Genomic DNA, 144,179 nt, shown 5'->3' with positions numbered 1-144,179 from the left:
ACATTACATCAGGGACTGTGCTACTGGGTGGGGCCAACTACATTTCACCAGTGCTTGTGTTGCTGGCTGACGACATCCACAATACACAAGGGCATGTGATACTGGCTGATGCCATCCACATTACACCAGGGCCAGTGGTGTTGGCTAAGGCCATTCACATTACACCATGGCCAGTGGTGCTGACCAATACCATCCATATTTCACCAGGGACAGTGTTGTTGGATGAGGCCATCCACATTTCACAAGGGCCTGCATTGCTGGCTCATGCCATCCACATAACAACAGGGCCTGTGCTACTGGCTGAGGCCAACTACATTTCACCAGGGCCTGTGCTAGTCGTTGATGCCATCCACATTATACCTGGGCCTGTGGTGCTGACCGATATCATGCCATTCACATTACACCAGAGACAGTGCTTCCTGTGAGGCCATCTTAACCAAACCAGGGACTGTGCTTTTGGCTGAGGCCATCCGCATTACATCAGGGCCTGTGATGCCGACTTCTACCATCCACATTACACCAGGGACAGTGCTTCCTTTGAGGCCATCTTCACCCCACCAGGGCCTCTGCTGCTCGTTGATGCCATCCACATTACGCCTGGGCCTGTGGTGCTGACTGATATCATGCACATTTCACCAGGGCCAGTGGTGTTGGCTAAGGTCATTCACATTACACCAGGGCCTTTGCTACTGGTTTAGGACATTTACATTACACCAGGGTGTGGTCATGGCTGAGGCCAACTACATATCACCAGGGCCTGTATTGGTGCCTTATGGAATCAGAACGATGCCACCTTGAAACGAAACCGAAAAATGGATTGAAACCGAAAAAAAATATTGTAACTGAAATAAACGTACTGAAAAATCTTGTATTGAAACCGAAAAAAAATGGATAGTGAAAAACAATTAATTAAAACTGTAATTTTTTTTTTTTCGCTTACAATTTTTTTTTTTTTCGGTTTCAATCCATTTTTCGGTTTCAAACCAGTTTTCGGTTTCAATCCATTTTTCGGTTTCAAACCATTTTTCAGTTTCAATCTGCTGGCACTGTTTTGGCATCCGGAGGCGCGCTTGAGGGGGCGGGGATTCCGACCCGCATGAATTTGCAGACATTATAGAGTCCGTTGCTCGTGCTGACCAAGCTGCCATTTTTCTCTTTTTGCCTCTTTCAATAATGGCTGCATCAAGTTCAAGTGGACCCTCTAAACCACAGGTAAGTAATCATTTTCCGTCGTCTTTCTTTGCTATTTCACTCGACTGGACATAGGTGTAGTTTTTATTAGCTAAATCTGGTGAAGTTGTGGTAAAATGCCAACATTAGCCTATTCGTTGTAGCAAGCTAGCTGGCAGCTAAAATTTGCTAAATTCAGTGATGCCCCTGTCTCTTTTGTGAATAAACAAACACTTTAACTTTGAAATGGATTCTGCAGTACAGGGATTTGAGGTTCAATCTGCAAAGGTATCTACAAGGGTGCCAGAGCCTTACTCCTGATGGCCAGTGGTGATGATAACATATTAAGCAATGGCAGATTCCAGGCACATAACGGTAAGACAAGTGTAGGGTTGCAAGTAATGTCTTTATGGCAGTGTTGCAGGTCACCTGTTTTTTTTTATAAATCTTTGCTTGCCGTACTCTTTAAAACAAAATAGTTGCCTGTCTGTCAGTGTAAAAAGGGTGCTGTACCAAGCCATTTGTAACTAAATTAATTTTAAATATGAATATTCTGCTCCAATCTGGACAAAAAGTTTTCACATATTTTGCATTTTTAAGTATTTTTAAATCACAAATGTATTTTAAACTAAAATTCATTAAAAGTCCTATGAAATGGATGTACTTGTTGATGTAAATGATTTAATTTCTTTATCTTCCTGTTGTGTTCATGTACGTATGCATAGATTGATATGTCATTAGTGCACAATTAGCAAATGTATCAATTTCTGTTCCAGGTACCATTAATAAGGAGGCAGTTCTATGAAAGATTGCTAACAAAGCTTCATGGAGCTGTACAACGCAGACCTGTAGATATGGACTATTTGCATTATGTCATCAGTCATGAATTGAGACTTATACGGTCATTTGGTAATATTTTAGCAGTACCACAAGATATTCTTAATGCCTTATCCAATCTTTTGAGACTGATAAATTTTCAAGACGGAGAGAGACACCCACATTCTTCTCTTGTTGATGTTGTATACACAGCGGGAGGACAACGTAAACTTAGTATATCAGAAGAATGTTTGCAAAGCCTCATCAACATGAAATTTTCCATTCCAAGTATAGCTCGGCTTCTGGGTGTCAGCAAAAGGACATTATTTCGTCGGATGCAAGAGTATGGACTTTCAGTGCATGCATCATATAGCAGTGTCACAGATGATGAGCTGGACAGCCTTGTTAGATCAGTTAAAAGGAGACTGCCACACATCGGCTATCGAATGATGATGGGGGAACTGCAGGCCATGGGATACCGTGTCAAATGGGAGCAAGTGTCTGCATCGATGCATAGGGTAGATGCTGCAGGAATCCTAGAAAGGATGGCATCTGTCGGCTGTGTTGCAAGAAGAGTGTACTCTGTAAAAGGTCCCCTCTCATTGGTCCATGTAGATACAAACCACAAACTCATCAGGTTTGTGTACAGTACGTGTTTGTATGTTCAGTACTCTGGATACACTGTAACTATTTTCATTTATGATTTGAGCATAAGGCATTTTACGTTAACGGTTAGAGGATTCAGGTAAATTTCTATTTCTACAAAGTAAAAAAAAAATTCCTGTTTAGTAAGCAAAGAAAAAAACAAGTTGATAAATTCTGACTTGTGGACAAATGTTATACTTGGACGTGTGTGTGTGTTTCACATTTTTCTTTTTTAGATATGGCATAGTTATATTTGCTGGGATTGATGGCTATTCGCGAAAGGTAAACAATATTCCATTGCAATCACAATTTCTTTTCTCAAAATTAATTAACTACCCTATAGAGAGAAAGTGGCGTATTCTTCTTCCACTCCTTTGACAAGAAATTTACGTTCATTAGTGTTGAGTTGTCTTTATTTTACTTTAAGAAAGTATATAACTGTCAGGTGTTCTTAGTTGGTTAGATATTGTGTTTGTTTCTTCAAAACAAAATCAGTTATTCATAAATTATTTTCCAGATAATGTACCTTGGTGCTGGAAATAATAACAAGGCATCAACTGCATTAGGCTTCTTTGTGAGCTCTGTTGAACAGTTTGGCTTTCCTTTAAGGTAATGTACAACCTTGATACATGCTATATTATTATTCAACCTTCTGAACACTTGTTTGTATTCTATTTCGTCATGCAGAGTTAGAGGAGACCAGGGTGTCGAAAATGTTGGCATTGCTCATTGCATTTTTACTGTTCGTGGTTGTGGCAGAGCAAGCTACATTTCAAGAAAAAGTGTTCACAATCAAAGGTAAGTTATATACAGGACTTAGCATACATATATATATATATATATATATATATATATATATATATATATATATATATATATATATATATATATATATCATCTCTTTCTTGTAAACCCAAATCAATCATCACATTCACCAGCGTCTTATTCAATATTTATTCATTTATTTTTAAATACATGGGTCTTTTATCATTAGTAAATCAAAAACAGGTACAAGCCAGGATTTGTAAACTACTGTTCTTTTGATATTTTTTATGTTGTAGAGTTGAGCGCTTGTGGCGTGATGTCTGGATGGCTGTAACCAGTGTTTATTATGAGCTACTTCACAACCTTGAGGAAGACAGCCTGCTCGACCCCTCCAACAGCCTCCACCTGTTCTGTGCTCAGTACATCTTTGTGGAACGTCTGCAGAAGGACCTTGACACTTTCAAGAACGGGTGGGATAATCATGCACTGCGAACAGAACAAAATCTTACGCCTAATCAACTTTGGACTATTGGACTTCTTCAAAATCCTGTCGCTCCACCAGAAAACACTGAGGTATGACTATAAAATGTGCTATTACAGATGTTTTATAACGCTTATGTTTTTGTACCTTGAAATTCATGACATGCATATATTTAACATGTGCACCTGTCTTTGTTTTTAAAGACTTTAACATACTTTTTTAATTGCTGCATACTATAGTTATACTGTTCATAACAAAAGCAAGTGGATTTTCAGGACATTCAAGAACATTTCTCTTTGGACCTTGACTGTTCGAGACCAGAGAGTGGTGGTGTAGTTCTTCCACCAATACAGTGTCCTTTGGGGCCTGAGGAGATGGCAGGACTGAGGGCAGCCATTCATCCTCTTAGTCCCTCCTTTGACAACGGAAGAGACCTTTATGAGAGAGTGCTGAACTACATCATAGTTCATTCAGTAACACAACAGAACCCACTCAGTTAGCCTTTCTCATAGGATTTGACCACATTATTTGTATTGTAATGACAAAATAGCAAATCAATCAATCTTAAGATGTATTTTCAGATTATATCTTTTTTAATTGCATCAAATACTGTTTTTACCTTTTATAACTTCATGTTTAAAGTAGCCACAGTCAGTTAAGCATCTCATGTCTGATGTTTTTGTAACTGGATTGATTAAATTTGTTTAACATGTCATGCCAATAAATACTCTAAACAATTAAATGATATCATTTTAATGACTGAAAAAAACAATTCATCAAGTGTAAGAATATTTATTTTCAGCAAAACAGTTGCGATATCAATAAATTTACAATTTCACAGTGGAAAACTTTTCTGTAACAAAATAAAACTACATGCTTTATATACAGAAAATATATTTAAACAAAATTCACTTAAACTTCTTCAGACTTACAGAATTTAATTTGCGAACAAGTTGAATCTTAGACTCAAGTTTTTATGAATGCAGTCTTCTGAATGGGCTCCTCCGTTTTGTGAACATAGTTTTTAACATTATAAGAACAAAAAGTAAGTGAAACAACATGGAAAAATAATCTAACTGTAAATCTTTTTTCCTTTCTTACGCTGTTCCAAGAACTGAAATAGGTCTAAAGGGTTACACAAATAGTAGAAATACAGTGCAATACTGCATAACTTGTGATGGCATGCTATTTGAGTGTCAACTACACACGGCTGAAATCTCTCCCCATTGTGACAGCTGTTGTCATAACTTCTGTGAACTCGGTGTATGAGTTCATGTGTGCCACAGGAAAGATGATTGTGTTTGTGCAGGCACTTACAAGTGGGTAACATATGTAGTGTCCAGGCATCGTATCTTTGCATTGATGCTCAAATCTTACATGTATTTTAAAACTTGCCCTTTCTGAAGGAAGGCATGGTTTGTGTCTTTGTCCAGTTAACCACTGCATAATCGCTGGGACAGACATTCTCGGTGGTTGGTGTTTGGAAATCCAGTATTCTTCCTGGTCCTGTTCCTGGTCCTGTAGGACTTGTATCCCATACTCACAGCTCTTTTTGTCTTTATCCTGATCTGAAGAAGCAGATTTGACTTACTTTAAATCTTTAACTGTCATGCCACAAAATTTATTAATATGCAAAACCAATTTTGTCATTTAGACATGTGGTAGATTGTATAAAACATCAAAACATATAAACAAATCTTTACAGAGATTTCAGTTCCGTGATGACAATTTTGCAGAGTACAGTACGTTTGAAAGAAATGTTACAACACTATATTTGTAACAGCTGTTGTGTTAATGTTGGTTTGATGATAATATCAGTAACTGGCCGACGGCACAAACCTGAGGTTTCAAGGTTCTCCAGGAAGTCTTGGAAGAAGTTGATGATGGCATTTTCTTTGGCATGCCTTGGACTTCCCCTCTCACTCAGCTCAGGCTCAAGGATGCTCATTATGTAATCAGCATCCGGCTAAAGAGATTTTGGGGGGTGTCACGTGTTGTGATTTCAAATAAACAATAACAAATATATATATTCTTCAATAGTCATTAATCTGAGCAACCTAAATAAAGGCTGAAACAAAAAAGTCCTCACAGGGCTATTACTGCATCACATGTATTTTTAGAATCTGTTCTAAAAACAAAACACCTGAAATAAATAAAGACATATTTACCGCTGTATCATCATTCTCATCGCTGGGAACAAACAGGTTTGAACAGAGACTTTCGTGCCTTCCAATCACCTCCAGAAGGTTGTAGATCTTCATGCCATTTCTGATTTGCTGTAGCATTGGAGTCAGACGCACCGTAGCATACACAACAATTGATCTATTTAGAAAAGCAAACACAGTCATTAGTGAAACTGATGGGGTATGGTGGTCTAAACCAGGGTTTTAACTTACAAAATATTACTTTCAAATGTGTCTGGTTGGTATATTGTCTATTAAAATATACTACCTTATTATACTGTCCCGTTTGTCCAACTTCACAAGTCCTGTGTAACCACAGCTCACAATGTCTTCAGTGAGGTCTGTCAGGTTGTCTGCCACTTCCACCTGAAAACATACAAAAACAAAACAATAAATGATTTCAAGTTTTTGAAATTATGCAACTATACACACAGTATTGTGAAGGTTACTTTTAAAATGTATTCCACTACAGATTACAGGCCCCAAACTGTATTTTTTAACGTATTCCGTTACGTTACTAAATGAGAGTAACGTATTCTGAATACTTTGGATTACTTAATATATTATCATGCTATTTACAACTACATAAATGTGATTTATTACTCTTTTTGAAGGTCCGCGGCTCCGAACCATAGTAAAGGGACCTCTGGCTAATATGTCAGGTTCGTGTCGGGCTCGAAGCCAAATACTAGCTTTACTTTGTTGTCTGGGTCAAATTTGCTAGTGAGAGACAGAGAGAGGCGTTGAAAGGCTGCTGCAAAGGAACTTATTGTTTCGGAGGAAAACACGAACACGGTGTACAGTCGAGTCTTAATAGCTTACTTACAACTGGGCTCGTCAGGCTCTCTTCTTGGCTGAAGTGGTTATTATTATATTTACATGCTTCCAGCTCCCGTTTCTGCTTGATGACAACTCGTACTTGTCCACTCTTCTTTTTTCTCCCTCCTCGCTCACAGACACATAACGAGTATGGCAGTCCATTCTCCCTGCAGCACGGACTAGACTGTCCATGAGGCTACATTCTTTAGGGCTATGACTGTAACACTGCCTATTAGCTTAGCACAACAACAACAACCAAAAGGCTCTCTCTCATCCAGGAAACACACAGTCGCAGAGAGAGCACGCGTCACCCTGTAACCATGGCAACCGTAACGCTGCCGCTGTGTAATTCATATATTTCAACAAAGTAACTGTATTCTAAATACCACCTTTTTAAACGGTAACTGTAACGGAATACAGTTACTCATATTTTGTATTTTAAATACGTAACGCCGGTACATGTCTTACGTTACTCCCCAACACTGTATACACACACAAACAATCAGCACTTTTCCACTAGTCTGTACAAACACAGCTCACCTTTTCGATTAGAGACCTATATTCTGTGTCATCCACATCATCTTTGGTCAGCTGAAGAATATCGAAGTTTCCTGTTGCAAGAAAATGATAACACCAGCTTCTCAGGAAGCATGGTGGTGGACCTCCCTGTGCAAGGCTCACTGAAAACACTTCTCCTGCAGTTCTGCAAGATACAAAGAAATATTTAACATGCTTCATATGCTACATAATCCTCGGAAATGTATAAAAACAGACAAACCTGTAGAAACTACTTTCTAAATCACTGATAGAGTAGACAGGACTCTTTCCCTTCTTGCCACTGCCTTCAAACAGTCGAGTCTCAATACCATGCATCATTTCTACATAGAGATACAGAAAGACAAAATAATTTAAAGGGTTAACCTTATACTTTATCTTAATTTGATTTGGCCATATTCAATATCTGAACTGTAAGTACAATGTACATAGCTATACCAGTCAAAAATTCTTTGCTTAATGCACCAGTATCAATTCCTGCTTCTCCGATAAAAGTCACGTGGAGTTTGTTCACAGGGGAAGCCTTCTTCTGTCGTTGCCACTGAATGAAGCCTCTTTGAACAAGATCATTGCGAGTGATGCAAATCCTAAAGTTTTTGCTGGTATCCACCTGACTTGAAAGCCACTGTAGCACATCTGCTTCACTGAGAAAAAAAAATTATAAAATTATTTTTGTTTCTTAAAATGAAAGCAAATGTATTATAAACAAAACCAGATAATCTGAAAGGGCAAATAATATAAATCATACCTGACTAAATCAGTTAAAGGATCTGTTCTGTTGCTTGGCACACTGCACTCAGAGTCAGTACTGACATAAACGTCTGTCATGTGAGTGGAACTGTCCTCAGGTCTAAAAATTATGAACAATAGCAAAAATATATGTGATGTAACTTATGATGTCTTTTAACTGATTTTACTGCCATTTAAATTGGGTCCTGAGCTTAATAGGTACGGTGATTACATTGTGTGTTTCAAATATACTGTAAGCATTAAAATGTGGACCAAGTAAGTATTTACTGTAACTACATACTGAGCTCAAAACTGTAATGGCTTAAAAATTTTAAAAAGGAATCCGATGTAAACATAGGAAAATGTGTTTAATATGTATAAATTTGAACGAACCTTTCACCACACAGGCTTGCATGCTGGGCAATCTCATTCACTGGAAAGCAGCAAACACAGATTGGGCATTCTTTCATGTCCTAGAGAAAAAAAAATACTGTTAAAACATAAAAGAAACAATGATTTGTAAATATGTGGATTGAACATTATCACCTGCTTCATGTCAAGAGGCTCTCTACAAAAACTTGGTGAATTCATGACAGACAGAAGCTGGACATCAGTCTATGAAGTACAATTGTAATTAAAGCTGCAAGCAGCGTTATGAGGGCCCTCGCACCCCCGGCGCGTCGAGCCACGCCCAACACCTAAAACCAGCACCTCCGATCTGATGTCACATTGATGGAATTCATGCATTTAACCACCAGCTATCATTTCATCTCATTCAATCATGATTATAGTCGTCCCACTAGGTGGCTCTCTAACCATTACTGACAAATGGCATAACAAACATTTCCTAGCTCGAGTCTCATCACGCCTGCGACCTTTGGGAGAGATTGCACATTTTGATTTTGAGTGACAGCAGATTACTGCTTTTTGGCGAGTGATTGAAACTCCACGTGCCGCCATGACCACCCCATTTCCCTGAATGTAAAAAGGTTCGCAATTTAACATCACAAAGGTCTTTAGATTCCACACACAGGAGATTGCATCAATCTGATGAAATCCCTTGGAGGAGTACGTCAAAGCACGGTGCCTGAAAAGAGGAGAAAATGTCGCCAAAATTGCACATTAATTTTAAAATGGCTGACTTCCTGTTGGATTTGGGATATTGCTCCAAGAGACTTTTTTGTACATCTTGATATCTCCTATAAGCCTACCAGGTTTCAGATTCATACATAAAACACAGAGCAGGGGCTGTGGTTTTGAAATTTTGTAGGGGGCGCTGTGGAGCCATTTTGGGATATTCAATGAAAATGATCACATGACAACAAAGCCTTCGTCACATTGGAGGTGTGTGCCAAATTTCAAGCCTCTATAAACTTGCCAAGACCCTCAAAAGCCACTTCATCTTTCATGGTGAACAGCGTTGCCACCAGGGTGCGCCGTTCAGTTTAAAGTCACAATTTTTGCACTGAAGCATCACAAGGGACTGATGGTGATATTCACCGCTTTTGAGGTGGCCACGATGAACCTGTGAAAATCAGTACAACAAAATTAAAGCCATGACATTTCCTGTTGCCACTAGGTGGCGCTGTGCGTATTCCCGATAATGGGCACATCAATCTGTTCAGGGCGGGTCTGACATCATGCCTGTAAAGTCTGGTACTAATCAGACTGGATTTCATTGAGTTATACTAATTTGTTTCTTCATGGCGTGACATCAAAGTTCGCCATGCTGCTGGGGTCACACCCTTTCGCGAAAAGTCACAGTTTTCACTGTAACCCAAGACCAACTCCTTAAGGCTTTCCTGGAGAAATTTGAGGCTGCAGATGTCACCCATCACTATACTGTACCCCAAAGTGTAAAACATGACATTTCCTGTTCCCACTAGGTGGCGCTGTCCTTGATGTCAAATATGGCAGTTGAAATATGTTCAGGGGTGGAGCCTTATCATATGTCTTCACTTTGGTCAAGGTCAGAAAATGTATGACAAAATGAGAGGCAATAAGATTTTCATGGCGAGTCATCGAAATTCGCCATGGCGCCACGGCCTCATAGTATTGTGAAAACTCAAAAGCTCCGCAATTTAACATGGCACAAGGGTGTAGTTGACACTGTCCAAATTTGAAGTTTATAGGACCAAATCCCAAGGAGGAGTTCGTTAAAGTACAAGGCATGGAAACGGTAAAATCAGAGCCAAAATGTCACCTTCACTCCAAAATGGCGGACTTCCTGTTGGGTTTAGGACATTGCCATAATAGACTTTTTTGTTCGACTCTGAACGTTATATAGGTGTACCGACTTTCAAACTTATAGGTCATACCCATACCGGGGGCTCGCGTTTTTCATTTTTCTAGGTGGCGCTACTGAGCTAATTTTCCCTGGCCATGTCTGAGAACATTAAAATACGTAAATTTTCACCAGACCTGACGCGTGTGCAAAATTTCATGAGTTTTCGAGCATGTTTAGGCCCTCAAACGGCCAATTCATTTGCCGAAATAATAATAATAATAATAATTAAAGCTGCAAGCAGCGTTATGAGGGCCCTCGCACCCCCGGCGCGTCGAGCCACGCCCAACACCTAAAACCAGCACGTCCGATCTGATGTCACATTGATGGAATTCATGCATTTAACCACCAGCTAACATTTCAACTCATTCATTCATGATTAGTTAGTCGTTCCACTAGGTGGCGCTCTAACCATTATGTACAAATGGCATAACAAACACTTCCGAGCTCGAGTCTAATCACACCTGAGACGTTTGGGAGAGATTGGACATTGTGTTTTTGAGTGACAGCAGATTACTGCTTTTTGGCGAGTGATTCAAACTCTAAGTGCCGCCATAACCACCCCGTTTCCCTGGACGTAAAAAGCTTCGCAATTTAACATCACAAAGGTCTTTAGATTCCACAAACTGCAGATCGGTCCAATCTGATGAAATCCCTTGGAGGAGTTCGTCAAAGAACGATGCCTGAAAAGAGGGGAAAATGTTGCCAAAATTGCACATTAATTTTAAAATGGCTGACTTCCTGTTGGATTTGGGATATTGCTCCAAGAGACTTTTTTGTACATCTTGATATCTCCTATAAGCCTACCAGGTTTCAGATTCATACATAAAACACAGAGCTGGGGCTGTGGTTTTGAAATTTTGTAGGGGGCGCTGTGGAGCCATTTTGGGATATTCAATGAAAATGATCACATGACAACAAAGCCATCGTCACATTGGAGATGTGTGCCAAATTTCAAGCCTCTATAAACTTGCCAAGACCCTCAAAAGCCACTTCATCTTTCATGGTGAACAGCGTTGCCACCAGGGTGCGCCGTTCAGTTTAAAGTCACAATTTTTGCACTAAAGCATCATCAAGGACTGATGGTGATATTCACCGCTTTTGAGGTGGCCACTATGAACCTGTGAAAATCAGTACAACAAAGTGTAAGACATGACATTTCCTCTTCCCACTAGGTGGCGCTCTTCATATTCCTGACAATGGGCACATCAATCTGTTCAGGGCGGGTGTGACATCATGCCTGTAAAGTCTGGTACTAATCAGACTGGATTTCATTGAGTTATACTAATTTGTTTCTTCATGGCGTGACATCAAAGTTCGCCATGCTGCTGGGGTCACACCCTTTTGCGAAAACTCACAGTTTTCACTGTAACCCAAGACCAACTCCTTAAGGCTTTCCTGGAGAAATTTGAGGCTGCAGATGTCACCCATCACAATACTGTACCCCAAAGTGTAAAACATGACATTTCCTGTTCCCACTAGGTGGCGCTGTCCTTGATGTCAAATATGGCAGTTGAAATATGTTCAGGGGTGGAGCCTTATCATATGTGTTCACTTTGGTCAAGGTCAGAAAATGTATGACAAAATGAGAGGCAATAAGATTTTCATGGCGAGTCATCGAAATTCGCCATGGCGCCACGGCCTCATAGTATTGTGAAAACTCAAAAGCTCCGCAATTTAACATGGCACAAGGGTGTAGTTGACACTGTCCAAATTTGAAGCTTATAGGACCAAATGCCAAGGAGGAGTTCGTTAAAGTTCGAGGCATCGAAACGGTAAAATCAGAGCCAAAATGTCACATTCAATCCAAAATGGCGGACTTCCTGTTGGGTTTGCGTCAATGGGCCCACTGACTTTTTTGTTCGTCTTGGCATGATACACATGTGTGCCAAATTTCATACATGTAGCTCAAACGATGTGGTCGTAGGGCTGCATTTAACAAGGCATAGGTGGCGCTGTAGAGCCATTTCCCAGTGCTCATATGTAAAACCATTAAAATACAAAATTTTTCACCAGACCTGGCATGTGTGCAAAATTTCATGAGTTTTTGAGCATGTTTAGGCCCTCAAAAAGGCCCTTGTTTTGCCTGAATAATAATAATAATAATAATAATTAAAGCTGCAAGCAGCGTTATGAGGGCCCTCGCACCCCCGGCACGTCGAGCCACGCCCAACACCTAAAACCAGCACCTCCGATCTGATGTCACATTGATGTAATTCATGCATTTAACCACCAGCTAACATTTCATCTCATTCAATCATCATTATAGTCGTCCCACTAGGTGGCGCTCTAACCATTACTGACAAATGGCATAACAAACATTTCCGAGCTCGAGTCTCATCACGCCTGCGACCTTTGGGAGAGTTTGGACATTTTGATTTTGAGTGACAGCATATTACTGCTTTTTGGCGAGTGATTGAAACTCCACGTGCCGCCATGACAACCCCGTTTCCCTGAACGTAAAAAGCTTCGCAATTTAACATCACAAAGGTCTTTAGATTCCACACACTGGAGATTGGTTCAATCTGATGAAATCCCTTGGAGGAGTTTGTCAAAGAACGGTGCCTGGAAAGAGGGCAAAATGTTGCCAAAATTGCACATTAATTTTAAAATGGCTGACTTCCTGTTGGATTTGGGATATTGCTCCAAGAGACTTTTTCGTACATCTTGATATCTCCTATAAGCTTACCAGGTTTCAGATTCATACATAAAACACAGAGCTGGGGCTGTGGTTTTGAAATTTTGTAGGGGGCGCTGTGGAGCCATTTTGGGATATTCAATGAAAATGATCACATGACAACAAAGCCTTCGTCCATTTGCAGGGGTGTGCTAAATTTAAAGCCTCTATAAACTTTCCAAGCCCCTCAAAAGCCACTTCATTTTTCGTGGTGAACAGCGTTGCCACCAGGGTGCGCCGTTCAGTTTAAAGTCACAATTTTTGCACTAAAGCATCATCAAGGACTGATGGTGATATTCACCGCTTTTGAGGTGGCCACTATGAACCTGTGAAAATCAGTACAACAAAGTGTAAGACATGACATTTCCTCTTCCCACTAGGTGGCGCTCTTCATATTCCTGACAATGGGCACATCAATCTGTTCAGGGCGGGTCTGACATCATGCCTGTAAAGTCTGGTCCTGATCAGACTGGATTTCATTGAGTTATACTAATTTGTTTCTTCATGGCGAGATATCAAAGTTCGCCATGCTGCTGAGGTCACACCCTTTCGTGAAAAGTCACAGTTTTCACTGTACCCCAAGACCAACTCCTTACGCCTTTCCTGGAGAAATTTGAGGCTGCAGATGTCACCCATCACAATACTGTACCCCAAAGTGTAAAACATGACATTTCCTGTTCCCACTGGGTGGCGCTGTCGCTGATGTCAAATATGGCAGTTGAAATATGTTCAGGGGTGGAGCCTTATCATATGTCTTCACTTTGGTCAAGGTCAGAAAATGTATGACAAAATGAGAGGCAATAAGATTTTCATGGCGAGTCATCGAAATTCGCCGTGGCGCCACGGCCTCATAGTATTGTGAAAACTCAAAAGCTCCGCAATTTAACATGGCACAAGGGTGTAGTTGGCACTGCCCAAATATGAAGGTTATGAAATCAAACCCCAAGGAGGAGTTCGTTAAAGTTCGAGGCATGGAAATGGTAAAATCAGAGCCAAAATGTCACCTTCAATCCAAAATGGCGGACTTCCTGTTGGGTTTAGGACATTGCCATAATAGACTTTTTTGTTCGACTCTGAACGTTATATAGGTGTACCGACTTTCAAACATGTAGGTCATACCCATACCGGGGGCTCGCGTTTTTCATTTTTCTAGGTGGCGCTACTGAGCTAATTTTCCCTGGCCATGTCTGAGAACATTAAAATACGTAAATTTTCACCAGACCTGAAGCGTGTGCAAAATTTCATGAGTTTTCGAGCATGTTTAGGCCCTCAAACGGCCAATTCATTTGCCGAAATAATAATAATAATAATAATAATAATAATAATAATAATAAACAGAGCAATTACAATAGGGCCTTCGCACTATCAGTGCTCGGGCCCTAATTAAAGCTGCAAGCAGCGTTATGAGGGCCCTCGCACCCTGGCGTGTCGAGCCACGCCCAACACCTAAAACCAGCACGTCCGATGTGATGTCACATTGATGGAATTCATGCATTTAACCACCAGCTAACATTTCATCTCATTGAACCATGATTATAGTCGTCCCACTAGGTGGCGCTCTAACTATTACCGACAAATGGCATAACAAACATTTCCGAGCTCGAGTCTCATCACACCTGCGACGTTTGGGAGAGATTGGATATTGTGTTTTTGAGTGACAGCAGATTACTGCTTTTTGGTGAGTGATTGAAACTCTAAGTGCCGCCATGACCACCCCGTTTCCCTGAACGTAAAAAGCTTCGCAATTTAACATCACAAAGGTCTTTAGATTCCACAAACTTCAGATCGGTCCAATCTGATGAAATCCCTTGGAGGAGTTCGTCAAAGTATGAAGCCTGAAAAGAGGGGAAAATGTCGCCAAAATTACACATTAATTTTAAAATGGCTGACTTCCTGTTGGATTTGGGATATTGCTCCAAGAGACTTTTTTGTACATCTTGATATCTCCTATAAGCCTACCAGGTTTCAGATCCATACATAAAACACAGAGCTGGGGCTGTGGTTTTGAAATTTTGTAGGGGGCGCTGTGGAGCCATTTTGGGATATTCAATGAAAATTATCACATGACAACAAAGCCTTCATCACATTGGAGGTGTGTGCCAAATTTCAAGCCTCTATACACTTGCCAAGACCCTCAAAAGCCACTTCATCTTTCATGGTGAACAGCGTTGCCACCAGGGTGCGCCGTTCAGTTTAAAGTCACAATTTTTGCACTGAAGCATCACGAGGGACTGATGGTGATATTCACCGCTTTTCAGGTGGCCACGATGAACCTGTGAAAATCAGTACAACAAAATGAAAGCCATGACATTTCCTGTTCCCACTAGGTGGCGCTGTCCGTATTTCCGACAATGGGCACATCAATCTGTTCAGGGCGGGTCTGACATCATGCCTGTAAAGTCTGGTACTGATCAGACTGGATTTCATTGAGTTATACTAATTTGTTTCTTCATGGCGTGACATCAAAGTTCGCCATGCTGCTGGGGTCACACCCTTTCACGAAAAGTCACAGTTTTCACTGTAACCCAAGACCAACTCCTTAAGGCTTTCCTGGAGAAATTTGAGGCTGCAGATGTCACCCATCACTATACTGTACCCCAAAGTGTAAAACATGACATTTCCTGTTCCCACTAGGTGGCGCTGTCCTTGATGTCAAATATGGCAGTTGAAATATGTTCAGGGGTGGAGCCTTATCATATGTGTGCTCTTTGGTCCAGATCGGAACATGTATGACAGAATGAGAGGCAATAAGATTTTCATGGCGAGTCATCGAAATTCGCCATGGCGCCACGGCCTCATAGTATTGTGAAAACTCAAAAGCTCCGCAATTTAACATGGCACAAGGGTGTAGTTGACACTGTCCAAATTTGAAGTTTATAGGACCAAATCCCAAGGAGGAGTTCGTTAAAGTACAAGGCATGGAAACGGTAAAATCAGACCCAAAATGTCACCTTCAATCCAAAATGGCGGACTTCCTGTTGGGTTTAGGACATTGCCATAATAGACTTTTTTGTTCGACTCTGAACGTTATATAGGTGTACCGACTTTCAAACGTGTAGGTCATACCCATACCGGGGGCTCGCGTTTTTCATTTTTCTAGGTGGCGCTACTGAGCTAATTTTCCCTGGCCATGTCTGGGAACATTAAAATACGTAAATTTTCACCAGACCTGACGCGTGTGCAAAATTTCATGAGTTTTCGAGCATGTTTAGGCCCTCAAACGGCCAATTCATTTGCCGGAATAATAATAATAATAATAATTAAAGCTGCAAGCAGCGTTATGAGGGCCCTCGCACCCCCGGCGTGTCGAGCCATGCCCAACACCTGAAACCAGCACGTCCGATCTGATGTCACATTGATGGAATTCATGCATTTAACCACCAGTTAACATTTCATTTGGTTCAACCATGAGTATAGTCGTCCCACTAGGTGGCGCTCTAACCATTATAGACAAAGGGCATAACAAACATTTCCGAGCTTGAGTCTCATCACGCCTGCGACCTTTGGGAGAGATTGGACTTTGTGTCTTTGAGTGACAGCATATTACTGCTTTTTGGCCAGTGATTGAAACTCCACGTGCCGCCATGACCACCCCGTTTCCTTGAACGTAAAAAGCTTCGCAATTTAACATCACAAAGGTCTTTAGATTCCACACACTGGAGAATGGTTCAATATGATGAAATCCCTTGGAGGAGTTCGTCAAAGTATGAAGCCTGAAAAGAGGGGAAAATGTCGCCAAAATTACACATTAATTTTAAAATGGCTGACTTCCTGTTGGATTTGGGATATTGCTCCAAGAGACTTTTTTGTACATCTTGATATCTCCTATAAGCTTACCAGGTTTCAGACTCATAGATGAAACACAGTGCAGGGGCTGTTGTTTTGAAATTTTGTAGGGGGCGCTGTGGAGCAATTTCGAGATATTCAATGAAAATGATCACATGACAACAAAGCCTACATCCATTTGGAGGTGTGTGCCAAATTTCAAGCCTCTATAAACTTTCCAAGCCCCTCAAAAGCCACTTCATCTTTCATGGTGATCCGCGTTACCACCAGGGTGCGCCGTTCAGTTTAAAGTCACAATTTTTGCACTGAAGCATCACGAGGGACTGATGTTGATATTCACCGCTTTTGAGGTGGCCACGATGAACCTGTGAAAATCAGTACAACAAAATTAAAGCCATGACATTTCCTGTTGCCACTAGGTGGCGCTGTCCGTATTTCCGACAATGGGCACATCAATCTGTTCAGGGCGGGTCTGACATCATGCCTGTAAAGTCTGGTACTGATCAGACTGGATTTCATTGAGTTATACTAATTTGTTTCTTCATGGCGTGACATCAAAGTTCGCCATGCTGCTGGGGTCACACCCTTTCACGAAAACTCACAGTTTTCACTGTAACCCAAGACCAACTCCTTAAGGCTTTCCTGGAGAAATTTGAGGCTGCAGATGTCACCCTTCACTATACTGTACCCCAAAGTGTAAAACATGACATTTCCTGTTCCCACTAGGTGGCGCTGTCCTTGATGTCAAATATGGCAGTTGAAATATGTTCAGGGGTGGAGCCTTATCATATGTGTGCTCTTTGGTCCAGATCGGAACATGTATGACAGAATGAGAGGCAATAAGATTTTCATGGCGAGTCATCGAAATTCGCCATGGCGCCACGGCCTCATAGTATTGTGAAAACTCAAAAGCTCCGCAATTTAACATGGCACAAGGGTGTAGTTGACACTGACCAAATTTGAAGTTTATAGGACCAAATCCCAAGGAGGAGTTCGTTAAAGTACAAGGCATGGAAACGGTAAAATCAGACCCAAAATGTCACCTTCAATCCAAAATGGCGGACTTCCTGTTGGGTTTAGGACATTGCCATAATAGACTTTTTTGTTCGACTCTGAACGTTATATAGGTGAACCGACTTTCAAACTTGTAGGCCATACCCATACCGGGGGCTCGCGTTTTTCATTTTTCTAGGTGGCGCTACTGAGCTAATTTTCCCTGGCCATGTCTGAGAACATTAAAATACGTAAATTTTCACCAGACCTGACGCGTGTGCAAAATTTCATGAGTTTTCGAGCATGTTTAGGCCCTCAAAAGGCCGATTCATTTGCCGGAATAATAATAATAATAATAATAATAATAATAAACAGAGCAATTACAATAGGGCCTTCGCACTATCAGTGCTCGGGCCCTAATAATAATAATAATAATAATAATAATAATAAACAGAGCAATTACAATAGGGCCTTCGCACTGTCAGTGCTCGGGCCCTAATAATAAGAAACGGAGCAGATACAATAGGGCCTTCGCACTCTCAGTGCTCGGGCCCTAATAAGAAACGGAGCAGATACAATAGGGCCTTCGCACAGTCAGTGCTCGGGCCCTAATAATAATAATAATAATAATAATAATAATAATAATAAACAGAGCAATTACAATAGGGCCTTCGCACTGTCAGTGCTCGGGCCCTAATTACTACAATGTATTGTACATTAACAAAAACAGAATAGTCACACACACAAAAAAAGCCTTCTATAATTACGTGCACAAATATCCCAAATATTTATAGACTGTTAATAAGGCAATATTCCACAATATAACATAAATTCACCTCATCTTCCTCTTCTGTTGACTGAGACTTCACACAATTGTTGACATGGAGTGCTAGGATATGCAGAGGCATACTTTCCTTGCACACCTGACAAGAAGCCTTTGGCATGGTTTGAAATTCAGCTGCATCTGATGGAAGAGGAGTAAGATCAAGGTCCTGCTGCAGCGGAACAACATACAAGAGGGTCTTTCCTGCACTGGAAACGTTGCGGATCAGTCTTCCTGTGTAGCCATTTACATCAGGAGGAATTGCTAAAAGTTTCCTCCTACCTTGACCACCTAAATACACAGATTAATAGAAAAAACATTGTACCATTTTCAACTTTCACTAGCATCTAAAAAAAATAATTTCAAAGAGGAAAATTATGCACCTGATGACTTGTGCAACAACCATCCTTGCACTCCATCCATTTTGGGATATTCTTCAGTTATCAGTTTATTAATCTAAAACAGTACATAAGGGGACACAATTGGTAAAACTACATAATTCAGAAATATTTTTATCAGTGCTAATATATGACCCAAACCAACTATCATTTGCATGTCTATCATTATGATTTGATATAGAACATGTTTATTTTTTTATGTAAATGCATTTCTCTTATATAAGTTTAACTACATTACCATTGTATGGCTCATATCATCAGTCAAGATGAGGGATCTCTTTCCCAGCCCTGCTTGGCTCAGCTGCAGCTCCTCACTAGCAGAAGGAGTGTTGGTGCAGCCTTTATTCACTAGATATATATATACACTGAATGGCTTGCTGGATTTAGGCCTCGGCGTGCTACTTTGGAGTGGGGAAAAGCGATTTTTCCCCCTTTTTTTGGTAAAAAATCCTGGAAATGACCTATATGTGAGAAGCAGAAATAATTTTCAAAATGCAGGGATTTTTTTTTTTTTACTAATCCAAATGATTAAAAGTATAATGGTTCAATACAATTTCTAACCTTGCCATCTCCGCCTGCACTGTATCTTTTGGGGTCTCGGCTTGTCCAACTGAGTGCTCGTGAGAGTGCTCAGCATTTGGTATACATGTGGTATTAGGTTGCTGAAGACTTTGAGCTAACCTGTTGATTATATCTTGTGCCGCCGTTATAACACGGGCCTCTAACTCCTGAAAGTGACAGGGGCATCACTGAATTTAACAAATTTTAGCTGCCAGCTAGCTTGCTACAACGAATAGGCTAATGTTGGCATTTTACCACAACTTCACCAGATTTAGCTAATAAAAACTACACCTATGTCCAGTCGAGTGAAATAGCAAAGAAAGACGACGGAAAATGATTACTTACCTGTGGTTTAGAGGGTCCACTTGAACTTGATGCAGCCATTATTGAAAGAGGCAAAAAGAGAAAAATGGCAGCTTGGTCAGCACGAGCAACGGACTCTATAATGTATGCAAATTCATGCGGGTCGGAATCCCCGCCCCCTCAAGCGCGCCTCCGGATGCCAAAACAGTGCCAGCAGATTGAAACTGAAAAATGGTTTGAAACCGAAAACTGGTTTGAAACCGAAAAATGGATTGAAACCGAAAAAAAAAAAAATTGTAAGCGAAAACAAAAAAATTACAGTTTTAATTGATTGTTTTTCACTATCCATTTTTTTTTTTCGGTTTCAATACAAGATTTTTCAGTACGTTTATTTCAGTTACAATATTTTTTTTCGGTTTCAATCCATTTTTCGGTTTCGTTTCAAGGTGGCATCGTTCTGATTCCATAGTGCCTGATCCCATCGACAATATACAAAGGCCTGTGCTACTGCCTGATGCCATCCACATTAAACCAGGGCCAGTGCTCCCTGTGAGGCCATCTTCACAACACCAGGGCCTTTGTTGCTGGCTGAGGCCATCCTCATTTCACCAGGGCCTGCGTTGCTTGGTCATGCCATCCACATTACACCTGGGCCTGTGGTGCTGACCGATATCATGCACATTTCCCAGGACCAGTGGTGTTGGCTAAGGCCATTCACATTAAACCAGAGACAGTGCTTCCTGTGAGGCCATCTTAACCAAACCAGGGACTGTGCTTTTGGCTGAGGCCATCCGCATTACATCAGGGCCTTTGATGCCGACTTCTACCATCCACATTACACCAGGGACAGTGCTTGCTTTGAGGCCATCTTCACCCCACCAGGGCCTCTGCTGCTCGTTGATGCCATCCACATTATGCCTGGGCCTGTGGTGCTGACCGATATCATGCACATTTCACCAGGGCCAGTGGTGTTGGCTAAGGTCATTCACATTACACCAGGGCCTTTGCTACTGGCTTAGGACATTTACATTACACCAGGGTGTGGTCATGGCTGAGGCCAACTACATATCACCAGGGCCTGTATTGGTGCCTGATCCCATCCACAATATACAAAGGCCTGTGCTACTGCCTGATGCCATCCACATTAAACCAGGGCCAGTGCTCCTTGTGAGGCCATCTTCACAACACCAGGGCCTTTAATGCTGGCTGAGGCCATCCTCATTTCACCAGGGCCTGCGTTGCTTGGTCATGCCATCCACACCTGGGCCTGTGGTGCTGACCGATATCATGCACATTTCCCAGGGCCAGTGGTGTTGGCTAAGGCCATTCACATTACACCAGAGACAGTGCTTCCTGTGAGGCCATCTTAACCAAACCAGGGACTGTGCTTTTGGCTGAGGCCATCCTCATTTCACCAGGGCCTGCGTTGCTTGGTCATGCCATCCACATTACACCAGGGACTGTGCTACTGGGTGAGGCCAACTACATTTCACCAGTGCTTGTGTTGCTGGCTGACGACATCCACAATACACAAGGGCATGTGATACTGGCTGATGCCATCCACATTACACAAGGGGCAGTGGTGTTGGCTAAGGCCATTCACATTACACCAGGGCCAGTGGTGATGACCAATACCATCCATATTTCACCAGGGACAGTGTTGTTAGATGAGGCCATTCACATTACACCAGAGACAGTGCTTCCTGTGAGGCCATCTTAACCAAACCAGGGACTGTGCTTTTGGCTGAGGCCATCCGCATTACATCAGGGCCTGTGATGCCGACTTCTACCATCCACATTACACCAGGGCCAGTGGTGTTGGCTAAGGTCATTCACATTACACCAGGGCCTTTGCTACTGGTTTAGGACATTTTCATTACACCAGGGTGTGGTCATGGCTGAGGCCAACTACATATCACCAGGGCCTGTATTGTTGCCTGATCCCATCGACAATATACAAAGGCCTGTGCTATTGCCTGATGCCATCCACATTTCACCAGGGCCTGTGCTCCCTGTGAGGCCATTTTCACAACACCAGGGCCTTTGTTGCTGGCTGAGGCCATCCTCGTTTCACCAGGGCCTGCGTTGCTTGGTCATGCCATCCACATTACACCTGGGCCTGTGGTGCTGACCGATATCATGCACATTTCCCAGGGCCAGTGGTGTTGGCTAAGGCCATTCACATTACACCAGAGACAGTGCTTCCTGTGAGGCCATCTTAACCAAACCAGGGACTGTGCTTTTGGCTGAGGCCATCCGCATTACATCAGGGCCTGTGATGCCGACTTCTACCATCCACATTACACCAGGGCCAGTGGTGTTGGCTAAGGTCATTCACATTACACCAGGGCCTTTGCTACTGGCTTAGGACATTTACATTACACCAGGGTGTGGTCATGGCTGAGGCCAACTACATATCACCAGGGCCTGTATTGGTGCCTGATCCCATCGACAATATACAAAGGCCTGTGCTATTGCCTGATGCCATCCACATTTCACCAGGGCCTGTGCTCCCTGTGAGGCCATTTTCACAACACCAGGGCCTTTGTTGCTGGCTGAGGCCATCCTCGTTTCACCAGGGCCTGCGTTGCTTGGTCATGCCATCCACATCACACCAGGGACTGTGCTACTGGGTGAGGCCAACTACATTTCACCAGTGCTTGTGTTGCTGGCTGACGACATCCACAATACACAAGGGCATGTGATACTGGCTGATGCCATCCACATTACACCAGGGGCAGTGGTGTTGGCTAAGGCCATTCACATTACACCAGGGCCAGTGGTGCTGACCAATACCATCCATATTTCACCAGGGACAGTGTTGTTAGATGAGGCCATCCACATTTCACAAGGGCCTGCATTGCTGGCTCATGCCATCCACATAACAACAGGGCCTGTGCTACTGGCTGAGGCCAACTACATTTCACCAGGGCCTGTGCTAGTCGTTGATGTCATCCACATTATACCAGCGCAAGTGGTGCTGTCCAAAACCATCCATATTTCACCAGGGCCAGTGTTGTTGGATGTGGCCATCCACATTACACCACTGGGCCTGTGGTGCTGATCGATATCATGCACATTTCCCAGGGCCAGTGGTGCTGGCTAAGGCCATTCACATTACACCAGAAACAGTGCTTCCTGTGAGGCCATCTTAACCAAACCAGGGACTGTGCTTTTGGCTGAGGCCATCCGCATTACATCAGGGCCTGTGATGCCGACTTCTACCATCCACATTACACCAGGGACAGTGCTTGCTTTGAGGCCATCTTCACCCCACCAGGGCCTCTGCTGCTCGTTGATGCCATCCACATTACGCCTGGGCCTGTGGTGCTGACCGATATCATGCACATTTCACCAGGGCCAGTGGTGTTGGCTAAGGTCATTCACATTACACCAGGGCCTTTGCTACTGGCTTAGGACATTTACATTACACCAGGGTGTGGTCATGGCTGAGGCCAACTACATATCACCAGGGCCTGTATTGGTGCCTGATCCCATCCACAATATACAAAGGCCTGTGCTACTGCCTGATGCCATCCACATTAAACCAGGGCCAGTGCTCCTTGTGAGGCCATCTTCACAACACGAGGGCCTTTGTTGCTGGCTGAGGCCATCCTCATTTCACCAGGGCCTGCGTTGATTGGTCATGCCATCCACATTACACCTGGGCCTGTGGTGCTGACCGATATCATGCACATTTCCCAGGGCCAGTGGTGTTGGCTAAGGCCATTCACATTACACCAGAGACAGTGCTTCCTGTGAGGCCATCTTAACCAAACCAGGGACTGTGCTTTTGGCTGAGGCCATCCTCATTTCACCAGGGCCTGCGTTGCTTGGTCATGCCATCCACATTACACCAGGGACTGTGCTACTGGGTGAGGCCAACTACATTTCACCAGTGCTTGTGTTGCTGGCTGACGACATCCACAATACACTAGGGCATGTGATACTGGCTGATGCCATCCACATTACACCAGGGGCAGTGGTGTTGGCTAAGGTCATTCACATTACACCAGGGCCTTTGCTACTGGTTTAGGACATTTTCATTACACCAGGGTGTGGTCATGGCTGAGGCCAACTACATATCACCAGGGCCTGTATTGGTGCCTGATACCATCAACAATATACAAAGGCCTGTGCTATTGCCTGATGCCATCCACATTTCACCAGGGCCTGTGCTCCCTCTGAGGCCATCTTCACAACACCAGGGCCTTTGTTGCTGGCTGAGGCCATCCTCATTTCACCAGGGCCTGCGTTGCTTGGTCATGCCATCCACATTACACCTGGGCCTGTGGTGCTGACCGATATCATGCACATTTCCCAGGGCCAGTGGTGTTGGCTAAGGCCATTCACATTACACCAGAGACAGTGCTTCCTGTGAGGCCATCTTAACCAAACCAGGGACTGTGCTTTTGGCTGAGGCCATCCACATTACATCAGGGCCTGTGATGCCGACTTCTACCATGCACATTACACCAGGGACAGTGCTTCCTTTGAGGCCATCTTGACCCCACCAGGGCCTCTGCTGCTCGTTGATGCCATCCACATTACGCCTGGGCCTGTGGTGCTGACCGATATCATGCACATTTCACCAGGGCCACTGGTGTTGGCTAAGGTCATTCACATTACACCAGGGCCTTTGCTACTGGCTTAGGACATTTACATTACACTAGGGTGTGGTCATGGCTGAGGCCAACTACATATCACCAGGGCCTGTATTGGTGCCTGATCCCATCGACAATATACAAAGGCCTGTGCTACTGCCTGATGCCATCCACATTAAACCAGGGCCAGTGCTCCCTGTGAGGCCATCTTCACAAAACCAGGGCCTTTGTTGCTGGCTGAGGCCATCCTCATTTCACCAGGGCCTGCGTTGCTTGGTCATGCCATCCACATCACACCAGGGACTGTGCTACTGGGTGAGGCCAACTACATTTCACCAATGCTTGTGTTGCTGGCTGACGACATCCACAATACACAAGGGCATGTGATACTGGCTGATGCCATCCACATTACACCAGGGCCAGTGGTGTTGGCTAAGGCCATTCACATTACACCAGGGCCAGTGGTGCTGACCAATACCATCCATATTTCACCAGGGACAGTGTTGTTAGATGAGGCCATCCACATTTCACAAGAGCCTGCATTGCTGGCTCATGCCATCCACATAACAACAGGGCCTGTGCTACTGGCTGAGGCCAACTACATTTCACCACGGCCTGTTCTAGTCGTTGATGTCATCCACATTATACCAGCGCAAGTGGTGCTGTCCAAAACCATCCATATTTCACCACGGCCAGTGTTGTTGGATGAGGCCATCCACATTACACCTGGGCCTGTGGTGCTGACCGATATCATGCACATTTCCCAGGGCCAGTGGTGTTGGCTAAGGCCATTCACATTACACCAGGGCCTTTGCTACTGGTTTAGGACATTTACATTACACCAGGGTGTGGTCATGGCTGAGGCCAACTATATATCACCAAGGCCTGTATTGGTGCCTGATCCCATCCACAATATACAAAGGCCTGTGCTATTGCCTGATGCCATCCACATTAAACCAGGGCCAGTGCTCCCTGTGAGGCCATCTTCACAACACCAGGGCCTTTGTTGCTGGCTGAGGCCATCCTCATTTCACCAGGGCCTGCGTTGCTTGGTCATGCCATCCACATTACACCTGGGCCTGTGGTGCTGACCGATATCATGCACATTTCCCAGGGCCAGTGGTGTTGGCTAAGGCCATTCACATTACACCAGAGACAGTGCTTCCTGTGAGGCCATCTTAACCAAACCAGGGACTGTGCTTTTGGCTGAGGCCATCCGCATTACATAAGGGCCTGTGATGCCGACTTCTACCATGCGCATTACACCAGGGACAGTGCTTCATTTGAGGCCATCTTCACCCCACCAGGGCCTCTGCTGCTCGTTGATGCCATCCACATTATGCCTGGGCCTGTGGTGCTGACCGATATCATGCACATTTCACCAGGGCCAGTGGTGTTGGCAAAGGCCATTCACACTACACAAGGGTGTGTGATGCTGACCAATACCATCCATATTTCACCAAGGACAGTGTTATTTGATGAGGCCATCCACATTTCACAAGGGCCTGCATTGCTGGCTCATGCCATCCACATAACAACAGGGCCTGTGCTACTGGCTGAGGCCAACTACATTTCACCAGGGCCTGTTCTAGTCGTTGATGCCATCCACATTATACCAGCGCAAGTGGTGCTGTCCAAAACCATCCACATTTCACCACGGCCAGTGTTGTTGGATGAGGCCATCCACATTACACCTGGGCCTGTGGTGGTGACCGATATCATGCACATTTCGCAGGGCCAGTGGTGTTGGCTAAGTCTATTCACATTACACCTGAGAAGGTGCTTCCTGTGAGGCCATCTTAACAAAACCAGGGACTGTGCTACTGGCTGAGGCCATTCACATTACACCAGGGCCAGTGGTGCTGACCAATACCATCCATATTTCACCAGGGACAGTGTTGTTAGATGAGGCCATCCACATTTCACAAGGGCCTGCATTGCTGGCTCATGCCATCCACATAACAACAGGGCCTGTGCTACTGGCTGAGGCCAACTACATTTCACCAGGGCCTGTGCTAGTCGTTGATGCCATCCACATTATACCAGCGCAAGTGGTGCTGTCCAAAACCATCCACATTTCACCACGGCCAGTGTTGTTGGATGAGGCCATACACATTACACCTGGGCCTGTGGTGCTGACCGATATCATGCACATTTCCTAGGGCCAGTGGTGTTGGCTAAGGCCATTCACATTACACCAGAGACAGTGCTTCCTGTGAGGCCATCATAACCAAACCAGGGACTGTGCTTTTGGCTGAGGCCATCCGCATTACATCAGAGCCTGTGATGCCGACTTCTACCATCCACATTACACCAGGGACAGTGCTTGCTTTGAGGCCATCTTCACCCCACCAGGGCCTCTGCTGCTCGTTGATGCCATCCACATTACGCCTGGGCCTGTGGTGCTGACCGATATCATGCACATTTCTCCAGGGCCAGTGGTGTTGGCTAAGGTCATTCACATTACACCAGGGCCTTTGCTACTGGCTTAGGACATTTACATTACACCAGGGTGTGGTCATGGCTGAGGCCAACTACATATCACCAGGGCCTGTATTGGTGCCTGATCCCATCCACAATATACAAAGGCCTGTGCTACTGCCTGATGCCATCCACATTAAACCAGGGCCAGTGCTCCCTGTGAGGCCATCTTCACAAAACCAGGGCCTTTGTTGCTGGCTGAGGCCATCCTCATTTCACCAGGGCCTGCGTTGCTTGGTCATGCCATCCACATTACACCACGGACTGTGCTACTGGGTGAGGCCAACTACATTTCACCAGTGCTTGTGTTGCTGGCTGACGACATCCACAATACACAAGGGCATGTGATACTGGCTGATGCCATCCACATTACACCAGAGACAGTGCTTCCTGTGAGGCCATCTTAAACAAAACAGGGACTGTGCTTCTGGCTGAGGCCATCCGCATTACATCAGGGCCTGTGATGCCGACTTCTACCATCCACATTACACCAGGGACAGTGCTTGCTTTGAGGCCATCTTCACCCCACCAGGGCCTCTGCTGCTCGTTGATGCCATCCACATTACGCCTGGTCCTGTGGTGCTGACCGATATCATGCACATTTCACCAGGGCCAGTGGTGTTGGCTAAGGTCATTCACATTACACCAGGGCCTTTGCTACTGGCTTAGGACATTTACATTACACCAGGGTGTGGTCATGGCTGAGGCCAACTACATATCACCAAGGCCTGTATTGGTGCCTGATCCCATCGACAATATACAAAGGCCTGTGCTATTGGCTGATGCCATCCACATTAAACCAGGGCCAGTGCTCCCTGTGAGGCCATCTTCACAAAACCAGGGCTGAGGCCATCCTCATTTCACCAGGGCCTGCGTTGCTTGGTCATGCCATCCACATTACACCAGGGACTGTGCTACTGGGTGAGGCCAACTACATTTCACCAGTGGTTGTGTTGATGGCTGACGACATCCACAATACACAAGGGCATGTGATACTGGCTGATGCCATCCACATTACACCAGGGGCAGTGGTGTTGGCTAAGGCCATTCACATTACACCAGGGCCAGTGGTGCTGTCCAATACCATCCATATTTCACCAGGGACAGTGTTGTTAGATGAGGCCATCCACATTTCACAAGGGCCTGCATTGCTGGCTCATGCCATCCACATAACAACAGGGCCTGTGCTACTGGCTGAGGCCAACTACATTTCACCAGGGCCTGTGCTAGTCGTTGATGCCATCCACATTATACCAGCGCAAGTGGTGCTGTCCAAAACCATCCACATTTCACCACGGCCAGTGTTGTTGGATGAGGCCATCCACATTACACCTGGGCATGTGGTGCTGACCGATATCATGCACATTTCCCAGGGCCAGTGGTGTTGGCTAAGGCCATTCACATTACACCAGAGACAGTGCTTCCTGTGAGGCCATCTTAACCAAACCAGGGACTGTGATTTTGGCTGAGGCCATCCGCATTACATCAGGGCCTTTGATGCCGACTTCTACCATCCACATTACACCAGGGACAGTGCTTGCTTTGAGGCCATCTTCACCCCACCAGGGCCTCTGCTGCTCGTTGATGCCATCCACATTACGCCTGGGCCTGTGGTGCTGACCGATATCATGCACATTTCACCAGGGCCAGTGGTGTTGGCTAAGGTCATTCACATTACACCAGGGCCTTTGCTACTGGCTTAGGACATTTACATTACACCAGGGTGTGGTCATGGCTGAGGCCGACTACATATCACCAGGGCCTGTATTGGTGCCCGATCCCATCCACAATATACAAAGGCCTGTGCTACTGCCTGATGCCATCCACATTAAACCAGGGCCAGTGCTCCCTGTGAGGCCATCTTTACAACACCAGGGCCTTTGTTGCTGGCTGAGGCCATCCTCATTTCACCAGGGCCTGCGTTGCTTGGTCATGCCATCCACATTACACCTGGGCCTGTGGTGCTGACCGATATCATGCACATTTCCCAGGGCCAGTGGTGTTGGCTAAGGCCATTCACATTACACCAGAGACAGTGCTTCCTGTGAGGCCATCTTAACCAAACCAGGGACTGTGCTTTTGGCTGAGGCCATCCGCATTACATCAGGGCCTTTGATGCCACTAGAGAAGTGGACATTGCTAAACATCAGCACTCTGAGAAGATGCAGTAGCAGATCTCAGAGAATGACTCGGCCTCTGTGTGGAAAGGTTTTAGGAATATCACAAACTACAAGCCTAAAACCCCCCACTCCACTGACGACTTGCTCTTGGCCAACACCCTCAACGACTTTTACTGCCGTTTTGACGAGCCATCAGGCAGCCTTCACACCTCCAACGGCCCCAACAATAGAGACACTTTGGACACTCATCCCCCCACCTCTCCCCCCTCCATAGAGCCATCACCACCTTCAAACTGTTCACCTACAACACCCCCCTCCTCACCCCACACAAAAGAGGATTTCACACCACCTCCTCCCACCACAACTCTTCATATTCATGAAGCAGATGTGAGGAAGCAGTTTAAGAATCTGAATGCTCGGAAAGCTCCCGGCCCAGACGGTGTGTCTCCTGCCACCCTCAGACACTGTGCAAACGAGCTGGCCCCAGTGTTTTCTGGCATTTTCAACTCCTCACTGCAGGCATGTCATGTGCCTGCCTGCTTCAAGTCCTCTACCATAATCCCTGTCCCCAAGAAACCTAGGATCACTGGACTAAATGACTACAGACCCGTGGCTCTGACATCTGTGGTCATGAAGTCATTTGAGCGCCTAGTTCTCTCCCATCTCAAGACCCTCACGGCCCCCCTCCTGGACCCCCTGCAGTTTGCATATAGAGCCAACAGGTCTGTAGACGACGCCATCAACATGGCCCTACACTTCATCCTGCAGCATCTGGACTCCCCAGGAACCTACGCCAGGATCCTGTTTGTGGACTTCAGCTCTGCCTTCAACACCATCCTTCCAGACCATCTCCGAGGCAAGCTTTCCCAGATGAATGTGCCTGATCCCACCTGCCGGTGGATCACTGACTTCCTGACGGACAGGAAGCAGCATGTGAGGCTGGGAAAGAATGTCTCGGACTCCCGGACCATCAGCACCGGCTTCCCTCAGGGCTGTGTTCTTTCTCCTCTGCTCTTCTCCCTGTACACCAACTGCTGCACCTCCACCCACCAGTCTGTCAAGCTAATCAAGTTTGCAGATGACACCACCGTTATTGGGCTCATCTCGGACGGGGATGAGTCTGCCTACAGGAGGGAGGTTGAACGTCTGGTGTCCTGGTGCAGCCACAACAACCTGGTGCTGAATGCCCAGAAGACAGTGGAGATCATTGTGGACTTCAGGAAGAACACAGCCCCACTCCCCCCCATCATCCTGACTGACACCCCCATCACCTCTGTGGACTCATTCCGCTTCCTGGGTACCACCATCACCCAGGACCTGAAGTGGGAGCCCACCATCACCTCCGTCATCAAGAAAGCCCAGCAGAGGATGTACTTCCTGAGGCAGCTGAAGAAATTCAACCTGCCAACACGGACGATGATGCAGTTCTACACTGCAATACTGGCTGATGCCATCCACATTACACCAGGGGCAGTGGTGTTGGCTAAGGCCATTCACATTACACCAGGGCCAGTGGTGCTGACCAATACCATCCATATTTCACCAGGGACAGTGTTGTTAGATGAGGCCATCCACATTTCACAAGGGCCTGCATTGCTGGCTCATGCCATCCACATAACAACAGGGCTTGTGCTACTGGCTGAGGCCAACTACATTTCACCAGGGCCTTTGCTAGTCGTTGATGCCATCCACATTATACCAGCGCAAGTGGTGCTGTCCAAAACCATCCACATTTCACCACGGCCAGTGTTGTTGGATGAGGCCATCCACATTACACCTGGGCCTGTGGTGCTGACCGATATCATGCACATTTCCTAGGGCCAGTGGTGTTGGCTAAGGCCATTCTCATTACACCAGAGACAGTGCTTCCTGTGAGGCCATCTTAACCAAACCAGGGACTGTGCTTTTGGCTGAGGCCATCCGCATTACATCAGGGCCTGTGATGCCGACTTCTACCATCCACATTACACCAGGGACAGTGCTTCCTTTGAGGCCATCTTCACCCCACCAGGGCCTCTGCTGCTCGTTGATGCCATCCACATTATGCCTGGGCCTGTGGTGCTGACCGATATCATGCACATTTCACCAGGGCCAGTGGTGTTGGCTAAGGTCATTCACATTACACCAGGGCCTTTGCTACTGGCTTAGGACATTTACATTACACCAGGGTGTGGTCATGGCTGAGGCCAACTACATATCACCAGGGCCTGTATTGGTGCCTGATCCCATCCACAATATACAAAGGCCTGTGCTACTGGCTGATGCCATCCACATTAAACCAGGGCCAGTGCTCCCTGTGAGGCCATCTTCACCACACCAGGGCCTTTGTTGCTGGCTGAGGCCATCCTCATTTCACCAGGGCTTGCGTTGCTTGGTCATGCCATTCACATTACACCAGGGACTGTTCTACTGGGTGAGTCCAACTACATTTCACCAGTGCTTGTGTTGCTGGCTGACGACATCCACAATACACAAGGGCATGTGATACTGGATGATGCCATCCACATTACACCAGGGGCAGTGGTGTTGGCTAAGGCCATTCACATTACACCAGGGCCAGTGGTGCTGACCAATACCATCCATATTTCACCAGGGACAGTGTTGTTAGATGAGGCCATCCACATTTCACAAGGGCCTGCATTGCTGGCTGGTGCCATCCACATAACAACAGGGCCTGTGCTACTGGCTGAGGCCAACTACATTTCACCAGGGCCTGTGCTAGTCGTTGATGCCATCCACATTATACCAGCGCAAGTGGTGCTGTCCAAAACCATCCACATTTCACCACGGCCAGTGTTGTTGGATGAGGCCATCCACATTACACCACTGGGCCAGTGGTGCTGATCGATATCATGCACATTTCCCAGGGCCAGTGGTGTTGGCTAAGGCCATTCACATTACACCAAAGACAGTGCTTCCTGTGAGGCCATCTTAACCAAACCAGGGACTGCGCTTTTGGCTGAGGCCATCCGCATTACATCAGGGCCTTTGATGCCGACTTCTACCATCCACATTACACCAGGGACAGTGCTTGCTTTGAGTCCTTCTTCACCCCACCAGGGCCTCTGCTGCTCGTTGATGCCATCCACATTACGCCTGGGCCTGTGGTGCTGACCGATATCATGCACATTTCACCAGGGCCAGTGGTGTTGGCTAAGGTCATTCACAGTACACCAGGGCCTTTGCTACTGGCTTAGGACATTTACATTACACCAGGGTGTGGTCATGGCTGAGGCCAACTACATATCACCAGGGCCTGTATTGGTGCCTGATCCCATCCACAATATACAAAGGCCTGTGCTACTGGCTGATGCCATCCACATTAAACCAGGGCCAGTGCTCCCTGTGAGGCCATCTTCACCACACCAGGGCCTTTGTTGCTGGCTGAGGCCATCCTCATTTCACCAGGGCCTGCGTTGCTTGGTCATGCCATCCACATTACACCCGGGACTCTGCTACTGGGTGAGGCCAACTACATTTCACCAGTGCTTGTGTTGCTGGCTGACGACATCCACAATACACAAGGGCATGTGATACTGGCTGATGCCATCCACATTACACCAGGGGCAGTGGTGTTGGCTAAGGTCATTCACATTACACCAGGGCCAGTGGTGCTGACCAATACCATCCATATTTCACCAGGGACAGTGTTGTTAGATGAGGCAATCCACATTTCACAAGGGCCTGCATTGCTGGCTCATGCCATCCACATAACAAAAGGGCCTGTGCTACTGGCTGAGGCCAACTACATTTCACCAGGGCCTGTGCTAGTCGTTGATGCCATCCACATTATACCAGCGCAAGTGGTGCTGTCCAAAACCATCCATATTTCACCACGGCCAGTGTTGTTGGATGAGGCCATCCACATTACAACACTGGGCCTGTGGTGCTGACCGATATCATGCACATTTCCCAGGGCCAGTGGTGTTGGCTAAGGCCATTCACATTACACCAGAGACAGTGCTTCCTGTGAGGCCATCTTAACCAAACCAGGGACTGTGCTTTTGGCTGAGGCCATCCGCATTACATCAGGGCCTTTGATGCCACTAGAGAAGTGGACATTGCTAAACATCAGCACTCTGAGAAGATGCAGTAGCAGATCTCAGAGAATGACTCGGCCTCTGTGTGGAAAGGTTTTAGGAATATCACAAACTACAAGCCTAAAACCCCCCACTCCACTGACGACTTGCTCTTGGCCAACACCCTCAACGACTTTTACTGCCGTTTTGACGAGCCATCAGGCAGCCTTCACACCTCCAACGGCCCCAACAATAGAGACACTTTGGACACTCATCCCCCCACCTCTCCCCCCTCCATAGAGCCATCACCACCTTCAAACTGTTCACCTACAACACCCCCCTCCTCACCCCACACAAAAGAGGATTTCACACCACCTCCTCCCACCACAACTCTTCATATTCATGAAGCAGATGTGAGGAAGCAGTTTAAGAATCTGAATGCTCGGAAAGCTCCCGGCCCAGACGGTGTGTCTCCTGCCACCCTCAGACACTGTGCAAACGAGCTGGCCCCAGTGTTTTCTGGCATTTTCAACTCCTCACTGCAGGCATGTCATGTGCCTGCCTGCTTCAAGTCCTCTACCATAATCCCTGTCCCCAAGAAACCTAGGATCACTGGACTAAATGACTACAGACCCGTGGCTCTGACATCTGTGGTCATGAAGTCATTTGAGCGCCTAGTTCTCTCCCATCTCAAGACCCTCACGGCCCCCCTCCTGGACCCCCTGCAGTTTGCATATAGAGCCAACAGGTCTGTAGACGACGCCATCAACATGGCCCTACACTTCATCCTGCAGCATCTGGACTCCCCAGGAACCTACGCCAGGATCCTGTTTGTGGACTTCAGCTCTGCCTTCAACACCATCCTTCCAGACCATCTCCGAGGCAAGCTTTCCCAGATGAATGTGCCTGATCCCACCTGCCGGTGGATCACTGACTTCCTGACGGACAGGAAGCAGCATGTGAGGCTGGGAAAGAATGTCTCGGACTCCCGGACCATCAGCACCGGCTTCCCTCAGGGCTGTGTTCTTTCTCCTCTGCTCTTCTCCCTGTACACCAACTGCTGCACCTCCACCCACCAGTCTGTCAAGCTAATCAAGTTTGCAGATGACACCACCGTTATTGGGCTCATCTCGGACGGGGATGAGTCTGCCTACAGGAGGGAGGTTGAACGTCTGGTGTCCTGGTGCAGCCACAACAACCTGGTGCTGAATGCCCAGAAGACAGTGGAGATCATTGTGGACTTCAGGAAGAACACAGCCCCACTCCCCCCCATCATCCTGACTGACACCCCCATCACCTCTGTGGACTCATTCCGCTTCCTGGGTACCACCATCACCCAGGACCTGAAGTGGGAGCCCACCATCACCTCCGTCATCAAGAAAGCCCAGCAGAGGATGTACTTCCTGAGGCAGCTGAAGAAATTCAACCTGCCAACACGGACGATGATGCAGTTCTACACTGCAATCATCGAGTCCATCCTCACCTCCTCCATCACAGTGTGGTATGCTGGAGCCACTATCAGGGACAAACAGAGACTGCAGCGTGTTGTGCGCTCTGCTGAGAAGGTGATTGGCTGCAGACTCCCATCTCTGCAGGACCTGCACACCTCCAGGACATTGCGGCGTGCAGCTCGTATCTCAGCTGACCCTTCTCACCCTGGACACAGTCTGTTTGACCTGCTCCCCTCAGGCAGGAGGCTCCGGTCCATTCGCACCAGAACCTCTCGCCATAAGAACAGCTTCTTCCCCTCTGCTGTTGGACACATGAACAATAACCATATGACTGTTCCCGCCACTAACACATGACCCTACGCTGTGTCACTGCATCATTCCATGTTTGGCACTGATCACCACCTGCACTCATGTATATATCTTTCTACGCAGCACTTTTAATTCTTATTCTCATGTATATATCTTTCTACGCAGCACTCTTAATTCTTATTCTCATGTATATATCTCATGTATATATCTCATGTATATCTCATGCACATATCTTTCTACGTAGCACTTTTAATTCTTATTCTTACTTTTATTTTTTACTTTTATTTTTTCATGTCTATTTAAGCGCAATTTATGACACTATGTTTGCACTGAAGCACCGCAGCAATTTCCTAATGTTGTAAACCTGCTCAACATTTGGCAATAAACCCCCTTTCCTTTCCTTCCTTCCTTTCCTTCCTTTCCTTCCTTTCTACCATCCACATTACACCAGGGACAGTGCTTGCTTTGAGGCCATCTTCACCCCACCAGGGCCTCTGCTGCTCGTTGATGCCATCCACATTACACCTGGGCCTGTGGTGCTGACCGATATCATGCACATTTCACCAGGGCCAGTGGTGTTGGCTAAGGTCATTCACATTACACCAGGGCCTTTGCTACTGGCTTAGGACATTTACATTACACCAGGGTGTGGTCATGGCTGAGGCCAACTACATATCACCAGGGCCTGTATTGGTGCCTGATCCCATCGACAATATACAAAGGCCTGTTCTTCTGGCTGATGCCATCCACATTAAACCAGGGCCAGTGCTCCTTGTGAGGCCATCTTCACAACACCAGGGCCTTTGTTGCTGGCTGAGGCCATCCTCATTTCACCACGGCCTGCGTTGCTTGGTCATGCCATCCACATTACACCTGGGCCTGTGGTGCTGACCGATATCATGCACATTTCCCAGGGCCAGTGGTGTTGGCTAAGGTCATTCACATTACACCAGGGCCTTTGCTACTGGCTTAGGACATTTACATTACACCAGGGTGTGGTCATGGCTGAGGCCAACTACATATCACCAGGGCCTGTATTGGTGCCTCATCCCATCGACAATATACAAAGGCCTGTGCTACTGCCTGATGACATCAACATTAAACCAGGGCCAGTGCTCCCTGTGAGGCCATCTTCACAAAACCAGGGCCTTTGTTGCTGGCTGAGGCCATCCTCATTTCACCAGGGCCTGCGTTGCTTGGTCATGCCATCCACATTACACCACGGACTGTGCTACTGGGTCAGGCCAACTACATTTCACCAGTGCTTGTGTTGCTGGCTGACGACATCCACAATACACAAGGGCATGTGATACGGGCTGATGCCATCCACATTACACCAGGGGCAGTGGTGTTGGCTAAGGCCATTAACATTACACCAGGGCCAGTGGTGCTGACCAATACCATCCATATTTCACCAGGGAGAGTGTTGTTAGATGAGGCCATCCACATTTCACAAGGGCCTGCATTGCTGGCTCATGCCATCCACATAACAACAGGGCCTGTGCTACTGGCTGAGGCCAACTACATTTCACCAGGGCCTGTGCTAGTTGTTGATGCCATCCACATTATACCAGTGCAAGTGGTGCTTTCCAAAACCATCCACATTTCACCAGGACCAGTGTTGTTGGATGAGGCCATCCACATTACACCACTGCAAGTGCTTCCATTGAGGCCATCATCAACACACCAAGGTCTGTGGTGCTGGATGAGGCAATCCACATTACACCTGGGCCTGTGGTGCTGACCGATATCATGCACATTTCCCAGGGCCAGTGGTGTTGGCTAAGGCCATTCACATTACACCAGAGACAGTGCTTCCTGTGAGGCCATCTTAACCAAACCAGGGACTGTGCTTTTGGCTGAGGCCATCCGCATTACATCAGGGCCTTTGATGCCGACTTCTACCATCCACATTACACCAGGGACAGTGCTTGCTTTGAGGCCATCTTCACCCCACCAGGTCCTCTGCTGCTCGTTGATGCCATCCACATTACGCCTGGGCCTGTGGTGCTGACCGATATCATGCACATTTCACCAGGGCCAGTGGTGTTGGCTAAGGTCATTCACATTACACCAGGGCCTTTGCTACTGGCTTAGGACATTTACATTACACCAGGGTGTGGTCATGGCTGAGGCCAACTACATTTCACCAGTGCCTGTCTTAGTGCCTGATCCCATCCACAATATACAAAGGCCTGTGCTACTGGGTGATGCCATCCACATTACACCAGGGCCAGTTCTCCCTGTGAGGCCATCTTCACCACACCAGGTTCTTTGTTGCTGGCTGAGGCCATCCTCATTTCACCAGGGCCTGCGTTGCTTGGTCATGCCATCCACATTACACCAGGGCCTGTGCTACTGGGTGAGGCCAACTACATTTCACCAGGGCTTGTGTTGCTGGCTGACGACATCCACAATACACAAGGGCATGTGATACTGGCTGATGCCATCCACATTACACCAGGGACAGTGGTGTTGGCTAAGGCCATTCACATTACACCAGGGCCAGTGGTGCTGACCAATACCATCCATATTTCACCAGGGACAGTGTTGTTAGATGAGGCCATCCACATTTCACAAGGGCCTGCATTGCTGGCTCATGCTATCCACATAACAACAGGGCCTGTGCTACTGGCTGAGGCCAACTACATTTCACCAGGGCCTGTGCTAGTCGTTGATGCCATCCACATTATACCAGCGCAAGTGGTGCTGTCGGAAACCATCCACATTTCACCAGGACCAGTGTTGTTCGATGAGGCCATCCACATTACACCACTGCAAGTGCTTCCATTGAGGCCATCATCAACACACCAAGGTCTGTGGTGCTGGATGAGGCAATCCACATTACACCTGGGCCTGTGGTGCTGACCGATATCATGCACATTTCCCAGGGCCAGTGGTGTTGGCTAAGGCCATTCACATTACACCAGAGACAGTGCTTCCTGTGAGGCCATCTTAACCAAACCAGGGACTGTGCTTTTGGCTGAGGCCATCCGCATTACATCAGGGCCTTTGATGCCGACTTCTACCATCCACATTACACCAGGGACAGTGCTTGCTTTGAGGCCATCTTCACCCCACCAGGGCCTCTGCTGCTCGTTGATGCCATCCACATTACGCCTGGGCCTGTGGTCCTGACCGATATCATGCACATTTCACCAGGGCCAGTGGTGTTGGCTAAGGTCATTCACATTACACCAGGGCCTTTGCTACTGGCTTAGGACATTTACATTACACCAGGGTGTGGTCATGGCTGAGGCCAACTACATTTCACCAGTGCCTGTCTTAGTGCCTGATCCCATCCACAATATACAAAGGCCTGTGCTACTGGCTGATGCCATCCACATTACACCAGGGCCAGTTCTCCCTGTGAGGCCATCTTCACCACACCAGGTTCTTTGTTGCTGGCTGAGGCCATCCTCATTTCACCAGGGCCTGCGTTGCTTGGTCATGCCATCCACATTACACCAGGGCCTGTGCTACTGGGTGAGGCCAACTACATTTCACCAGGGCTTGTGTTGCTGGCTGACGACATCCACAATACACAAGGGCATGTGATACTGGCTGATGCCATCCACATTACACCAGGGACAGTGGTGTTGGCTAAGGCCATTCACATTACACCAGGGCCAGTGGTGCTGACCAATACCATCCATATTTCACCAGGGACAGTGTTGTTAGATGAGGCCATCCACATTTCACAAGGGCCTGCATTGCTGGCTCATGCCATCCACATAACAACAGGGCCTGTGCTACTGGCTGAGGCCAACTACATTTCACCAGGGCCTGTGCTAGTCGTTGATGCCATCCACATTATACCAGCGCAAGTGGTGCTGTCGGAAACCATCCACATTTCACCAGGACCAGTGTTGTTGGATGAGGCCATCCACATTACACCACTGCAAGTGCTTCCATTGAGGCCATCATCAACACACCAAGGTCTGTGGTGCTGGATGAGGCAATCCACATTACACCTGGGCCTGTGGTGCTGACCGATATCATGCACATTTCCCAGGGCCAGTGGTGTTGGCTAAGGCCATTCACATTACACCAGAGACAGTGCTTCCTGTGAGGCCATCTTAACCAAACCAGGGACTGTGCTTTTGGCTGAGGCCATCCACATTACATCAGGGCCTGTGATGCCGACTTCTACCATCCACATTACACCAGGGACAGTGCTTGCTTTGAGGCCATCTTCACCCCACCAGGGCCTCTGCTGCTCGTTGATGCCATCCACATTATGCCTGGGCCTGTGGTGCTGACCGATATCATGCACATTTCACCAGGGCCAGTGGTGTTGGCTAAGGTCATTCACATTACACCAGGGCCTTTGCTACTGGCTTAGGACATTTACATTGCACGAGGGTGTGGTCATGGCTGAGGCCAACTACATATTACCAGGGCCTGTATTGGTGCCTGATCCCATCCACAATATACAAAGGCCTGTGCTACTGGCTGATGCCATCCACATTAAACCAGGGCCAGTGCTCCCTGTGAGGCCATCTTCAAAAAAACAGGGCCTTTGTTGGTGGCTGAGGCCATCCTCATTTCACCAGGGCTTGCGTTGCTTGGTCATTCCATCCACATTACACCAGGGACTGTGCTACTGGGTGAGGCCAACTACATTTCACCAGTGCTTGTGTTGCTGGCTGACGACATCCACAATACACAAGGGCATGTGATACTGGCTGATGCCATCCACATTACACCAGGGGCAGTGGTGTTGGCTAAGGCCATTCACATTACACCAGGGCCAGTGGTGCTGACCAATACCATCCATATTTCACCAGGGACAGTGTTGTTAGATGAGGCCATCCACATTTCACAAGGGCCTGCATTGCTGGCTCATGCCATCCACATAACAACAGAGCCTGTGCTACTGGCTGAGGCCAACTACATTTCACCAGGGCCTGTGCTAGTCGTTGATGCCATCCACATTATACCAGCGCAAGTGGTACTGTCCAAAACCATCCACATTTCACCACGGTCAGTGTTGTTGGATGAGGCCATCCACATTACACCTGGGCCTGTGGTGCTGATCGATATCATGCACATTTCCCAGGGCCAGTGGTGTTGGCTAAGGCCATTCACATTACACCAGCGCCTTTGCTACTGGCTTAGGACATTTACATTACACCAGGGTGTGGTCATGGCTGAGGCCAACTACATATCACCAAGGCCTGTATTGGTGGCTGATCCCATCGACAATATACAAAGGCCTGTGCTACTGGCTGATGCCATCCACATTAAACCAGGGCCAGTGCTCCTTGTGAGGCCATCTTCACAACACCAGGGCCTTTGTTGCTGGCTGAGGCCATCCTCATTTCACCAGGGCCTGCGTTGCTTGGTCATGCCATCCACATCACACCTGGGCCTGTGGTGCTGACATATATCATGCACATTTCCCAGGGCCAGTGGTGTTGGCTAAGGCCATTCACATTACACCAGAGACAGTGCTTCCTGTGAGGCCATCTTAACCAAACAGGGACTGTGATTTTGGCTGATGCCATCCGCATTACATCAGGGCCTTTGATGCCGACTTCTACCATCCACATTAAACCAGGGCCAGTGCTCCCTGTGAGGCCATCTTAACCAAACCAGCGACTGTGCTTTTGGCTGAGGCCATCCGCATTACATCAGGGCCTTTGATGCCGACTTCTACCATCCACATTACACCAGGGACAGTGCTTGCTTTGAGGCCATCTTCACCCCACCAGGGCCTCTGCTGCTCGTTGATGCCATCCACATTACGCCTGGGCCTGTGGTGCTGACCGATATCATGCACATTTCACCAGGGCCAGTGGTGTTGGTTAAGGTCATTCACATTACACCAGGGCCTTTGCTACTGGCTTAGGACATTTACATTACACCAGGGTGTGGTCATGGCTGAGGCCAACTACATATCACCAGGGCCTGTATTGGTGCCTGATCCCATCGACAATATACAAAGGCCTGTGCTACTGCCTGATGCCATCCACATTAAACCAGGGCCAGTGCTCCTTGTGAGGCCATCTTCACAACACCAGGGCCTTTGTTTCTGGCTGAGGCCATCCTCATTTCACCAGGGCCTGCGTTGCTTGGTCATGCCATCCACATTACACCTGGGCCTGTGGTGCTGACCGATATCATGCACATTTCCCAGGGCCAGTGATGTTGGCTAAGGCCATTCACATTACACCAGAGACAGTGCTTCCTGTGAGGCCATCTTAACCAAACCAGGGACTGTGCTTTTGACTGAGGCCATCCGCATTACATCAGGGCCTGTGATGCCGACTTCTACCATCCACATTACACCAAGGACAGTGCCTGCTTTGAGGCCATCTTCACCCCACCAGGGCCTCTGCTGCTCGTTGATGCCATCCACATTACGCCTGGGCCTGTGGTGCTGACCGATATCATGCACATTTCACCAGGGCCAGTGGTGTTGGCTAAGGTCATTCACATTACACCAGGGCCTTTGCTACTGGCTTAGGACATTTACATTACACCAGGGTGTGGTCATGGCTGAGGCCAACTACATATCACCAGGGCGTGTTTTGGTGGCTGATCCCATCCACAATATACAAAGGCCTGTGCTACTGGCTGATGCCATCCACATTAAACCAGGGCCAGTGCTCCCTGTGAGGCCATCTTCAAAAAAACCAGGGCCTTTGTTGCTGGCTGAGGCCATCCTCATTTCACCTGGGCTTGCGTTGCTTGGTCATGTCATCCACATTACACCAGGGCCTGTGCTACTGGGTGAGGCCAACTACATTTCACCAGTGCTTGTGTTGCTGGCTGACGACATCCACAATACACAAGGGCATGTGATACTGGCTGATGCCATCCACATTACACCAGGGGCAGTGGTGTTGGCTAAGGCCATTCACATTACACCAGGGCCAGTGGTGCTGACCAATACCATCCATATTTCACCAGGGACAGTGTTGTAAGATGAGGCCATCCACATTTCACAAGGGCCTGCATTGCTGGCTCATGCCATCCACATAACAAAAGGGACTGTGCTACTGGCTGAGGCCAACTACATTTCACCAGGGCCAGTGCTAGTCGTTGATGCCATCCACATTATACCAGCGCAAGTGGTGCTGTCCAAAACCATCCATATTTCACCACGGCCAGTGTTGTTGGATGAGGCCATCCACATTACACCTGGGCCTGTGGTGCTGACCGATATCATGCACATTTCCCAGGGCCAGTGGTGTCTGCTAAGGCCATTCACATTACACCAGAGACAGTGCTTCCTGTGAGGCCATCTTAACCAAACCAGGGACTGTGCATTTTGCTGAGGCTATCCGCATTACATCAGGGCCTGTGATGCCGACTTCTACCATCCACATTACACCAGGGACAGTGCTTGCTTTGAGGCCATCTTCACCCCACCAGGGCCTCTGCTGCTCGTTGATGCCATCCACATTATGCCTGGGCCTGTGGTCCTGACCGATATCTTGCACATTTCACCAGGGCCAGTGGTGTTGGCTAAGGCCATTCACATTACACCAGGGCCAGTGATGCTGACCAATACCATCCATATTTCACCAGGGACAGTGCTTGCTTTGAGGCCATCTTCACCCCACCAGGGCCTCTGCTGCTCGTTGATGCCATCCACATTACGCCTGGGCCTGGGTGCTGACCGATATCATGCACATTTCACCAGGGCCAGTGGTGTTGGCTAAGGTCATTCACATTACACCAGGGCCTTTGCTACTGGCTTAGGACATTTACATTACACCAGGGTGTGGTCATGGCTGAGGCCGACTACATATCACCAGGGCCTGTATTGGTGCCTGATCCCATCCACAATATACAAAGGCCTGTGCTACTGCCTGATGCCATCCACATTAAACCAGGGCCAGTGCTCCCTCTGAGGCCATCTTCACAACACCAGGGCCTGTGCTACTGGCTGAGGCCAACTACATTTCACCAGGTCCTGTGCTAGTCGTTGATGCCATCCACATTATACCAGCGCAAGTGGTGCTGTCCAAAACCATCCATATTTCACCACGGCCAGTGTTGTTGGATGAGGCCATCCACATTACACCACTGGCCCTGTGGTGCTGACCGATATCATGCACATTTCCCAGGGCCAGTGGTGTTGGCTAAGGCCATTCACATTACACCAGAGACAGTGCTTCCTGTGAGGCCATCTTAACCAAACCAGGGACTGTGCTTTTGGCTGAGGCCATCCACATTACATCAGGGCCTTTGATGCCGACTTCTACCATCCACATTACACCAGGGACAGTGCTTGCTTTGAGGCCATCTTCACCGCACCAGGGCCTCTGCTGCTCGTTGATGCCATCCACATTACGCCTGGGCCTGTGGTGCTGGCCGATATCATGCACATTTCACCAGGGCCAGTGGTGTTGGCTAAGGTCATTCACATTACACCAGGGCCTTTGCTACTGGCTTAGGACATTTACATTACACCAGAGTGTGGTCATGGCTGAGGCCAACTACATATCACCAGGGCCTGTATTGGTGCCTGATCCCATCCACAATATACAAAGGCCTGTGCTACTGCCTGATGCCATCCACATTAAACCAGGGCCAGTGCTCCCTGTGAGGCCATCTTCACAAAACCAGGGCCTTTGTTGCTGGCTGAGGCCATCCTCATTTCACCAGGGCCTGCGTTGCTTGGTCATGCCATCCACATTACACCACGGACTGTGCTACTGGGTCAGGCCAACTACATTTCACCAGTGCTTGTGTTGCTGGCTGACGACATCCACAATACACAAGGGCATGTGATACGGGCTGATGCCATCCACATTACACCAGGGGCAGTGGTGTTGGCTAAGGCCATTAACATTACACCAGGGCCAGTGGTGCTGACCAATACCATCCATATTTCACCAGGGACAGTGTTGTTAGATGAGGCCATCCACATTTCACAAGGGCCTGCATTGCTGGCTCATGCCATCCACATAACAACAGGGCCTGTGCTACTGGCTGAGGCCAACTACATTTCACCAGGGCCTGTGCTAGTCGTTGATGCCATCCACATTATACCAGTGCAAGTGGTGCTTTCCAAAACCATCCACATTTCACCACGGCCAGTGTTGTTGGATGAGGCCATCCACATTACACCTGGGCCTGTGGTACTGACCGATATCATGCACATTTCCCAGGGCCAGTGGTGTTGGCTAAGGCCATTCACATTACACCAGAGACAGTGCTTCCTGTGAGGCCATCTTAACCAAACCAGGGACTGTGCTTTTGGCTGAGGCCATCCGCATTACATCAGGGCCTTTGATGCCGACTTCTACCATCCACATTACACCAGGGACAGTGCTTGCTTTGAGGCCATCTTCACCCCACCAGGTCCTCTGCTGCTCGTTGATGCCATCCACATTACGCCTGGGCCTGTGGTGCTGACCGATATCATGCACATTTCACCAGGGCCAGTGGTGTTGGCTAAGGTCATTCACATTACACCAGGGCCTTTGCTACTGGCTTAGGACATTTACATTACACCAGGGTGTGGTCATGGCTGAGGCCAACTACATTTCACCAGTGCCTGTCTTAGTGCCTGATCCCATCCACAATATACAAAGGCCTGTGCTAATGGGTGATGCCATCCACATTACACCAGGGCCAGTTCTCCCTGTGAGGCCATCTTCACCACACCAGGTTCTTTGTTGCTGGCTGAGGCCATCCTCATTTCACCAGGGCCTGCGTTGCTTGGTCATGCCATCCACATTACACCAGGGCCTGTGTTGCTGGCTGACGACATCCACAATACACAAGGGCATGTGATACTGGCTGATGCCATCCACATTACACCAGGGACAGTGGTGTTGGCTAAGGCCATTCACATTACACCAGGGCCAGTGGTGCTGACCAATACCATCCATATTTCACCAGGGAGAGTGTTGTTAGATGAGGCCATCCACATTTCACAAGGGCCTGCATTGCTGGCTCATGCCATCCACATAACAACAGGGCCTGTGCTACTGGCTGAGGCCAACTACATTTCACCAGGGCCTGTGCTAGTCGTTGATGCCATCCACATTATACCAGCGCAAGTGGTGCTGTCGGAAACCATCCACATTTCACCAGGACCAGTGGTGTTGGCTAAGGTCATTCACATTACACCAGGGCCTTTGCTACTGGCTTAGGACATTTACATTACACCAGGGTGTGGTCATGGCTGAGGCCAACTACATATCACCAGGGCCTGTATTGGTGCCTGATCCCATCCACAATATACAAAGGCCTGTGCTACTGCCTGATGCCATCCACATTAAACCAGGGCCAGTGCTCCCTGTGAGGCCATCTTCACAAAACCAGGGCCTTTGTTGCTGGCTGAGGCCATCCTCATTTCACCAGGGCCTGCGTTGCTTGGTCATGCCATCCACATTACACCACGGACTGTGCTACTGGGTCAGGCCAACTACATTTCACCAGTGCTTGTGTTGCTGGCTGACGACATCCACAATACACAAGGGCATGTGATACGGGCTGATGCCATCCACATTACACCAGGGGCAGTGGTGTTGGCTAAGGCCATTAACATTACACCAGGGCCAGTGGTGCTGACCAATACCATCCATATTTCACCAGGGACAGTGTTGTTAGATGAGGCCATCCACATTTCACAAGGGCCTGCATTGCTGGCTCATGCCATCCACATAACAACAGGGCCTGTGCTACTGGCTGAGGCCAACTACATTTCACCAGGGCCTGTGCTAGTCGTTGATGCCATCCACATTATACCAGCGCAAGTGGTACTGTCCAAAACCATCCACATTTCACCACGGTCAGTGTTGTTGGATGAGGCCATCCACATTACACCTGGGCCTGTGGTGCTGATCGATATCATGCACATTTCCCAGGGCCAGTGGTGTTGGCTAAGGCCATTCACATTACACCAGAGACAGTGCTTCCTGTGAGGCCATCTTAACCAAACAGGGACTGTGATTTTGGCTGATGCCATCCGCATTACATCAGGGCCTTTGATGCCGACTTCTACCATCCACATTAAACCAGGGCCAGTGCTCCCTGTGAGGCCATCTTAACCAAACCAGCGACTGTGCTTTTGGCTGAGGCCATCCGCATTACATCAGGGCCTTTGATGCCGACTTCTACCATCCACATTACACCAGGGACAGTGCTTGCTTTGAGGCCATCTTCACCCCACCAGGGCCTCTGCTGCTCGTTGATGCCATCCACATTACGCCTGGGCCTGTGGTGCTGACCGATATCATGCACATTTCACCAGGGCCAGTGGTGTTGGTTAAGGTCATTCACATTACACCAGGGCCTTTGCTACTGGCTTAGGACATTTACATTACACCAGGGTGTGGTCATGGCTGAGGCCAACTACATATCACCAGGGCCTGTATTGGTGCCTGATCCCATCGACAATATACAAAGGCCTGTGCTACTGCCTGATGCCATCCACATTAAACCAGGGCCAGTGCTCCTTGTGAGGCCATCTTCACAACACCAGGGCCTTTGTTTCTGACTGAGGCCATCCTCATTTCACCAGGGCCTGCGTTGCTTGGTCATGCCATCCACATTACACCTGGGCCTGTGGTGCTGACCGATATCATGCACATTTCCCAGGGCTAGTGATGTTGGCTAAGGCCATTCACATTACACCAGAGACAGTGCTTCCTGTGAGGCCATCTTAACCAAACCAGGGACTGTGCTTTTGGCTGAGGCCATCCGCATTACATCAGGGCCGTTGATGCCGACTTCTACCATCCACATTACACCAGGGACAGTGCCTGCTTTGAGGCCATCTTCACCCCACCAGGGCCTCTGCTGCTCGTTGATGCCATCCACATTACGCCTGGGCCTGTGGTGCTGACCGATATCATGCACATTTCACCAGGGCCAGTGGTGTTGGCTAAGGTCATTCACATTACACCAGGGCCTTTGCTACTGGCTTAGGACATTTACATTACACCAGGGTGTGGTCATGGCTGAGGCCAACTACATATCACCAGGGCCTGTTTTGGTGGCTGATCCCATCCACAATATACAAAGGCCTGTGCTACTGGCTGATGCCATCCACATTAAACCAGGGCCAGTGCTCCCTGTGAGGCCATCTTCAAAAAAACCAGGGCCTTTGTTGCTGGCTGAGGCCATCCTCATTTCACCAGGGCTTGCGTTGCTTGGTCATGTCATCCACATTACACCAGGGCCTGTGCTACTGGGTGAGGCCAACTACATTTCACCAGTGCTTGTGTTGCTGGCTGACGACATCCACAATACACAAGGGCATGTGATACTGGCTGATGCCATCCACATTACACCAGGGGCAGTGGTGTTGGCTAAGGCCATTCACATTACACCAGGGCCAGTGGTGCTGACCAATACCATCCATATTTCACCAGGGACAGTGTTGTAAGATGAGGCCATCCACATTTCACAAGGGCCTGCATTGCTGGCTCATGCCATCCACATAACAAAAGGGCCTGTGCTACTGGCTGAGGCCAACTACATTTCACCAGGGCCAGTGCTAGTCGTTGATGCCATCCACATTATACCAGCGCAAGTGGTGCTGTCCAAAACCATCCATATTTCACCACGGCCAGTGTTGTTGGATGAGGCCATCCACATTACACCTGGGCCTGTGGTGCTGACCGATATCATGCACATTTCCCAGGGCCAGTGGTGTCTGCTAAGGCCATTCACATTACACCAGAGACAGTGCTTCCTGTGAGGCCATCTTAACCAAACCAGGGACTGTGCTTTCGGCTGAGGCCATCTGCATTACATCAGGGCCTGTGATGCTGACTTCTACCATCCACATTACACCAGGGACAGTGCTTCCTTTGAGGCCATCTTCACCCCACCAGGGCCTCTGCTGCTCGTTGATGCCATCCACATTACGCCTGGGCCTGTGGTGCTGACCGATATCATGCACATTTCACCAGGGCCAGTGGTGTTGGCTAAGGTCATTCACATTACACCAGGGCCTTTGTTACTGGCTTAGGACATTTACATTACACCAGGGTGTGGTCATGGCTGAGGCCAACTACATATCACCAGGGCCTGTATTGGTGCCTGATCCCATCCACAATATACAAAGGCCTGTGCTACTGGCTGATGCCATCCACATTAAACCAGGGCCAGTGCTCCCTGTGAGGCCATCTTTACAAAACCAGGGCCTTTGTTGCTGGCTGAGGCCATCCTCATTTCACCAGGGCCTGCGTTGCTTGGTCATGCCATCCACATTACACCAGGGACTGTGCTACTGGGTGAGGCCAACTACATTTCACCAGTGCTTGTGTTGCTGGGTCATGCCATCCACAATACACAAGGGCATGTGATACTGGCTGATGCCATCCACATTACACCAGGGGCAGTGGTGTTGGCTAAGGCCATTCACATTACACCAGGGCCAGTGGTGCTGACCAATACCATCCATATTTCACCAGGGACAGTGTTGTTAGATGAGGCCTTCCACATTTCACAAGGGACTGCATTGCTGGCTCATGCCATCCACATAACAACAGGGCCTGTGCTACTGGCTGAGGCCATCTACATTTCACCAGGGCCTGTGCTAGTCGTTGATGCCATCCACATTATGCCAGCGCAAGTGGTGCTGTCCAAAACCATCCATATTTCACCACGGCCAGTGTTGTTGGATGAGGCCATCCACGTTACACCACTGGGCCTGTGGTGCTGATCGATATCATGCACATTTCCCAGGGCCAGTGGTGTTGGCTAAGGCCATTCACATTACACCAGAGACAGTGCTTCCTGTGAGGCCATCTTAACCAAACCAGGGACTGTGCTTTTGGCTGAGGCCATCCGCATTACATCAGGGCCTTTGATGCCGACTTCTACCATCCACATTACACCAGGGACAGTGCTTGCTTTGAGGCCATCTTCACCGCACCAGGGCCTCTGCTGCTCGTTGATGCCATCCACATTACGCCTGGGCCTGTGGTGCTGGCCGATATCATGCACATTTCACCAGGGCCAGTGGTGTTGGCTAAGGTCATTCACATTACACCAGGGCCTTTGCTACTGGCTTAGGACATTTACATCACACCAGGGTGTGGTCATGGCTGAGGCCAACTACATATCACCAGGGCCTGTATTGGTGCCTGATCCCATCCACAATATACAAAGGCCTGTGCTACTGCCTGATGCCATCCACATTAAACCAGGGCCAGTGCTCTCTGTGAGGCCATCTTCACAAAACCAGGGCCTTTGTTGCTGGCTGAGGCCATCCTCATTTCACCAGGGCCTGCGTTGCTTGGTCATGCCATCCACATTACACCACGGACTGTGCTACTGGGTCAGGCCAACTACATTTCACCAGTGCTTGTGTTGCTGGCTGACGACATCCACAATACACAAGGGCATGTGATACGGGCTGATGCCATCCACATTACACCAGGGGCAGTGGTGTTGGCTAAGGCCATTAACATTACACCAGGGCCAGTGGTGCTGACCAATACCATCCATATTTCACCAGGGACAGTGTTGTTAGATGAGGCCATCCACATTTCACAAGGGCCTGCATTGCTGGCTCATGCCATCCACATAACAACAGGGCCTGTGCTACTGGCTGAGGCCAACTACATTTCACCAGGGCCTGTGCTAGTCGTTGATGCCATCCACATTATACCAGTGCAAGTGGTGCTTTCCAAAACCATCCACATTTCACCACGGCCAGTGTTGTTGGATGAGGCCATCCACATTACACCTGGGCCTGTGGTACTGACCGATATCATGCACATTTCCCAGGGCCAGTGGTGTTGGCTAAGGCCATTCACATTACACCAGAGACAGTGCTTCCTGTGAGGCCATCTTAACCAAACCAGGGACTGTGCTTTTGGCTGAGGCCATCCGCATTACATCAGGGCCTTTGATGCCGACTTCTACCATCCACATTACACCAGGGACAGTGCTTGCTTTGAGGCCATCTTCACCCCACCAGGTCCTCTGCTGCTCGTTGATGCCATCCACATTACGCCTGGGCCTGTGGTGCTGACCGATATCATGCACATTTCACCAGGGCCAGTGGTGTTGGCTAAGGTCATTCACATTACACCAGGGCCTTTGCTACTGGCTTAGGACATTTACATTACACCAGGGTGTGGTCATGGCTGAGGCCAACTACATTTCACCAGTGCCTGTCTTAGTGCCTGATCCCATCCACAATATACAAAGGCCTGTGCTAATGGGTGATGCCATCCACATTACACCAGGGCCAGTTCTCCCTGTGAGGCCATCTTCACCACACCAGGTTCTTTGTTGCTGGCTGAGGCCATCCTCATTTCACCAGGGCCTGCGTTGCTTGGTCATGCCATCCACATTACACCAGGGCCTGTGTTGCTGGCTGACGACATCCACAATACACAAGGGCATGTGATACTGGCTGATGCCATCCACATTACACCAGGGACAGTGGTGTTGGCTAAGGCCATTCACATTACACCAGGGCCAGTGGTGCTGAACAATACCATCCATATTTCACCAGGGAGAGTGTTGTTAGATGAGGCCATCCACATTTCACAAGGGCCTGCATTGCTGGCTCATGCTATCCACATAACAGCAGGGCCTGTGCTACTGGCTGAGGCCAACTACATTTCACCAGGGCCTGTGCTAGTCGTTGATGCCATCCACATTATACCAGTGCAAGTGGTGCTGTCGGAAACCATCCACATTTCACCAGGACCAGTGTTGTTGGATGAGGCCATCCACATTACACCACTGAGAGTGCTTCCATTGAGGCCATCATCAACACACCAAGGTCTGTGGTGCTGGATGAGGCAATCCACATTACACCTGGGCCTGTGGTGCTGACCGATATCATGCACATTTCCCAGGGCCAGTGGTGTTGGCTAAGGCCATTCACATTACACCAGAGACAGTGCTTCCTGTGAGGCCATCTTAACCAAACCAGGGACTGTGCTTTTGGCTGAGGCCATCCGCATTACATCAGGGCCTTTGATGCCGACTTCTACCATCCACATTACACCAGGGACAGTGCTTGCTTTGAGGCCATCTTCACCCCACCAGGGCCTCTGCTGCTCGTTGATGCCATCCACATTACGCCTGGGCCTGTGGTGCTGACCGATATCATGCACATTTCACCAGGGCCAGTGGTGTTGGCTAAGGTCATTCACATTACACCAGGGCCTTTGCTACTGGCTTAGGACATTTACATTACACCAGGGTGTGGTCATGGCTGAGGCCAACTACATTTCACCAGTGCCTGTCTTAGTGCCTGATCCCATCCACAATATACAAAGGCCTGTGCTACTGGCTGATGCCATCCACATTACACCAGGGCCAGTTCTCCCTGTGAGGCCATCTTCACCACACCAGGTTCTTTGTTGCTGGCTGAGGCCATCCTCATTTCACCAGGGCCTGCGTTGCTTGGTCATGCCATCCACATTACACCAGGGCCTGTGCTACTGGGTGAGGCCAACTACATTTCACCAGGGCTTGTGTTGCTGGCTGACGACATCCACAATACACAAGGGCATGTGATACTGGCTGATGCCATCCACATTACACCAGGGACAGTGGTGTTGGCTAAGGCCATTCACATTACACCACGGCCAGTGGTGCTGACCAATACCATCCATATTTCACCAGGGAGAGTGTTGTTAGATGAGGCCATCCACATTTCACAAGGGCCTGCATTGCTGGCTCATGCCATCCACATAACAACAGGGCCTGTGCTACTGGCTGAGGCCAACTACATTTCACCAGGGCCTGTGCTAGTCGTTGATGCCATCCACATTATACCAGCGCAAGTGGTGCTGTCGGAAACCATCCACATTTCACCAGGACCAGTGTTGTTGGATGAGGCCATCCACATTACACCACTGCAAGTGCTTCCATTGAGGCCATCATCAACACACCAAGGTCTGTGGTGCTGGATGAGGCAATCCACATTACACCTGGGCCTGTGGTGCTGACCGATATCATGCACATTTCCCAGGGCCAGTGGTGTTGGCTAAGGCCATTCACATTACACCAGAGACAGTGCTTCCTGTGAGGCCATCTTAACCAACCCAGGGACTGTGCTTTTGGCTGAGGCCATCCGCATTACATCAGGGCCTGTGATGCCGACTTCTACCATCCACATTACACCAGGGACAGTGCTTGCTTTGAGGCCATCTTCACCCCACCAGGGCCTCTGCTGCTCGTTGATGCCATCCACATTACGCCTGGGCCTGTGGTGCTGACCGATATCATGCACATTTCACCAGGGCCAGTGGTGTTGGCTAAGGTCATTCACATTACACCAGGGCCTTTGCTACTGGCTTAGGACATTTACATTGCACCAGTGTGTGGTCATGGCTGAGGCCAACTACATATTACCAGGGCCTGTATTGGTGCCTGATCCCATCCACAATATACAAAGGCCTGTGCTACTGGCTGATGCCATCCACATTAAACCAGGGCCAGTGCTCCCTGTGAGGCCATCTTCAAAAAAACAGGGCCTTTGTTGGTGGCTGAGGCCATCCTCATTTCACCAGGGCTTGCGTTGCTTGGTCATTCCATCCACATTACACCAGGGACTGTGCTACTGGGTGAGGCCAACTACATTTCACCAGTGCTTGTGTTGCTGGCTGACGACATCCACAATACACAAGGGCATGTGATACTGGCTGATGCCATCCACATTACACCAGGGGCAGTGGTGTTGGCTAAGGCCATTAACATTACACCAGGGCCAGTGGTGCTGACCAATACCATCCATATTTCACCAGGGACAGTGTTGTTAGATGAGGCCATCCACATTTCACAAGGGCCTGCATTGCTGGCTCATGCCATCCACATAACAACAGGGCCTGTGCTACTGGCTGAGGCCAACTACATTTCACCAGGGCCTGTGCTAGTCGTTGATGCCATCCACATTATACCAGCGCAAGTGGTACTGTCCAAAACCATCCACATTTCACCACGGTCAGTGTTGTTGGATGAGGCCATCCACATTACACCTGGGCCTGTGGTGCTGATCGATATCATGCACATTTCCCAGGGCCAGTGGTGTTGGCTAAGGCCATTCACATTACACCAGCGCCTTTGCTACTGGCTTAGGACATTTACATTACACCAGGGTGTGGTCATGGCTGAGGCCAACTACATATCACCAAGGCCTGTATTGGTGGCTGATCCCATCGACAATATACAAAGGCCTGTGCTACTGCCTGATGCCATCCACATTAAACCAGGGCCAGTGCTCCTTGTGAGGCCATCTTCACAACACCAGGGCCTTTGTTGCTGGCTGAGGCCATCCTCATTTCACCAGGGCCTGCGTTGCTTGGTCATGCCATCCACATCACACCTGGGCCTGTGGTGCTGACATATATCATGCACATTTCCCAGGGCCAGTGGTGTTGGCTAAGGCCATTCACATTACACCAGAGACAGTGCTTCCTGTGAGGCCATCTTAACCAAACAGGGACTGTGATTTTGGCTGATGCCATCCGCATTACATCAGGGCCTTTGATGCCGACTTCTACCATCCACATTACACCAGGGACAGTGCCTGCTTTGAGGCCATCTTCACCCCACCAGGGCCTCTGCTGCTCGTTGATGCCATCCACATTACGCCTGGGCCTGTGGTGCTGACCGATATCATGCACATTTCACCAGGGCCAGTGGTGTTGGCTAAGGTCATTCACATTACACCAGGGCCTTTGCTACTGGCTTAGGACATTTACATTACACCAGGGTGTGGTCATGGCTGAGGCCAACTACATATCACCAGGGCCTGTTTTGGTGGCTGATCCCATCCACAATATACAAAGGCCTGTGCTACTGGCTGATGCCATCCACATTAAACCAGGGCCAGTGCTCCCTGTGAGGCCATCTTCAAAAAAACCAGGGCCTTTGTTGCTGGCTGAGGCCATCCTCATTTCACCAGGGCTTGCGTTGCTTGGTCATGTCATCCACATTACACCAGGGCCTGTGCTACTGGGTGAGGCCAACTACATTTCACCAGTGCTTGTGTTGCTGGCTGACGACATCCACAATACACAAGGGCATGTGATACTGGCTGATGCCATCCACATTACACCAGGGGCAGTGGTGTTGGCTAAGGCCATTCACATTACACCAGGGCTAGTGGTGCTGACCAATACCATCCATATTTCACCAGGGACAGTGTTGTTAGATGAGGCCATCCACATTTCACAAGGGCCTGCATTGCTGGCTCATGCCATCCACATAACAACAGGGCCTGTGCTACTGGCTGAGGCCAACTACATTTCACCAGGGCCAGTGCTAGTCGTTGATGCCATCCACATTATACCAGCGCAAGTGGTGCTGTCCAAAACCATCCATATTTCACCACGGCCAGTGTTGTTGGATGAGGCCATCCACATTACACCTGGGCCTGTGGTGCTGACCGATATCATGCACATTTCCCAGGGCCAGTGGTGTCTGCTAAGGCCATTCACATTACACCATAGACAGTGCTTCCTGTGAGGCCATCTTAACCAAACCAGGGACTGTGCATTTGGCTGAGGCTATCCGCATTACATCAGGGCCTGTGATGCCGACTTCTACCATCCACATTACACCAGGGACAGTGCTTGCTTTGAGGCCATCTTCACCCCACCAGGGCCTCTGCTGCTCGTTGATGCCATCCACATTATGCCTGGGCCTGTGGTGCTGACCGATATCATGCACATTTCACCAGGGCCAGTGGTGTTGGCTAAGGTCATTCACATTACACCAGGGCCTTTGCTACTGGCTTAGGACATTTACATTACACCAGGGTGTGGTCATGGCTGAGGCCGACTACATATCACCAGGGCCTGTATTGGTGCCTGATCCCATCCACAATATACAAAGGCCTGTGCTACTGCCTGATGCCATCCACATTAAACCAGGGCCAGTGCTCCCTCTGAGGCCATCTTCACAACACCAGGGCCTGTGCTACTGGCTGAGGCCAACTACATTTCACCAGGGCCTGTGCTAGTCGTTGATGCCATCCACATTATACCAGCGCAAGTGGTGCTGTCCAAAACCATCCATATTTCACCACGGCCAGTGTTGTTGGATGAGGCCATCCACATTACACCACTGGCCCTGTGGTGCTGACCGATATCATGCACATTTCCCAGGGCCAGTGGTGTTGGCTAAGGCCATTCACATTACACCAGAGACAGTGCTTCCTGTGAGGCCATCTTAACCAAACCAGGGACTGTGCTTTTGGCTGAGGCCATCCGCATTACATCAGGGCCTGTGATGCCGATTTCTACCATCCACATTACACCAGGGACAGTGCTTCCTTTGAGGCCATCTTCACCTCACCAGGGCCTCTGCTGCTCGTTGATGCCATCCACATTACGCCTGGGCCTGTGGTGCTGACCGATATCATGCACATTTCACCAGGGCCAGTGGTGTTGGCTAAGGTCATTCACATTACACCAGGGCCTTTGCTACTGGCTTAGGACATTTACATTACACCAGGGTGTGGTCATGGCTGAGGCCAACTACATATCACCAGGGCCTGTATTGGTGCCTGATCCCATCCACAATATACAAAGGCCTGTGCTACTGGCTGATGCCATCCACATTAAACCAGGGCCAGTGCTCCCTGTGAGGCCATCTTCACCACACCAGGGCCTTTGTTGCTGGCTGAGGCCATCCTCATTTCACCAGGGCCTGCGTTGCTTGGTCATGCCATCCACATTACACCCGGGACTCTGCTACTGGGTGAGGCCAACTACATTTCACCAGTGCTTGTGTTGCTGGCTGACGACATCCACAATACACAAGGGCATGTGATACTGGCTGATGCCATCCACATTACACCAGGGGCAGTGGTGTTGGCTAAGGCCATTCACATTACACCAGGGCCAGTGGTGCTGACCAATACCATCCATATTTCACCAGGGACAGTGTTGTTAGATGAGGCCATCCACATTTCACAAGGGCCTGCATTGCTGGCTTATGCCATCCACATAACAACAGAGCCTGTGCTACTGGCTGAGGCCAACTACATTTCACCAGGGCCTGTGCTAGTCGTTGATGCCATCCACATTATACCAGCGCAAGTGGTGCTGTCCAAAACCATCCATATTTCACCACGGCCAGTGTTGTTGGATGAGGCCATCCACATTACACCACTGGCCCTGTGGTGCTGACCGATATCATGCACATTTCCCAGGGCCAGTGGTGTTGGCTAAGGCCATTCACATTACACCAGAGACAGTGCTTCCTGTGAGGCCATCTTAACCAAACCAGGGACTGTGCTTTTGGCTGAGGCCATCTGCATTACATCAGGGCCTGTGATGCTGACTTCTACCATCCACATTACACCAGGGACAGTGCTTCCTTTGAGGCCATCTTCACCCCACCAGGGCCTCTGCTGCTCGTTGATGCCATTCACATTACGCCTGGGCCTGTGGTGCTGACCGATATCATGCACATTTCACCAGGGCCAGTGGTGTTGGCTAAGGTCATTCACATTACACCAGGGCCTTTGTTACTGGCTTAGGACATTTACATTACACCAGGGTGTGGTCATGGCTGAGGCCAACTACATATCACCAGGGCCTTTATTGGTGCCTGATCCCATCCACAATATACAAAGGCCTGTGCTACTGCCTGATGCCATCCACATTAAACCAGGGCCAGTGCTCCCTGTGAGGCCATCTTCACAACACCAGGGCCTTTGTTTCTGGCTGAGGCCATCCTCATTTCACCAGGGTCTGCGTTGCTTGGTCAGGCCATCCACATTACACCTGGGCCTGTGGTGCTGACCGATATCATGCACATTTCCCAGGGCCAGAGGTGTTGGCTAAGGCCATTCACATTTCACCAGGGCCAGTGGTGCTGACCAATACCATCCACATTACACCAGGGACTGTGCTACTGGGTGAGGCCAACTACATTTCACCAGTGCTTATGTTGCTGGCTGACGACATCCACAATACACAAGGGCATGTGATACTAGCTGATGCCATCCACATTACACCAGGGGCAGTGGTGTTGGCTAAGGCCATTCACATTACACCAGGGCCAGTGGTGCTGACCAATACCATCCATATTTCACCAGAGACAGTGTTGTTAGATGAGGCCATCCACATTTCACAAGGGCCTGCATTGCTGCCTCATGCTATCCACATAACAACAGGGCCTGTGCTACTGGCAGAGGCCAACTAGATTTCACCAGAGCCTGTGCTAGTCGTTGATGCCATCCACATTATACCAGCGCAAGTGGTATAATGTGCCAAAACCATCCACATTTCACCACGGCCAGTGTTGTTGGATGAGGCCATCCACATTACACCACTGGGCCTGTGCTACTGGGTGAGGCCAACTACATTTCACCAGTGCTTGTGTTGCTGGCTGACGACATCCACAATACACAAGGGCATGTGATACTGGCTGATAACATCCACATTAAACCAGGGGCAGTTGTGTTGGCTAAGGCCATTCACATTACACCAGGGCCAGTGGTGCTGACCAATACCATCCATATTTCACCAGGGACAGTGTTGTTAGATGAGGCCATCCACATTTCACAAGGGCCTGCATTGCTGGCTCATGCCATCCACATAACAACAGGGCCTGTGCTACTGCCTGATGCCATCCACATTAAACCAGGGCCAGTGCTCCTTGTGAGGCCATCTTCACAACACCAGGGCCTTTGTTGCTGGCTGAGGCCATCCTCATTTCACCAGGGCCTGCGTTGCTTGGTCATGCCATCCACATTACACCTGGGCCTGTGGTGCTGACCGATATCATGCACATTTCCCAGGGCCAGTGATGTTGGATAAGGCCATTCACATTACACCAGAGACAGTGCTTCCTGTGAGGCCATCTTAACCATACCAGGGACTGTGCTTTTGGCTGAGGCCATCCGCATTACATCAGGGCCTGTGATGTCGACTTCTACCATCCACATTACACCAGGGACAGTGCTTCCTTTGAGGCCATCTTCACCCCACCAGGGCCTCTGCTGCTCGTTGATGCCATCCACATTACGCCTGGGCCAGTGGTGCTGACCGATATCATGCACATTTCCCAGGGCCAGTGGTGTTGGCTAAGGCCATTCACATTTCACCAGGGCCAGTGGTGCTGACCAATACCATCCATATTTCACCAGGGACAGTGTTGTTAGATGAGGCCATCCACATTTCACAAGGGCCTGCATTGCTGGCTCATGCCATCCACATAACAACAGGGCCTGTGCTACTGGCTGAGGCCAACTACATTTCACCAGGGCCTGTGCTAGTCGTTGATGCCATCCACATTATACCAGCGCAAGTGGTGCTGTCCAAAACCATCCACATTTCACCACGGCCAGTGTTGTTGGATGAGGCCATCCACATTACACCTGGGCCTGTGGTGCTGACCGATATCATGCACATTTCCCAGGGCCAGTGGTGTTGGCTAAGGCCATTCACATTACACCAGAGACAGTGCTTCCTGTGAGGCCATCTTAACCAAACCAGGGACTGTGCTTTTGGCTGAGGCCATCCGCATTACATCAGGGCCTGTGATGCCGACCAATACCATCCACATTACACCAGGGACAGTGCTTGCTTTGAGGCCATCTTCACCCCACCAGGGCCTCTGCTGCTCGTTGATGCCATCCACATTACGCCTGGGCCTGTGGTGCTGACCGATATCATGCACATTTTACCAGGGCCAGTGGTGTTGGCTAAGGTCATTCACATTACACCAGGGCCTTTGCTACTGGCTTAGGACATTTACATTACACCAGGGTGTGGTCATGGCTGAGGCCAACTACATATCACCAGGGCCTGTATTGGTGCCTGATCCCATCCACAATATACAAAGGCCTGTGCTACTGCCTGATGCCATCCACATTAAACCAGGGCCAGTGCTCCCTGTGAGGCCATCTTCACAAAACCAGGGCCTTTGTTGCTGGCTGAGGCCATCCTCATTTCACCAGGGCTTGCGTTGCTTGGTCATGCCATCCACATTACACCAGGGACTGTGCTACTGGGTGAGGCCAACTACATTTCACCAGTGCTTGTGTTGCTGGCTGACGACATCCACAATACACAAGGGCATGTGATACTGGCTGATAACATCCACATTAAACCAGGGGCAGTGGTGTTGGCTAAGGCCATTCACATTACACCAGGGCCAGTGGTGCTGACCAATACCATCCATATTTCACCAGGGACAGTGTTGTTAGATGAGGCCATCCACATTTCACAAGGGCCTGCATTGCTGGCTCATGCCATCCACATAACAACAGGGCCTGTGCTACTGCCTGAGGCCATCCACATTAAACCAGGGCCAGTGCTCCTTGTGAGGCCATCTTCACAACACCAGGGCCTTTGTTGCTGCCTGAGGCCATCCTCATTTCACCACGGCCTGCGTTGCTTGGTCATGCCATCCACATTACACCTGGGCCTGTGGTGCTGACCGATATCATGCACATTTCCCAGGGCCAGTGATGTTGGCTAAGGCCATTCACATTACACCAGAGACAGTGCTTCCTGTGAGGCCATCTCAACCAAACCAGGTACTGTGCTTTTGGCTGAGGACATCCGCATTACATCAGGGCCTGTGATGCCGACTTCTACCATCCACATTACACCAGGGACAGTGCTTCCTTTGAGGCCATCTTCACCCCACCAGGGCCTCTGCTGCTCGTTGATGCCATCCACATTAAGCCTGGGCCTGTGGTGCTGACCGATATCATGCACATTTCACCAGGGCCAGTGGTGTTGGCTAAGGTCATTCACATTACACCAGGGCCTTTGCTACTGGCTTAGGACATTTACATTACACCAGTGTGTGGTTATGGCTGAGGCCAACTACATATCACCAGGGCCTGTATTGGTGCCTGATCCCATCCACAATATACAAAGGCCTGTGCTACTGCCCGATGCCATCCACATTAAACCAGGGCCAGTGCTCCCTGTGAGGCCATCTTCACAAAACCAGGGCCTTTGTTGCTGGCTGAGGCCATCCTCATTTCACTAGGGCCTGCGTTGCTTGGTCATGCCATCCACATTACACCTGGGCCTGTGGTGCTGACCGATATCATGCACATTTCCCAGGGCCAGTGGTGTTGGCTGACGCCATTCACATATCACCAGGGCCAGTGGTGCTGACCAATACCATCCATATTTCACCAGGGACAGTGTTGTTAGATGAGGCCATCCACATTACACCAGGGCCTGTGCTACTGGGTGAGGCCAACTACATTTCACCAGTGCTTGTGTTGCTGGCTGACGACATCCACAATACACAAGGGCATGTGATACTGGCTGATGCCATCCACATTTCCCAGGGCCAGTGGTGTTGGCTAAGGCCATTCACATTACACCAGAGACAGTGCTTCCTGTGAGGCCATCTTAACCAAACCAGGGACTGTGCTTTTGGCATCTTCAAACCACCAGGGCCTCTGCTGCTCGTTGATGCCATCATTGATGATGGGGCCTGTCCTACTGCCTGATGCCATCCACATTAAACCAGGGCCAGTGCTCCTTGTGAGGCCATCTTCACAACACCAGGGCCTTTGTTGCTGGCTGAGGCCATCCGCATTACATCAGGGCCTGTGATGCCGACTTCTACCATCCACATTACACCAGGGACAGTGCTTGCTTTGAGGCCATCTTCAAACCACCAGGGCCTCTGCTGCTCGTTGATGCCATCATTGATGATGGGGCCTGTCCTACTGCCTGATGCCATCCACATTAAACCAGGGCCAGTGCTCCTTGTGAGGCCATCTTCACAACACCAGGGCCTTTGTTGCTGGCTGAGGCCATCCTCATTTCACCAGGGCCTGTGTTGCTTGGTCATGCCATCCACATTACACCTGGGCCTGTGGTGCTGACCGATATCATGCACATTTCCCAGGGCCAGTGATGTTGGCTAAGGCCATTCACATTACACCAGAGACAGTGCTTCCTGTGAGGCCATGTTAACCAAACCAGGGACTGTGCTTTTGGCTGAGGCCATCCGCATTACATCAGGGCCTGTGATGCCGACTTCTACCATCCACATTTGTCACGTGAGCGGGTCTCTCCGGACCTCCGAGCTCCTCCGGTGGCAGCGCGGGCTCCACAGGCTCGCTGAGCTCCTCCCGCTCACATATCTCCGTCTCGCTGAGCTGCTCCAGCTCCGGCTCGCAGGGCTCCGCAGCTGGCGGTGCGGGCTCCTCCGGCTCGCTGAGCTCCTCAGCTGGCGGTGCGGGCTCCGCTGGCGGTGCGGGCTCCTCCAGCTCGCCGGGCTCCTCCGGCTCGTAGGGCTCCACGGCTGGTCGTGCGGGCACCTCCCGCTCTCTGAGCTCCTGCTCCGCCTCGCTGAGCAGCTCCTCCCGCTCTCCGGGCTCCTGCTCCGGCTCGCAGGGCTCCACGGCTGGCCGTGCGGGCACCTCCCGCTCTCTGAGCTCCTGCTCCGCCTCGCTGAGCTGCTCCTCCCGCTCTCCGGGCTCCTGCTCCGGCTCGCAGGGCTCCACGGCTGGCCGTGCGGGTGTGGCAGCTACTCCCGGTAGACTGGACAGCGATGCAGGGACAGATGGGTGAAATGATGGCAGAGGTGGTCCAGCCGGCATATCGACCTCCAACTGAGGATGAAGGTGAGAGGCTGACTGGACTGAAGACTGAGCTACCAGCTGGGCAGCAGGCTGAGGTGAGGGTGAGATGGCTATTATGAAGGGTGGAGAGGATGAAAATGTTACAGCTGGCTCAACAAATTCCAGGGGTCCAGAGGCAACTGAGACCTCCAGTTTGGCCTCTGGGGAAGCCCTGGGGAGAACCTCCGTCTCCATACGGTCAGACTGAGCCAAAAAGTCATTTGGGTCTGTATGCTCGGAACTCCCCAGCTCCCAGCTTACAGTCTCAGAGGGAACATTTTCTGAGTCTTTGGAGGTACAGCAAACAGTTTCTATTTTCGTGTTTACAGGAAGGGAATTTATAACACCGGCAGAGTCCATTTTACTCACTGTGGCGTCCAGAGCCGCTGGTCCTGAGTCTTCGACCAGCACAGGAGTGAGTGTGGATGTGGTTGAACGCTGCTTGCGAGGACGCCTTCTCCTCCGTGAAGGCGGGGCCGTGTGCATGGAAATCCGCTGTTCATCTGTGTTTTGATTGTCAATGACAGGGTTTATTATTGAAACAATTGAGTCTGGTTTACTCACTGCGGTAATGAGCGCTGTCGGTCCGTTGCCAGCTGACCGGGCTGAAACCGCAGGAGTGGGTTGCGGCGTAATGGAATGGTGGTGGAGAGTGCGGCATGCCTTCTGTAATGGCGGATCAAACGATTGTGCCGCGAGCATCGACGGGAAAGCCCTCCGCCGACGCGTGAAAAACCAAGCGGCTAGAGTCTCTAGGAGAGCAGCCAAACTGTCCGTGCTCGGGCCACCCAAGCCAAATAATTCAAAACTCGAGCTCTTCCTTAAACTAGTGACCAATTGCCTAAGTTTGTTAATGTCCAAAATGTTCATGGTGAGGGTAGTGGATGTGAGGTAATTGTCAAGGAACACTACCTGTAGGTCCTAGTCCTAGTTTGTACTTTGTTTAGCCATAGTTTTCCCAGTCTATGTTCAGGTTTTCCCTCAGTTGCTATGCTGCCTTGTTCCTTAAGTTTTCGGCCCTAAATAAAGGCTCGCCTTCTGTTAAGTCCGGTTTTTGTGTCCTCACCTCTGTTTGCTCTTGGGTCCTCCACTCACTCCACACGGTCTGCCCCGGTGGCCCGTGACAGGTAGAAGCCTGGTGTAATGTATCCTGGTGTAATGTGGATAAGTTACACCAGGGACAGTGCTTCCGGTGAGGCCATCTTCACCCAACCTTGGCCTCTGCTGCTCGTTGATGCCATTCACATTACACCTGGGAGTTTGATGCCGGCTTCTACCGGTATCACAGGCCGGTAGAAGCCTGGTGTAATGTGGATAAGTTACACCAGGCACAGTGCTTCCCTTGAGGCAATCTTCATGCCACCAGGGCCTCTCCTTCTCGTTGATGCCAACCACATTAAACCTGGGCGTGTGGTGCTGGATATCATGCACATTTCACCAGGGCCAGTGTTGTTGGATGAGGCCATCCACATTACACCACTGCCAGTGCTTCCATTGAAGCCATCATCAACACACCAGGGCCTGTGGTGCTGGATGAGGCAATCCACATTACACCAGGGCCTGTGCTACGTGTTGATACCATCCACATTTCACCAGGGCCATCCAACAGTGGTGCTGGATGAGAACATCCACATTACACAAGGGCCTGTGATGCCGGCTTATACCATCCACATTTCACCAGGGACAGTGAGGCCATCTTAACCACACCAGGGCCTTTGCTGTGGGCTGAGGCCATACACATTACACCAGGGCTTGTGATGACGGCTTCTACCATCCACATTACACCAGGGACAGTGCATCCTGTGAGGCCATCTTCACCCAACCAGGGCCTCTGCTGCTTGTTGATGCAATCCACATTACACCTGGACCTTTGATGCCGGCTTCTACCGGTATCACAGGCCGGTAGAAGCCTGGTGTAATGTATCCTGGTGTAATGTGGATAAGTTACACCAGGGACAGTGCTTCCGGTGAGGCCATCTTCACCCAACCTTGGCCTCTGCTGCTCGTTGATGCCATCCACATTACACGTGGGCCTTTGATGCCGGCTTCTACCGGTATCACAGGCCGGTAGAAGCCTGGTGTAATGTGGATAAGTTACACCAGGAACAGTGCTTCCTTTGAGAGAGTCTTCACGCCACCAGGGCCTCTTCTTCTCGTTGATGCCAACCACATTAAACCTGGGCGTGTGGTGCTGGATATCATGCACATTTCACCAGGGCCAGTGGTGTTGGCAAAGGCCATTCACACTACACCAGGGTGTGTGATGCTGACCAATACCATCCATATTTCACCAAGGACAGTGTTATTAGATGAGGCCATCAACATTAAAACAGGGCCTTTTCTACTGGCTGAGGCCAACTACATTTCACCAGTGCCTGTCTTGGTGGCTGATCCCATCCACAATATACAAAGGCCTGTGCTACTGGCTGATGCCATCCACATTACACCTGGGCCAGTGCTCCCTGTGAGACCATAATCACCACCCCCGTGCCTGTTTTGCTGTCCGAAACCATCCACATTACACCGGGGCCAGTGGTGTTGGCTGAGGCCATCCAGCTTACACCACTGCCAGGGCTTCCTGTATTGCCATCATCACCACATCAGGGCCTGTGCTACTCATTGATTCCATTCACATTACACCAGGGCCTGTCGTGCTGGCCAATACCATCCACATTTCACCAGGGCCAGTGGTGTTGGCTGAGGCCATCCAGCTTACACCACTGCCAGTGCATCCTGTGTTGCCATCATCACCACATCAGGGCCTGTGCTGCTCGTTGCTACCATCCACATTTCACCAGGGCTTGTGTTGCTGGCTGATGCGATCCACAATTCACAAGGGCCTCTGCTACTGGCTGAAGACATTCACATTACACCAGGACCTGTGGTGCTGGCCAATACCATCGATATTTCACCAGGGCCACTGTTGTTGGCTGAGGCCATAAACTTTACATCAGGGATAGTGCTTCCTGTGAGGGCATCTTCACCACACCAGGGCCTGTACTGTTGGCTGAGGCCATCCACATCACACCAGGGCCAGTTGTGTTGGCTGATGCCATCCACATTTCACCAGGGCCACTGTTGTTGGCTTAGGCCATACACTTTACACCAGGGACAGTGCTTCCTTTGAGGCCATCTTCACCACACCAGGGTCTGTGCTTTTGGCTGAGGACATTCACATTACATCTGGGCCTTTGGTTCTGGCCAATACCATCCACATTTCACCAGTGCCAGTATTGTTGGCTTACGCCATCCACATTACACCACTGCCAGTGCTTCCTGTGAGGCCATCATCACCACACCAGGGCTTGTGTTGCTTCTGATGCAATCCACAATATACAAGGTTTCTGTACTATTGGCTGAGGCCATGCACATTACACCAGGGCCTTTGGTCTTCCTGTCAGGCGATCTTCACCACACAAGGTTCTTTGCTGTTCGCTGAGGCCATCCACATTACACCAGGGCCTGTCCTACTGGGTGAGGACATTTACATTTCACCAGGGCCTGTGTTGATGGCTGATCCCATCCACAATATAAAAAGGCCTGTGCTACTGGATGATGCCACCCAGATAGCAAGGAAACATTGAAACAATGTTGAGTCAATATCAGGCTGTGTCATTGAATCAACGTTGAAGTGTGACGTTGACCTAACGTCACTCTTGCACCCTTTTTTAACGTTGAAACAACGTCAGGTTTTGATGTTGAATCAATGTTGAAACCTGACATTGATTCAACGTTATATTTTCTAATACTGTTGACATTGAAACAATGTCAGATTCTGATATTGAAACACTGTTGAGCTATGGTGTTGATTTTCCACCTCTTTCGCACAGTTGCTTTTTATTAAAACAACAGTTAAATCATAACTGGAAATCTACCTCTCTTTATAGGTATTTTAACCAATACTAAACTACTGCATGTTTCCATCAATACTTAAACCACCTAATCACATAATTGTACTTATTCCTCAAATTGGACACCCTTTAAAAAAAACAACAAATGTCTCACAATGTATCATGTCAATATTAATATCCTAAAATAAGAAAGCATTGCATGTGATGTAACAGAGAAAAAACTAAACAAAAAAAGGTCAATAGGCATGTTTCGTTTGCTAAATACTTTATTAAAAGACAGTTTCCTATTTACATTTATATGTTTCACAGAAGTTTGTAATTTTTTACTCTGGGATGGGGATGCATGATGTGCGTCCTGCACCACCCAAACGATCTGGGGCGTATCGGAGCCATTTCTGCACTGCTTGTGCAAAGACAAACTCGGACATAGAGTTTGCCCCTAACTGCTGCATCAGGCCATCTAGGACAAAAATACACACACACAAACAAAAAAAGGGAATTAGAGCACATGAATAAGCTCTTGTTAACTGTCTTTAAAACAAAATAAACATGGGGTCCTCGGGCTGTACAAACTACAACCCGAGGACTAAACAAGCCAAAGACCAAAGACTCCATCTCCAGATTAACCAGACATGAAAGTCTTGTTATTAAGAAGGACAAAGTAATATAGCAAAAAAACGGTAAAACTTACCAAATATGCATTTGCAGAGTGCTGTATCTTTAAATGCCCTTTTTTGCTTTGTTTGGTTCTTGTTTTTTTTCCCTGCCCAGTTTAGTACCGAGGCCAGCTCGTTTGTAATGGCATAATCCATTACACGGCGGACTCGCACCTCCAGTGTGGTCCCTCCAATCAAGGCAAAGCATCTCACCTATAGACACATTTTAAGAGATGGAATTAGCGTGTCTCATGTCTTTAATGTGTATGCAAGTGCTTGTGTGTTTAATCAACAGGCCGTTGTTATGTATTTAAATCACATCTGACAGCTATTACACTTTATAGTTACAAAGTGTACATAACCTTTATATACTTACCATTGCCTTATTTGCCTCTTGTGATTGAAGAGCTGCCTCTGCATTGTTTAGCTCCTCAATGTTGTGCAAGGGCAAATCCAGAGGCAGTACCCCAGCATCTACCGATTCATTGCAGCAGGGACGGCGGATGGCTCTGACCTCCTCACGGAGTTCGTTAACAGCTCTCGTCAGGTCTGACAGAAAAAGATAATTTTTTTTAAGTATTTAAGAATACAGACAACTTGTCAAAAGTTTCCTTGTGTCACACACAGATATGTACAAAGACACAAGACAGTATTTTATTACCTGGTATTTTCACTCGAGGGGGCTGGGGAAACCGTTTTTTTGTGGGCTGCTCATCCTCTGAGTCACTATATGTGTACAGGGGATTTGGTCTAAAGAAAAAAAGTTGAAAACGGTCATAAGTAATTACAAATGTGCTTTTGGAATATTATTTCCTAAAGTTACAGTTTGATTTAACATTTAACATACAACTGCGTGTGTATATGTAAGCATTTAAACACTGAAGATAATAAAATTAACAGTATTTTGTCTAAGTCTGCCATTGTAGGAATTCATGGCACCGAGACAAAAACTTGGCGCACAGTGTGGCATCAAAATAGGCGCACACCTTTGACGCTGCGTTTTCTCCGTCTTCCTCGTCCACACGTAAATGCTAAAACGGAGTTTTCGAAAATATCCGCCCTGGCAGGCGTCTTTAAAAATCTCAGTTTTCAGTTGATGAAAACGCAGTTTACGTGTGGACAAAAGGTGCAAACGCAAGGTAGGTGAGCGTGTAGCGTAAAGTTTGAATTGAGTGCGAATCGAAGCGGGTGCTCTCCAATCATTAAAAGTAACAAAGTCATTGAACACATTTATACAGTTACCTTTACGTTTATCAATCATATATCACAGATTTACAATTTTTTGTAGTACTATGCTAAAAAGCAACTACAGAGCGAAAGTCTGGGTCAAGCGCCGAGGCGACGGCAAGAACAAAGGAACCCTCGAAGCCTTAAAGCTAGCTTTGTAAGGGAATATAACGGAAAAGTATGAAACGAAAATGTTTTCTTTGTTGATAGACTTTGTTCGCAGTGCAATTTATTTGTTGCCGGATTGTAAGATGAAAGTAGACACAATTTCGGGCTCCCACATCTTATCCGAAACTTTACATTAACAAGTTTGTTTGTTTTTTTTACTGTTATTCAAATGCAACCATGGAAATAACGAATAGAACAAAAGTCATTCATTCTTACCTTATACTAATCGTGGTGCAGGCCAGTGCAGTGCATGAACTGATGCCTTCTCCGGTCAATTCCACTGAGAGTAAATCTAATGTCCCGCTCTACTGTACAAGACAATGGTTACCTGGAGGGACGTACCAATGTGATAGGGGTGCTGCGGAATAGTCCAAGTGGTAGCAGCTTTAATTTCCCGCTCAACCATAAATTGATGATTTTTCAACGTGATTGTTGTCACCTTGTCAACTATAAATAGATCAACAATCAACGATGACAGAACAACAGTGAATCAATGTTATTTCAATGTCAGTGTCAGGTTTCATCAGTATTTCAATGTTGTTTCAACATTGGTTTTGTGTTGACATTTCAATCCTGACGATTCTGATGGTTCAGATGGAAAATCAACATCTGTTCAATGTCTCCTTGCTATCTGGGCATCCACATTGCAACAGGGCCACTGCTCCCTGTGAGGCCATATTCACAACACCAGGGCCTGTGCTGCTTGCTGATACCATCCTCATTTCACTAGGGCCTGCGTTGCTGGCTCATGCCATCCACATTACACCAGATCATGTGCTACTGGCTGATGCCATCCACATTACACCAGGTCCAGTGGTGCTGGCATATACCATCCATATTTCACCAGGGAGAGTGTTGTTAGATGAGGCCATCCACATTTCACAAGGGCCTGCATTGCTGGCTCATGCCATCCACATAACAACAGGGCCTGTGCTACTGGCTGTGGCCAACTACATTTCACCAGGGCCTGTGCTAGTCGTTGATGCCATCCACATTATACCAGCGCAAGTGGTGCTGTCCAAACCCATCCACATTTCACCAGGGCCAGTGTTATTGGATGAGGCCATCCACATTACACCACTGCCAGTGCTTCCATTGAAGCCATCATCAACACACCAGGGCCTGTGGTGCTGGATAAGGCCATCCACATTACACCACTGCCAGTGCTTCCATTGAGGCCATCATCAACACACCAGGGCCTGTGGTGCTGGATGAGGCAATCCACATTACACCAGGGTCTGTGCTACGTGTTGATACCATCTACATTTCACCAGGGCCATCCAACAGTGGTGCTGGATGAGGCCATCCACATTACACCAGGGCCTGTTCTACTTGTTGATACCATCCACATTTCACCAGGGCCATTCAATAGTTGTGTTGGCCGAGGACATCCACATTACACAAGGGCCTGTGATGCCGGCTTATACATCCACATTTCACCAGGGACAGTGAGGCCATCTTCACCACACCAGGGCCTTTGCTGTGGGCTGAGGCCATACACATTACACCAGGGCTTGTGATGATGGCTTCTACCATCCACATTACACCAGGGACAGTGCATCCTGTGAGGCCATCTTCACCCAACCAGGGCCTCTGCTGCTTGTTGATGCAATCCACATTACACCAGGGCCTTTGATGCCGGCTTCTACCGGTATCACAGGCCGGTAGAAGCCTGGTGTAATGTATCCTGGTGTAATGTGGATAAGTTACACCAGGGACAGTGCTTCCGGTGAGGCCATCTTCACCCAACCTTGGCCTCTGCTGCTCGTTGATGCCATCCACATTACACGTGGGCCTTTGATGCCGGCTTCTACCGGTATCACAGGCCGGTAGAAGCCTGGTGTAATGTGGATAAGTTACACCAGGGACAGTGCTTCCCTTGAGAGAATCTTCACGCCACCAGGACCTCTTCTTCTCGTTGATGCCAACCACATTAAACCTGGGCGTGTGGTGCTGGATATCATGCACATTTCACCAGTGCCAGTGGTGTTGGCAAAGGCCATTCACACTACACCAGGGTGTGTGATGCTGACCAATACCATCCATATTTCACCAAGGACAGTGTTATTAGATGAGGCCATCAACATTAAAACAGGGCCTTTTCTACTGGCTGAGGCCAACTACATTTCACCAGTGCCTGTCTTGGAGGCTGATCCCATCCACAATATACAAAGGCCTGTGCTACTGGCTGATGCCATCCACATTACACCACGGCTAGTGCTCCCTGTGAGACCATAATCACCACACCCGGGCCTGTTTTGCTGTCCGAAACCATCCACATTACACCGGGGCCAGTGGTGTTGGCTGAGGCCATCCAGCTTACACCACTGCCAGTGCTTCCTGTGAGGCCATCTTAACCAAACCAGGGACTGTGCTTTTGGCTGAGGCCATCCGCATTACATCAGGGCCTGTGATGCCTACTTCACGAACCAGCCACCATGTACCCAGCGGCAGTAAATCCGTCCGAGGAGCTCCGGGATGACGTTACATATAACGTGGAGATTCTCCTCGGGCTGTGGCTTGAGTACCCTCCAGAGGAGCTTCGCCGCGCCGTGGAAAGTCGGCTACAATGGCTCTTTTCCGGCCTGCAAAAGCTTCTAACTTCTCTTCTTCCGACCGTTCAGGCTTTTCTCCGGCACACACCCCACCTTCTCTCAGCCGCTCCTGCCTCGCTGCCCGACTCGCCGGATGTGATCTTGCCCGGCCCGTCGGAGCTGTCTGCGGGGAGGAAACGCAAATCACGCCGCCGGTGCGCCACCCCACAGCCAGATGTTCGGACTTCTAATTTCCGCGGCTGTGGTGAGTGAGGACTCTGTGTCTTTTCCAGACTTTGTGACTGTTCATTCAGGGGCTGTGTTTTGTGTGGCGGATGTCAACGCGACCTGCTTATCGCCTGTGCAGCTACCGGCAGCCCAGTTACCCGCCCCTCAGACACACTCTGTTCTCTCAGCTCGGTTAGCTCCCCCGCAGCCACTCTCAGCTCGGTTAGCTCCCCCGCAGCCACTCTCAGGTACATTGGTACAGCACATGTGAGTGAAATTCTTGTGTGCGAGCTTCACAAGCAACAGAGTTGTGCAGAATACAATAATGTAAACAAGCAAAATACAAGAATGGCTACATCTGAAACTAATAAATATATGTATAATATATAATAGTATATGCATTTCTGGATGTGTATACTAAATATTTTTCTACGTGTGTGTGTGTGTGTACACATATTTTACAAATTAAATAGAGTAAACAATAAATAAAATATATAAAAATATACAGAGTTGAGACATGTGCAAAACAGTGGCATTACTGTACAGTATGGAGTGCATAATGTTAAAGTTCCAGTAGTGAAGGTGAGGTGTCTATGACGTGTTCAGCAGTCTGATGGCCTGGTGGAAGAAGCTATCTCTCAGTCTGCTGGTACGGGACCGGATGCTGCAGAACCTCCTTCCTGATGGAAGTAGTCTGAACAGTTTATGGCTGGGGTGACTGGAGTCCTTGATGATCCTCCCCGCTTTCCTCAGGCACCGCTTCCTGTAGATGTCTTGGAGGGAGGGAAGCTCACCTCCAATTATCCGTTCAGAGCACCGCACTACTCTCTGGAGAGCTTTGCAGTTGTAGGCGGTGCTGTTGCCATACCAGGTGGTGATGCATCCAGTGAGGATGCTCTCAATGGCACAGTGATAGAAGGTCCTGAGGATGCGGGGGCTCATGCCGAATCTTTTCAGTCTCCTGAGAAAGAAGAGGCGCTGCTGCTGCGCCTTCTTCACTGCTTTGTTTGTGTGTACTGACCACGTAAGATCCTCAGCCAGATGTACACCAAGGAACCGGAAGCTGCTCACTCTCTCCACAGCAGCGCCGTTGATGGTGATGGGGGTGTGTACTTCTCTGCACCTCCGGAAGTCCACTATCAACTCCTTTGTCTTTGCGACGTTGAGGGTGAGATGGTTGTCTTGACACCAGTGGGTCAGGGCGCTGACCTCCTCCCTGTAAGCCGTCTCATCACCATTGGTGATAAGACCCACCACTGTAGTGTCGTCCGCAAACTTCACAATGATGTTGGAGTTGTTAGTGGCTGTGCAGTCGTAGGTGTAGAGTGAGTATAGGAGAGGGCTCAGTACACACCCCTGTGGAGCACCAGTGTTCAGTGTGATGGGGGATGAGGTGATACTGCCCAGTCTGACCACTTGGCATCTGTCAGACAGGAAGCTAAGGATCCAGCTGCAGAGGGAGCTACTCAGTCCTAGATCCTGCAGTTTCCTGTCCAGCTTCGAGGGAACGATGGTATTGAATGCTGAGCTGTAATCTACAAACAGCATTCTCACATACGTGTCTCTCTTCTCCAGGTGTGACAGGGCAGTGTGTAGTGTCAGGGCTATGGCATCATCAGTGGACCTGTTGTGGCAGTATGCGAACTGTAGAGGGTCCAGTGAGTCGGGTAGTGCAGAGCAGATGAAGTCCCTGACCAGCTTCTCGAAACATTTGCTAATGATGGGAGTCAGGGCTACAGGAACCTTGGTGGATTCCGGAACCTTGGTGCATTCCGGAACTCTGAACATTCCGGAATTCCGAACATTCCGGAACCTTGGTGCATTCCGGAACTCTGAACATTACGGAACCTTGGTGCATTCCGGAATTCCGAACATTCCGGAACCTTGGTGCATTCCGGAATTCCGAACATTCCGGAACCTTGGTGGATTCCGGAACCTTGGTGCATTCCGGAACTCTGAACATTCCGGAATTCCGAACATTCCGGAACCTTGGTGCATTCCGGAACTCTGAACATTCCGGAATTCCGAACATTCCGGAACCTTGGTGCATTCCGGAACCTTGGTGCATTCCGGAACTCTGAACATTCCGGAACTCTGAACATTCCGGAACCTTGGTGCATTCCGGAACTCTGAACATTCCGGAATTCCGAACATTCCGGAACCTTGGTGCATTCCGGAATTCCGAACATTCCGGAACCTTGGTGCATTCCGGAACTCTGAACATTCCGGAACTCTGAACATTCCGGAATTCCGAACATTCCGGAACCTTGGTGCATTCCGGAATTCCGAACATTCCGGAACCTTGGTTCATCCCGGAACTCTGAACATTCCAGAATTCCGAACATTCCGGAATTCCGAACATTCCGGAACCTTGGTGCATTCCGGAACTCTGAACATTCCGGAACTCTGAACATTCCGGAATTCCGAACATTCCGGAACCTTGGTGCATTCCGGACATTCCGAACATTCCGGAACCTTGGTGCATTCCGGAACTCTGAACATTCCGGAATTCCGAACATTCCGGAATTCCGAACATTCCGGAACCTTGGTGCATTCCGGAACCTTGGTGCATTCCGGAACTCTGAACATTCCGGAATTCCGAACATTCCGGAACCTTGGTGCATTCCGGAACCTTGGTGCATTCCAGAATTCTGAACATTCCGGAACCTTGGTGCATTCCGGAATTCCGAACATTCCGGAACCTTGGTGCATTCCGGAACTCTGAACATTCCGGAACTCTGAACATTCCGGAATTCCGAACATTCCGGAACCTTGGTGCATTCCTGAACTCTGAACACTCCGGAATTCCGAACATTCCGGAACCTTGGTGCATTCCGGAACTCTGAACATTCCGGAATTCCGAACATTCCGGAATTCCGAACATTCCGGAACCTTGGTGCATTCCGGAACTCTGAACATTCCGGAATTCCGAACATTCCGGAACCTTGGTGCATTCCGGAACCTTGGTGCATTCCGGAATTCCGAACATTCCGGAACCTTGGTGCATTCCGGAACTCTGAACATTCCGGAATTCCGAACATTCCGGAATTCCGAACATTCCGGAACCTTGGTGCATTCCGGAACTCTGAACATTCCGGAACTCTGAACATTCCGGAATTCCGAACATTCCGGAACCTTGGTGCATTCCGGACATTCCGAACATTCCGGAACCTTGGTGCATTCCGGAACTCTGAACATTACGGAACTCTGAACATTCCGGAATTCCGAACATTCCGGAACCTTGGTGCATTCCGGACATTCCGAACATTCCGGAACCTTGGTGCATTCCGGAACCTTGGTGCATTCCGGAACTCTGAACATTCCGGAACTCTGAACATTCCGGAACCTTGGTGCATTCCGGTACCTTGGTGCATTCCGGAACTCTGAACATTCCGGAATTCCGAACATTCCGGAACCTTGGTGCATTCCGGAACTCTGAACATTCCGGAATTCCGAACGTTCCGGAATTCCGAACATTCCGGAACCTTGGTGCATTCCGGAACTCTGAACATTCCGGAACTCTGAACATTCCGGAATTCCGAACATTCCGGAACCTTGGTGCATTCCGGAATTCCGAACATTCCGGAATTCCGAACATTCCGGAAACTTGGTGCATTCCGGAACTCTGAACATTCCGGAATTCCGAACGTTCCGGAACCTTGGTGCATTCCGGAACTCTGAACATTCCGGAATTCCGAACATTCCGGAACCTTGGTGCATTCCGGAACCTTGGTGCATTCCGGAACTCTGAACATTCCGGAACTCTGAACATTCCGGAACCTTGGTGCATTCCGGAACCTTGGTGCATTCCGGAACTCTGAACATTCCGGAATTCCGAACATTCCGGAATTCCGAACATTCCGGAACCTTGGTGCATTCCGGAATTCCGAACATTCCGGAACCTTGGTGCATTCCGGAATTCCGAACATTCCGGAATTCCGAACATTCCGGAACCTTGGTGCATTCCGGAATTCCGAACATTCCGGAACCTTGGTGCATTCCGGAACTCTGAACATTCCGGAATTCCGAACATTCCGGAACCTTGGTGCATTCCGGAACTCTGAACATTCCGGAACTCTGAACATTCCGGAATTCCGAACATTCCGGAATTCCGAACATTCCGGAACCTTGGTGCATTCCGGAACTCTGAACATTCCGGAACTCTGAACATTCCGGAACCTTGGTGCATTCCGGAACTCTGAACATTCCGGAACCTTGTTGCATTCCGGAATTCAAAACATTCCGGAACCTTGGTGCATTCCGGAACCTTGGTGCATTCCGGAACTCTGAACATTCCGGAATTCCGAACATTCCGGAACCTTGGTGCATTCCGGAACTCTGAACATTCCGGAACTCTGAACATTCCGGAATTCCGAACATTCCGGAACCTTGGTGCATTCCGGAATTCCGAACATTCCGGAACCTTGGTGCATTCCGGAATTCCGAACATTCCGGAACCTTGGTGCATTCCGGAACTCTGAACATTCCGGAATTCCGAACATTCCGGAACCTTGGTGCATTCCGGTTCTCTGAACATTCCGGAATTCCGAACATTCCGGAATTCTGAACATTCCGGAACCTTGGTGCATTCCGGAACTCTGAACATTCCGGAATTCCGAACATTCCGGAACCTTGGTGCATTCCGGAACTCTGAACATTCCGGAATTCCGAACATTCCGGAACCTTGGTGCATTCCGGAACTCTGAACATTCCGGAATTCCGAACATTCCGGAACCTTGGTGCATTCCGGAACCTTGGTGCATTCCGGAATTCTGAACATTCCGGAACCTTGGTGCATTCCGGAACTCTGAACATTCCGGAATTCCGAACATTCCGGAACCTTGGTGCATTCCGGAACCTTGGTGCATTCCGGAACTCTGAACATTCCGGAATTCCGAACATTCCGGAACCTTGGTTCATTCCGGAACTCTGAACATTCCGGAATTCCGAACATTCCGGAACCTTGGTGCATTCCGGAACTCTGAACATTCCGGAACTCTGAACATTCCGGAATTCCGAACATTCCGGAACCTTGGTGCATTCCGGAATTCCGAACATTCCGGAACCTTGGTTCATCCCGGAACTCTGAACATTCCAGAATTCCGAACATTCCGGAATTCCGAACATTCCGGAACCTTGGTGCATTCCGGAACTCTGAACATTCCGGAACTCTGAACATTCCGGAATTCCGAACATTCCGGAACCTTGGTGCATTCCGGACATTCCGAACATTCCGGAACCTTGGTGCATTCCGGAACTCTGAACATTCCGGAATTCCGAACATTCCGGAATTCCGAACATTCCGGAACCTTGGTGCATTCCGGAACCTTGGTGCATTCCGGAACTCTGAACATTCCGGAATTCCGAACATTCCGGAACCTTGGTGCATTCCGGAACCTTGGTGCATTCCAGAATTCTGAACATTCCGGAACCTTGGTGCATTCCGGAATTCCGAACATTCCGGAACCTTGGTGCATTCCGGAACTCTGAACATTCCGGAACTCTGAACATTCCGGAATTCCGAACATTCCGGAACCTTGGTGCATTCCTGAACTCTGAACACTCCGGAATTCCGAACATTCCGGAACCTTGGTGCATTCCGGAACTCTGAACATTCCGGAATTCCGAACATTCCGGAATTCCGAACATTCCGGAACCTTGGTGCATTCCGGAACTCTGAACATTCCGGAATTCCGAACATTCCGGAACCTTGGTGCATTCCGGAACCTTGGTGCATTCCGGAATTCCGAACATTCCGGAACCTTGGTGCATTCCGGAACTCTGAACATTCCGGAATTCCGAACATTCCGGAATTCCGAACATTCCGGAACCTTGGTGCATTCCGGAACTCTGAACATTCCGGAACTCTGAACATTCCGGAATTCCGAACATTCCGGAACCTTGGTGCATTCCGGACATTCCGAACATTCCGGAACCTTGGTGCATTCCGGAACTCTGAACATTACGGAACTCTGAACATTCCGGAATTCCGAACATTCCGGAACCTTGGTGCATTCCGGACATTCCGAACATTCCGGAACCTTGGTGCATTCCGGAACCTTGGTGCATTCCGGAACTCTGAACATTCCGGAACTCTGAACATTCCGGAACCTTGGTGCATTCCGGTACCTTGGTGCATTCCGGAACTCTGAACATTCCGGAATTCCGAACATTCCGGAACCTTGGTGCATTCCGGAACTCTGAACATTCCGGAATTCCGAACGTTCCGGAATTCCGAACATTCCGGAACCTTGGTGCATTCCGGAACTCTGAACATTCCGGAACTCTGAACATTCCGGAATTCCGAACATTCCGGAACCTTGGTGCATTCCGGAATTCCGAACATTCCGGAATTCCGAACATTCCGGAACCTTGGTGCATTCCGGAACTCTGAACATTCCGGAATTCCGAACGTTCCGGAACCTTGGTGCATTCCGGAACTCTGAACATTCCGGAATTCCGAACATTCCGGAACCTTGGTGCATTCCGGAACCTTGGTGCATTCCGGAACTCTGAACATTCCGGAACTCTGAACATTCCGGAACCTTGGTGCATTCCGGAACCTTGGTGCATTCCGGAACTCTGAACATTCCGGAATTCCGAACATTCCGGAATTCCGAACATTCCGGAACCTTGGTGCATTCCGGAATTCCGAACATTCCGGAACCTTGGTGCATTCCGGAATTCCGAACATTCCGGAATTCCGAACATTCCGGAACCTTGGTGCATTCCGGAATTCCGAACATTCCGGAACCTTGGTGCATTCCGGAACTCTGAACATTCCGGAACTCTGAACATTCCGGAACTCTGAACATTCCGGAATTCCGAACATTCCGGAACCTTGGTGCATTCCGGAACCTTGGTGCATTCCGGAACTCTGAACATTCCGGAATTCCGAACATTCCGGAATTCCGAACATTCCGGAACCTTGGTGCATTCCGGAACTCTGAACATTCCGGAATTCCGAACATTCCGGAATTCCGAACATTCCGGAACCTTGGTGCATTCCGGAACTCTGAACATTCCGGAATTCCGAACATTCCGGAATTCCGAACATTCCGGAACCTTGGTGCATTCCGGAACTCTGAACATTCCGGAATTCCGAACATTCCGGAATTCCGAACATTCCGGAACCTTGGTGCATTCCGGAACTCCGAACATTCCGGAACCTTGGTGCATTCCGGAATTCCGAACATTCCGGAACCTTGGTGCATTCCGGAACTCTGAACATTCCGGAACTCTGAACATTCCGGAACTCTGAACATTCCGGAATTCCGAACATTCCGGAACCTTGGTGCATTCCGGAATTCCGAACATTCCGGAACCTTGGTGCATTCCGGAACCTTGGTGCATTCCGGAATTCCGAACATTCCGGAACCTTGGTGCATTCCGGAATTCCGAACATTCCGGAACCTTGGTGCATTCCGGAACCTTGGTGCATTCCGGAATTCCGAACATTCCGGAACCTTGGTGCATTCCGGAACTCTGAACATTCCGGAACTCTGAACATTCCGGAATTCCGAACATTCCGGAACCTTGGTGCATTCCGGAACCTTGGTGCATTCCGGAACTCTGAACATTCCGGAATTCCGAACATTCCGGAATTCCGAACATTCCGGAACCTTGGTGCATTCCGGAACTCTGAACATTCCGGAATTCCGAACATTCCGGAATTCCGAACATTCCGGAACCTTGGTGCATTCCGGAACTCTGAACATTCCGGAATTCCGAACATTCCGGAATTCCGAACATTCCGGAACCTTGGTGCATTCCGGAACTCTGAACATTCCGGAACTCTGAACATTCCGGAACTCTGAACATTCCGGAATTCCGAACATTCCGGAACCTTGGTGCATTCCGGAACCTTGGTGCATTCCGGAACTCTGAACATTCCGGAATTCCGAACATTCCGGAATTCCGAACATTCCGGAACCTTGGTGCATTCCGGAACTCTGAACATTCCGGAATTCCGAACATTCCGGAATTCCGAACATTCCGGAACCTTGGTGCATTCCGGAACTCTGAACATTCCGGAATTCCGAACATTCCGGAACCTTGGTGCATTCCGGAACTCTGAACATTCCGGAATTCCGAACATTCCGGAATTCCGAACATTCCGGAACCTTGGTGCATTCCGGAACTCTGAACATTCCGGAATTCCGAACATTCCGGAATTCCGAACATTCCGGAACCTTGGTGCATTCCGGAACTCTGAACATTCCGGAATTCCGAACATTCCGGAACCTTGGTGCATTCCGGAACTCTGAACATTCCGGAATTCCGAACATTCCGGAACCTTGGTGCATTCCGGAACTCTGAACATTCCGGAATTCCGAACATTCCGGAACCTTGGTGCATTCCGGAACCTTGGTGCATTCCGGAACTCTGAACATTCCGGAATTCCGAACATTCCGGAATTCCGAACATTCCGGAACCTTGGTGCATTCCGGAACTCTGAACATTCCGGAATTCCGAACATTCCGGAACCTTGGTGCATTCCGGAACTCTGAACATTCCGGAATTCCGAACATTCCGGAATTCCGAACATTCCGGAACCTTGGTGCATTCCGGAACTCTGAACATTCCGGAATTCCGAACATTCCGGAACCTTGGTGCATTCCGGAACTCTGAACATTCCGGAATTCCGAACATTCCGGAACCTTGGTGCATTCCGGAACCTTGGTGCATTCCGGAACTCTGAACATTCCGGAATTCCGAACATTCCGGAATTCCGAACATTCCGGAACCTTGGTGCATTCCGGAACTCTGAACATTCCGGAATTCCGAACATTCCGGAATTCCGAACATTCCGGAACCTTGGTGCATTCCGGAACTCTGAACATTCCGGAATTCCGAACATTCCGGAATTCCGAACATTCCGGAACCTTGGTGCATTCCGGAACTCTGAACATTCCGGAATTCCGAACATTCCGGAACCTTGGTGCATTCCGGAACTCTGAACATTCCGGAATTCCGAACATTCCGGAATTCCGAACATTCCGGAACCTTGGTGCATTCCGGAACTCTGAACATTCCGGAATTCCGAACATTCCGGAACCTTGGTGCATTCCGGAACTCTGAACATTCCGGAATTCCGAACATTCCGGAACCTTGGTGCATTCCGGAACTCTGAACATTCCGGAATTCCGAACATTCCGGAATTCCGAACATTCCGGAACCTTGGTGCATTCCGGAACTCTGAACATTCCGGAATTCCGAACATTCCGGAACCTTGGTGCATTCCGGAACTCTGAACATTCCGGAATTCCGAACATTCCGGAACCTTGGTGCATTCCGGAACTCTGAACATTCCGGAATTCCGAACATTCCGGAACCTTGGTGCATTCCGGAACTCTGAACATTCCGGAATTCCGAACATTCCGGAACCTTGGTGCATTCCGGAACCTTGGTGCATTCCGGAACTCTGAACATTCCGGAATTCCGAACATTCCGGAACCTTGGTGCATTCCGGAACCTTGGTGCATTCCGGAACTCTGAACATTCCGGAATTCCGAACATTCCGGAATTCCGAACATTCCGGAACCTTGGTGCATTCCGGAACTCTGAACATTCCGGAATTCCGAACATTCCGGAACCTTGGTGCATTCCGGAACCTTGGTGCATTCCGGAACTCTGAACATTCCGGAATTCCGAACATTCCGGAATTCCGAACATTCCGGAACCTTGGTGCATTCCGGAACTCTGAACATTCCGGAATTCCGAACATTCCGGAACCTTGGTGCATTCCGGAACTCTGAACATTCCGGAACTCTGAACATTCCGGAACCTTGGTGCATTCCGGAACTCTGAACATTCCGGAACTCTGAACATTCCGGAACCTTGGTGCATTCCGGAACTCTGAACATTCCGGAATTCCGAACATTCCGGAATTCCGAACATTCCGGAACCTTGGTGCATTCCGGAACTCTGAACATTCCGGAACTCTGAACATTCCGGAACCTTGGTGCATTCCGGAACTCTGAACATTCCGGAACTCTGAACATTCCGGAACCTTGGTGCATTCCGGAACTCTGAACATTCCGGAACTCTGAACATTCCGGAACCTTGGTGCATTCCGGAACTCTGAACATTCCGGAATTCCGAACATTCCGGAATTCCGAACATTCCGGAATTCCGAACATTCCGGAACCTTGGTGCATTCCGGAACTCTGAACATTCCGGAATTCCGAACATTCCGGAAACTTGGTGCATTCCGGAACTCTGAACATTCCGGAACTCTGAACATTCCGGAATTCCGAACATTCCGGAACCTTGGTGCATTCCGGAATTCCGAACATTCCGGAACCTTGGTGCATTCCGGAATTCCGAACATTCCGGAACCTTGGTGCATTCCGGAACTCTGAACATTCCGGAACTCTGAACATTCCGGAACCTTGGTGCATTCCGGAACCTTGGTGCATTCCGGAACCTTGGTGCATTCCGGAACTCTGAACATTCCGGAATTCCGAACATTCCGGAATTCCGAACATTCCGGAACCTTGGTGCATTCCGGAACTCTGAACATTCCGGAATTCCGAACATTCCGGAACTCTGAACATTCCGGAATTCCGAACATTCCGGAATTCCGAACATTCCGGAACCTTGGTGCATTCCGGAACTCTGAACATTCCGGAACTCTGAACATTCCGGAACCTTGGTGCATTCCGGAACTCTGAACATTCCGGAACTCTGAACATTCCGGAACTCTGAACATTCCGGAATTCCGAACATTCCGGAACCTTGGTGCATTCCGGAACTCTGAACATTCCGGAATTCCGAACATTCCGGAATTCCGAACATTCCGGAACCTTGGTGCATTCCGGAACTCTGAACATTCCGGAATTCCGAACATTCCGGAATTCCGAACATTCCGGAACCTTGGTGCATTCCGGAACTCTGAACATTCCGGAATTCCGAACATTCCGGAATTCCGAACATTCCGGAACCTTGGTGCATTCCGGAACTCTGAACATTCCGGAATTCCGAACATTCCGGAATTCTGAACATTCCGGAACCTTGGTGCATTCCGGAACTCTGAACATTCCGGAATTCCGAACATTCCGGAATTCCGAACATTCCGGAACCTTGGTGCATTCCGGAACCTTGGTGCATTCCGGAACTCTGAACATTCCGGAACTCTGAACATTCCGGAACCTTGGTGCATTCCGGAACCTTGGTGCATTCCGTAATTCCGAACATTCCGGAATTCCGAACATTCCGGAACCTTGGTGCATTCCGGAACTCTGAACATTCCGGAATTCCGAACATTCCGGAATTCCGAACATTCCGGAACCTTGGTGCATTCCGGAACCTTGGTGCATTCCGGAACTCTGAACATTCCGGAACTCTGAACATTCCGGAACCTTGGTGCATTCCGGAACCTTGGTGCATTCCGTAATTCCGAACATTCCGTAACCTTGGTGCATTCCGGAACTCTGAACATTCCGGAATTCCGAACATTCCGGAACCTTGGTAAATTCAGGAACCTTGGTGCATTCCGGAATTCCGAACATTCCGGAACCTTGGTGCATTCCGGAACTCTGAACATTCCGGAATTCCGAACATTCCGGAATTCCGAACATTCCGGAACCTTGGTGCATTCCGGAACTCTGAACATTCCGGAATTCCGAACATTCCGGAACCTTGGTGCATTCCGGAACTCTGAACATTCCGGAATTCCGAACATTCCGGAATTCCGAACATTCCGGAACCTTGGTGCATTCCGGAACTCTGAACATTCCGGAATTCCGAACATTCCGGAACCTTGGTGCATTCCGGAACTCTGAACATTCCGGAATTCCGAACATTCCGGAACCTTGGTGCATTCCGGAACTCTGAACATTCCGGAATTCCGAACATTCCGGAATTCCGAACATTCCGGAACCTTGGTGCATTCCGGAACTCTGAACATTCCGGAATTCCGAACATTCCGGAACCTTGGTGCATTCCGGAACTCTGAACATTCCGGAATTCCGAACATTCCGGAACCTTGGTGCATTCCGGAACTCTGAACATTCCGGAATTCCGAACATTCCGGAACCTTGGTGCATTCCGGAACTCTGAACATTCCGGAATTCCGAACATTCCGGAATTCCGAACATTCCGGAACCTTGGTGCATTCCGGAACTCTGAACATTCCGGAATTCCGAACATTCCGGAACCTTGGTGCATTCCGGAACTCTGAACATTCCGGAATTCCGAACATTCCGGAAACTTGGTGCATTCCGGAACTCTGAACATTCCGGAACTCTGAACATTCCGGAATTCCGAACATTCCGGAACCTTGGTGCATTCCGGAATTCCGAACATTCCGGAACCTTGGTGCATTCCGGAATTCCGAACATTCCGGAACCTTGGTGCATTCCGGAACTCTGAACATTCCGGAACTCTGAACATTCCGGAACCTTGGTGCATTCCGGAACCTTGGTGCATTCCGGAACCTTGGTGCATTCCGGAACTCTGAACATTCCGGAATTCCGAACATTCCGGAATTCCGAACATTCCGGAACCTTGGTGCATTCCGGAACTCTGAACATTCCGGAATTCCGAACATTCCGGAACTCTGAACATTCCGGAATTCCGAACATTCCGGAATTCCGAACATTCCGGAACCTTGGTGCATTCCGGAACTCTGAACATTCCGGAACTCTGAACATTCCGGAACCTTGGTGCATTCCGGAACTCTGAACATTCCGGAACTCTGAACATTCCGGAACTCTGAACATTCCGGAATTCCGAACATTCCGGAACCTTGGTGCATTCCGGAACTCTGAACATTCCGGAATTCCGAACATTCCGGAATTCCGAACATTCCGGAACCTTGGTGCATTCCGGAACTCTGAACATTCCGGAATTCCGAACATTCCGGAATTCCGAACATTCCGGAACCTTGGTGCATTCCGGAACTCTGAACATTCCGGAATTCCGAACATTCCGGAATTCCGAACATTCCGGAACCTTGGTGCATTCCGGAACTCTGAACATTCCGGAATTCCGAACATTCCGGAATTCCGAACATTCCGGAACCTTGGTGCATTCCGGAACTCTGAACATTCCGGAATTCCGAACATTCCGGAATTCCGAACATTCCGGAACCTTGGTGCATTCCGGAACCTTGGTGCATTCCGGAACTCTGAACATTCCGGAACTCTGAACATTCCGGAACCTTGGTGCATTCCGGAACCTTGGTGCATTCCGTAATTCCGAACATTCCGGAATTCCGAACATTCCGGAACCTTGGTGCATTCCGGAACTCTGAACATTCCGGAATTCCGAACATTCCGGAATTCCGAACATTCCGGAACCTTGGTGCATTCCGGAACCTTGGTGCATTCCGGAACTCTGAACATTCCGGAACTCTGAACATTCCGGAACCTTGGTGCATTCCGGAACCTTGGTGCATTCCGTAATTCCGAACATTCCGTAACCTTGGTGCATTCCGGAACTCTGAACATTCCGGAATTCCGAACATTCCGGAACCTTGGTGCATTCCGGAACTCTGAACATTCCGGAATTCCGAACATTCCGGAATTCCGAACATTCCGGAACCTTGGTGCATTCCGGAACTCTGAACATTCCGGAATTCCGAACATTCCGGAACCTTGGTGCATTCCGGAACTCTGAACATTCCGGAACTCTGAACATTCCGGAACTCTGAACATTCCGGAATTCCGAACATTCCGGAACCTTGGTGCATTCCGGAACCTTGGTGCATTCCGGAACTCTGAACATTCCGGAATTCCGAACATTCCGGAACCTTGGTGCATTCCGGAACTCTGAACATTCCGGAATTCCGAACATTCCGGAATTCCGAACATTCCGGAACCTTGGTGCATTCCGGAACTCTGAACATTCCGGAATTCCGAACATTCCGGAACCTTGGTGCATTCCGGAACTCTGAACATTCCGGAATTCCGAACATTCCGGAATTCTGAACATTCCGGAACCTTGGTGCATTCCGGAACTCTGAACATTCCGGAATTCCGAACATTCCGGAATTCCGAACATTCCGGAACCTTGGTGCATTCCGGAACCTTGGTGCATTCCGGAACTCTGAACATTCCGGAACTCTGAACATTCCGGAACCTTGGTGCATTCCGGAACCTTGGTGCATTCCGTAATTCCGAACATTCCGTAACCTTGGTGCATTCCGGAACTCTGAACATTCCGGAATTCCGAACATTCCGGAACCTTGGTAAATTCAGGAACCTTGGTGCATTCCGGAATTCCGAACATTCCGGAACCTTGGTGCATTCCGGAACTCTGAACATTCCGGAATTCCGAACATTCCGGAATTCTGAACATTCCGGAACCTTGGAGCATTCCGGAACTCTGAACATTCCGGAATTCCGAACATTCCGGAATTCCGAACATTCCGGAACCTTGGTGCATTCCGGAACTCTGAACATTCCGGAATTCCGAACATTCCGGAATTCCGAACATTCCGGAACCTTGGTGCATTCCGGAACTCTGAACATTCCGGAATTCCGAACATTCCGGAACCTTGGTGCATTCCGGAACTCTGAACATTCCGGAACTCTGAACATTCCGGAACCTTGGTGCATTCCGGAACTCTGAACATTCCGGAACTCTGAACATTCCGGAATTCCGAACATTCCGGAACCTTGGTAAATTCAGGAACCTTGGTGCATTCCGGAATTCCGAACATTCCGGAACCTTGGTGCATTCCGGAACTCTGAACATTCCGGAATTCCGAACATTCCGGAATTCCGAACATTCCGGAACCTTGGTGCATTCCGGAACCTTGGTGCATTCCGGAACTCTGAACATTCCGGAACTCTGAACATTCCGGAACCTTGGTGCATTCCGGAACCTTGGTGCATTCCGGAACTCTGAACATTCCGGAATTCCGAACATTCCGGAATTCCGAACATTCCGGAACCTTGGTGCATTCCGGAACTCTGAACATTCCGGAATTCCGAACATTCCGGAATTCCGAACATTCCGGAACCTTGGTGCATTCCGGAACTCTGAACATTCCGGAATTCCGAACATTCCGGAATTCCGAACATTCCGGAACCTTGGTGCATTCCGGAACCTTGGTGCATTCCGGAACTCTGAACATTCCGGAACTCTGAACATTCCGGAACCTTGGTGCATTCCGGAACCTTGGTGCATTCCGTAATTCCGAACATTCCGGAATTCCGAACATTCCGGAACCTTGGTGCATTCCGGAACTCTGAACATTCCGGAATTCCGAACATTCCGGAATTCCGAACATTCCGGAACCTTGGTGCATTCCGGAACCTTGGTGCATTCCGGAACTCTGAACATTCCGGAACTCTGAACATTCCGGAACCTTGGTGCATTCCGGAACCTTGGTGCATTCCGTAATTCCGAACATTCCGTAACCTTGGTGCATTCCGGAACTCTGAACATTCCGGAATTCCGAACATTCCGGAACCTTGGTGCATTCCGGAACTCTGAACATTCCGGAATTCCGAACATTCCGGAATTCCGAACATTCCGGAACCTTGGTGCATTCCGGAACTCTGAACATTCCGGAATTCCGAACATTCCGGAACCTTGGTGCATTCCGGAACTCTGAACATTCCGGAACTCTGAACATTCCGGAACTCTGAACATTCCGGAATTCCGAACATTCCGGAACCTTGGTGCATTCCGGAACCTTGGTGCATTCCGGAACTCTGAACATTCCGGAATTCCGAACATTCCGGAACCTTGGTGCATTCCGGAACTCTGAACATTCCGGAATTCCGAACATTCCGGAATTCCGAACATTCCGGAACCTTGGTGCATTCCGGAACTCTGAACATTCCGGAATTCCGAACATTCCGGAACCTTGGTGCATTCCGGAACTCTGAACATTCCGGAATTCCGAACATTCCGGAATTCTGAACATTCCGGAACCTTGGTGCATTCCGGAACTCTGAACATTCCGGAATTCCGAACATTCCGGAATTCCGAACATTCCGGAACCTTGGTGCATTCCGGAACCTTGGTGCATTCCGGAACTCTGAACATTCCGGAACTCTGAACATTCCGGAACCTTGGTGCATTCCGGAACCTTGGTGCATTCCGTAATTCCGAACATTCCGTAACCTTGGTGCATTCCGGAACTCTGAACATTCCGGAATTCCGAACATTCCGGAACCTTGGTAAATTCAGGAACCTTGGTGCATTCCGGAATTCCGAACATTCCGGAACCTTGGTGCATTCCGGAACTCTGAACATTCCGGAATTCCGAACATTCCGGAATTCTGAACATTCCGGAACCTTGGAGCATTCCGGAACTCTGAACATTCCGGAATTCCGAACATTCCGGAATTCCGAACATTCCGGAACCTTGGTGCATTCCGGAACTCTGAACATTCCGGAATTCCGAACATTCCGGAATTCCGAACATTCCGGAACCTTGGTGCATTCCGGAACTCTGAACATTCCGGAATTCCGAACATTCCGGAACCTTGGTGCATTCCGGAACTCTGAACATTCCGGAACTCTGAACATTCCGGAACCTTGGTGCATTCCGGAACTCTGAACATTCCGGAACTCTGAACATTCCGGAATTCCGAACATTCCGGAACCTTGGTAAATTCAGGAACCTTGGTGCATTCCGGAATTCCGAACATTCCGGAACCTTGGTGCATTCCGGAACTCTGAACATTCCGGAATTCCGAACATTCCGGAATTCCGAACATTCCGGAACCTTGGTGCATTCCGGAACCTTGGTGCATTCCGGAACTCTGAACATTCCGGAACTCTGAACATTCCGGAACCTTGGTGCATTCCGGAACCTTGGTGCATTCCGTAATTCCGAACATTCCGTAACCTTGGTGCATTCCGGAACTCTGAACATTCCGGAATTCCGAACATTCCGGAACCTTGGTGCATTCCGGAACCTTGGTGCATTCCGGAACTCTGAACATTCCGGAATTCCGAACATTCCGGAATTCCGAACATTCCGGAACCTTGGTGCATTCCGGAACTCTGAACATTCCGGAATTCCGAACATTCCGGAATTCCGAACATTCCGGAACCTTGGTGCATTCCGGAACTCTGAACATTCCGGAATTCCGAACATTCCGGAATTCCGAACATTCCGGAACCTTGGTGCATTCCGGAACTCTGAACATTCCGGAATTCCGAACATTCCGGAACCTTGGTGCATTCCGGAACTCTGAACATTCCGGAATTCCGAACATTCCGGAATTCTGAACATTCCGGAACCTTGGTGCATTCCGGAACTCTGAACATTCCGGAATTCCGAACATTCCGGAATTCCGAACATTCCGGAACCTTGGTGCATTCCGGAACCTTGGTGCATTCCGGAACTCTGAACATTCCGGAACCTTGGTGCATTCCGGAACCTTGGTGCATTCCGGAACCTTGGTGCATTCCGTAATTCCGAACATTCCGTAACCTTGGTGCATTCCGGAACTCTGAACATTCCGGAATTCCGAACATTCCGGAACCTTGGTAAATTCAGGAACCTTGGTGCATTCCGGAATTCCGAACATTCCGGAACCTTGGTGCATTCCGGAACTCTGAACATTCCGGAATTCCGAACATTCCGGAACCTTGGTGCATTCCGGAACTCTGAACATTCCGGAATTCCGAACATTCCGGAATTCTGAACATTCCGGAACCTTGGTGCATTCCGGAACTCTGAACATTCCGGAATTCCGAACATTCCGGAATTCCGAACATTCCGGAACCTTGGTGCATTCCGGAACTCTGAACATTCCGGAATTCCGAACATTCCGGAATTCCGAACATTCCGGAACCTTGGTGCATTCCGGAACTCTGAACATTCCGGAATTCCGAACATTCCGGAACCTTGGTGCATTCCGGAACTCTGAACATTCCGGAACTCTGAACATTCCGGAACCTTGGTGCATTCCGGAACTCTGAACATTCCGGAACTCTGAACATTCCGGAATTCCGAACATTCCGGAACCTTGGTGCATTCCGGAATTCAAAACATTCCGGAACCTTGGTGCATTCCGGAACCTTGGTGCATTCCGGAACTCTGAACATTCCGGAACCTTGGTGCATTCCGGAATTCAAAACATTCCGGAACCTTGGTGCATTCCGGAACCTTGGTGCATTCCGGAACTCTGAACATTCCGGAATTCCGAACATTCCGGAACCTTGGTGCATTCCGGAACTCTGAACATTCCGGAACTCTGAACATTCCGGAATTCCGAACATTCCGGAACCTTAGTGCATTCCGGAATTCCGAACATTCCGGAACCTTGGTGCATTCCGGAATTCCGAACATTCCGGAACCTTGGTGCATTCCGGAACTCTGAACATTCCGGAATTCCGAACATTCCGGAACCTTGGTGCATTCCGGTTCTCTGAACATTCCGGAATTCCGAACATTCCGGAATTCCGAACATTCCGGAACCTTGGTGCATTCCGGAACCTTGGTGCATTCCGGAACTCTGAACATTCCGGAATTCCGAACATTCCGGAACCTTGGTGCATTCCGGAACCTTGGTGCATTCCGGAATTCTGAACATTCCGGAACCTTGGTGCATTCCGGAACTCTGAACATTCCGGAATTCCGAACATTCCGGAACCTTGGTGCATTCCGGAACTCTGAACATTCCGGAATTCCGAACATTCCGGAACCTTGGTGCATTCCGGAACTGAACATTCCGGAATTCCGAACATTCCGGAACCTTGGTACATTCCGGAACTCTGAACATTCCGGAACTCTGAACATTCCGGAACCTTGGTGCATTCCGGAACTCTGAACATTCCGGAACTCTGAACATTCCGGAACCTTGGTGCATTCCGGAACTCTGAACATTCCGGAACTCTGAACATTCCGGAACCTTGGTGCATTCCGGAACTCTGAACATTCCGGAATTCCGAACATTCCGGAATTCCGAACATTCCGGAATTCCGAACATTCCGGAACCTTGGTGCATTCCGGAACTCTGAACATTCCGGAATTCCGAACATTCCGGAAACTTGGTGCATTCCGGAACTCTGAACATTCCGGAACTCTGAACATTCCGGAATTCCGAACATTCCGGAACCTTGGTGCATTCCGGAATTCCGAACATTCCGGAACCTTGGTGCATTCCGGAATTCCGAACATTCCGGAACCTTGGTGCATTCCGGAACTCTGAACATTCCGGAACTCTGAACATTCCGGAACCTTGGTGCATTCCGGAACCTTGGTGCATTCCGGAACCTTGGTGCATTCCGGAACTCTGAACATTCCGGAATTCCGAACATTCCGGAATTCCGAACATTCCGGAACCTTGGTGCATTCCGGAACTCTGAACATTCCGGAATTCCGAACATTCCGGAACTCTGAACATTCCGGAATTCCGAACATTCCGGAATTCCGAACATTCCGGAACCTTGGTGCATTCCGGAACTCTGAACATTCCGGAACTCTGAACATTCCGGAACTCTGAACATTCCGGAATTCCGAACATTCCGGAATTCCGAACATTCCGGAACCTTGGTGCATTCCGGAACTCTGAACATTCCGGAATTCCGAACATTCCGGAACCTTGGTGCATTCCGGAACTCTGAACATTCCGGAACTCTGAACATTCCGGAACTCTGAACATTCCGGAATTCCGAACATTCCGGAACCTTGGTGCATTCCGGAACCTTGGTGCATTCCGGAACTCTGAACATTCCGGAATTCCGAACATTCCGGAATTCCGAACATTCCGGAACCTTGGTGCATTCCGGAACTCTGAACATTCCGGAATTCCGAACATTCCGGAATTCCGAACATTCCGGAACCTTGGTGCATTCCGGAACTCTGAACATTCCGAAATTCCGAACATTCCGGAATTCTGAACATTCCGGAACCTTGGTGCATTCCGGAACTCTGAACATTCCGGAATTCCGAACATTCCGGAATTCCGAACATTCCGGAACCTTGGTGCATTCCGGAACTCTGAACATTCCGGAATTCCGAACATTCCGGAATTCCGAACATTCCGGAACCTTGGTGCATTCCGGAACTCTGAACATTCCGGAATTCCGAACATTCCGGAACCTTGGTGCATTCCGGAACTCTGAACATTCCGGAACTCTGAACATTCCGGAACTCTGAACATTCCGGAATTCCGAACATTCCGGAACCTTGGTGCATTCCGGAACCTTGGTGCATTCCGGAACTCTGAACATTCCGGAATTCCGAACATTCCGGAACCTTGGTGCATTCCGGAACCTTGGTGCATTCCGGAACTCTGAACATTCCGGAATTCCGAACATTCCGGAATTCCGAACATTCCGGAACCTTGGTGCATTCCGGAACTCTGAACATTCCGGAATTCCGAACATTCCGGAATTCCGAACATTCCGGAACCTTGGTGCATTCCGGAACTCTGAACATTCCGGAATTCCGAACATTGCGGAATTCCGAACATTCCGGAACCTTGGTGCATTCCGGAACTCTGAACATTCCGGAATTCCGAACATTCCGGAACCTTGGTGCATTCCGGAACTCTGAACATTCCGGAAATCCGAACATTCCGGAATTCCGAACATTCCGGAACCTTGGTGCATTCCGGAACTCTGAACATTCCGGAATTCCGAACATTCCGGAATTCCGAACATTCCGGAACCTTGGTGCATTCCGGAACTCTGAACATTCCGGAATTCCGAACATTCCGGAATTCCGAACATTCCGGAACCTTGGTGCATTCCGGAACCTTGGTGCATTCCGGAACTCTGAACATTCCGGAACTCCGAACATTCCGGAACCTTGGTGCATTCCGGAACTCTGAACATTCCGGAATTCCGAACATTCCGGAACCTTGGTGCATTCCGGAACCTTGGTGCATTCCGTAATTCCGAACATTCCGGAATTCCGAACATTCCGGAACCTTGGTGCATTCCGGAACTCTGAACATTCCGGAATTCCGAACATTCCGGAATTCCGAACATTCCGGAACCTTGGTGCATTCCGGAACCTTGGTGCATTCCGGAACTCTGAACATTCCGGAACTCTGAACATTCCGGAACCTTGGTGCATTCCGGAACCTTGGTGCATTCCGTAATTCCGAACATTCCGTAACCTTGGTGCATTCCGGAACTCTGAACATTCCGGAATTCCGAACATTCCGGAACCTTGGTGCATTCCGGAACTCTGAACATTCCGGAATTCCGAACATTCCGGAATTCCGAACATTCCGGAACCTTGGTGCATTCCGGAACTCTGAACATTCCGGAATTCCGAACATTCCGGAACCTTGGTGCATTCCGGAACTCTGAACATTCCGGAACTCTGAACATTCCGGAACTCTGAACATTCCGGAATTCCGAACATTCCGGAACCTTGGTGCATTCCGGAACCTTGGTGCATTCCGGAACTCTGAACATTCCGGAATTCCGAACATTCCGGAACCTTGGTGCATTCCGGAACCTTGGTGCATTCCGGAACTCTGAACATTCCGGAACTCTGAACATTCCGGAATTCCGAACATTCCGGAACCTTGGTGCATTCCGGAACTCTGAACATTCCGGAATTCCGAACATTCCGGAATTCCGAACATTCCGGAACCTTGGTGCATTCCGGAACCTTGGTGCATTCCGGAACTCTGAACATTCCGGAACTCTGAACATTCCGGAACCTTGGTGCATTCCGGAACTCTGAACATTCCGGAATTCCGAACATTCCGGAATTCCGAACATTCCGGAACCTTGGTGCATTCCGGAACCTTGGTGCATTCCGGAACTCTGAACATTCCGGAACTCTGAACATTCCGGAACCTTGGTGCATTCCGGAACCTTGGTGCATTCCGGAACCTTGGTGCATTCCGGAACTCTGAACATTCCGGAACTCTGAACATTCCGGAACCTTGGTGCATTCCGGAACCTTGGTGCATTCCGTAATTCCGAACATTCCGTAACCTTGGTGCATTCCGGAACTCTGAACATTCCGGAATTCCGAACATTCCGGAACCTTGGTGCATTCCGGAACTCTGAACATTCCGGAATTCCGAACATTCCGGAATTCCGAACATTCCGGAACCTTGGTGCATTCCGGAACTCTGAACATTCCGGAATTCCGAACATTCCGGAACCTTGGTGCATTCCGGAACTCTGAACATTCCGGAACTCTGAACATTCCGGAACTCTGAACATTCCGGAATTCCGAACATTCCGGAACCTTGGTGCATTCCGGAACCTTGGTGCATTCCGGAACTCTGAACATTCCGGAATTCCGAACATTCCGGAACCTTGGTGCATTCCGGAACCTTGGTGCATTCCGGAACTCTGAACATTCCGGAATTCCGAACATTCCGGAATTCCGAACATTCCGGAACCTTGGTGCATTCCGGAACTCTGAACATTCCGGAATTCCGAACATTCCGGAATTCCGAACATTCCGGAACCTTGGTGCATTCCGGAACTCTGAACATTCCGGAATTCCGAACATTCCGGAATTCCGAACATTCCGGAACCTTGGTGCATTCCGGAACTCTGAACATTCCGGAATTCCGAACATTCCGGAACCTTGGTGCATTCCGGAACTCTGAACATTCCGGAATTCCGAACATTCCGGAATTCTGAACATTCCGGAACCTTGGTGCATTCCGGAACTCTGAACATTCCGGAATTCCGAACATTCCGGAATTCCGAACATTCCGGAACCTTGGTGCATTCCGGAACCTTGGTGCATTCCGGAACTCTGAACATTCCGGAACTCTGAACATTCCGGAACCTTGGTGCATTCCGGAACCTTGGTGCATTCCGTAATTCCGAACATTCCGTAACCTTGGTGCATTCCGGAACTCTGAACATTCCGGAATTCCGAACATTCCGGAACCTTGGTAAATTCAGGAACCTTGGTGCATTCCGGAATTCCGAACATTCCGGAACCTTGGTGCATTCCGGAACTCTGAACATTCCGGAATTCCGAACATTCCGGAATTCTGAACATTCCGGAACCTTGGAGCATTCCGGAACTCTGAACATTCCGGAATTCCGAACATTCCGGAATTCCGAACATTCCGGAACCTTGGTGCATTCCGGAACTCTGAACATTCCGGAATTCCGAACATTCCGGAATTCCGAACATTCCGGAACCTTGGTGCATTCCGGAACTCTGAACATTCCGGAATTCCGAACATTCCGGAACCTTGGTGCATTCCGGAACTCTGAACATTCCGGAACTCTGAACATTCCGGAACCTTGGTGCATTCCGGAACTCTGAACATTCCGGAACTCTGAACATTCCGGAATTCCGAACATTCCGGAACCTTGGTAAATTCAGGAACCTTGGTGCATTCCGGAATTCCGAACATTCCGGAACCTTGGTGCATTCCGGAACTCTGAACATTCCGGAATTCCGAACATTCCGGAATTCCGAACATTCCGGAACCTTGGTGCATTCCGGAACCTTGGTGCATTCCGGAACTCTGAACATTCCGGAACTCTGAACATTCCGGAACCTTGGTGCATTCCGGAACCTTGGTGCATTCCGTAATTCCGAACATTCCGTAACCTTGGTGCATTCCGGAACTCTGAACATTCCGGAATTCCGAACATTCCGGAACCTTGGTGCATTCCGGAACCTTGGTGCATTCCGGAACTCTGAACATTCCGGAATTCCGAACATTCCGGAATTCCGAACATTCCGGAACCTTGGTGCATTCCGGAACTCTGAACATTCCGGAATTCCGAACATTCCGGAATTCCGAACATTCCGGAACCTTGGTGCATTCCGGAACTCTGAACATTCCGGAATTCCGAACATTCCGGAATTCCGAACATTCCGGAACCTTGGTGCATTCCGGAACTCTGAACATTCCGGAATTCCGAACATTCCGGAACCTTGGTGCATTCCGGAACTCTGAACATTCCGGAATTCCGAACATTCCGGAATTCTGAACATTCCGGAACCTTGGTGCATTCCGGAACTCTGAACATTCCGGAATTCCGAACATTCCGGAATTCCGAACATTCCGGAACCTTGGTGCATTCCGGAACTCTGAACATTCCGGAATTCCGAACATTCCGGAATTCCGAACATTCCGGAACCTTGGTGCATTCCGGAACTCTGAACATTCCGGAATTCCGAACATTCCGGAACCTTGGTGCATTCCGGAACTCTGAACATTCCGGAACTCTGAACATTCCGGAACCTTGGTGCATTCCGGAACTCTGAACATTCCGGAACTCTGAACATTCCGGAATTCCGAACATTCCGGAACCTTGGTGCATTCCGGAATTCAAAACATTCCGGAACCTTGGTGCATTCCGGAACCTTGGTGCATTCCGGAACTCTGAACATTCCGGAACCTTGGTGCATTCCGGAATTCAAAACATTCCGGAACCTTGGTGCATTCCGGAACCTTGGTGCATTCCGGAACTCTGAACATTCCGGAATTCCGAACATTCCGGAACCTTGGTGCATTCCGGAACTCTGAACATTCCGGAACTCTGAACATTCCGGAATTCCGAACATTCCGGAACCTTAGTGCATTCCGGAATTCCGAACATTCCGGAACCTTGGTGCATTCCGGAATTCCGAACATTCCGGAACCTTGGTGCATTCCGGAACTCTGAACATTCCGGAATTCCGAACATTCCGGAACCTTGGTGCATTCCGGTTCTCTGAACATTCCGGAATTCCGAACATTCCGGAATTCCGAACATTCCGGAACCTTGGTGCATTCCGGAACCTTGGTGCATTCCGGAACTCTGAACATTCCGGAATTCCGAACATTCCGGAACCTTGGTGCATTCCGGAACCTTGGTGCATTCCGGAATTCTGAACATTCCGGAACCTTGGTGCATTCCGGAACTCTGAACATTCCGGAATTCCGAACATTCCGGAACCTTGGTGCATTCCGGAACTCTGAACATTCCGGAATTCCGAACATTCCGGAACCTTGGTGCATTCCGGAACTCTGAACATTCCGGAATTCCGAACATTCCGGAACCTTGGTGCATTCCGGAACTCTGAACATTCCGGAATTCCGAACATTCCGGAACCTTGGTGCATTCCGGAACTCTGAACATTCCGGAACTCTGAACATTCCGGAATTCCGAACATTCCGGAATTCCGAACATTCCGGAACCTTGGTGCATTCCGGAACTCTGAACATTCCGGAACTCTGAACATTCCGGAACCTTGGTGCATTCCGGAACTCTGAACATTCCGGAACTCTGAACATTCCGGAATTCCGAACATTCCGGAACCTTGGTGCATTCCGGAATTCAAAACATTCCGGAACCTTGGTGCATTCCGGAACCTTGGTGCATTCCGGAACTCTGAACATTCCGGAATTCCGAACATTCCGGAACCTTGGTGCATTCCGGAACTCTGAACATTCCGGAACCTTGTTGCATTCCGGAATTCAAAACATTCCGGAACCTTGGTGCATTCCGGAACCTTGGTGCATTCCGGAACTCTGAACATTCCGGAATTCCGAACATTCCGGAACCTTGGTGCATTCCGGAACTCTGAACATTCCGGAACTCTGAACATTCCGGAATTCCGAACATTCCGGAACCTTGGTGCATTCCGGAATTCCGAACATTCCGGAACCTTGGTGCATTCCGGAATTCCGAACATTCCGGAACCTTGGTGCATTCCGGAACTCTGAACATTCCGGAATTCCGAACATTCCGGAACCTTGGTGCATTCCGGTTCTCTGAACATTCCGGAATTCCGAACATTCCGGAATTCTGAACATTCCGGAACCTTGGTGCATTCCGGAACTCTGAACATTCCGGAATTCCGAACATTCCGGAACCTTGGTGCATTCCGGAACTCTGAACATTCCGGAATTCCGAACATTCCGGAACCTTGGTGCATTCCGGAACTCTGAACATTCCGGAATTCCGAACATTCCGGAACCTTGGTGCATTCCGGAACCTTGGTGCATTCCGGAATTCTGAACATTCCGGAACCTTGGTGCATTCCGGAACTCTGAACATTCCGGAATTCCGAACATTCCGGAACCTTGGTGCATTCCGGAACCTTGGTGCATTCCGGAACTCTGAACATTCCGGAATTCCGAACATTCCGGAACCTTGGTTCATTCCGGAACTCTGAACATTCCGGAATTCCGAACATTCCGGAACCTTGGTGCATTCCGGAACTCTGAACATTCCGGAACTCTGAACATTCCGGAATTCCGAACATTCCGGAATTCCGAACATTCCGGAACCTTGGTGCATTCCGGAACTCTGAACATTCCGGAATTCCGAACATTCCGGAACCTTGGTGCATTCCGGAACTCTGAACATTCCGGAATTCCGAACATTCCGGAACCTTGGTGCATTCCGGAATTCCGAACATTCCGGAACCTTGGTGCATTCCGGAACTCTGAACATTCCGGAATTCCGAACATTCCGGAATTCCGAACATTCCGGAACCTTGGTGCATTCCGGAACTCTGAACATTCCGGAATTCCGAACATTCCGGAATTCCCAACATTCCGGAACCTTGGTGCATTCCGGAACTCTGAACATTCCGGAATTCCGAACATTCCGGAATTCCGAACATTCCGGAATTCCGAACATTCCGGAACCTTGGTGCATTCCGGAACCTTGGTGCATTCCGGAACTCTGAACATTCCGGAATTCCGAACATTCCGGAATGTTCAGAGTTCCGGAATGCACCAAAGTTCCGGAATGTTCAGAGTTCCGGAATGTTCAGAGTTCCGGAATGCACCAAGGTTCCGGAATGCACCAAGGTTCCGGAATGTTCGGAATTCCGGAATGTTCAGAGTTCCGGAATGCACCAAGGTTCCGGAATGTTCGGAATTCCGGAATGTTCGGAATTCCGGAATGTTCAGAGTTCCGGAATGTTCAGAGTTCCGGAATGCACCAAGGTTCCGGAATGTTCGGAATTCCGGAATGTTCAGAGTTCCGGAATGCACCAAGGTTCCGGAATGCACCAAGGTTCCGGAATGTTCGGAATTCCGGAATGCACCAAGGTTCCGGAATGTTCGGAATTCCGGAATGTTCGGAATTCCGGAATGTTCAGAGTTCCGGAATGTTCAGAGTTCCGGAATGTTCAGAGTTCCGGAATGCACCAAGGTTCCGGAATGTTCGGAATTCCGGAATGTTCAGAGTTCCGGAATGCACCAAGGTTCCGGAATGCACCAAGGTTCCGGAATGTTCGGAATTCCGGAATGTTCAGAGTTCCGGAATGCACCAAGGTTCCGGAATGTTCGGAATTCCGGAATGTTCGGAATTCCGGAATGTTCAGAGTTCCGGAATGCACCAAGGTTCCGGAATGTTCAGAGTTCCGGAATGCACCAAGGTTCCGGAATGCACCAAGGTTCCGGAATGCACCAAGGTTCCGGAATGTTCGGAATTCCGGAATGTTCAGAGTTCCGGAATGCACCAAGGTTCCGGAATGCACCAAGGTTCCGGAATGTTCGGAATTCCGGAATGTTCAGAGTTCCGGAATGCACCAAGGTTCCGGAATGTTCGGAATTCCGGAATGTTCAGAGTTCCGGAATGCACCAAGGTTCCGGAATGTTCGGAATTCCGGAATGTTCGGAATTCCGGAATGTTCAGAGTTCCGGAATGCACCAAAGTTCCGGAATGTTCAGAGTTCCGGAATGTTCAGAGTTCCGGAATGCACCAAGGTTCCGGAATGTTCAGAGTTCCGGAATGCACCAAGGTTCCGGAATGTTCAGAGTTCCGGAATGTTCAGAGTTCCGGAATGCACCAAGGTTCCGGAATGTTCGGAATTCCGGAATGTCCGGAATTCCGGAATGTTCAGAGTTCCGGAATGCACCAAGGTTCCGGAATGTTCGGAATTCCGGAATGTTCGGAATTCCGGAATGTTCAGAGTTCCGGAATGCACCAAGGTTCCGGAATGCACCAAGGTGCCGGAATGTTCGGAATTCCGGAATGTTCAGAGTTCCGGAATGCACCAAGGTTCCGGAATGTTCGGAATTCCGGAATGTTCAGAGTTCCGAAATGTTCAGAGTTCCGGAATGTTCAGAGTTCCGGAATGCACCAAGGTTCCGGAATGCACCAAGGTTCCGGAATGCACCAAGGTTCCGGAATGTTCAGAGTTCCGGAATGCACCAAGGTTCCGGAATGTTCGGAATTCCGGAATGTTCAGAGTTCCGGAATGAACCAAGGTTCCGGAATGTTCGGAATTCCGGAATGTTCAGAGTTCCGGAATGTTCAGAGTTCCGGAATGTTCGGAATTCCAGAATGTTCAGAGTTCCGGAATGTTCAGAGTTCCGGAATGTTCAGAGTTCCGGAATGCACCAAGGTTCCGGAATGTTCAGAGTTCCGGAATGTTCAGAGTTCCGGAATGCACCAAGGTTCCGGAATGTTCGGAATTCCGGAATGTTCGGAATTCCGGAATGTTCAGAGTTCCGGAATGCACCAAGGTTCCGGAATGTTCGGAATTCCGGAATGTTCGGAATTCCGGAATGTTCAGAGTTCCGGAATGCACCAAGGTTCCGGAATGCACCAAGGTTCCGGAATGTTCGGAATTCCGGAATGTTCAGAGTTCCGGAATGCACCAAGGTTCCGGAATGTTCGGAATTCCGGAATGTTCAGAGTTCCGAAATGTTCAGAGTTCCGGAATGTTCAGAGTTCCGGAATGCACCAAGGTTCCGGAATGCACCAAGGTTCCGGAATGCACCAAGGTTCCGGAATGTTCGGAATTCCGGAATGTTCAGAGTTCCGGAATGCACCAAGGTTCCGGAATGTTCGGAATTCCGGAATGTTCAGAGTTCCGGAATGCACCAAGGTTCCGGAATGTTCGGAATTCCGGAATGTTCAGAGTTCCGAAATGTTCAGAGTTCCGGAATGTTCAGAGTTCCGGAATGCACCAAGGTTCCGGAATGCACCAAGGTTCCGGAATGCACCAAGGTTCCGGAATGTTCGGAATTCCGGAATGTTCAGAGTTCCGGAATGCACCAAGGTTCCGGAATGTTCGGAATTCCGGAATGTTCAGAGTTCCGGAATGCACCAAGGTTCCGGAATGCACCAAGGTTCCGGAATGTTCAGAGTTCCGGAATGCACCAAGGTTCCGGAATGTTCGGAATTCCGGAATGTTCAGAGTTCCGGAATGAACCAAGGTTCCGGAATGTTCGGAATTCCGGAATGTTCAGAGTTCCGGAATGTTCAGAGTTCCGGAATGTTCAGAGTTCCGGAATGCACCAAGGTTCCGGAATGTTCGGAATTCCGGAATGTTCGGAATTCCGGAATGTTCAGAGTTCCGGAATGTTAAGAGTTCCGGAATGTTCAGAGTTCCGGAATGCACCAAGGTTCCGTAATGTTCGGAATTCCGGAATGTTCAGAGTTCCGGAATGCACCAAGGTTCCGGAATGCACCAAGGTTCCGGAATGTTTGGAATTCCGGAATGTTCGGAATTCCGGAATGTTCAGAGTTCCGGAATGTTAAGAGAACCGGAATGTTGAGAGTTCCGGAATGCACCAAGGTTCCGGAATGCACCAAGGTTCCGGAATGTTCGGAATTCCGGAATGTTCAGAGTTCCGGAATGCACCAAGGTTCCGGAATGTTCGGAATTCCGGAATGCACCAAGGTTCCGGAATGCACCAAGGTTCCGGAATGTTCGGAATTCCGGAATGTTCGGAATTCCGGAATGTTCAGAGTTCCGGAATGCACCAAGGTTCCGGAATGCACCAAGGTTCCGGAATGTTCGGAATTCCGGAATGTTCGGAATTCCGGAATGTTCAGAGTTCCGGAATGCACCAAGGTTCCGGAATGTTCAGAATTCCGGAATGTTCGGAATTCCGGAATGTTCGGAATTCCGGAATGTTCAGAGTTCCGGAATGCACCAAGGTTCCGGAATGTTCGGAATTCCGGAATGCACCAAGGTTCCGGAATGCACCAAGGTTCCGGAATGTTCGGAATTCCGGAATGTTCGGAATTCCAGAATGTTCAGAGTTCTGGAATGCACAAAGGTTCAGGAATGTTCGGAATTCCGGAATGTTCAGAGTTCCGGAATGTTCAGAGTTCCGGAATGCACCAAGGTTCCGGAATGCACCAAGGTTCCGGAATGTTCGGAATTCCGGAATGTTCAGAGTTCCGGAATGCATCAAGGTTCCGGAATGTTCGGAATTCCGGAATGTTCGGAATTCCGGAATGTTCAGAGTTCCGGAATGCACCAAGGTTCCGGAATGTTCGGAATTCCGGAATGTTCGGAATTCCGGAATGTTCAGAGTTCCGGAATGCACCAAGGTTCCGGAATGCACCAAGGTTCCGGAATGTTCGGAATTCCGGAATGTTCGGAATTCCGGAATGTTCGGAATTCCGGAATGTTCAGAGTTCCGGAATGCACCAAGGTTCCGGAATGTTCGGAATTCCGGAATGTTCGGAATTCCGGAATGTTCAGAGTTCCGGAATGTTCAGAGTTCCGGAATGCACCAAGGTTCCGGAATGTTCGGAATTCCGGAATGTTCAGAGTTCCGGAATGCACCAAGGTTCCGGAATGTTCGGAATTCCGGGATGTTCAGAGTTCCGAAATGTTCAGAGTTCCGGAATGTTCAGAGTTCCGGAATGCACCAAGGTTCCGGAATGCACCAAGGTTCCGGAATGTTCGGAATTCCGGAATGTTCAGAGTTCCGGAATGCACCAAGGTTCCGGAATGTTCGGAATTCCGGAATGTTCAGAGTTCCGGAATGCACCAAGGTTCCGGAATGTTCGGAATTCCAGAATGTTCAGAGTTCCGGAATGTTCAGAGCTCCGGAATGTTCAGAGTTCCGGAATGCACCAAGGTTCCGGAATGTTCGGAATTCCGGAATGTTCGGAATTCCGGAATGTTCGGAATTCCGGAATGTTCAGAGTTCCGGAATGTTCAGAGTTCCGGAATGTTCAGAGTTCCGGAATGTTCAGAGTTCCGGAATGCACCAAGGTTCCGGAATGTTCGGAATTCCGGAATGTTCAGAGTTCCGGAATGCACCAAGGTTCCGGAATGCACCAAGGTTCCGGAATGTTCGGAATTCCGGAATGTTCAGAGTTCCGGAATGCACCAAGGTTCCGGAATGTTCGGAATTCCGGAATGTTCGGAATTCCGGAATGTTCAGAGTTCCGGAATGCACCAAGGTTCCGGAATGTTCGGAATTCCGGAATGTTCGGAATTCCGGGATGTTCAGAGTTCCGGAATGCACCAAGGTTCCGGAATGCACCAAGGTTCCGGAATGTTCGGAATTCCGGAATGTTCAGAGTTCCGGAATGCACCAAGGTTCCGGAATGTTCGGAATTCCGGAATGTTCGGAATTCCGGAATGTTCAGAGTTCCGGAATGTTCGGAATTCCGGAATGCACCAAGGTTCCGGAATGTTCGGAATTCCGGAATGCACCAAGGTTCCGGAATGTTCGGAATTCCGGAATGTTCAGAGTTCCGGAATGTTCAGAGTTCCGGAATGCACCAAGTTTCCGGAATGTTCGGAATTCCGGAATGTTCAGAGTTCCGGAATGCACCAAGGTTCCGGAATGTTCGGAATTCCGGAATGCACCAAGGTTCCGGAATGTTCGGAATTCCGGAATGTTCAGAGTTCCGGAATGCACCAAGGTTCCGGAATGTTCGGAATTCCGGAATGTTCAGAGTTCCGGAATGCACCAAGGTTCCGGAATGTTCGGAATTCCGGAATGTTCAGAGTTCCGGAATGCACCAAGGTTCCGGAATGTTCGGAATTCCGGAATGTTCAGAGTTCCGGAATGTTCAGAGTTCCGGAATGTTCAGAGTTCCGGAATGCACCAAGGTTCCGGAATGTTCGGAATTCCGGAATGTTCAGAGTTCCGAAATGTTCAGAGTTCCGGAATGTTCAGAGTTCCGGAATGCACCAAGGTTCCGGAATGCACCAAGGTTCCGGAATGCACCAAGGTTCCGGAATGTTCGGAATTCCGGAATGTTCAGAGTTCCGGAATGCACCAAGGTTCCGGAATGTTCGGAATTCCGGAATGTTCAGAGTTCCGGAATGCACCAAGGTTCCGGAATGCACCAAGGTTCCGGAATGTTCAGAGTTCCGGAATGCACCAAGGTTCCGGAATGTTCGGAATTCCGGAATGTTCAGAGTTCCGGAATGAACCAAGGTTCCGGAATGTTCGGAATTCCGGAATGTTCAGAGTTCCGGAATGTTCAGAGTTCCGGAATGTTCAGAGTTCCGGAATGCACCAAGGTTCCGGAATGTTCGGAATTCCGGAATGTTCGGAATTCCGGAATGTTCAGAGTTCCGGAATGTTAAGAGTTCCGGAATGTTCAGAGTTCCGGAATGAACCAAGGTTCCGTAATGTTCGGAATTCCGGAATGTTCAGAGTTCCGAAATGCACCAAGGTTCCGGAATGCACCAAGGTTCCGGAATGTTTGGAATTCCGGAATGTTCGGAATTCCGGAATGTTCAGAGTTCCGGAATGTTAAGAGAACCGGAATGTTGAGAGTTCCGGAATGCACCAAGGTTCCGGAATGCACCAAGGTTCCGGAATGTTCGGAATTCCGGAATGTTCAGAGTTCCGGAATGCACCAAGGTTCCGGAATGTTCGGAATTCCGGAATGCACCAAGGTTCCGGAATGCACCAAGGTTCCGGAATGTTCGGAATTCCGGAATGTTCGGAATTCCGGAATGTTCAGAGTTCCGGAATGCACCAAGGTTCCGGAATGTTCGGAATTCCGGAATGTTCGGAATTCCGGAATGTTCGGAATTCCGGAATGTTCAGAGTTCCGGAATGCATCAAGGTTCCGGAATGTTCGGAATTCCGGAATGTTCGGAATTCCGGAATGTTCAGAGTTCCGGAATGCACCAAGGTTCCGGAATGTTCGGAATTCCGGAATGTTCGGAATTCCGGAATGTTCAGAGTTCCGGAATGCACCAAGGTTCCGGAATGCACCAAGGTTCCGGAATGTTCGGAATTCCGGAATGTTCGGAATTCCGGAATGTTCAGAGTTCCGGAATGTTCAGAGTTCCGGAATGTTCAGAGTTCCGGAATGTTCAGAGTTCCGGAATGCACCAAGGTTCCGGAATGTTCGGAATTCCGGAATGCACCAAGGTTCCGGAATGCACCAAGGTTCCGGAATGTTCGGAATTCCGGAATGCACCAAGGTTCCGGAATGTTCGGAATTCCGGAATGTTCGGAATTCCGGAATGTTCAGAGTTCCGGAATGTTCAGAGTTCCGGAATGTTCAGAGTTCCGGAATGCACCAAGGTTCCGGAATGTTCAGAGTTCCGGAATGTTCAGAGTTCCGGAATGCACCAAGGTTCCGGAATGTTCGGAATTCCGGAATGTTCGGAATTCCGGAATGCACCAAGGTTCCGGAATGTTCGGAATTCCGGAATGTTCGGAATTCCGGAATGTTCAGAGTTCCGGAATGTTCGGAATTCCGGAATGCACCAAGTTTCCGGAATGTTCGGAATTCCGGAATGCACCAAGGTTCCGGAATGTTCGGAATTCCGGAATGCACCAAGGTTCCGGAATGTTCGGAATTCCGGAATGTTCGGAATTCCGGAATGTTCGGAATTCCGGAATGTTCAGAGTTCCGGAATGCACCAAGGTTCCGGAATGTTCAGAGTTCCGGAATGTTCAGAGTTCCGGAATGCACCAAGGTTCTGGAATGTTCAGAGTTCCGGAATGTTCAGAGTTCCGGAATGTTCAGAGTTCCGGAATGCACCAAGGTTCCGGAATGTTCGGAATTCCGGAATGTTCAGAGTTCCGGAATGCACCAAGGTTCCGGAATGCACCAAGGTTCCGGAATGTTCGGAATTCCGGAATGTTCAGAGTTCCGGAATGTTCAGAGTTCCGGAATGCACCAAGGTTCCGGAATGCACCAAGGTTCCGGAATGTTCGGAATTCCGGAATGTTCAGAGTTCCGGAATGCATCAAGGTTCCGGAATGTTCGGAATTCCGGAATGTTCGGAATTCCGGAATGTTCAGAGTTCCGGAATGCACCAAGGTTCCGGAATGCACCAAGGTTCCGGAATGTTCGGAATTCTGGAATGTTCGGAATTCCGGAATGTTCAGAGTTCCGGAATGCACCAAGGTTCCGGAATGCACCAAGGTTCCGGAATGTTCGGAATTCCGGAATGTTCAGAGTTCCGGAATGCACCAAGGTTCCGGAATGTTCGGAATTCCGGAATGTTCAGAGTTCCGAAATGTTCAGAGTTCCGGAATGTTCAGAGTTCCGGAATGCACCAAGGTTCCGGAATGCACCAAGGTTCCGGAATGCACCAAGGTTCCGGAATGTTCGGAATTCCGGAATGTTCAGAGTTCCGGAATGCACCAAGGTTCCGGAATGTTCGGAATTCCGGAATGTTCAGAGTTCCGGAATGCACCAAGGTTCCGGAATGCACCAAGGTTCCGGAATGTTCAGAGTTCCGGAATGCACCAAGGTTCCGGAATGTTCGGAATTCCGGAATGTTCAGAGTTCCGGAATGAACCAAGGTTCCGGAATGTTCGGAATTCCGGAATGTTCAGAGTTCCGGAATGTTCAGAGTTCCGGAATGTTCAGAGTTCCGGAATGCACCAAGGTTCCGGAATGTTCGGAATTCCGGAATGTTCGGAATTCCGGAATGTTCAGAGTTCCGGAATGTTAAGAGTTCCGGAATGTTCAGAGTTCCGGAATGCACCAAGGTTCCGTAATGTTCGGAATTCCGGAATGTTCAGAGTTCCGGAATGCACCAAGGTTCCGGAATGCACCAAGGTTCCGGAATGTTTGGAATTCTGGAATGTTCGGAATTCCGGAATGTTCAGAGTTCCGGAATGTTAAGAGAACCGGAATGTTGAGAGTTCCGGAATGCACCAAGGTTCCGGAATGCACCAAGGTTCCGGAATGTTCGGAATTCCGGAATGTTCAGAGTTCCGGAATGCACCAAGGTTCCGGAATGTTCGGAATTCCGGAATGCACCAAGGTTCCGGAATGCACCAAGGTTCCGGAATGTTCGGAATTCCGGAATGTTCGGAATTCCGGAATGTTCAGAGTTCCGGAATGCACCAAGGTTCCGGAATGCACCAAGGTTCCGGAATGTTCGGAATTCCGGAATGCACCAAGGTTCCGGAATGCACCAAGGTTCCGGAATGTTCGGAATTCCGGAATGTTCGGAATTCCAGAATGTTCAGAGTTCTGGAATGCACAAAGGTTCAGGAATGTTCGGAATTCCGGAATGTTCAGAGTTCCGGAATGTTCAGAGTTCCGGAATGCACCAAGGTTCCGGAATGTTCGGAATTCCGGAATGTTCAGAGTTCCGGAATGCACCAAGGTTCCGGAATGCACCAAGGTTCCGGAATGTTCGGAATTCCGGAATGTTCAGAGTTCCGGAATGCATCAAGGTTCCGGAATGTTCGGAATTCCGGAATGTTCGGAATTCCGGAATGTTCAGAGTTCCGGAATGCACCAAGGTTCCGGAATGCACCAAGGTTCCGGAATGTTCGGAATTCCGGAATGTTCGGAATTCCGGAATGTTCGGAATTCCGGAATGTTCAGAGTTCCGGAATGCACCAAGGTTCCGGAATGTTCGGAATTCCGGAATGTTCGGAATTCCGGAATGTTCAGAGTTCCGGAATGTTCAGAGTTCCGGAATGCACCAAGGTTCCGGAATGTTCGGAATTCCGGAATGTTCAGAGTTCCGGAATGTTCAGAGTTCCGGAATGCACCAAGGTTCCGGAATGCACCAAGGTTCCGGAATGTTCGGAATTCCGGAATGTTCAGAGTTCCGGAATGCATCAAGGTTCCGGAATGTTCGGAATTCCGGAATGTTCGGAATTCCGGAATGTTCAGAGTTCCGGAATGCACCAAGGTTCCGGAATGTTCGGAATTCCGGAATGTTCGGAATTCCGGAATGTTCAGAGTTCCGGAATGCACCAAGGTTCCGGAATGCACCAAGGTTCCGGAATGTTCGGATTTCTGGAATGTTCGGAATTCCGGAATGTTCAGAGTTCCGGAATGCACCAAGGTTCCGGAATGCACCAAGGTTCCGGAATGTTCGGAATTCCGGAATGTTCAGAGTTCCGGAATGCACCAAGGTTCCGGAATGTTCGGAATTCCAGAATGTTCAGAGTTCCGGAATGTTCAGAGTTCCGGAATGTTCAGAGTTCCGGAATGCACCAAGGTTCCGGAATGTTCGGAATTCCGGAATGCACCAAGGTTCCGGAATGCACCAAGGTTCCGGAATGTTCGGAATTCCGGAATGCACCAAGGTTCCGGAATGTTCGGAATTCCGGAATGTTCGGAATTCCGGAATGTTCAGAGTTCCGGAATGTTCAGAGTTCCGGAATGTTCAGAGTTCCGGAATGCACCAAGGTTCCGGAATGTTCAGAGTTCCGGAATGTTCAGAGTTCCGGAATGCACCAAGGTTCCGGAATGTTCGGAATTCCGGAATATTCAGAGTTCCGGAATGCACCAAGGTTCCGGAATGCACCAAGGTTCCGGAATGTTCGGAATTCCGGAATGTTCAGAGTTCCGGAATGCACCAAGGTTCCGGAATGTTCGGAATTCCGGAATGTTCGGAATTCCGGAATGTTCAGAGTTCCGGAATGCACCAAGGTTCCGGAATGTTCGGAATTCCGGAATGTTCGGAATTCCGGAATGTTCAGAGTTCCGGAATGCACCAAGGTTCCGGAATGCACCAAGGTTCCGGAATGTTCGGAATTCCGGAATGTTCAGAGTTCCGGAATGCACCAAGGTTCCGGAATGTTCGGAATTCCGGAATGTTCGGAATTCCGGAATGTTCAGAGTTCCGGAATGTTCGGAATTCCGGAATGCACCAAGTTTCCGGAATGTTCGGAATTCCGGAATGTTCAGAGTTCCGGAATGCACCAAGGTTCCGGAATGTTCGGAATTCCGGAATGTTCGGAATTCCGGAATGTTCGGAATTCCGGAATGTTCAGAGTTCCGGAATGCACCAAGGTTCCGGAATGTTCAGAGTTCCGGAATGTTCAGAGTTCCGGAATGCACCAAGGTTCTGGAATGTTCAGAGTTCCGGAATGTTCAGAGTTCCGGAATGTTCAGAGTTCCGGAATGCACCAAGGTTCCGGAATGTTCGGAATTCCGGAATGTTCAGAGTTCCGGAATGCACCAAGGTTCCGGAATGCACCAAGGTTCCGGAATGTTCGGAATTCCGGAATGTTCAGAGTTCCGGAATGTTCAGAGTTCCGGAATGCACCAAGGTTCCGGAATGTTCGGAATTCCGGAATGCACCAAGGTTCCGGAATGTTCAGAGTTCCGGAATGTTCAGAGTTCCGGAATGCACCAAGGTTCTGGAATGTTCAGAGTTCCGGAATGTTCAGAGTTCCGGAATGTTCAGAGTTCCGGAATGCACCAAGGTTCCGGAATGTTCGGAATTCCGGAATGTTCAGAGTTCCGGAATGCACCAAGGTTCCGGAATGCACCAAGGTTCCGGAATGTTCGGAATTCCGGAATGTTCAGAGTTCCGGAATGTTCAGAGTTCCGGAATGCACCAAGGTTCCGGAATGCACCAAGGTTCCGGAATGTTCGGAATTCCGGAATGTTCAGAGTTCCGGAATGCACCAAGGTTCCGGAATGTTCGGAATTCCGGAATGTTCGGAATTCCGGAATGTTCAGAGTTCCGGAATGCACCAAGGTTCCGGAATGCACCAAGGTTCCGGAATGTTCGGAATTCCGGAATGTTCAGAGTTCCGGAATGCACCAAAGTTCCGGAATGTTCAGAGTTCCGGAATGTTCAGAGTTCCGGAATGCACCAAGGTTCCGGAATGTTCAGAGTTCCGGAATGCACCAAGGTTCCGGAATGTTCAGAGTTCCGGAATGTTCAGAGTTCCGGAATGCACCAAGGTTCCGGAATGTTCGGAATTCCGGAATGTTCGAAATTCCGGAATGTTCAGAGTTCCGGAATGCACCAAGGTTCCGGAATGTTCGGAATTCCAGAATGTTCAGAGTTCCGGAATGTTCAGAGTTCCGGAATGTTCAGAGTTCCGGAATGCACCAAGGTTCCGGAATGTTCGGAATTCCGGAATGCACCAAGCTTCCGGAATGCACCAAGGTTCCGGAATGTTCGGAATTCCGGAATGTTCAGAGTTCCGGAATGCACCAAGGTTCCGGAATGTTCGGAATTCCAGAATGTTCAGAGTTCCGGAATGTTCAGAGTTCCGGAATGTTCAGAGTTCCGGAATGCACCAAGGTTCCGGAATGTTCGGAATTCCGGAATGCACCAAGGTTCCGGAATGCACCAAGGTTCCGGAATGTTCGGAATTCCGGAATGTTCAGAGTTCCGGAATGCACCAAGGTTCCGGAATGCACCAAGGTTCCGGAATGTTCGGAATTCCGGAATGTTCAGAGTTCCGGAATGCACCAAGGTTCCGGAATGTTCGGAATTCCGGAATGTTCAGAGTTCCGAAATGTTCAGAGTTCCGGAATGTTCAGAGTTCCGGAATGCACCAAGGTTCCGGAATGCACCAAGGTTCCGGAATGCACCAAGGTTCCGGAATGTTCGGAATTCCGGAATGTTCAGAGTTCCGGAATGCACCAAGGTTCCGGAATGTTCGGAATTCCGGAATGTTCAGAGTTCCGGAATGCACCAAGGTTCCGGAATGCACCAAGGTTCCGGAATGTTCGGAATTCCGGAATGTTCGGAATTCCAGAATGTTCAGAGTTCTGGAATGCACAAAGGTTCAGGAATGTTCGGAATTCCGGAATGTTCAGAGTTCCGGAATGTTCAGAGTTCCGGAATGCACCAAGGTTCCGGAATGTTCGGAATTCCGGAATGTTCAGAGTTCCGGAATGCACCAAGGTTCCGGAATGCACCAAGGTTCCGGAATGTTCGGAATTCCGGAATGTTCAGAGTTCCGGAATGCATCAAGGTTCCGGAATGTTCGGAATTCCGGAATGTTCGGAATTCCGGAATGTTCAGAGTTCCGGAATGCACCAAGGTTCCGGAATGCACCAAGGTTCCGGAATGTTCGGAATTCCGGAATGTTCGGAATTCCGGAATGTTCGGAATTCCGGAATGTTCAGAGTTCCGGAATGCACCAAGGTTCCGGAATGTTCGGAATTCCGGAATGTTCGGAATTCCGGAATGTTCAGAGTTCCGGAATGTTCAGAGTTCCGGAATGCACCAAGGTTCCGGAATGTTCGGAATTCCGGAATGTTCAGAGTTCCGGAATGTTCAGAGTTCCGGAATGCACCAAGGTTCCGGAATGCACCAAGGTTCCGGAATGTTCGGAATTCCGGAATGTTCAGAGTTCCGGAATGCATCAAGGTTCCGGAATGTTCGGAATTCCGGAATGTTCGGAATTCCGGAATGTTCAGAGTTCCGGAATGCACCAAGGTTCCGGAATGTTCGGAATTCCGGAATGTTCGGAATTCCGGAATGTTCAGAGTTCCGGAATGCACCAAGGTTCCGGAATGCACCAAGGTTCCGGAATGTTCGGATTTCTGGAATGTTCGGAATTCCGGAATGTTCAGAGTTCCGGAATGCACCAAGGTTCCGGAATGCACCAAGGTTCCGGAATGTTCGGAATTCCGGAATGTTCAGAGTTCCGGAATGCACCAAGGTTCCGGAATGTTCGGAATTCCAGAATGTTCAGAGTTCCGGAATGTTCAGAGTTCCGGAATGTTCAGAGTTCCGGAATGCACCAAGGTTCCGGAATGTTCGGAATTCCGGAATGCACCAAGGTTCCGGAATGCACCAAGGTTCCGGAATGTTCGGAATTCCGGAATATTCAGAGTTCCGGAATGCACCAAGGTTCCGGAATGCACCAAGGTTCCGGAATGTTCGGAATTCCGGAATGTTCAGAGTTCCGGAATGCACCAAGGTTCCGGAATGTTCGGAATTCCGGAATGTTCGGAATTCCGGAATGTTCAGAGTTCCGGAATGCACCAAGGTTCCGGAATGTTCGGAATTCCGGAATGTTCGGAATTCCGGAATGTTCAGAGTTCCGGAATGCACCAAGGTTCCGGAATGCACCAAGGTTCCGGAATGTTCGGAATTCCGGAATGTTCAGAGTTCCGGAATGCACCAAGGTTCCGGAATGTTCGGAATTCCGGAATGTTCGGAATTCCGGAATGTTCAGAGTTCCGGAATGTTCGGAATTCCGGAATGCACCAAGTTTCCGGAATGTTCGGAATTCCGGAATGTTCAGAGTTCCGGAATGCACCAAGGTTCCGGAATGTTCGGAATTCCGGAATGCACCAAGGTTCCGGAATGTTCGGAATTCCGGAATGCACCAAGGTTCCGGAATGTTCGGAATTCCGGAATGTTCGGAATTCCGGAATGTTCGGAATTCCGGAATGTTCAGAGTTCCGGAATGCACCAAGGTTCCGGAATGTTCAGAGTTCCGGAATGTTCAGAGTTCCGGAATGCACCAAGGTTCTGGAATGTTCAGAGTTCCGGAATGTTCAGAGTTCCGGAATGTTCAGAGTTCCGGAATGCACCAAGGTTCCGGAATGTTCGGAATTCCGGAATGTTCAGAGTTCCGGAATGCACCAAGGTTCCGGAATGCACCAAGGTTCCGGAATGTTCGGAATTCCGGAATGTTCAGAGTTCCGGAATGTTCAGAGTTCCGGAATGCACCAAGGTTCCGGAATGTTCGGAATTCCGGAATGCACCAAGGTTCCGGAATGTTCAGAGTTCCGGAATGTTCAGAGTTCCGGAATGCACCAAGGTTCTGGAATGTTCAGAGTTCCGGAATGTTCAGAGTTCCGGAATGTTCAGAGTTCCGGAATGCACCAAGGTTCCGGAATGTTCGGAATTCCGGAATGTTCAGAGTTCCGGAATGCACCAAGGTTCCGGAATGCACCAAGGTTCCGGAATGTTCGGAATTCCGGAATGTTCAGAGTTCCGGAATGTTCAGAGTTCCGGAATGCACCAAGGTTCCGGAATGCACCAAGGTTCCGGAATGTTCGGAATTCCGGAATGTTCAGAGTTCCGGAATGCACCAAGGTTCCGGAATGTTCGGAATTCCGGAATGTTCGGAATTCCGGAATGTTCAGAGTTCCGGAATGCACCAAGGTTCCGGAATGCACCAAGGTTCCGGAATGTTCGGAATTCCGGAATGTTCAGAGTTCCGGAATGCACCAAAGTTCCGGAATGTTCAGAGTTCCGGAATGTTCAGAGTTCCGGAATGCACCAAGGTTCCGGAATGTTCAGAGTTCCGGAATGCACCAAGGTTCCGGAATGTTCAGAGTTCCGGAATGTTCAGAGTTCCGGAATGCACCAAGGTTCCGGAATGTTCGGAATTCCGGAATGTTCGGAATTCCGGAATGTTCAGAGTTCCGGAATGCACCAAGGTTCCGGAATGTTCGGAATTCCAGAATGTTCAGAGTTCCGGAATGTTCAGAGTTCCGGAATGTTCAGAGTTCCGGAATGCACCAAGGTTCCGGAATGTTCGGAATTCCGGAATGCACCAAGCTTCCGGAATGCACCAAGGTTCCGGAATGTTCGGAATTCCGGAATGTTCAGAGTTCCGGAATGCACCAAGGTTCCGGAATGTTCGGAATTCCAGAATGTTCAGAGTTCCGGAATGTTCAGAGTTCCGGAATGTTCAGAGTTCCGGAATGCACCAAGGTTCCGGAATGTTCGGAATTCCGGAATGCACCAAGGTTCCGGAATGCACCAAGGTTCCGGAATGTTCGGAATTCCGGAATGTTCAGAGTTCCGGAATGCACCAAGGTTCCGGAATGCACCAAGGTTCCGGAATGTTCGGAATTCCGGAATGTTCAGAGTTCCGGAATGCACCAAGGTTCCGGAATGTTCGGAATTCCGGAATGTTCAGAGTTCCGAAATGTTCAGAGTTCCGGAATGTTCAGAGTTCCGGAATGCACCAAGGTTCCGGAATGCACCAAGGTTCCGGAATGCACCAAGGTTCCGGAATGTTCGGAATTCCGGAATGTTCAGAGTTCCGGAATGCACCAAGGTTCCGGAATGCACCAAGGTTCCGGAATGTTCAGAGTTCCGGAATGCACCAAGGTTCCGGAATGTTCGGAATTCCGGAATGTTCAGAGTTCCGGAATGAACCAAGGTTCCGGAATGTTCGGAATTCCGGAATGTTCAGAGTTCCGGAATGTTCAGAGTTCCGGAATGTTCAGAGTTCCGGAATGCACCAAGGTTCCGGAATGTTCGGAATTCCGGAATGTTCGGAATTCCGGAATGTTCAGAGTTCCGGAATGCACCAAGGTTCCGGAATGCACCAAGGTTCCGGAATGTTCGGAATTCCGGAATGCACCAAGGTTCCGGAATGCACCAAGGTTCCGGAATGTTCGGAATTCCGGAATGTTCGGAATTCCGGAATGTTCAGAGTTCCGGAATGCACCGGAATGCACCTGCTCGTTGATGCCATCCACATTACGCCTGGGCCTGTGGTGCTGACCGATATCATGCACATTTCACCAGGGCCAGTGGTGTTGGCTAAGGTCATTCACATTACACCAGGGCCTTTGCTACTGGCTTAGGACATTTACATTACACCAGGGTGTGGTCATGGCTGAGGCCAACTACATTTCACCAGTGCCTGTCTTAGTGCCTGATCCCATCCACAATATACAAAGGCCTGTGCTACTGGCTGATGCCATCCACATTACACCAGGGCCAGTTCTCCCTGTGAGGCCATCTTCACCACACCAGGTTCTTTGTTGCTGGCTGAGGCCATCCTCATTTCACCAGGGCCTGCGTTGCTTGGTCATGCCATCCACATTACACCAGGGCCTGTGCTACTGGGTGAGGCCAACTACATTTCACCAGGGCTTGTGTTGCTGGCTGACGACATCCACAATACACAAGGGCATGTGATACTGGCTGATGCCATCCACATTACACCAGGGACAGTGGTGTTGGCTAAGGCCATTCACATTACACCACGGCCAGTGGTGCTGACCAATACCATCCATATTTCACCAGGGAGAGTGTTGTTAGATGAGGCCATCCACATTTCACAAGGGCCTGCATTGCTGGCTCATGCCATCCACATAACAACAGGGCCTGTGCTACTGGCTGAGGCCAACTACATTTCACCAGGGCCTGTGCTAGTCGTTGATGCCATCCACATTATACCAGCGCAAGTGGTGCTGTCGGAAACCATCCACATTTCACCAGGACCAGTGTTGTTGGATGAGGCCATCCACATTACACCACTGCAAGTGCTTCCATTGAGGCCATCATCAACACACCAAGGTCTGTGGTGCTGGATGAGGCAATCCACATTACACCTGGGCCTGTGGTGCTGACCGATATCATGCACATTTCCCAGGGCCAGTGGTGTTGGCTAAGGCCATTCACATTACACCAGAGACAGTGCTTCCTGTGAGGCCATCTTAACCAACCCAGGGACTGTGCTTTTGGCTGAGGCCATCCGCATTACATCAGGGCCTGTGATGCCGACTTCTACCATCCACATTACACCAGGGACAGTGCTTGCTTTGAGGCCATCTTCACCCCACCAGGGCCTCTGCTGCTCGTTGATGCCATCCACATTACGCCTGGGCCTGTGGTGCTGACCGATATCATGCACATTTCACCAGGGCCAGTGGTGTTGGCTAAGGTCATTCACATTACACCAGGGCCTTTGCTACTGGCTTAGGACATTTACATTGCACCAGGGTGTGGTCATGGCTGAGGCCAACTACATATTACCAGGGCCTGTATTGGTGCCTGATCCCATCCACAATATACAAAGGCCTGTGCTACTGGCTGATGCCATCCACATTAAACCAGGGCCAGTGCTCCCTGTGAGGCCATCTTCAAAAAAACAGGGCCTTTGTTGGTGGCTGAGGCCATCCTCATTTCACCAGGGCTTGCGTTGCTTGGTCATTCCATCCACATTACACCAGGGACTGTGCTACTGGGTGAGGCCAACTACATTTCACCAGTGCTTGTGTTGCTGGCTGACGACATCCACAATACACAAGGGCATGTGATACTGGCTGATGCCATCCACATTACACCAGGGGCAGTGGTGTTGGCTAAGGCCATTAACATTACACCAGGGCCAGTGGTGCTGACCAATACCATCCATATTTCACCAGGGACAGTGTTGTTAGATGAGGCCATCCACATTTCACAAGGGCCTGCATTGCTGGCTCATGCCATCCACATAACAACAGGGCCTGTGCTACTGGCTGAGGCCAACTACATTTCACCAGGGCCTGTGCTAGTCGTTGATGCCATCCACATTATACCAGCGCAAGTGGTACTGTCCAAAACCATCCACATTTCACCACGGTCAGTGTTGTTGGATGAGGCCATCCACATTACACCTGGGCCTGTGGTGCTGATCGATATCATGCACATTTCCCAGGGCCAGTGGTGTTGGCTAAGGCCATTCACATTACACCAGCGCCTTTGCTACTGGCTTAGGACATTTACATTACACCAGGGTGTGGTCATGGCTGAGGCCAACTACATATCACCAAGGCCTGTATTGGTGGCTGATCCCATCGACAATATACAAAGGCCTGTGCTACTGCCTGATGCCATCCACATTAAACCAGGGCCAGTGCTCCTTGTGAGGCCATCTTCACAACACCAGGGCCTTTGTTGCTGGCTGAGGCCATCCTCATTTCACCAGGGCCTGCGTTGCTTGGTCATGCCATCCACATCACACCTGGGCCTGTGGTGCTGACATATATCATGCACATTTCCCAGGGCCAGTGGTGTTGGCTAAGGCCATTCACATTACACCAGAGACAGTGCTTCCTGTGAGGCCATCTTAACCAAACAGGGACTGTGATTTTGGCTGATGCCATCCGCATTACATCAGGGCCTTTGATGCCGACTTCTACCATCCACATTACACCAGGGACAGTGCCTGCTTTGAGGCCATCTTCACCCCACCAGGGCCTCTGCTGCTCGTTGATGCCATCCACATTACGCCTGGGCCTGTGGTGCTGACCGATATCATGCACATTTCACCAGGGCCAGTGGTGTTGGCTAAGGTCATTCACATTACACCAGGGCCTTTGCTACTGGCTTAGGACATTTACATTACACCAGGGTGTGGTCATGGCTGAGGCCAACTACATATCACCAGGGCCTGTTTTGGTGGCTGATCCCATCCACAATATACAAAGGCCTGTGCTACTGGCTGATGCCATCCACATTAAACCAGGGCCAGTGCTCCCTGTGAGGCCATCTTCAAAAAAACCAGGGCCTTTGTTGCTGGCTGAGGCCATCCTCATTTCACCAGGGCTTGCGTTGCTTGGTCATGTCATCCACATTACACCAGGGCCTGTGCTACTGGGTGAGGCCAACTACATTTCACCAGTGCTTGTGTTGCTGGCTGACGACATCCACAATACACAAGGGCATGTGATACTGGCTGATGCCATCCACATTACACCAGGGGCAGTGGTGTTGGCTAAGGCCATTCACATTACACCAGGGCTAGTGGTGCTGACCAATACCATCCATATTTCACCAGGGACAGTGTTGTTAGATGAGGCCATCCACATTTCACAAGGGCCTGCATTGCTGGCTCATGCCATCCACATAACAACAGGGCCTGTGCTACTGGCTGAGGCCAACTACATTTCACCAGGGCCAGTGCTAGTCGTTGATGCCATCCACATTATACCAGCGCAAGTGGTGCTGTCCAAAACCATCCATATTTCACCACGGCCAGTGTTGTTGGATGAGGCCATCCACATTACACCTGGGCCTGTGGTGCTGACCGATATCATGCACATTTCCCAGGGCCAGTGGTGTCTGCTAAGGCCATTCACATTACACCATAGACAGTGCTTCCTGTGAGGCCATCTTAACCAAACCAGGGACTGTGCATTTGGCTGAGGCTATCCGCATTACATCAGGGCCTGTGATGCCGACTTCTACCATCCACATTACACCAGGGACAGTGCTTGCTTTGAGGCCATCTTCACCCCACCAGGGCCTCTGCTGCTCGTTGATGCCATCCACATTATGCCTGGGCCTGTGGTGCTGACCGATATCATGCACATTTCACCAGGGCCAGTGGTGTTGGCTAAGGCCATTCACATTACACCAGGGCCAGTGATGCTGACCAATACCATCCATATTTCACCAGGGACAGTGCTTGCTTTGAGGCCATCTTCACCCCACCAGGGCCTCTGCTGCTCGTTGATGCCATCCACATTATGCCTGGGCCTGTGGTGGTGACCGATATCATGCACATTTCACCAGGGCCAGTGGTGTTGGCTAAGGTCATTCACATTACACCAGGGCCTTTGCTACTGGCTTAGGACATTTACATTACACCAGGGTGTGGTCATGGCTGAGGCCGACTACATATCACCAGGGCCTGTATTGGTGCCTGATCCCATCCACAATATACAAAGGCCTGTGCTACTGCCTGATGCCATCCACATTAAACCAGGGCCAGTGCTCCCTCTGAGGCCATCTTCACAACACCAGGGCCTGTGCTACTGGCTGAGGCCAACTACATTTCACCAGGGCCTGTGCTAGTCGTTGATGCCATCCACATTATACCAGCGCAAGTGGTGCTGTCCAAAACCATCCATATTTCACCACGGCCAGTGTTGTTGGATGAGGCCATCCACATTACACCACTGGCCCTGTGGTGCTGACCGATATCATGCACATTTCCCAGGGCCAGTGGTGTTGGCTAAGGCCATTCACATTACACCAGAGACAGTGCTTCCTGTGAGGCCATCTTAACCAAACCAGGGACTGTGCTTTTGGCTGAGGCCATCCGCATTACATCAGGGCCTGTGATGCCGATTTCTACCATCCACATTACACCAGGGACAGTGCTTCCTTTGAGGCCATCTTCACCTCACCAGGGCCTCTGCTGCTCGTTGATGCCATCCACATTACGCCTGGGCCTGTGGTGCTGACCGATATCATGCACATTTCACCAGGGCCAGTGGTGTTGGCTAAGGTCATTCACATTACACCAGGGCCTTTGCTACTGGCTTAGGACATTTACATTACACCAGGGTGTGGTCATGGCTGAGGCCAACTACATATCACCAGGGCCTGTATTGGTGCTTGATCCCATCCACAATATACAAAGGCCTGTGCTACTGGCTGATGCCATCCACATTAAACCAGGGCCAGTGCTCCCTGTGAGGCCATCTTCACCACACCAGGGCCTTTGTTGCTGGCTGAGGCCATCCTCATTTCACCAGGGCCTGCGTTGCTTGGTCATGCCATCCACATTACACCCGGGACTCTGCTACTGGGTGAGGCCAACTACATTTCACCAGTGCTTGTGTTGCTGGCTGACGACATCCACAATACACAAGGGCATGTGATACTGGCTGATGCCATCCACATTACACCAGGGGCAGTGGTGTTGGCTAAGGCCATTCACATTACACCAGGGCCAGTGGTGCTGACCAATACCATCCATATTTCACCAGGGACAGTGTTGTTAGATGAGGCCATCCACATTTCACAAGGGCCTGCATTGCTGGCTTATGCCATCCACATAACAACAGAGCCTGTGCTACTGGCTGAGGCCAACTACATTTCACCAGGGCCTGTGCTAGTCGTTGATGCCATCCACATTATACCAGCGCAAGTGGTGCTGTCCAAAACCATCCATATTTCACCACGGCCAGTGTTGTTGGATGAGGCCATCCACATTACACCACTGGCCCTGTGGTGCTGACCGATATCATGCACATTTCCCAGGGCCAGTGGTGTTGGCTAAGGCCATTCACATTACACCAGAGACAGTGCTTCCTGTGAGGCCATCTTAACCAAACCAGGGACTGTGCTTTTGGCTGAGGCCATCTGCATTACATCAGGGCCTGTGATGCTGACTTCTACCATCCACATTACACCAGGGACAGTGCTTCCTTTGAGGCCATCTTCACCCCACCAGGGCCTCTGCTGCTCGTTGATGCCATTCACATTACGCCTGGGCCTGTGGTGCTGACCGATATCATGCACATTTCACCAGGGCCAGTGGTGTTGGCTAAGGTCATTCACATTACACCAGGGCCTTTGTTACTGGCTTAGGACATTTACATTACACCAGGGTGTGGTCATGGCTGAGGCCAACTACATATCACCAGGGCCTTTATTGGTGCCTGATCCCATCCACAATATACAAAGGCCTGTGCTACTGCCTGATGCCATCCACATTAAACCAGGGCCAGTGCTCCCTGTGAGGCCATCTTCACAACACCAGGGCCTTTGTTTCTGGCTGAGGCCATCCTCATTTCACCAGGGTCTGCGTTGCTTGGTCAGGCCATCCACATTACACCTGGGCCTGTGGTGCTGACCGATATCATGCACATTTCCCAGGGCCAGAGGTGTTGGCTAAGGCCATTCACATTTCACCAGGGCCAGTGGTGCTGACCAATACCATCCACATTACACCAGGGACTGTGCTACTGGGTGAGGCCAACTACATTTCACCAGTGCTTATGTTGCTGGCTGACGACATCCACAATACACAAGGGCATGTGATACTAGCTGATGCCATCCACATTACACCAGGGGCAGTGGTGTTGGCTAAGGCCATTCACATTACACCAGGGCCAGTGGTGCTGACCAATACCATCCATATTTCACCAGAGACAGTGTTGTTAGATGAGGCCATCCACATTTCACAAGGGCCTGCATTGCTGCCTCATGCCATCCACATAACAACAGGGCCTGTGCTACTGGCAGAGGCCAACTAGATTTCACCAGAGCCTGTGCTAGTCGTTGATGCCATCCACATTATACCAGCGCAAGTGGTATAATGTGCCAAAACCATCCACATTTCACCACGGCCAGTGTTGTTGGATGAGGCCATCCACATTACACCACTGGGCCTGTGCTACTGGGTGAGGCCAACTACATTTCACCAGTGCTTGTGTTGCTGGCTGACGACATCCACAATACACAAGGGCATGTGATACTGGCTGATAACATCCACATTAAACCAGGGGCAGTTGTGTTGGCTAAGGCCATTCACATTACACCAGGGCCAGTGGTGCTGACCAATACCATCCATATTTCACCAGGGACAGTGTTGTTAGATGAGGCCATCCACATTTCACAAGGGCCTGCATTGCTGGCTCATGCCATCCACATAACAACAGGGCCTGTGCTACTGCCTGATGCCATCCACATTAAACCAGGGCCAGTGCTCCTTGTGAGGCCATCTTCACAACACCAGGGCCTTTGTTGCTGGCTGAGGCCATCCTCATTTCACCAGGGCCTGCGTTGCTTGGTCATGCCATCCACATTACACCTGGGCCTGTGGTGCTGACCGATATCATGCACATTTCCCAGGGCCAGTGATGTTGGATAAGGCCATTCACATTACACCAGAGACAGTGCTTCCTGTGAGGCCATCTTAACCATACCAGGGACTGTGCTTTTGGCTGAGGCCATCCGCATTACATCAGGGCCTGTGATGTCGACTTCTACCATCCACATTACACCAGGGACAGTGCTTCCTTTGAGGCCATCTTCACCCCACCAGGGCCTCTGCTGCTCGTTGATGCCATCCACATTACGCCTGGGCCAGTGGTGCTGACCGATATCATGCACATTTCCCAGGGCCAGTGGTGTTGGCTAAGGCCATTCACATTTCACCAGGGCCAGTGGTGCTGACCAATACCATCCATATTTCACCAGGGACAGTGTTGTTAGATGAGGCCATCCACATTTCACAAGGGCCTGCATTGCTGGCTCATGCCATCCACATAACAACAGGGCCTGTGCTACTGGCTGAGGCCAACTACATTTCACCAGGGCCTGTGCTAGTCGTTGATGCCATCCACATTATACCAGCGCAAGTGGTGCTGTCCAAAACCATCCACATTTCACCACGGCCAGTGTTGTTGGATGAGGCCATCCACATTACACCTGGGCCTGTGGTGCTGACCGATATCATGCACATTTCCCAGGGCCAGTGGTGTTGGCTAAGGCCATTCACATTACACCAGAGACAGTGCTTCCTGTGAGGCCATCTTAACCAAACCAGGGACTGTGCTTTTGGCTGAGGCCATCCGCATTACATCAGGGCCTGTGATGCCGACCAATACCATCCACATTTCACCAGGGCCTGTGCTAGTCGTTGATGCCATCCACATTATACCAGCGCAAGTGGTACTGTCCAAAACCATCCACATTTCACCACGGTCAGTGTTGTTGGATGAGGCCATCCACATTACACCTGGGCCTGTGGTGCTGATCGATATCATGCACATTTCCCAGGGCCAGTGGTGTTGGCTAAGGCCATTCACATTACACCAGCGCCTTTGCTACTGGCTTAGGACATTTACATTACACCAGGGTGTGGTCATGGCTGAGGCCAACTACATATCACCAAGGCCTGTATTGGTGGCTGATCCCATCGACAATATACAAAGGCCTGTGCTACTGCCTGATGCCATCCACATTAAACCAGGGCCAGTGCTCCTTGTGAGGCCATCTTCACAACACCAGGGCCTTTGTTGCTGGCTGAGGCCATCCTCATTTCACCAGGGCCTGCGTTGCTTGGTCATGCCATCCACATCACACCTGGGCCTGTGGTGCTGACATATATCATGCACATTTCCCAGGGCCAGTGGTGTTGGCTAAGGCCATTCACATTACACCAGAGACAGTGCTTCCTGTGAGGCCATCTTAACCAAACAGGGACTGTGATTTTGGCTGATGCCATCCGCATTACATCAGGGCCTTTGATGCCGACTTCTACCATCCACATTACACCAGGGACAGTGCCTGCTTTGAGGCCATCTTCACCCCACCAGGGCCTCTGCTGCTCGTTGATGCCATCCACATTACGCCTGGGCCTGTGGTGCTGACCGATATCATGCACATTTCACCAGGGCCAGTGGTGTTGGCTAAGGTCATTCACATTACACCAGGGCCTTTGCTACTGGCTTAGGACATTTACATTACACCAGGGTGTGGTCATGGCTGAGGCCAACTACATATCACCAGGGCCTGTTTTGGTGGCTGATCCCATCCACAATATACAAAGGCCTGTGCTACTGGCTGATGCCATCCACATTAAACCAGGGCCAGTGCTCCCTGTGAGGCCATCTTCAAAAAAACCAGGGCCTTTGTTGCTGGCTGAGGCCATCCTCATTTCACCAGGGCTTGCGTTGCTTGGTCATGTCATCCACATTACACCAGGGCCTGTGCTACTGGGTGAGGCCAACTACATTTCACCAGTGCTTGTGTTGCTGGCTGACGACATCCACAATACACAAGGGCATGTGATACTGGCTGATGCCATCCACATTACACCAGGGGCAGTGGTGTTGGCTAAGGCCATTCACATTACACCAGGGCTAGTGGTGCTGACCAATACCATCCATATTTCACCAGGGACAGTGTTGTTAGATGAGGCCATCCACATTTCACAAGGGCCTGCATTGCTGGCTCATGCCATCCACATAACAACAGGGCCTGTGCTACTGGCTGAGGCCAACTACATTTCACCAGGGCCAGTGCTAGTCGTTGATGCCATCCACATTATACCAGCGCAAGTGGTGCTGTCCAAAACCATCCATATTTCACCACGGCCAGTGTTGTTGGATGAGGCCATCCACATTACACCTGGGCCTGTGGTGCTGACCGATATCATGCACATTTCCCAGGGCCAGTGGTGTCTGCTAAGGCCATTCACATTACACCATAGACAGTGCTTCCTGTGAGGCCATCTTAACCAAACCAGGGACTGTGCATTTGGCTGAGGCTATCCGCATTACATCAGGGCCTGTGATGCCGACTTCTACCATCCACATTACACCAGGGACAGTGCTTGCTTTGAGGCCATCTTCACCCCACCAGGGCCTCTGCTGCTCGTTGATGCCATCCACATCATGCCTGGGCCTGTGGTGCTGACCGATATCATGCACATTTCACCAGGGCCAGTGGTGTTGGCTAAGGCCATTCACATTACACCAGGGCCAGTGATGCTGACCAATACCATCCATATTTCACCAGGGACAGTGCTTGCTTTGAGGCCATCTTCACCCCACCAGGGCCTCTGCTGCTCGTTGATGCCATCCACATTATGCCTGGGCCTGTGGTGGTGACCGATATCATGCACATTTCACCAGGGCCAGTGGTGTTGGCTAAGGTCATTCACATTACACCAGGGCCTTTGCTACTGGCTTAGGACATTTACATTACACCAGGGTGTGGTCATGGCTGAGGCCGACTACATATCACCAGGGCCTGTATTGGTGCCTGATCCCATCCACAATATACAAAGGCCTGTGCTACTGCCTGATGCCATCCACATTAAACCAGGGCCAGTGCTCCCTCTGAGGCCATCTTCACAACACCAGGGCCTGTGCTACTGGCTGAGGCCAACTACATTTCACCAGGGCCTGTGCTAGTCGTTGATGCCATCCACATTATACCAGCGCAAGTGGTGCTGTCCAAAACCATCCATATTTCACCACGGCCAGTGTTGTTGGATGAGGCCATCCACATTACACCACTGGCCCTGTGGTGCTGACCGATATCATGCACATTTCCCAGGGCCAGTGGTGTTGGCTAAGGCCATTCACATTACACCAGAGACAGTGCTTCCTGTGAGGCCATCTTAACCAAACCAGGGACTGTGCTTTTGGCTGAGGCCATCCGCATTACATCAGGGCCTGTGATGCCGATTTCTACCATCCACATTACACCAGGGACAGTGCTTCCTTTGAGGCCATCTTCACCTCACCAGGGCCTCTGCTGCTCGTTGATGCCATCCACATTACGCCTGGGCCTGTGGTGCTGACCGATATCATGCACATTTCACCAGGGCCAGTGGTGTTGGCTAAGGTCATTCACATTACACCAGGGCCTTTGCTACTGGCTTAGGACATTTACATTACACCAGGGTGTGGTCATGGCTGAGGCCAACTACATATCACCAGGGCCTGTATTGGTGCCTGATCCCATCCACAATATACAAAGGCCTGTGCTACTGGCTGATGCCATCCACATTAAACCAGGGCCAGTGCTCCCTGTGAGGCCATCTTCACCACACCAGGGCCTTTGTTGCTGGCTGAGGCCATCCTCATTTCACCAGGGCCTGCGTTGCTTGGTCATGCCATCCACATTACACCCGGGACTCTGCTACTGGGTGAGGCCAACTACATTTCACCAGTGCTTGTGTTGCTGGCTGACGACATCCACAATACACAAGGGCATGTGATACTGGCTGATGCCATCCACATTACACCAGGGGCAGTGGTGTTGGCTAAGGCCATTCACATTACACCAGGGCCAGTGGTGCTGACCAATACCATCCATATTTCACCAGGGACAGTGTTGTTAGATGAGGCCATCCACATTTCACAAGGGCCTGCATTGCTGGCTTATGCCATCCACATAACAACAGAGCCTGTGCTACTGGCTGAGGCCAACTACATTTCACCAGGGCCTGTGCTAGTCGTTGATGCCATCCACATTATACCAGCGCAAGTGGTGCTGTCCAAAACCATCCATATTTCACCACGGCCAGTGTTGTTGGATGAGGCCATCCACATTACACCACTGGCCCTGTGGTGCTGACCGATATCATGCACATTTCCCAGGGCCAGTGGTGTTGGCTAAGGCCATTCACATTACACCAGAGACAGTGCTTCCTGTGAGGCCATCTTAACCAAACCAGGGACTGTGCTTTTGGCTGAGGCCATCTGCATTACATCAGGGCCTGTGATGCTGACTTCTACCATCCACATTACACCAGGGACAGTGCTTCCTTTGAGGCCATCTTCACCCCACCAGGGCCTCTGCTGCTCGTTGATGCCATTCACATTACGCCTGGGCCTGTGGTGCTGACCGATATCATGCACATTTCACCAGGGCCAGTGGTGTTGGCTAAGGTCATTCACATTACACCAGGGCCTTTGTTACTGGCTTAGGACATTTACATTACACCAGGGTGTGGTCATGGCTGAGGCCAACTACATATCACCAGGGCCTTTATTGGTGCCTGATCCCATCCACAATATACAAAGGCCTGTGCTACTGCCTGATGCCATCCACATTAAACCAGGGCCAGTGCTCCCTGTGAGGCCATCTTCACAACACCAGGGCCTTTGTTTCTGGCTGAGGCCATCCTCATTTCACCAGGGTCTGCGTTGCTTGGTCAGGCCATCCACATTACACCTGGGCCTGTGGTGCTGACCGATATCATGCACATTTCCCAGGGCCAGAGGTGTTGGCTAAGGCCATTCACATTTCACCAGGGCCAGTGGTGCTGACCAATACCATCCACATTACACCAGGGACTGTGCTACTGGGTGAGGCCAACTACATTTCACCAGTGCTTATGTTGCTGGCTGACGACATCCACAATACACAAGGGCATGTGATACTAGCTGATGCCATCCACATTACACCAGGGGCAGTGGTGTTGGCTAAGGCCATTCACATTACACCAGGGCCAGTGGTGCTGACCAATACCATCCATATTTCACCAGAGACAGTGTTGTTAGATGAGGCCATCCACATTTCACAAGGGCCTGCATTGCTGCCTCATGCCATCCACATAACAACAGGGCCTGTGCTACTGGCAGAGGCCAACTAGATTTCACCAGAGCCTGTGCTAGTCGTTGATGCCATCCACATTATACCAGCGCAAGTGGTATAATGTGCCAAAACCATCCACATTTCACCACGGCCAGTGTTGTTGGATGAGGCCATCCACATTACACCACTGGGCCTGTGCTACTGGGTGAGGCCAACTACATTTCACCAGTGCTTGTGTTGCTGGCTGACGACATCCACAATACACAAGGGCATGTGATACTGGCTGATAACATCCACATTAAACCAGGGGCAGTTGTGTTGGCTAAGGCCATTCACATTACACCAGGGCCAGTGGTGCTGACCAATACCATCCATATTTCACCAGGGACAGTGTTGTTAGATGAGGCCATCCACATTTCACAAGGGCCTGCATTGCTGGCTCATGCCATCCACATAACAACAGGGCCTGTGCTACTGCCTGATGCCATCCACATTAAACCAGGGCCAGTGCTCCTTGTGAGGCCATCTTCACAACACCAGGGCCTTTGTTGCTGGCTGAGGCCATCCTCATTTCACCAGGGCCTGCGTTGCTTGGTCATGCCATCCACATTACACCTGGGCCTGTGGTGCTGACCGATATCATGCACATTTCCCAGGGCCAGTGATGTTGGATAAGGCCATTCACATTACACCAGAGACAGTGCTTCCTGTGAGGCCATCTTAACCATACCAGGGACTGTGCTTTTGGCTGAGGCCATCCGCATTACATCAGGGCCTGTGATGTCGACTTCTACCATCCACATTACACCAGGGACAGTGCTTCCTTTGAGGCCATCTTCACCCCACCAGGGCCTCTGCTGCTCGTTGATGCCATCCACATTACGCCTGGGCCAGTGGTGCTGACCGATATCATGCACATTTCCCAGGGCCAGTGGTGTTGGCTAAGGCCATTCACATTTCACCAGGGCCAGTGGTGCTGACCAATACCATCCATATTTCACCAGGGACAGTGTTGTTAGATGAGGCCATCCACATTTCACAAGGGCCTGCATTGCTGGCTCATGCCATCCACATAACAACAGGGCCTGTGCTACTGGCTGAGGCCAACTACATTTCACCAGGGCCTGTGCTAGTCGTTGATGCCATCCACATTATACCAGCGCAAGTGGTGCTGTCCAAAACCATCCACATTTCACCACGGCCAGTGTTGTTGGATGAGGCCATCCACATTACACCTGGGCTTGTGGTGCTGACCGATATCATGCACATTTCCCAGGGCCAGTGGTGTTGGCTAAGGCCATTCACATTACACCAGAGACAGTGCTTCCTGTGAGGCCATCTTAACCAAACCAGGGACTGTGCTTTTGGCTGAGGCCATCCGCATTACATCAGGGCCTGTGATGCCGACCAATACCATCCACATTACACCAGGGACAGTGCTTGCTTTGAGGCCATCTTCACCCCACCAGGGCCTCTGCTGCTCGTTGATGCCATCCACATTACGCCTGGGCCTGTGGTGCTGACCGATATCATGCACATTTTACCAGGGCCAGTGGTGTTGGCTAAGGTCATTCACATTACACCAGGGCCTTTGCTACTGGCTTAGGACATTTACATTACACCAGGGTGTGGTCATGGCTGAGGCCAACTACATATCACCAGGGCCTGTATTGGTGCCTGATCCCATCCACAATATACAAAGGCCTGTGCTACTGCCTGATGCCATCCACATTAAACCAGGGCCAGTGCTCCCTGTGAGGCCATCTTCACAAAACCAGGGCCTTTGTTGCTGGCTGAGGCCATCCTCATTTCACCAGGGCTTGCGTTGCTTGGTCATGCCATCCACATTACACCAGGGACTGTGCTACTGGGTGAGGCCAACTACATTTCACCAGTGCTTGTGTTGCTGGCTGACGACATCCACAATACACAAGGGCATGTGATACTGGCTGATAACATCCACATTAAACCAGGGGCAGTGGTGTTGGCTAAGGCCATTCACATTACACCAGGGCCAGTGGTGCTGACCAATACCATCCATATTTCACCAGGGACAGTGTTGTTAGATGAGGCCATCCACATTTCACAAGGGCCTGCATTGCTGGCTCATGCCATCCACATAACAACAGGGCCTGTGCTACTGCCTGAGGCCATCCACATTAAACCAGGGCCAGTGCTCCTTGTGAGGCCATCTTCACAACACCAGGGCCTTTGTTGCTGCCTGAGGCCATCCTCATTTCACCACGGCCTGCGTTGCTTGGTCATGCCATCCACATTACACCTGGGCCTGTGGTGCTGACCGATATCATGCACATTTCCCAGGGCCAGTGATGTTGGCTAAGGCCATTCACATTACACCAGAGACAGTGCTTCCTGTGAGGCCATCTCAACCAAACCAGGTACTGTGCTTTTGGCTGAGGACATCCGCATTACATCAGGGCCTGTGATGCCGACTTCTACCATCCACATTACACCAGGGACAGTGCTTCCTTTGAGGCCATCTTCACCCCACCAGGGCCTCTGCTGCTCGTTGATGCCATCCACATTAAGCCTGGGCCTGTGGTGCTGACCGATATCATGCACATTTCACCAGGGCCAGTGGTGTTGGCTAAGGTCATTCACATTACACCAGGGCCTTTGCTACTGGCTTAGGACATTTACATTACACCAGTGTGTGGTTATGGCTGAGGCCAACTACATATCACCAGGGCCTGTATTGGTGCCTGATCCCATCCACAATATACAAAGGCCTGTGCTACTGCCCGATGCCATCCACATTAAACCAGGGCCAGTGCTCCCTGTGAGGCCATCTTCACAAAACCAGGGCCTTTGTTGCTGGCTGAGGCCATCCTCATTTCACTAGGGCCTGCGTTGCTTGGTCATGCCATCCACATTACACCTGGGCCTGTGGTGCTGACCGATATCATGCACATTTCCCAGGGCCAGTGGTGTTGGCTGACGCCATTCACATATCACCAGGGCCAGTGGTGCTGACCAATACCATCCATATTTCACCAGGGACAGTGTTGTTAGATGAGGCCATCCACATTACACCAGGGCCTGTGCTACTGGGTGAGGCCAACTACATTTCACCAGTGCTTGTGTTGCTGGCTGACGACATCCACAATACACAAGGGCATGTGATACTGGCTGATGCCATCCACATTTCCCAGGGCCAGTGGTGTTGGCTAAGGCCATTCACATTACACCAGAGACAGTGCTTCCTGTGAGGCCATCTTAACCAAACCAGGGACTGTGCTTTTGGCATCTTCAAACCACCAGGGCCTCTGCTGCTCGTTGATGCCATCATTGATGATGGGGCCTGTCCTACTGCCTGATGCCATCCACATTAAACCAGGGCCAGTGCTCCTTGTGAGGCCATCTTCACAACACCAGGGCCTTTGTTGCTGGCTGAGGCCATCCGCATTACATCAGGGCCTGTGATGCCGACTTCTACCATCCACATTACACCAGGGACAGTGCTTGCTTTGAGGCCATCTTCAAACCACCAGGGCCTCTGCTGCTCGTTGATGCCATCATTGATGATGGGGCCTGTCCTACTGCCTGATGCCATCCACATTAAACCAGGGCCAGTGCTCCTTGTGAGGCCATCTTCACAACACCAGGGCCTTTGTTGCTGGCTGAGGCCATCCTCATTTCACCAGGGCCTGTGTTGCTTGGTCATGCCATCCACATTACACCTGGGCCTGTGGTGCTGACCGATATCATGCACATTTCCCAGGGCCAGTGATGTTGGCTAAGGCCATTCACATTACACCAGAGACAGTGCTTCCTGTGAGGCCATGTTAACCAAACCAGGGACTGTGCTTTTGGCTGAGGCCATCCGCATTACATCAGGGCCTGTGATGCCGACTTCTACCATCCACATTTGTCACGTGAGCGGGTCTCTCCGGACCTCTGAGCTCCTCCGGTGGCAGCGCGGGCTCCACAGGCTCGCTGAGCTCCTCCCGCTCACATATCTCCGTCTCGCTGAGCTGCTCCAGCTCCGGCTCGCAGGGCTCCGCAGCTGGCGGTGCGGGCTCCTCCGGCTCGCTGAGCTCCTCAGCTGGCGGTGCGGGCTCCGCTGGCGGTGCGGGCTCCTCCAGCTCGCCGGGCTCCTCCGGCTCGTAGGGCTCCACGGCTGGTCGTGCGGGCACCTCCCGCTCTCTGAGCTCCTGCTCCGCCTCGCTGAGCAGCTCCTCCCGCTCTCCGGGCTCCTGCTCCGGCTCGCAGGGCTCCACGGCTGGCCGTGCGGGCACCTCCCGCTCTCTGAGCTCCTGCTCCGCCTCGCTGAGCTGCTCCTCCCGCTCTCCGGGCTCCTGCTCCGGCTCGCAGGGCTCCACGGCTGGCCGTGCGGGTGTGGCAGCTACTCCCGGTAGACTGGACAGCGATGCAGGGACAGATGGGTGAAATGATGGCAGAGGTGGTCCAGCCGGCATATCGACCTCCAACTGAGGATGAAGGTGAGAGGCTGACTGGACTGAAGACTGAGCTACCAGCTGGGCAGCAGGCTGAGGTGAGGGTGAGATGGCTATTATGAAGGGTGGAGAGGATGAAAATGTTACAGCTGGCTCAACAAATTCCAGGGGTCCAGAGGCAACTGAGACCTCCAGTTTGGCCTCTGGGGAAGCCCTGGGGAGAACCTCCGTCTCCATACGGTCAGACTGAGCCAAAAAGTCATTTGGGTCTGTATGCTCGGAACTCCCCAGCTCCCAGCTTACAGTCTCAGAGGGAACATTTTCTGAGTCTTTGGAGGTACAGCAAACAGTTTCTATTTTCGTGTTTACAGGAAGGGAATTTATAACACCGGCAGAGTCCATTTTACTCACTGTGGCGTCCAGAGCCGCTGGTCCTGAGTCTTCGACCAGCACAGGAGTGAGTGTGGATGTGGTTGAACGCTGCTTGCGAGGACGCCTTCTCCTCCGTGAAGGCGGGGCCGTGTGCATGGAAATCCGCTGTTCATCTGTGTTTTGATTGTCAATGACAGGGTTTATTATTGAAACAATTGAGTCTGGTTTACTCACTGCGGTAATGAGCGCTGTCGGTCCGTTGCCAGCTGACCGGGCTGAAACCGCAGGAGTGGGTTGCGGCGTAATGGAATGGTGGTGGAGAGTGCGGCATGCCTTCTGTAATGGCGGATCAAACGATTGTGCCGCGAGCATCGACGGGAAAGCCCTCCGCCGACGCGTGAAAAACCAAGCGGCTAGAGTCTCTAGGAGAGCAGCCAAACTGTCCGTGCTCGGGCCACCCAAGCCAAATAATTCAAAACTCGAGCTCTTCCTTAAACTAGTGACCAATTGCCTAAGTTTGTTAATGTCCAAAATGTTCATGGTGAGGGTAGTGGATGTGAGGTAATTGTCAAGGAACACTACCTGTAGGTCCTAGTCCTAGTTTGTACTTTGTTTAGCCATAGTTTTCCCAGTCTATGTTCAGGTTTTCCCTCAGTTGCTATGCTGCCTTGTTCCTTAAGTTTTCGGCCCTAAATAAAGGCTCGCCTTCTGTTAAGTCCGGTTTTTGTGTCCTCACCTCTGTTTGCTCTTGGGTCCTCCACTCACTCCACACGGTCTGCCCCGGTGGCCCGTGACAGGTAGAAGCCTGGTGTAATGTATCCTGGTGTAATGTGGATAAGTTACACCAGGGACAGTGCTTCCGGTGAGGCCATCTTCACCCAACCTTGGCCTCTGCTGCTCGTTGATGCCATTCACATTACACCTGGGAGTTTGATGCCGGCTTCTACCGGTATCACAGGCCGGTAGAAGCCTGGTGTAATGTGGATAAGTTACACCAGGCACAGTGCTTCCCTTGAGGCAATCTTCATGCCACCAGGGCCTCTCCTTCTCGTTGATGCCAACCACATTAAACCTGGGCGTGTGGTGCTGGATATCATGCACATTTCACCAGGGCCAGTGTTGTTGGATGAGGCCATCCACATTACACCACTGCCAGTGCTTCCATTGAAGCCATCATCAACACACCAGGGCCTGTGGTGCTGGATGAGGCAATCCACATTACACCAGGGCCTGTGCTACGTGTTGATACCATCCACATTTCACCAGGGCCATCCAACAGTGGTGCTGGATGAGAACATCCACATTACACAAGGGCCTGTGATGCCGGCTTATACCATCCACATTTCACCAGGGACAGTGAGGCCATCTTAACCACACCAGGGCCTTTGCTGTGGGCTGAGGCCATACACATTACACCAGGGCTTGTGATGACGGCTTCTACCATCCACATTACACCAGGGACAGTGCATCCTGTGAGGCCATCTTCACCCAACCAGGGCCTCTGCTGCTTGTTGATGCAATCCACATTACACCTGGACCTTTGATGCCGGCTTCTACCGGTATCACAGGCCGGTAGAAGCCTGGTGTAATGTATCCTGGTGTAATGTGGATAAGTTACACCAGGGACAGTGCTTCCGGTGAGGCCATCTTCACCCAACCTTGGCCTCTGCTGCTCGTTGATGCCATCCACATTACACGTGGGCCTTTGATGCCGGCTTCTACCGGTATCACAGGCCGGTAGAAGCCTGGTGTAATGTGGATAAGTTACACCAGGAACAGTGCTTCCTTTGAGAGAGTCTTCACGCCACCAGGGCCTCTTCTTCTCGTTGATGCCAACCACATTAAACCTGGGCGTGTGGTGCTGGATATCATGCACATTTCACCAGGGCCAGTGGTGTTGGCAAAGGCCATTCACACTACACCAGGGTGTGTGATGCTGACCAATACCATCCATATTTCACCAAGGACAGTGTTATTAGATGAGGCCATCAACATTAAAACAGGGCCTTTTCTACTGGCTGAGGCCAACTACATTTCACCAGTGCCTGTCTTGGTGGCTGATCCCATCCACAATATACAAAGGCCTGTGCTACTGGCTGATGCCATCCACATTACACCTGGGCCAGTGCTCCCTGTGAGACCATAATCACCACCCCCGTGCCTGTTTTGCTGTCCGAAACCATCCACATTACACCGGGGCCAGTGGTGTTGGCTGAGGCCATCCAGCTTACACCACTGCCAGGGCTTCCTGTATTGCCATCATCACCACATCAGGGCCTGTGCTACTCATTGATTCCATTCACATTACACCAGGGCCTGTCGTGCTGGCCAATACCATCCACATTTCACCAGGGCCAGTGGTGTTGGCTGAGGCCATCCAGCTTACACCACTGCCAGTGCATCCTGTGTTGCCATCATCACCACATCAGGGCCTGTGCTGCTCGTTGCTACCATCCACATTTCACCAGGGCTTGTGTTGCTGGCTGATGCGATCCACAATTCACAAGGGCCTCTGCTACTGGCTGAAGACATTCACATTACACCAGGACCTGTGGTGCTGGCCAATACCATCGATATTTCACCAGGGCCACTGTTGTTGGCTGAGGCCATAAACTTTACATCAGGGATAGTGCTTCCTGTGAGGGCATCTTCACCACACCAGGGCCTGTACTGTTGGCTGAGGCCATCCACATCACACCAGGGCCAGTGGTGTTGGCTGATGCCATCCACATTTCACCAGGGCCACTGTTGTTGGCTTAGGCCATACACTTTACACCAGGGACAGTGCTTCCTTTGAGGCCATCTTCACCACACCAGGGTCTGTGCTTTTGGCTGAGGACATTCACATTACATCTGGGCCTTTGGTTCTGGCCAATACCATCCACATTTCACCAGTGCCAGTATTGTTGGCTTACGCCATCCACATTACACCACTGCCAGTGCTTCCTGTGAGGCCATCATCACCACACCAGGGCTTGTGTTGCTTCTGATGCAATCCACAATATACAAGGTTTCTGTACTATTGGCTGAGGCCATGCACATTACACCAGGGCCTTTGGTCTTCCTGTCAGGCGATCTTCACCACACAAGGTTCTTTGCTGTTCGCTGAGGCCATCCACATTACACCAGGGCCTGTCCTACTGGGTGAGGACATTTACATTTCACCAGGGCCTGTGTTGATGGCTGATCCCATCCACAATATAAAAAGGCCTGTGCTACTGGATGATGCCACCCAGATAGCAAGGAAACATTGAAACAATGTTGAGTCAATATCAGGCTGTGTCATTGAATCAACGTTGAAGTGTGACGTTGACCTAACGTCACTCTTGCACCCTTTTTTAACGTTGAAACAACGTCAGGTTTTGATGTTGAATCAATGTTGAAACCTGACATTGATTCAACGTTATATTTTCTAATACTGTTGACATTGAAACAATGTCAGATTCTGATATTGAAACACTGTTGAGCTATGGTGTTGATTTTCCACCTCTTTCGCACAGTTGCTTTTTATTAAAACAACAGTTAAATCATAACTGGAAATCTACCTCTCTTTATAGGTATTTTAACCAATACTAAACTACTGCATGTTTCCATCAATACTTAAACCACCTAATCACATAATTGTACTTATTCCTCAAATTGGACACCCTTTAAAAAAAACAACAAATGTCTCACAATGTATCATGTCAATATTAATATCCTAAAATAAGAAAGCATTGCATGTGATGTAACAGAGAAAAAACTAAACAAAAAAAGGTCAATAGGCATGTTTCGTTTGCTAAATACTTTATTAAAAGACAGTTTCCTATTTACATTTATATGTTTCACAGAAGTTTGTAATTTTTTACTCTGGGATGGGGATGCATGATGTGCGTCCTGCACCACCCAAACGATCTGGGGCGTATCGGAGCCATTTCTGCACTGCTTGTGCAAAGACAAACTCGGACATAGAGTTTGCCCCTAACTGCTGCATCAGGCCATCTAGGACAAAAATACACACACACAAACAAAAAAAGGGAATTAGAGCACATGAATAAGCTCTTGTTAACTGTCTTTAAAACAAAATAAACATGGGGTCCTCGGGCTGTACAAACTACAACCCGAGGACTAAACAAGCCAAAGACCAAAGACTCCATCTCCAGATTAACCAGACATGAAAGTCTTGTTATTAAGAAGGACAAAGTAATATAGCAAAAAAACGGTAAAACTTACCAAATATGCATTTGCAGAGTGCTGTATCTTTAAATGCCCTTTTTTGCTTTGTTTGGTTCTTGTTTTTTTTCCCTGCCCAGTTTAGTACCGAGGCCAGCTCGTTTGTAATGGCATAATCCATTACACGGCGGACTCGCACCTCCAGTGTGGTCCCTCCAATCAAGGCAAAGCATCTCACCTATAGACACATTTTAAGAGATGGAATTAGCGTGTCTCATGTCTTTAATGTGTATGCAAGTGCTTGTGTGTTTAATCAACAGGCCGTTGTTATGTATTTAAATCACATCTGACAGCTATTACACTTTATAGTTACAAAGTGTACATAACCTTTATATACTTACCATTGCCTTATTTGCCTCTTGTGATTGAAGAGCTGCCTCTGCATTGTTTAGCTCCTCAATGTTGTGCAAGGGCAAATCCAGAGGCAGTACCCCAGCATCTACCGATTCATTGCAGCAGGGACGGCGGATGGCTCTGACCTCCTCACGGAGTTCGTTAACAGCTCTCGTCAGGTCTGACAGAAAAAGATAATTTTTTTTAAGTATTTAAGAATACAGACAACTTGTCAAAAGTTTCCTTGTGTCACACACAGATATGTACAAAGACACAAGACAGTATTTTATTACCTGGTATTTTCACTCGAGGGGGCTGGGGAAACCGTTTTTTTGTGGGCTGCTCATCCTCTGAGTCACTATATGTGTACAGGGGATTTGGTCTAAAGAAAAAAAGTTGAAAACGGTCATAAGTAATTACAAATGTGCTTTTGGAATATTATTTCCTAAAGTTACAGTTTGATTTAACATTTAACATACAACTGCGTGTGTATATGTAAGCATTTAAACACTGAAGATAATAAAATTAACAGTATTTTGTCTAAGTCTGCCATTGTAGGAATTCATGGCACCGAGACAAAAACTTGGCGCACAGTGTGGCATCAAAATAGGCGCACACCTTTGACGCTGCGTTTTCTCCGTCTTCCTCGTCCACACGTAAATGCTAAAACGGAGTTTTCGAAAATATCCGCCCTGGCAGGCGTCTTTAAAAATCTCAGTTTTCAGTTGATGAAAACGCAGTTTACGTGTGGACAAAAGGTGCAAACGCAAGGTAGGTGAGCGTGTAGCGTAAAGTTTGAATTGAGTGCGAATCGAAGCGGGTGCTCTCCAATCATTAAAAGTAACAAAGTCATTGAACACATTTATACAGTTACCTTTACGTTTATCAATCATATATCACAGATTTACAATTTTTTGTAGTACTATGCTAAAAAGCAACTACAGAGCGAAAGTCTGGGTCAAGCGCCGAGGCGACGGCAAGAACAAAGGAACCCTCGAAGCCTTAAAGCTAGCTTTGTAAGGGAATATAACGGAAAAGTATGAAACGAAAATGTTTTCTTTGTTGATAGACTTTGTTCGCAGTGCAATTTATTTGTTGCCGGATTGTAAGATGAAAGTAGACACAATTTCGGGCTCCCACATCTTATCCGAAACTTTACATTAACAAGTTTGTTTGTTTTTTTTACTGTTATTCAAATGCAACCATGGAAATAACGAATAGAACAAAAGTCATTCATTCTTACCTTATACTAATCGTGGTGCAGGCCAGTGCAGTGCATGAACTGATGCCTTCTCCGGTCAATTCCACTGAGAGTAAATCTAATGTCCCGCTCTACTGTACAAGACAATGGTTACCTGGAGGGACGTACCAATGTGATAGGGGTGCTGCGGAATAGTCCAAGTGGTAGCAGCTTTAATTTCCCGCTCAACCATAAATTGATGATTTTTCAACGTGATTGTTGTCACCTTGTCAACTATAAATAGATCAACAATCAACGATGACAGAACAACAGTGAATCAATGTTATTTCAATGTCAGTGTCAGGTTTCATCAGTATTTCAATGTTGTTTCAACATTGGTTTTGTGTTGACATTTCAATCCTGACGATTCTGATGGTTCAGATGGAAAATCAACATCTGTTCAATGTCTCCTTGCTATCTGGGCATCCACATTGCAACAGGGCCACTGCTCCCTGTGAGGCCATATTCACAACACCAGGGCCTGTGCTGCTTGCTGATACCATCCTCATTTCACTAGGGCCTGCGTTGCTGGCTCATGCCATCCACATTACACCAGATCATGTGCTACTGGCTGATGCCATCCACATTACACCAGGTCCAGTGGTGCTGGCATATACCATCCATATTTCACCAGGGAGAGTGTTGTTAGATGAGGCCATCCACATTTCACAAGGGCCTGCATTGCTGGCTCATGCCATCCACATAACAACAGGGCCTGTGCTACTGGCTGTGGCCAACTACATTTCACCAGGGCCTGTGCTAGTCGTTGATGCCATCCACATTATACCAGCGCAAGTGGTGCTGTCCAAAACCATCCACATTTCACCAGGGCCAGTGTTATTGGATGAGGCCATCCACATTACACCACTGCCAGTGCTTCCATTGAAGCCATCATCAACACACCAGGGCCTGTGGTGCTGGATAAGGCCATCCACATTACACCACTGCCAGTGCTTCCATTGAGGCCATCATCAACACACCAGGGCCTGTGGTGCTGGATGAGGCAATCCACATTACACCAGGGTCTGTGCTACGTGTTGATACCATCTACATTTCACCAGGGCCATCCAACAGTGGTGCTGGATGAGGCCATCCACATTACACCAGGGCCTGTTCTACTTGTTGATACCATCCACATTTCACCAGGGCCATTCAATAGTTGTGTTGGCCGAGGACATCCACATTACACAAGGGCCTGTGATGCCGGCTTATACATCCACATTTCACCAGGGACAGTGAGGCCATCTTCACCACACCAGGGCCTTTGCTGTGGGCTGAGGCCATACACATTACACCAGGGCTTGTGATGATGGCTTCTACCATCCACATTACACCAGGGACAGTGCATCCTGTGAGGCCATCTTCACCCAACCAGGGCCTCTGCTGCTTGTTGATGCAATCCACATTACACCAGGGCCTTTGATGCCGGCTTCTACCGGTATCACAGGCCGGTAGAAGCCTGGTGTAATGTATCCTGGTGTAATGTGGATAAGTTACACCAGGGACAGTGCTTCCGGTGAGGCCATCTTCACCCAACCTTGGCCTCTGCTGCTCGTTGATGCCATCCACATTACACGTGGGCCTTTGATGCCGGCTTCTACCGGTATCACAGGCCGGTAGAAGCCTGGTGTAATGTGGATAAGTTACACCAGGGACAGTGCTTCCCTTGAGAGAATCTTCACGCCACCAGGACCTCTTCTTCTCGTTGATGCCAACCACATTAAACCTGGGCGTGTGGTGCTGGATATCATGCACATTTCACCAGTGCCAGTGGTGTTGGCAAAGGCCATTCACACTACACCAGGGTGTGTGATGCTGACCAATACCATCCATATTTCACCAAGGACAGTGTTATTAGATGAGGCCATCAACATTAAAACAGGGCCTTTTCTACTGGCTGAGGCCAACTACATTTCACCAGTGCCTGTCTTGGAGGCTGATCCCATCCACAATATACAAAGGCCTGTGCTACTGGCTGATGCCATCCACATTACACCACGGCTAGTGCTCCCTGTGAGACCATAATCACCACACCCGGGCCTGTTTTGCTGTCCGAAACCATCCACATTACACCGGGGCCAGTGGTGTTGGCTGAGGCCATCCAGCTTACACCACTGCCAGTGCTTCCTGTGAGGCCATCTTAACCAAACCAGGGACTGTGCTTTTGGCTGAGGCCATCCGCATTACATCAGGGCCTGTGATGCCTACTTCACGAACCAGCCACCATGTACCCAGCGGCAGTAAATCCGTCCGAGGAGCTCCGGGATGACGTTACATATAACGTGGAGATTCTCCTCGGGCTGTGGCTTGAGTACCCTCCAGAGGAGCTTCGCCGCGCCGTGGAAAGTCGGCTACAATGGCTCTTTTCCGGCCTGCAAAAGCTTCTAACTTCTCTTCTTCCGACCGTTCAGGCTTTTCTCCGGCACACACCCCACCTTCTCTCAGCCGCTCCTGCCTCGCTGCCCGACTCGCCGGATGTGATCTTGCCCGGCCCGTCGGAGCTGTCTGCGGGGAGGAAACGCAAATCACGCCGCCGGTGCGCCACCCCACAGCCAGATGTTCGGACTTCTAATTTCCGCGGCTGTGGTGAGTGAGGACTCTGTGTCTTTTCCAGACTTTGTGACTGTTCATTCAGGGGCTGTGTTTTGTGTGGCGGATGTCAACGCGACCTGCTTATCGCCTGTGCAGCTACCGGCAGCCCAGTTACCCGCCCCTCAGACACACTCTGTTCTCTCAGCTCGGTTAGCTCCCCCGCAGCCACTCTCAGCTCGGTTAGCTCCCCCGCAGCCACTCTCAGGTACATTGGTACAGCACATGTGAGTGAAATTCTTGTGTGCGAGCTTCACAAGCAACAGAGTTGTGCAGAATACAATAATGTAAACAAGCAAAATACAAGAATGGCTACATCTGAAACTAATAAATATATGTATAATATATAATAGTATATGCATTTCTGGATGTGTATACTAAATATTTTTCTACGTGTGTGTGTGTGTGTACACATATTTTACAAATTAAATAGAGTAAACAATAAATAAAATATATAAAAATATACAGAGTTGAGACATGTGCAAAACAGTGGCATTACTGTACAGTATGGAGTGCATAATGTTAAAGTTCCAGTAGTGAAGGTGAGGTGTCTATGACGTGTTCAGCAGTCTGATGGCCTGGTGGAAGAAGCTATCTCTCAGTCTGCTGGTACGGGACCGGATGCTGCAGAACCTCCTTCCTGATGGAAGTAGTCTGAACAGTTTATGGCTGGGGTGACTGGAGTCCTTGATGATCCTCCCCGCTTTCCTCAGGCACCGCTTCCTGTAGATGTCTTGGAGGGAGGGAAGCTCACCTCCAATTATCCGTTCAGAGCACCGCACTACTCTCTGGAGAGCTTTGCAGTTGTAGGCGGTGCTGTTGCCATACCAGGTGGTGATGCATCCAGTGAGGATGCTCTCAATGGCACAGTGATAGAAGGTCCTGAGGATGCGGGGGCTCATGCCGAATCTTTTCAGTCTCCTGAGAAAGAAGAGGCGCTGCTGCTGCGCCTTCTTCACTGCTTTGTTTGTGTGTACTGACCACGTAAGATCCTCAGCCAGATGTACACCAAGGAACCGGAAGCTGCTCACTCTCTCCACAGCAGCGCCGTTGATGGTGATGGGGGTGTGTACTTCTCTGCACCTCCGGAAGTCCACTATCAACTCCTTTGTCTTTGCGACGTTGAGGGTGAGATGGTTGTCTTGACACCAGTGGGTCAGGGCGCTGACCTCCTCCCTGTAAGCCGTCTCATCACCATTGGTGATAAGACCCACCACTGTAGTGTCGTCCGCAAACTTCACAATGATGTTGGAGTTGTTAGTGGCTGTGCAGTCGTAGGTGTAGAGTGAGTATAGGAGAGGGCTCAGTACACACCCCTGTGGAGCACCAGTGTTCAGTGTGATGGGGGATGAGGTGATACTGCCCAGTCTGACCACTTGGCATCTGTCAGACAGGAAGCTAAGGATCCAGCTGCAGAGGGAGCTACTCAGTCCTAGATCCTGCAGTTTCCTGTCCAGCTTCGAGGGAACGATGGTATTGAATGCTGAGCTGTAATCTACAAACAGCATTCTCACATACGTGTCTCTCTTCTCCAGGTGTGACAGGGCAGTGTGTAGTGTCAGGGCTATGGCATCATCAGTGGACCTGTTGTGGCAGTATGCGAACTGTAGAGGGTCCAGTGAGTCGGGTAGTGCAGAGCAGATGAAGTCCCTGACCAGCTTCTCGAAACATTTGCTAATGATGGGAGTCAGGGCTACAGGAACCTTGGTGGATTCCGGAACCTTGGTGCATTCCGGAACTCTGAACATTCCGGAATTCCGAACATTCCGGAACCTTGGTGCATTCCGGAACTCTGAACATTACGGAACCTTGGTGCATTCCGGAATTCCGAACATTCCGGAACCTTGGTGCATTCCGGAATTCCGAACATTCCGGAACCTTGGTGGATTCCGGAACCTTGGTGCATTCCGGAACTCTGAACATTCCGGAATTCCGAACATTCCGGAACCTTGGTGCATTCCGGAACTCTGAACATTCCGGAATTCCGAACATTCCGGAACCTTGGTGCATTCCGGAACCTTGGTGCATTCCGGAACTCTGAACATTCCGGAACTCTGAACATTCCGGAACCTTGGTGCATTCCGGAATTCCGAACATTCCGGAACCTTGGTGCATTCCGGAACTCTGAACATTCCGGAACTCTGAACATTCCGGAATTCCGAACATTCCGGAACCTTGGTGCATTCCGGAATTCCGAACATTCCGGAACCTTGGTTCATCCCGGAACTCTGAACATTCCAGAATTCCGAACATTCCGGAATTCCGAACATTCCGGAACCTTGGTGCATTCCGGAACTCTGAACATTCCGGAACTCTGAACATTCCGGAATTCCGAACATTCCGGAACCTTGGTGCATTCCGGACATTCCGAACATTCCGGAACCTTGGTGCATTCCGGAACTCTGAACATTCCGGAATTCCGAACATTCCGGAATTCCGAACATTCCGGAACCTTGGTGCATTCCGGAACCTTGGTGCATTCCGGAACTCTGAACATTCCGGAATTCCGAACATTCCGGAACCTTGGTGCATTCCGGAACCTTGGTGCATTCCAGAATTCTGAACATTCCGGAACCTTGGTGCATTCCGGAATTCCGAACATTCCGGAACCTTGGTGCATTCCGGAACTCTGAACATTCCGGAACTCTGAACATTCCGGAATTCCGAACATTCCGGAACCTTGGTGCATTCCTGAACTCTGAACACTCCGGAATTCCGAACATTCCGGAACCTTGGTGCATTCCGGAACTCTGAACATTCCGGAATTCCGAACATTCCGGAATTCCGAACATTCCGGAACCTTGGTGCATTCCGGAACTCTGAACATTCCGGAATTCCGAACATTCCGGAACCTTGGTGCATTCCGGAACCTTGGTGCATTCCGGAATTCCGAACATTCCGGAACCTTGGTGCATTCCGGAACTCTGAACATTCCGGAATTCCGAACATTCCGGAATTCCGAACATTCCGGAACCTTGGTGCATTCCGGAACTCTGAACATTCCGGAACTCTGAACATTCCGGAATTCCGAACATTCCGGAACCTTGGTGCATTCCGGACATTCCGAACATTCCGGAACCTTGGTGCATTCCGGAACTCTGAACATTCCGGAACTCTGAACATTCCGGAATTCCGAACATTCCGGAACCTTGGTGCATTCCGGACATTCCGAACATTCCGGAACCTTGGTGCATTCCGGAACCTTGGTGCATTCCGGAACTCTGAACATTCCGGAACTCTGAACATTCCGGAACCTTGGTGCATTCCGGTACCTTGGTGCATTCCGGAACTCTGAACATTCCGGAATTCCGAACATTCCGGAACCTTGGTGCATTCCGGAACTCTGAACATTCCGGAATTCCGAACGTTCCGGAATTCCGAACATTCCGGAACCTTGGTGCATTCCGGAACTCTGAACATTCCGGAACTCTGAACATTCCGGAATTCCGAACATTCCGGAACCTTGGTGCATTCCGGAATTCCGAACATTCCGGAATTCCGAACATTCCGGAACCTTGGTGCATTCCGGAACTCTGAACATTCCGGAATTCCGAACGTTCCGGAACCTTGGTGCATTCCGGAACTCTGAACATTCCGGAATTCCGAACATTCCGGAACCTTGGTGCATTCCGGAACCTTGGTGCATTCCGGAACTCTGAACATTCCGGAACTCTGAACATTCCGGAACCTTGGTGCATTCCGGAACCTTGGTGCATTCCGGAACTCTGAACATTCCGGAATTCCGAACATTCCGGAATTCCGAACATTCCGGAACCTTGGTGCATTCCGGAACTCTGAACATTCCGGAATTCCGAACATTCCGGAACCTTGGTGCATTCCGGAACCTTGGTGCATTCCGGAATTCCGAACATTCCGGAACCTTGGTGCATTCCGGAACTCTGAACATTCCGGAATTCCGAACATTCCGGAATTCCGAACATTCCGGAACCTTGGTGCATTCCGGAACTCTGAACATTCCGGAACTCTGAACATTCCGGAATTCCGAACATTCCGGAACCTTGGTGCATTCCGGACATTCCGAACATTCCGGAACCTTGGTGCATTCCGGAACTCTGAACATTCCGGAACTCTGAACATTCCGGAATTCCGAACATTCCGGAACCTTGGTGCATTCCGGACATTCCGAACATTCCGGAACCTTGGTGCATTCCGGAACCTTGGTGCATTCCGGAACTCTGAACATTCCGGAACTCTGAACATTCCGGAACCTTGGTGCATTCCGGTACCTTGGTGCATTCCGGAACTCTGAACATTCCGGAATTCCGAACATTCCGGAACCTTGGTGCATTCCGGAACTCTGAACATTCCGGAATTCCGAACGTTCCGGAATTCCGAACATTCCGGAACCTTGGTGCATTCCGGAACTCTGAACATTCCGGAACTCTGAACATTCCGGAATTCCGAACATTCCGGAACCTTGGTGCATTCCGGAATTCCGAACATTCCGGAATTCCGAACATTCCGGAACCTTGGTGCATTCCGGAACTCTGAACATTCCGGAATTCCGAACGTTCCGGAACCTTGGTGCATTCCGGAACTCTGAACATTCCGGAATTCCGAACATTCCGGAACCTTGGTGCATTCCGGAACTCTGAACATTCCGGAATTCCGAACATTCCGGAACCTTGGTGCATTCCGGAACCTTGGTGCATTCCGGAACTCTGAACATTCCGGAACTCTGAACATTCCGGAACCTTGGTGCATTCCGGAACCTTGGTGCATTCCGGAACTCTGAACATTCCGGAATTCCGAACATTCCGGAATTCCGAACATTCCGGAACCTTGGTGCATTCCGGAATTCCGAACATTCCGGAACCTTGGTGCATTCCGGAATTCCGAACATTCCGGAATTCCGAACATTCCGGAACCTTGGTGCATTCCGGAACTCTGAACATTCCGGAATTCCGAACATTCCGGAACCTTGGTGCATTCCGGAACTCTGAACATTCCGGAATTCCGAACGTTCCGGAACCTTGGTGCATTCCGGAACTCTGAACATTCCGGAATTCCGAACATTCCGGAACCTTGGTGCATTCCGGAACTCTGAACATTCCGGAATTCCGAACATTCCGGAACCTTGGTGCATTCCGGAACCTTGGTGCATTCCGGAACTCTGAACATTCCGGAACTCTGAACATTCCGGAACCTTGGTGCATTCCGGAACCTTGGTGCATTCCGGAACTCTGAACATTCCGGAATTCCGAACATTCCGGAATTCCGAACATTCCGGAACCTTGGTGCATTCCGGAATTCCGAACATTCCGGAACCTTGGTGCATTCCGGAATTCCGAACATTCCGGAACCTTGGTGCATTCCGGAACTCTGAACATTCCGGAACTCTGAACATTCCGGAACCTTGGTGCATTCCGGAACCTTGGTGCATTCCGGAACCTTGGTGCATTCCGGAATTCCGAACATTCCGGAACCTTGGTGCATTCGGGAACTCTGAACATTCCGGAATTCCGAACATTCCGGAATTCCGAACATTCCGGAATTCCGAACATTCCGGAACCTTGGTGCATTCCGGAACTCTGAACATTCCGGAACTCTGAACATTCCGGAATTCCGAACATTCCGGAACCTTGGTGCATTCCGGAACTCTGAACATTCCGGAATTCCGAACATTCCGGAACCTTGGTGCATTCCGGAACTCTGAACATTCCGGAATTCCGAACATTCCGGAACCTTGGTGCATTCCGGAACCTTGGTGCATTCCGGAATTCCGAACATTCCGGAACCTTGGTGCATTCCGGAACTCTGAACATTCCGGAATTCCGAACATTCCGGAACCTTGGTGCATTCCGGAACTCTGAACATTCCGGAATTCCGAACATTCCGGAACCTTGGTGCATTCCGGAACTCTGAACATTCCGGAACTCTGAACATTCCGGAATTCCGAACATTCCGGAATTCCGAACATTCCGGAACCTTGGTGCATTCCGGAACTCTGAACATTCCGGAACTCTGAACATTCCGGAACCTTGGTGCATTCCGGAACTCTGAACATTCCGGAATTCCGAACATTCCGGAACCTTGGTGCATTCCGGAACTCTGAACATTCCGGAACTCTGAACATTCCGGAATTCCGAACATTCCGGAACCTTGGTGCATTCCGGAATTCAAAACATTCCGGAACCTTGGTGCATTCCGGAACCTTGGTGCATTCCGGAACTCTGAACATTCCGGAATTCCGAACATTCCGGAATTCCGAACATTCCGGAACCTTGGTGCATTCCGGAACCTTGGTGCATTCCGGAACTCTGAACATTCCGGAATTCCGAACATTCCGGAACCTTGGTGCATTCCGGAACTCTGAACATTCCGGAACTCTGAACATTCCGGAATTCCGAACATTCCGGAACCTTGGTGCATTCCGGAACTCTGAACATTCCGGAACTCTGAACATTCCGGAACTCTGAACATTCCGGAATTCCGAACATTCCGGAACCTTGGTGCATTCCAGAATTCCGAACATTCCGGAACCTTGGTGCATTCCGGTACCTTGGTGCATTCCGGAACTCTGAACATTCCGGAAT

General features: G+C 49.5%; 5 protein-coding genes across 5 annotated transcripts; 1 reads left to right on the top strand and 4 right to left on the bottom strand.

The window, feature by feature from the left end:
* Positions 1 to 1,173: 1,173 nt before the first annotated feature.
* On the top strand, positions 1,174 to 4,377 carry LOC146620594 (uncharacterized). Its single transcript, XM_085369035.1, has 7 exons — positions 1,174 to 1,212; positions 1,947 to 2,623; positions 2,868 to 2,913; positions 3,149 to 3,240; positions 3,319 to 3,429; positions 3,693 to 3,969; positions 4,153 to 4,377. Exons 1-7 carry the CDS (start codon positions 1,174 to 1,176, stop codon positions 4,375 to 4,377), a joined length of 1,467 nt encoding a protein of 488 aa, XP_085225161.1.
* A 700-nt stretch (positions 4,378 to 5,077) lies between these two features.
* Positions 5,078 to 8,262, bottom strand: LOC146620593 (G2/M phase-specific E3 ubiquitin-protein ligase-like). The gene is made up of 8 exons (XM_085369034.1): positions 8,183 to 8,262; positions 7,873 to 8,078; positions 7,658 to 7,757; positions 7,420 to 7,582; positions 6,329 to 6,426; positions 6,046 to 6,199; positions 5,717 to 5,843; positions 5,078 to 5,445 (listed from the first exon to the last, which is right to left on the bottom strand). The coding sequence occupies exons 1-8, from the start codon at positions 8,260 to 8,262 to the stop codon at positions 5,078 to 5,080; spliced, it is 1,296 nt and encodes a 431-aa protein (XP_085225160.1).
* Positions 8,263 to 18,691: 10,429 nt separating this feature from the next.
* On the bottom strand, positions 18,692 to 20,069 carry LOC146620592 (uncharacterized). Its single transcript, XM_085369033.1, has 5 exons — positions 20,031 to 20,069; positions 19,686 to 19,852; positions 19,363 to 19,585; positions 19,110 to 19,182; positions 18,692 to 19,017 (listed from the first exon to the last, which is right to left on the bottom strand). Exons 1-5 carry the CDS (start codon positions 20,067 to 20,069, stop codon positions 18,692 to 18,694), a joined length of 828 nt encoding a protein of 275 aa, XP_085225159.1.
* Positions 20,070 to 28,004: 7,935 nt separating this feature from the next.
* Positions 28,005 to 63,761, bottom strand: LOC146620591 (uncharacterized). The gene is made up of 3 exons (XM_085369032.1): positions 63,753 to 63,761; positions 60,902 to 62,393; positions 28,005 to 28,033 (listed from the first exon to the last, which is right to left on the bottom strand). Exons 1-3 carry the CDS (start codon positions 63,759 to 63,761, stop codon positions 28,005 to 28,007), a joined length of 1,530 nt encoding a protein of 509 aa, XP_085225158.1.
* A 2,897-nt stretch (positions 63,762 to 66,658) lies between these two features.
* LOC146620590 (uncharacterized) lies at positions 66,659 to 129,620 on the bottom strand. Its single transcript, XM_085369030.1, has 2 exons — positions 128,339 to 129,620; positions 66,659 to 66,738 (listed from the first exon to the last, which is right to left on the bottom strand). Exons 1-2 carry the CDS (start codon positions 129,618 to 129,620, stop codon positions 66,659 to 66,661), a joined length of 1,362 nt encoding a protein of 453 aa, XP_085225156.1.
* Between the last annotated feature and the right edge of the window lie 14,559 nt (positions 129,621 to 144,179).

Source organism: Diplotaxodon limnothrissa, linkage group LG13 (genome assembly GCF_057381915.1).
Source record: "Diplotaxodon limnothrissa isolate DT_005_m linkage group LG13, D_limnothrissa_male_GT1.1, whole genome shotgun sequence".
NCBI classification, from domain to species: domain Eukaryota; kingdom Metazoa; phylum Chordata; class Actinopteri; order Cichliformes; family Cichlidae; genus Diplotaxodon; species Diplotaxodon limnothrissa.
This window is presented reverse-complemented; position numbering and strand designations above follow the sequence as displayed.

Coding starts and splice junctions, on each gene's coding strand:
- LOC146620590 (XM_085369030.1), bottom strand. CDS start 129,620: ATGCTCGCGGCACAATCGTTTGATCCGCCATTACAGAAGGCATGCCGC. Junction 66,739..128,338: donor TCACGTGACAAATGTGGATG/GTAGAAGTCGGC, acceptor TTTTTTCTTTAG/ACCAAATCCCCTGTACACAT.
- LOC146620593 (XM_085369034.1), bottom strand. CDS start 8,262: ATGACAGACGTTTATGTCAGTACTGACTCTGAGTGCAGTGTGCCAAGC. Junction 6,427..7,419: donor ATAGGTCTCTAATCGAAAAG/GTGAGCTGTGTT, acceptor GTATGTTTTCAG/GTGGAAGTGGCAGACAACCT. Junction 5,446..5,716: donor GGAGAACCTTGAAACCTCAG/GTTTGTGCCGTC, acceptor CTGCTTCTTCAG/ATCAGGATAAAGACAAAAAG.
- LOC146620591 (XM_085369032.1), bottom strand. Junction 28,034..60,901: donor TCACGTGACAAATGTGGATG/GTAGAAGTCGGC, acceptor GGATGTCGTCAG/CCATCAACACAACCACTGGT.
- LOC146620592 (XM_085369033.1), bottom strand. CDS start 20,069: ATGGCTGCATCAAGTTCAAGTGGACCCTCTAAACCACAG. Junction 19,183..19,362: donor ATGATATGAGCCATACAATG/GTAATGTAGTTA, acceptor GTACTGTTTTAG/ATTAATAAACTGATAACTGA. Junction 19,018..19,109: donor GTTGTTGCACAAGTCATCAG/GTGCATAATTTT, acceptor CTGTGTATTTAG/GTGGTCAAGGTAGGAGGAAA.
- LOC146620594 (XM_085369035.1), top strand. CDS start 1,174: ATGGCTGCATCAAGTTCAAGTGGACCCTCTAAACCACAG. Junction 3,241..3,318: donor CAGTTTGGCTTTCCTTTAAG/GTAATGTACAAC, acceptor TTCGTCATGCAG/AGTTAGAGGAGACCAGGGTG. Junction 3,430..3,692: donor AAAAGTGTTCACAATCAAAG/GTAAGTTATATA, acceptor TTTATGTTGTAG/AGTTGAGCGCTTGTGGCGTG.